Source organism: Schistocerca serialis, chromosome 5, assembly GCF_023864345.2.
Source record: "Schistocerca serialis cubense isolate TAMUIC-IGC-003099 chromosome 5, iqSchSeri2.2, whole genome shotgun sequence".
NCBI classification, from domain to species: domain Eukaryota; kingdom Metazoa; phylum Arthropoda; class Insecta; order Orthoptera; family Acrididae; genus Schistocerca; species Schistocerca serialis.
The window spans coordinates 112,433,847-112,578,025 of record NC_064642.1 but is presented as its reverse complement, the minus strand read 5'-3'; the positions used below and the strand labels follow the sequence as shown (position 1 = coordinate 112,578,025).

At 39.2% G+C, this 144,179-nt stretch overlaps 1 protein-coding gene across 3 annotated transcripts; it reads right to left on the bottom strand.

The window, feature by feature from the left end:
• Positions 1-67,724: 67,724 nt before the first annotated feature.
• Positions 67,725-141,952, bottom strand: LOC126481340 (uncharacterized). 3 transcript variants are annotated; one of them, XM_050105025.1, is made up of 7 exons: positions 141,872-141,952; positions 141,394-141,464; positions 126,800-126,949; positions 125,185-126,744; positions 111,355-111,523; positions 110,918-111,116; positions 67,725-69,422 (listed from the first exon to the last, which is right to left on the bottom strand). In XM_050105025.1, the coding sequence occupies exons 3-7, from the start codon at positions 126,929-126,931 to the stop codon at positions 69,236-69,238; spliced, it is 2,247 nt and encodes a 748-aa protein (XP_049960982.1). In that variant the 5' UTR covers positions 126,932-126,949; positions 141,394-141,464; positions 141,872-141,952; the 3' UTR covers positions 67,725-69,235. The 3 variants fall into 3 exon arrangements, with proteins under 3 accessions (XP_049960982.1, XP_049960985.1, XP_049960984.1); XM_050105028.1 differs by having other exon boundaries at positions 125,185-126,720; XM_050105027.1 differs by lacking the exon at positions 141,872-141,952 and adding an exon at positions 141,760-141,870.
• Positions 141,953-144,179: the final 2,227 nt, after the last annotated feature.

The window sequence follows — 144,179 nt, the reverse complement described above, 5'->3', positions numbered from 1 at the left end:
TCTTACCGCTATTGAACACTACCTCTCCCAATGCTTGACGGATTCCAAATCAACAACCTCCTTCCTGGTTGCTGTGGTCAACTATATCCTCACACACAAATATTTATCCTTTGTAGACATTACCTACAAACAAATATGGGGTACGACTGTGGGCACCTGCGTGGGACCATTGTATGCCGACCTATTCTTGGGCCATCTAGAGGAATCCTCCTTAAACTCCTCACCTGTTTCAGATTCATTGATGATGTCTTCAGTCTGAATCAAGGATGAGGAGACCCTACCCACATTCCTCAACAGCTTTTCCCCCATTCACTTCACCTGGTCCTACTGAAACCAACAAGCCACCTTCCTAATGTTAATCTCCACCTCGAAGATGGCTGCATCATTACCTCCTCTACAACAGCTGCCACCCATTCCATACCAAGAAGTCCCTTCCATACAGCCTAGCTACCCATGGTCGTCGCGTCTGCTGCGATGAGCGGTCCCTCTCGAAATATAACGAGTGTCTCACTGAGGCCTTTACAGACTAATTATCCTCCCAACCTTGTACAAAAACAAATATCCCGTCCCTTATCTTTCCAGTCACCCACCACCTCCCAAAAGTCTCACCATACGGCCACAGAGGAGCATTTCCCTTGTAACTCATTACCACCCAGAACTGGAGCAACTGCATTACATTCTCTGCTAGGGTTTTGACTACCTCTCATCTTGCCCTGAAATGAGAAATGTCCGGCCCACTATACTTTGCACCCCACCCACAGCGGTATTCCACTGTCCACCAAACCTACACAATATACTTGTCCATCCCTGTACAACTTCTGCTCCCAACCCCTTACCTCATGGTACATATTCCTGTAATAGACATAGATGCAAGACCTGTCCCATACATCCCCCCACCACCACCTACTCCAGTCTGGTCACAAACATCACCTATCCCATCAAAGGTACAGGGCTACCTGTGAAACCAGTCATTTGATCTACAAGCTAAGCTATAATTATTGTGCTGCATTCCAGAGACTGTTATCACGTGTGTGTGTGTGTGTGTGTGTGTGTGTGTGTGTGTGTGTGTGTGTGTGTGTGTGTGTGTGTGTGTGTGTTGTCTATTTTTTGACAAAGGTATTGTTGGCCGAAAGCTTATTTTGTGACATTCTTTTTGTTGTGCCTATCTGCGACTCAGCATCTCCACTATATGGTGAGAAGCAACTATCCTTTTCATAATATTGTTACATTCCATCCTGGATCTTCCATTGTTTGATGACATGACTTAAGATTTTTTACTGCAATGACATAGCAGTAACCTCTGCTTTATCATTTCTGAATAGGCTAGACAGATTTCACTGGGGTGTGGCCTTACTATAGTGGCAGGCTTCTTCTGCTGCTTGATTGTGTCTCATGTTTTTTGTGGGTTTTCATCAACTTCATCAGATCCCAGTTTTTCATTCCAACAATGGGTTCTGTATTTGTGTAATTCATATTTGAACCAGTACTCAGCATGTACAGCATTCTTCGATTAGTAGTGTCACGGTAAAGCTGCCCCTGCTGTGAGGTCTCAGATCTCTGGGAGCAAGTCTTGAGGGCCAGGTTCAGTGATATCCTGGTGTTAGAATTGGGCAACCATTAATCTTCCATGTTGTTCAGCAGAAATCCACTAAGTTTTATACTAAAACAAATTCTTCTCTCTACAGCCTCATGTGGCGAAACGAGCTGTGTATCAGTGGAGAGATACAGAGGTGTGCGAGTGTGCCGGGACTTACCCCAGTTCACTGCTAGTAGCGACATGTCACCACAACGCATCTGTACATAGTAAGAATCTGTCAAATTTCAGAATGAGCAGGTCAACATTTTTCCCTAAATACAACATTTTAAGAAAAAAAAGTGGAGCTAAATAATAAAGCTAGAAACCAAAAATTGGTCATAATGTGCAGGCGTGTGTCAAAATGAACTGGCACAAGTCTCAACGTGATTAAAGTAATATTTTGTTCAGAATCCGCATTTCTAAGAACAATTGAAGGCGCTAAATATTAGACTTAGAAATATGAAAATTTGTATGAAGCTTCAGTTCAACATAAAAACACTAATTATGTAACCCCATTGAGCTACCTTTAACAGTTTTCGAGTAATTTGCAGAAAACTAAATTTGGATCTAAAACGTCCTTATTAGTAGTAGATTAAGTATCTGTTATAATAATGCTAGAAAGTTTTGGTTACAGCACGTGATGAAACCTATTAAATAATAGATCTATAACAAGTTTTAAGGCCTGGGTGCAAATAATAATAAATACAAGGTATCTTAAAGTTGTATTTCAGAGGTAATGTGCAACTGTCAGTTCCATTCTGAAAATTCTGTACGGCAAAGTTTAAATGCAGGTAAGCTAAAACTTTTTCTGTGATTTTAACTAACTTAACTACATGCATACAAAAATTGTGAAGACTAAATTAATACACAACACTGTTATAAATAATATGTATCTGAGAAAGCACCCATTTAGAGGCGGCTACTGTGCGCATGGGGCGGATGACAGCATGTGTTCCCTTGACCACCCGCTGCGCCACATATATAAATACAGCCCAAGATGCAAGACTAGGCTTCACTTAGCGCCCAGCCATTGTACGATGTGCGTCAATCAAACGCCCGAGTGCACGCTGCCTCGGATGACATCAGAGACAGGCTGTTACTAAACATATATTTTCAGTAATAATAGAAAGTGAACTTGCGAGGACTGTACACCGCCGTGGATCACTTACATTTCACAGAAGTAACTGTTAGTGTGCTGCCCATAATGTTAACAAATCCGCGTGGCAAGTGGTGACACTTATTTTCCACTTTTGTGGTGAGCAATTATTTTGATTGTCAGAAGTCAGGGCGAAAAACAATATAATAGGAACTTACTGTAGAGGTCGCCTCCGAACTGCTCATAATGCTATTTAGGATAGAGAGATTTTATGTCAGTATTAATATAATGAATAATACAATGTTGAGCGAGTGAAACTTTAACAAAGATATCTGTCAATTAGAACTCAAAATCTTCATTTATAATCACAGTCCTCAACCTGCTGAGCAAATAGAGAATAGAAACATTTCTTTCAGTGGGCTGGACAAGAATGTGGACTTGCAGACTGGGCACTATAGTCCGTATGTTCTCTATCATTTTCTGGGTGACCACAGGAATAGTTCCCAGGTTCTTGTAAAAGATGGCGAACAATATTCCAATATTAACAGTATTGTAATATTTCACATATTTTCTCCTATCACTTATGACTGAGATTATATATGTTATAATTACAATTATTATTACTAACCCGCTGCCCCACACTCACAAATTCATTGGTTCGAGAACCCTTAAATCCTTGTTATGAAAGACCCAAAACAATTCTCATGTGATACTTTAGGGACTGATGAACACATTTATTCATGACCCAGTTTTTGTGTTTTATTTTTAACTTTTGGTATTGTTCATGTGCAGCTGACTAAGTTTCTTAACTGTGATGTAGTCTGATGACCTGAGCTGTGCTCAGTTGTTTGTGTGTTAGCACACATAAGCTAATCTGTTCAGCAGTGTTGTATAATTTATGGCTTAAAATTTTTATCACATATTGTAAAGTTAAGTTATGTTCTAAAAATTTTAAATTTATCCAATATCCTTATATACTTTGTACATTTAGGATTTGATGGACTAAGGTAAATAAAAATAAATAAACATAGACTAATCCACAGATTCATTTCAGTAGTCGATTGAATTTATACCATTTTTAAGATCAAGTAGCCTCCGTGCCCCTTTTTACCAACATTACGACAATTCAACAGTCCATTTCCAGCCAAATTGAATGCCACATATTTTCTGGTTTCCCGTTTCACAAACAATTGGCTAAATGTGTGGAATATGTGGACTATGCAAATGACCGGGTTATTGGTGTAAGGCTGAAAGGAGCACAAAAAGATTTACTGATTGTCCGGGTGTATATGCCAACTTCAGAGCACAATGACGAAATTGTAGAGGAAACATGCAATGTAGTAGAGAGAATAATGGACAAAAATAAAAAAAATGCTGCAAAATAGTAATGGGAAACTGGAACACCATTGTGGGAAAAGGGAAAGAGGGAAACATAGTAGGCAGTCATGGTCTTGGAAAGAGAAATGATAGAGATGAATGGCTAATTGACTTCTGCAGGGAAAGGCAGCTGATAGCGGCAAACACATGACCCAAGAACCACAAGAGGAGGCTCTACACTTGGAAATCACCAGGGGATAAATACAGAAACCAAATCGATTTTAGACTGGTAGAAGAAAGATACAAGAATGGAATCAAGAAGGTGCACACATTAACAGATGCAGATATTAATAGCGACAACAACTTACTTATGGCAGAAATAGAAATAAGAATGAAAAAACTGAAGAAGGCGACCATGGTGAAAAAGTGGGATCTACAGAAGATAAGAGCCAACAAAGAACAAATTACAGAAATGCTGTCAAGTGAATTTCTAAACACATTACGAGACAAAGAACCACCTGATAATGTCAGTGAGTACTGGAATATGCTGAAAGAAGGAATCATTAAAGCAGGACTGCAAAATATAGGATATGTAAAAGGGAAAAGCAGAAAAAAACCATGGATCACACAAAGAAATGATTTCCAAGATGGAGGAGAGAAGAAAATTTAAAAACAAGAACACTGAAGATGCAGAAAGATATTCCAAACGTTAAATAATGAACTGTGGAGAGAAACGGAGGAGGCTAGGAAAAAATGGCTAAAAGAGGAATGCGATGCAATTGAAGAACTGGACTGGAAGGGGAGATATGACTTACTGTACAACAATGTAAAGACTATGGCATGGGAACAAAACAGAGCAGGAAGTGCTACTATGGAAATTTTGAGCAAAGACGACGAGGTAGTGTACAAAGATCGTGACGAGATGGGAAGAATACCTGAAAGAGCTATATGACACAAATCGCAAACCAGAAACTCTGGAACTTGAATCACACAACAGTGTAAGTGATGACAAGAAAGGACCAACCATCATAATGGAAGAAGTAATGTCTGCCATAGCTGCAATGAAAAATGGCAAATCAGTTGGTACAGATATGATACTGGGAGAAATATTAAAATGCTTGAACCAAGATGGAATAAGAGAAATATTGAGGTTATGTGGTAAAATATATGACAGTGGTGAATGGCCCGAGGACTTTCTGACAACAGTAATGATTCCTTTACCGAAAAAACAAGGAACCAAGAAATGCAGTGAGCACAGGACAATCAGCCTCATTCCATATGCAGCCAAAGTGATGTTAAGAATAATTAATAAAATACTTGAAAAAGTAATGGAGGAGAATCTAGGCAAGGAGCAGTTTGGCTTTAGACAGAATATGGACACCAGAGATGCAATAGGACTCCTACGAATCTTAGGAGAAAGGTTTATTGAAAAAGGAAGAGACTTATATACGTGCTTCATCGATCTAGAAAAGGCATTTGACAATGTGGTTTGGGACAAGCTGGAGTCTATGATGAGGGAAAAGAGAGTGGACTGGAAAACCAGAAGACTTGTAAACTCATTATATGTTAATCAAAAAGCCTCAGTTAAAGTGAGAGGAGAAAGTACAAATTGGATTGGACTAGAGAAAGGAGTGAGACAAGGATGCTGTCTATCACCTACTCTTTCCAACCTTTACTTGGAAAATATGTGTAACCAATGCTCATTAGATGACAAAGGAGTAGAAATTAGAGGAAAAAGAGTAGGGTGTGTAAGGTTTGCTGATGATATGGTCCTCCTAGCCACAGAGGAAAAAGAATTGCAGGATTTGGTGGACACCATTGAAGCTAACAGAAAAAATTATGCAATGAAAATTAACACAAAGAAAACAAAAGTATTGGCACTAGGAGGAAATAAAGAAATAATAATTATGCTGAATGGAGATATACTAGAACAGGTGCAAAATTTTAAGCATCTTGGAAGCAGGCTAGACACAGACTGGAAGTTGACCACAGAAATTAAAACGAGGATAGCAATGGAAAAGAGGCATTCTATAAGAAAAGGAGAAGTTTATGCCGTGGTCTGGACAGAGAACTCAGGAAGAGACTCATAACATGTCTTGTATGGAGTGTTGTTCTATATGGCACTGAAACATGGACTTTGAGGAAGAAAGGCTGGAGGCTTTTGAGATGTGGACACAGCGGAGGATGGAAAGAATAAGTTGGATGGACAGAGTAAAAAATGAAGAGGTACTGAGAAGAGACAGTTACTAGAAGTAATGAAAAGAAGAAAAAGAAATTGGATTGGGCATATATTAAGAAAGAATGATGGACTGATAAAAACAGTTTTAGAAGGTTATGTAGAAGGGAAAAGGAAGTGAGGAAGGAAGAGATTTCAGACACTGGATGACGTGATGGATGGTACAACATACAGCAGCCTTAAGAAGGAAGCAATGGATCGCAGAAAATGGAGAGGCAAAGGACCTGCTAATATAGCAGAAATTTGATGATGATGATGATGATGAACAATATATTTATACTTTTTGTATAATGCTATAACTAAAGGCTATGTATCATTTAGTGAGAATTTTCTTGTGGTTCTTTTTGGTGAAAACAGAATTACAATAACTTAAACAATTCTGTAAAGATTTTGTGTTGACCCTGTGTAATGAGAGCAGAACCAGTAACATCCTAGTCCATTCTGATCTTGAAAGTTACTTTCCCATGTGGTCATTTTGCCCTTTGCAGAATGTTCAGTTCCACAAGCTAGAAAGCCCTGAATCCAATTACACAGCTGGTATAATATTCTGTAAAACTGTATATTGTTCCATAAGTGACAGTGCAAAACTCTATGTAATGTCATGCAAAAGTCAAAGATCACATTATCAACATGGTGCTGGATCTTGTGTGGGAACAAAGTGAGCTGAACTTCAGAAAGGTGCTTTTTGCAAAATCCATGTTGTTCCACAGAGAGAAAATTTTTACTCTCCAATAAAGTCATAATGTGTGAAGACTAAAGCATCTCCCACAATTCATAACCACCACCATCTAAGTGTAATTTGGCATTAGTGATATAGGCTTATACAGGATGTAACTAAGTTCCCTTTACAGGCCTTTTCAGAATACTAGTTGGGATCAAGACAGTTAAGTTTAGCACAGCACCTCATGTCTGGAAACATATGGTTTTCATGCGACATGCAAGATAGCAAAAAAGTGTTCAAATCTCACACATTTTTGGTGCCACTGACTAGAGTATTACATGTGAGGCTATCAGCGCTATAGTGGACTAACCCACAGCACACTGGTTTGTGGGAATGGCCACTGGAAGATATTGACATTTGCAGAATTGATGTTTGAGGTAGTGATTGCGGTGTATAGCAATGATTGTGGTATAGATAATGTGGTATGGTGTCCGGTAATTGGCTATACATGGAGTTAACCGTAAGTGTTTTAGACTGTTTTTTGTGTGGGTTAGGCCACTATCGTTTCGGCACACTTGGCCGTAATACACGAAACGTGGGATAGGTCATTATCGCTTTACACACTGTAGTCAAACATTGACAAGTTACACATGAGGCGTTAATGTTCATCATCCGTATCATCATTTACAGGGATGGTGTTGCCACATGGCTGTGCAGATGTCTTCAAGTTACAATAATAACCTTGGTACACTGGGGGTACGAATTGCAGCAAGGTCATTAAATCGGTCTTTTTCAACATGCTAATAGCATGCCCATTGGGATATAGTACATCCAGAGTCTCAATTACTTTCAACCCACATTTAGCAAAACTGACATCGGCAAATGGGACATCTGGCTCACTGGAGTACTTATAAAACATGATGTGATAGAATGCTTTATACTGAAGCCACTTAATATGGAACCAGTGCATCCTGGTATTTTGTGCCGACACTTTACAGTTACGTATTTTTCTCTCTAAACATACTGTGGCCATGAAATCATTCCCTGTCATCAATATAGTGATGAAGGATTGTTGTTTTTGTGCAGTGATAATGACATTCATCCAGTCAGAGAGTGTGTATATGTTTGGGTGAAATTTCCTGTTCTTCGTGATGATACCAAAGCCCTGGTCACATGATAGGTATGAATGCCCACTGACTAGGAGTGTATGATGGATTGCTTCCAGAGTAAAGTCTGCATGCAGAACCATGAATTGACACAATAAGGCCATTTTTATATTCCAATTTTGCCCGCCACATTGATCCGAATACATAATCAGTCGCATTGTTTGGACTTTATGTTTAATGTAATGGTGCATGAGACATGATCCATTTTCTTGTGGTCCTCAGGATGCTTCGCTCTCACTCCATACATACTTCAAAGCTTTCTTGATACATAGGTCATGTATTCCAAGGCAGTATGTCCACAGTTGTCGCTTATAGTAACATATACCTGTCGTAAGTACCAGTGTCGGTAAAGTCCTCATCAAATCAAAGGCAATCACGGTCATATCGTTGTCCTGATGCTTCCCTTCTGCTGCATCGTGATGCATTCCCGTCCACGCGCTCTCCACCTTTCGTTGATATAACTCTCTTTCATGTTCCCATTTACCCCTCTCTTCCGCGGTGTCAGCTGCAGCATGTTTGATGTTATAGAGGTCACATTTATGGCAGGAATCATTTACAGGGGGTGAAAGGACAGATTAAATCTTGTATTAAATATCTGACCAAACATGTAGTATGAGACTGGATCGTCATGCTCGGCTTTATATAATTGGTATAACTTCCCCATGGCCAGGTCTGGTGGCAAATACTTCCAATCCACTGTTTCGTTCATTCATGCACAATGGCAAACGTCTTTGCTATTGGTGTTTTATTTTTAGCAGGACATGCACCTCGCTTATCGATGGGTGGGGTCTGGTGCTGCACTTTATGCAGAAGAACCCTTTTAATCCTACCATCTGATATCTGCAAAATGTTCTTAAAGAATATTTTACACACCTTCACGTCCACTCCCTCTTCTACGACTCTGTAGTACCAGAGGAATATGCGAATGTCATAGGGACTACCTTCACCATAGCAAAGATGTATGCCGACTGCAAGTCGAAACTATCTAATTCGTAGAACGAGTCTAATAGATGTTACTGGTGTTCAGGTGAAAAATGGCAACCACATTCCTTCTTACATGCACACGCTTTGAGGGCGGGACATTTCTTTGGCACTGCATTTCTCTTTACGTTAATGTATTCTTCCCCTTACTATCGCTTTTCTTTTCGAATGTTCCATGCCCACAGATGTGCATCCAGACCCGTTTTCTTCCTCGTTGTGGTGCAATTACGGTACCAGTGCTACGATCCCCCTCCAATATATCCACGGTTGATGTAGTGAGTGTGGTATCCTTCGATGTACCGGGTACATTGGGCTCTGCTAACGTGACACGTAACCCATCCTCTGTACCACTTACACGCTGGCTAAATTGGCCAGGTGCACATTCCACGTCTGAGGCATCAGTAGTAGTGTCCGATCCAAATAGGTCTGAAATGGAAATGTTCCTTATCTGCACCAGTGTCCATATCAAATCACATGAGTCCAACAAGGGAACATAACACCATCCTTACCTCGCAATGTGGCTTCGACATCGTCACCAGGGCTACTGCGCATGTTGTTCAGTAATACACACATACTAATGACCATTCAGCGGTGTGTCAACCACAATAGTGTGTGTCTATACTGCAGCTGTGTCCTCCACTGGCCATCATGTGCTGTGTGACGTATGATATGTTGTCCCACTGGTCTATTCGCTATGCGTACATGGTGCAATAGTGGTCTATGTAGCATAGGCCACTATTGCGGCCCGTTTCGTATGGCACTGCACAGTGCATAAACAACATCTGATGCTGCCACATTGTCCATGGTGTCCGAATACATGTCTGGCGATTGTAGGACATAATGGTAGGGCGTAAAGTGATGTTCTGTGTGAATATCTCATTATTTCCAAAAATGTGGGTTAGGCCACTATCGCGCTGATAGCCTCAAAAATCATTCACTGATCATCTGATGTCCCACGCCTGCTAGAGGTTCGTTTACATGCCATTCAGCTGAGTTTGTGATATGTCCAGAGATGTTTGCTGTTGTTGTGCTTGTGCTCTTAGTTCATACTGCACTGCTGTACAGTAGTTGTCAGTCACTACAGAGCAGGATGCAAGCTATATGTACATTTCATTTTTAGTGTATTGTTGTTGAACACATGTTTACTGAATGTGCTGACTTGATGTTATTGAATGGTGAAGCTTGTTGGAATGGGTGGGCTCCTTGGCAGTTGTATGGGGGTAGTTTTCCACACTACCAGATATTTTTGTGCAGCTTCTTTGCTATGGTTTACCAGTATGCCTTCGAGACAGGTACATTCATCATCAGCAGGGCCATCTGTCGTGCCTCATGGCAGCGGTGCACACCTAAGTTTGGAGAGGCTGTACTCCGTGCTGCAGAGGAAGACATGACAACAAGTCCAGAAAAATACCAGATAGACTGAACGTGAATCATCATACTGTCTGGCATGTTGTATGTAAACAGCAGCCACACCTGTACCACCCCAAGAAGGTACTGATAGTGCAGCCACCAGATTTTGTGTCACATGCCCACTTTTGTGGGTGTTTCTTCCACCATTATGTGGACAAGCCTGACTTCCCATGGCACATCCTTTTCATATATGAAGCCAAGTTTGGCAGGGAGGGTGTTCTCAATTTCCACAACAGTCTTGTGTGGGTTGATGGAAACCAACATGCTACATGCCTCCATGGGTTTCAGGGACAATATGGTCTGAACGTTTGGCCAGGGTTCATAGGTGGAAGCGTGAATGGGCCATACCTTTTTACACCACAGCTCGCGTACTTGCAATTCCTTTATGGCATACAGCAACGGCTCTTGAAAGATGCACCAGTGCGTCAAAACATGATTCCAGAACAGTGGCACACTGACGTATTTTTCATGTGCAGTCCAAAGTCATCTAGGCCTATGGCTTGGGCGACAGTGGGTAGGTCATGATGGCTCAATTGCTTGGCCTGCACATTCTCCCATCTTGAACCCACTAGAGTACTACCTTCAGGGTCACATGAAGTCCATTTGCAAGACCCTTGTTGCATCCAAGGAAGACCCAACTGGTGTGGATTATGGGTGTGGCAGATGCTGGAGGGCTAGGGACTGGTGATCATATGTACCAGAATGTGGTACACAGGTATCGTTCCTATGTTGATGTCGGTGATTGTCACCTTGAGCCCTGCTTGTAACAACAAGCAGCAGGATTCAGAGAGCAACATGTGGTTTGGTGTTATGGGTGTTACAGGAAAATTATAAATTTCTGGACATGAATTCCTATGCTAAACTTAACTGTCAAAGTCTGTAAATGGAATGTCATTAAACCTTTTTGTGTAGTTGGCATGTCCTGTATGGCAGACGACTCTTATTGAAAGTGAGGAATTTGTTCGGGTTGGTTACACCAAACAACACCCATTTTGCAGTAGTTCATTTATTCAAACACATGCAAGGCTCACAAAGAACTGAACATGGCGGAACAGAACAAAGACAATGCTCAACTCAACAGCGTCATCGGGGAGCTATGTGGGTAGATGTCGTGAAGGAAGTTTCAGCCACCGAACCTGGAAGCCATTGACGTGAGCCGGGCATCGTACTGGGTGTGCTGGTCGTGCGGCAGCAGGTAGGCCGTCGGTTTGCGGGTGGAACGGAGCGATGACGACGATGTCTCCGGTGGGTGTGGCGAACACAAGTAGCATTTCCAGGTTGACGTCGGGCGGCAGGGGAACACATTTCACCAGGTGGCAGGGACCAGCGGAGGTTGTGTCATGAGCACTGGAGATGAAGACAAACACACAACGAACAGTGTATAATCGCACAGTATTATTGAGATGTCGTGGATTATGTCCAGGGGGGACAGGCACAAACACCTCAAGCGAGGGCACGTTCAAGATGGGGGGCCATGAGAAACCTAGATAGGGCGAGGCAGGCGACGGTGGAGAGGTCGAATGGACTGGTGAAGGGCCCCGGCGGCGAGGGCGTGATCGTAGGTAAGCTCGACGTGGGGAGCATGTGGTCACTCGACAGAGTGTGTGAGACCGGAGTAGAGGGGGAGGTCCGGAGGAGAGCTCGACGATTGGAGCTGGAAGTCACTCGATCGAGTGTGTAAGTCCGACGTGGAGGGAGTGGCCGGAGCGTCGTGAGCCACGACATTGAGTGGCATGGTCGTGGCCTGAAGGGGGGTAGAAGAAGGCTCGACATGAGCAGGCTTAAGTCTGCTGAGAGAGACTGTAACATCTGAATCTTTCATCTGGATGTCATAGGTGTTGGCTGATCGCCGGAGAACTCGGTACGGTCCGGTATATGGAGGTTGGAGGGGAGCACGGACAGTGTCATTTCGGAGCATGATGTACTTGCAATTGTCCAGAGATTTTGGGACGTGAATCTTAGGGCGGGAATGGCTGGCGGGCGGAGGAATATGGAGGTTGAAGTGGCGCCTGACGTGATCAACGAAGGAAGGTAAGTCAGACTGAGGGAGAGAAGTGGAAGGCCTCACAAGTTCGCCAGGGAGAACAATGTTCTGGCTGTATACGAACTCAGCTATTGTGCCTTTGAGGTCTTCCTTATGGATCGTACGAATGCCGAGTAGCACTAGGGGAAGGGCGTCTGTCCATAGAGAGTCGTGGCATTGAAGAGCCGCCTTGAGAGTGCGGTGTCAGCGCTCAACTAGCCCATTACTTTGCGGATGATATGCTGTGGTATGGATGCGCCAGATGCCGCAGATGTCACAGATACCATTGAACAGGGCCGACTCAAATTGTCTGCCCTGGTCAGTCGTGATGATAGCTGGACATCTGAAACGCGATACCTATGACTCGAAGAAAGCTCGAGCAACTGTTTCTGCCAGAATATTTGGGGAGGTGGACAGCCTCGACCCAGCGAGTTGTTCGGTCAATAGATGAGAGAACATAATGAAAGCCATTAGAGGGGGAGAGAGGCCGACAATGTCAATATGAATATGCAGGAAACGCCCAGGAGGGACTGAAAAGGAGCCGAGGGGGGGGGGGGGGAGGGGGTGAAGTGTGGTTGTGTATTTTGCAGTGTTGGCACGCGATGCAGGAGCGTGCCCATTGCTGGCAGTTCTTGTTGACATTTCTCCACACAAAGCACTCTGCTACAAGGCGGACGGACACACAAACACCAGGGTAGGCTAAATTATGCAATGCGTTGAAGACAGCTCGACTGAGCATGGTTGGGATGAGGGGATGTAATGTGCCCGTACTGTCATCGCACCAGATCTCACCAGAAATGCCAGGGAAGTTTGGTCCGGACAAAGTGTAGTGAAGAAGTAGAGTCTGAAATCAGGTTTTGTGTTTCCTCGTCGGCGGGTTGGAGGTTAGGCAGTTCAGAGAGGTCTAACAGTGAATGGACGGCATCAACTCGTGAAACGAAATCAGCAACTATATTGTCAGCACCCTTTATGCATCTGACATCAGTGGTGAACTGAGATATGAAGTCCATGTATCTGAAGCGGCGAGGAGGCGCGTCAGCTGGCAGGTTTGTAATGGCCACAGCCAGGGATTTGTGGTCCGTTAAAACATAGAAAGGACATCCCTCATTGTCAGTCTTAAAATGCTTGATCACTTCATAGACTGCGGGCAACTCCCTGTCACACGCAGAATATTTCCGTTGTGCATTGGTGAGCTTGCGCAAGAAGAACTGCAGAGGTGAAGTTTGGCTGTCGATTGTCTGGCTAATGACAGTATCGCTCACGTCTGTGGTGATGAAAAGCTGCGCATTGGGATGAGGATGCACGATGGTGCAGGCCTCAGCAAGAAGATTTTTGAGTGCAGTGAAAGAGTCAGTCATAGCAGGGGTCCATGGAACAGGCCAAGATCCAGAAGTGTTGGTGCCTGCCAAGGCATCCGTCAGTGGAGCCTGAATCTCCGCAGCCCAAGGTAGATGTCGACGATAATAATTAACCCTGCCCAGAAAGCGCAGAGCTCTTTGAATGACGAAGATCTGGTAGGTTTAGTATTGATTTAATTTCTCAGGGGGTGGTGAAATGCCATCGGCAGAGACCCAAAAACCAAGAAAAGTGACTGCGGGTTGATGAAGCTACAATTTGTCCTGGTTGGTCTCGATGCCTGCTGCCGCGAGAGTGTTCACAACAGTTTGCACGTGTCGAATGTTGTCTTCGACGGAGGAGCTGAACACAAGAATGTCATCAAGATATGCAAAGCAGAATTTGAGGTCGAATAGCACTTCGTTGATGAAGCGTTGCCAAGTCTGTGTTGCATTTTTCAGATCGAAGGGCATGAATCAAAACTGAAATAACCCGATCGTGGTGGTGATTGCTGTCTTCTCGATGTCTTCAGGTGCCATGTGGATCTGGTGGTAGGCCCGTTTGCAATCAATGACAGAGAACGTGGTCACACCTGTGAGGGAACTGGTAAAGTCGGCAATGCTGGGTATGGGGTTGGTGTCCATAATTGTTCGTGCGTTTAGTCGACGGTAGTCTCCGCACATGCACCAGGACCTGTCTTTCTTGGGTGTCATATGTATGGGTGTAGACCAGCTACTGGCAGAGGGTTCAATGACGCCGGAGCTTAGTAGTTCAGAAGTCTGATTTTTAAGGTCGGAGAGGCGCTCGGGACAAAGTTGATGTGGTTTACTGGAGATCGGGGGACCTATCATGAGGTGAAGTTTGTGAACCATGCCGTTGGTGATGACGGAAATGTTGCCGGCGATGTGGGAGGCGGTTTGTTTACAATGTGTGGTGGGCAGGGCAGGCGAGGCGTGGTCGTGGTGTTCGGAGCCACTCGTCGGATCCAACGGGAGCCGAGGCAGCAAAGTGTCCCAGGAGTCAATGCGACAAGATAGCCGCCAGCCCAAAGCAATGGCACCGTGGTCGGGTGAGCCCGGTAGTACTCGTGAGCTGATAGTGAGCGGCGTGCGGCAGCACTTCGTGGGCAAAGCACTTGGCGTGAGTGCACTGTTTGTGCTGTCAGTGGCGGTCGCATGGCGGCGCGCACGAGCCGAAGTTGCATAGTTTGAGGTGCTGTCCGCGAGGGGCGGGGTATGAACCGTCAGTTCGGGATGGGAACACATGACACTCATCGTGCATGAGCGCTTGTGTCCAGCCGAGTGTCAAACACTGCCGTGTTAGGAGGGTATGGCCCTGCGGAACTGTCAGTACATGTTATGACAGTCTTCATAGCACAGTTGCGAGGGGTAGCGGGAGGTAAACACACGAAGGCTTGATTTCTGGGACTGCAAGCAGATTCAGCGCACTTACTGACTTTGCTTTGTCCTTGCTGTAGTGTCTGTAATTCCTTTGCTTCATCGGAGAGCTGGAGCTGTGTTTCGTGGAGCCGGAGGGAGAGCTCATAGTTTTCGTTGCATAGGCTAGCGCCGTGTTCAAGCTCGACAAGGCACTTGTGCGTGGTTTCTTGTAACGTCGTCTACAGAGATAAGCATGTACGGATGAGATGAGCCCGGACCAATGTGTCACGGGGGGGTTTGCTCGACGGAGCACAGGGGAAGTGAGTTTTGGATGGAAGATGAAACACGATGTTTTGCACTAGGTCCGGTGAAAGTTTGTGGTGTTGTAAGAAGTCAATGCCTAGTATAGGTTCGTCAATTTCGCACACTAAAATAGTCCACTCAAGCTTGTAGTTTGCGGAGAATGAGACGACGTGGGAAGCTGAAACCGAGCATTGTAGTTTAGTTGAATTCACGGCTTGCAGAGAAGATGATGAGGGCGGATGTTCGACGACGTTAAGGACGTAGGCAGCAGCGAAACATCGGCACCTGTGTCCACTAGGAAAAGGTATCCCAACAAAATGTCTTTAATTTAAAGTCGTCCGCAATTATCCGGTCATTCCTGGACAGAATGGAGCACTGGAGGGTGCCTGTCATGTTGTGCGCAGGAGGCGGCACCCGGACCTAGCAGAAAGTAGCGAGTGGGCTGCAGTTCTGTGCCGTCTCACCAAACCGTGTGTGGAAGTAACAGTACGGGTAGTGCAGTTGCATTTCCTGCGGAAAGTTCGTTGCCAGTGGCAGTGGACGAGGTTCGGTGGCCGCAGCAGGTTCGGTTGCAGGAGGGGGCGTGACTGTGGGCAGAGCCGGTGACATCCCAGTTGCTTGTTTACTGCTTCCCCGAGTGAGTGGAACGGTCGGCACAGCACAGCCCCAGCCACAGGGTGATGAGCCTGAACCTGAGACTTGTCAGGTAGGCAGTGGCTGGCGAAATAGAGCAGTGAAGCATCGTGTAGCTTGTCAGCAATTGTCATTCTTTGCTCAAGAGGTTCAGGAGACCTTTGAGCCAGAGCAAAACGGATATGAGGAGATAGTTTATCCGACCAGATGGCAAGGAGAGCTGTGTCAGAGAGTACATCGGCGCTGACCAGGGCACATAGCCGTCTCCAGAACTGGGAAGGTTTGCCATTGCCTAGTTGCTTGACGTGGAGCACTTGCCGTATTGCTGCCTCAGTTGAGTGTGCAATCCGATGTAGAACTGCCTTTTTGGCTAGAGTGACTGGGTAGATGAGTCCGGGGCGTCGATCAGGTCAGGAATCAAGTCCTCCTGGTCGTGCAGGTGGGCGATGAGGCACATAAACCTGATTGACTCGTCGAGTTTGTAATGGTCGAACACTTTGTCCACAATTTTGAACCAGGTTGTTGCTCTGTCATGATTTAACGGCGGCAGCATCGGTAAACGTTGTAAAATCTTCGGAAGAACAGGTTGAGTTCAGTTTGTTGGGGCACTGCCTGAATTGAGCTGTTGTTGCTGTAATATTACAGGAGAGTGTTCCTCCAGGGGATGTGGCAGCGACGGCTGTTCGGGTGTCAGCGTGAAGGTGACACGTTGTGGATGAGCACGATCCGTCATGACGCGGAAGGCCGATGCAGGTGAGACTCCGTAATGTGTTGTTTGCAGTTGCGGAAGCTCAATACGTTGTGGGTGTGTTCGGATTGATGCGTCGCAGAAGACCGACGCGGATGAGGCACCGAGATGTGCCGAGAACGGTAGCGGAAACTCGACTGGAGCCGGTGTGGGGGCGACAGGTGGGAAAAAGTTCAAAGTTTGAGAACACGTGTTAGTCCATGGAAAGCTCGACGTATGATCAGAGCCGGGGCCACCTGTGTTGCAGGGAGGCTGCGGACATGCGAGCTGTCCAAAAGCACAGTGTGGGAAATGATGTCGAACATGGGACGGAATGTGTGAATGTTCACTGTTCATAGTCACTCCACTCAAAACAGTGTGTAGATAAGGTGAATGTCGTGGCACAAAATACTGAGGTGTAGCAGTGGGACAGAGGTGGAGGTCAGGCAAAGATAGCAAGTTATTGTTCCTGTTTCAGGCCGAGGTATCGAAGTAGGAAGGCATGTGCTGGTGCTGAACCGAGGCAGGCGCGGGCATGGTCGGATGCTGAGGAGGTTGACCTATGGATGAAGCAGTTCCGGCCACGTGGCAGGTATCCACGTGGTACTGCACGGATTTTGGCGTGGCAAATCATTGTCCTGGCGGTAGTAGGTTGTCCGACGAAGCATTTGCAGAAATCGGCATTGGTCCCGCACTGCACGGAGATCCGTAAGAGGTAACTGCACAGTCGATGAGGGAGGGCACATATGGCGGGAACAAAGGCGTTTGATAGCCGGAGTCATGCGCACTCCTAACCTCATTTATTTTTGCAGGCTCGAAAACATCCGGTGAAATCGGCAGAATCATTGAATGAGAGGCATCGTGTTGCAGTCCTGGCGGGTGTACGTCACCCGCAACACGATGCATGTCGATCACAAAATCCGGTGTTAGGCGCTGGGCCGAAGTCATTGTTCGAATGCTGTGTCGATGTAATACACGCGAAAATAACCAATGCGGAGGTTGCAGACACAGTAAAACAGCGAAAACGGAAGACCTTACAACTCGGAGTCACCAGTGAGGAGTGTACAGGATGGCGGGTATGGGCAGGCGGTGGGCGTTATGGAATAATAGTGTAAGTTTTAGAGAAAGGCCATTTATTGGCTAAAGCATGATGAAATGGGCTACATAGGCCTAGGGAGGTGAGGGTGAGCCAGAGCTTGCAATTTGGCGAACATTGTTCGCGAAGCTACCGAAAGTGGTTGTCTGCCAAAACTAAGTCCACAGTGCCGCAGCACCGGGAGAAGCGGGAGATGATCAATGCTACAGGGCGCGCATCCGACTCGCGGGTGAGCAAGAATACAAGAGAGCGGGCCCGGCGACGAGCGGCCGGGTATATTCGACGCACCACGCGGCTTCCTCCACCCTGATTGGTCAGGACCGAGCAAACCGTGCGGGCGGCATGGAACTTTCCAGATCGTTGCCTGCTAAGCGACGCCTGGGACGGCGTTACCTCGTCAGCACACGAGAGAGGCGCGTGAACAAGGTGCCCTTTCTCGGTGCTGACTTCCTGTTACTAGACCGTGGGACGAAAGAATTTACAGGCAGCTAACACTGCCGGCCGTGGCTTGGCCGTAATGGAGTAATGAAGTTACTGTTTGGGTGCTCATATAATAAAGTAAAATCCCTTATTGTCTGGCTCATCCTTTACATTCCTCCCCCTTCCGTGGGAGCGGAGAACGTATGTGAATTCGCTCAATGCAATTATTATTTGAATGTAAACAAATTTAAATTTATCTTGCAAAAGAAAGTGAACATTGGCTCTCACGGAAGACGGCAGGGATCTTAATCTATGGGAGGGTATAGAGACTCTAAAGACCTCCTAAGGGTCGCAAGGGGACTTACATCAACAATATTGTGTGCATGCAAGAATCATCATAAAACATCAGAACATCGTAAAACATCAAAACATCATAAAATCATCACAAATTTTGAACAAAACATAGCAGTGTGAATTAGATAAACATGTCAAGTGTTCTTGTTGCTAATATGGAGTAAAAATGTCTTTTTTTCTTTTGTTGGAATAAGTTGAAAATATAAACACATCACCACTGATGAGTCACGGCGAGGGCGAGTGGCACGAGGCGGCGTGGTGTGTTGTCCTCAGCGGGCAGCGCGCAGGCTGCCGGCGGGAAGGGGGCGTGGCCGTGGCCGGGTCCGTGCACTGGAACTCAGCGCAGGGTAGGGGGGTATGAGGGGAGGTACACATGTTTCAAAACACAGTTGAAAAGGGAGTTATCACTAAGGGAACACTTCACTACACTACACTAGTTTCTCCACATTAACTGATATCTCAGTTTCACTCTTAAAACTAAGGGAGGGCACATGCCTGATAGGTTCTTGTTTTCTCTTTATTGTTGAGTTTAGTTTGTGGCTGTTTACCATTCATTTAAGTGCCAACAGGCGAACGTAAGAAATTTGTCCTTTTTCATGTCTTAGCAAATCATCAATTGACGTTAGGATGTGATTATTTGATTTTTTAGGTAAAACTTGAACGTTAGCTGACAAGGGAATCATGAATGAGCTTTCAGGTATAAAAGCATAATTAAAGGGGTGCGAATACTAAGTAAGGCGTAGTGGCATGAAAGGTTATAAGTGGTGTTCCAACGGGGACCGTTTGTTAAAGACCTGCGCGGAGGCTACGTCAGAAAGGCGCGCGGCAGATAACTTCAAAAGCCAGCGCGTCGTCAGGGCTGCACGCGGCAGCTGAGGGGTCTATGACTGTCAAATGCAACAAAATAGAAGTGGGATTACGCGTGACATAAAGCTAGATGAGCTGTTACAGTGGGTTCTGTTTAAAATTACATTATGCATCAGCAAATTGGTTCATAACATGAAAATGTAAAAGTTAAGTACACATATATCATATTAAATTTACTGCATATTCCATATCGGTAAACAAAGAAAGTTAAGTTTCTCTTTGGGCTGACCCTCTACGTGTAATAACATTCACATTTTGAGAAGAATTTTCTCGTCACTCAGTATATTTGGTGCACGCCGTTAAGTGAGAGTGACGAAGAAAAGTGACACCAGTTTGGTGCAGGTGGGACATAGATTGTGTCGTAGGATGTCAACGCTGTTGCTAACAAGAGGAGAAAAACAAAACTCGACAAGAATCTAGAGATTTCCATAGTGGGAACAGAAAGCGTAAAAAAGAACTTTTCCTGGTACGCATTGTCTAAACCATCAGGATTAGTAAATGTTGGAATTTCAGATCGATCTCCGGCTATGTTGTATCACCACCACGGTTAATAAACGGATCTATATGGCGTCAAGAAAGCCGGCACTTGCCGCTATATCTGTCCTGTAAACGACCGCTGTGTGGGGAACGCGTTAGCCAAGGAGTTGGGTTTGGAATGCCATTGCAAAATATAGTTTATATAGAAGCCTAACACCTGCCATTTACCTAAATTTTGAAGAACAGAGTGTTTAAGTAAAATAGTTGTAACCCGATAGTTTTGTGACTTCTAGCGATTGAAGTTATTAGAGTCCCTTAGAAAAGATCATCCTCCATGCGTAACTGTAGTGAACAACATAAGATAACTCTGGAAGGAAATTTTGTGACTGTACCGAGAGACTAACTCCACGCGTAGCAAGACGGACCCAGCGTGAACGCCAGTTATGCCGCCGAGCCAGTGAAACAGGACGCAGCCGTACTGTCAGCTGTGCTGTCAGCAACTTACAATCTCACGAGCGCGACGCGTGTCGCACCTTAGCACCTCAAGCTGCACTGAATCTCAACACAGAAATTCTTAACCATGATATAACGAACCCTATGAATAACTTTATGCACATTTTCAATAGTCAGGAACTTACTTTGCTCCCTACACACTCTTTATATGACAAATGAACTCTAATTTTATAAAAAACCAAAGCACCGACAGGTAAGTCATATCGACGTCTTCCGAGATGCAACTAGCTTCGTCGAGCCGCCAATATTGATTATATGGAAGCAGGTAAGTGAGAGAATGAACAAAAAAGAACAACAAATACACACCGGAACGATTGACTGGGTGACTGATAATCACAAATATTTGCAAAAACAAATCAACACAGGAAACGGTTTATCACACGTTTAATAATTATTGGTCTGTCCATTGAAGGAGACATAAAATCATTTTTCATCAGAATCTTGCTAAAGGAAGTATTAACGTGACACTACACTATTCCACAGCATTACACACAACATTGCCATTGCTTAAAGACAGTTTTCCTGTGGGTAGAAGTACCAAAGATCGGTTGGAATGAAAATACAAACGAGAGCTTAAAGGAATACCAGGGGATGCTTACATTCATTTTGCTACGAAATGTAACTGGAGGATAAAGAAGTTTTGTTTGAAGGAAATAATATTCTAAACTTTTGCTTTTGTTACGGTTTTGGCACCGCTTGTACCACTATGACAAGTTGCCAATTACTTATGTCAAATTGCTTGTGTCTAATTACTTGTGTCCAATTACTTAAGTCCATGTATTATCTTATTATTGTTCATTTTGACTGTTTTATTACTACCTATTTAGAGAATTTTGCTAAAGTTTTGCCAGCACCAGTAATTGAGTATTTGTATCAACCTAGTGTTTCCATGTGTTACTGTGTTACTATATTGATGAGGATAATCATTTTGTAGGATTTCAAGTATGCTAGAGTAAGTTCCCGAGTACTGCCAATTATTTGTTTAATAATAATGATGTCTTAGGCGATAAATTGTTTTGGAATAGTAGTTCAGGATGTAACCATGCTTTATTTTGATTTGTATTTGAATGTTTATCTGGAGGGACATACCACATGCCTACCCCCGTGATAGATAACGTAAACAGAGTGAATCACACCCACAGAACGAGCAAGCTTTGGCCATATACCTAGTCTGTTGGATGAACAAGAGAACCACACCCGCAAGGGCACGTGCCTTACGTGACGCGGCTGGCACCCGCGCGGTCCCTTAGCTGTCTGTGTCGTTTCTTCACTTTTCCGTTCCGCGACATAGTCTGTTCTACCCACTTTCATCTTTCCACTATCAACAGAACAACCTTTGAAGAGTCGTACACCACCCGCAAGGGCACGTGCCTTACGTGACGCGGCTGGCACCCGCGCGGTCCCTTAGCTGTCTGTGTCGTTTCTTCACTTTTCCGTTCCGCGACATAGTCTGTTCTACCCACTTTCATCTTTCCACTATTAACACAACACATGAAGGGTCATGCACCACCCGCGAGGGCACGTACCTGACGTGACGCGGTTGGCTCCCGCGCGGACCCTTAGCTGTCTGTGTCGTTTCTTCACTTTTCCGTTTCACGACATAGTCCGTTCTAACCACTTTCATCTTTCAACTATCAACAGAACAACCCTTGAAGGGTCATGCACCACCCGCAAAGGCATGCACCTTACGTGACGCGGCTGGCACCCGCGCGGTCCCTTAGCTGTCTGTGTCGTTCCTTCACTTTTCCGTTTCGCGGCATAGTCCGTTCTACCCACTTTGATCTGTCAACTTTCAACAGACACAAAACTATTCAGCCCAGACTTTGATCTTCCATGTCGAAGAAGAGTTCATGAGAACAGTGTTCTCTCTGACGACAGCTGATCAGGCAACGTCAGATGCGAACCGCGTCTAGCCCGCAGCTAAACGCCAGTAAGCGGAAATCTCTGTTCAAAACCTTGAGCCTTCTTTGTTTTCCCATTGTATTTTCTGAAGGACTTTTCCTTTATGAAGGTTTAGCGCACGGCGCATCGTTGACACGACGTTATCGCCTACTTAACTGTGTATATGACAATGCTGCGACTCCAAGATAGCTACTTCATACTTCTTCTTCTTCTTCAAACCCGACTTCTCTCACCTAAAACAAAACTTCACTGCGCGACAAAATTCACCGTCTTCATCCTCTCAACATCTTGCGACTAACTTTACTTTGGACCAAATTCGCCGTCTTCATCCTCTCAACATTTTGCGACTAAACTCGCCGTCTCTGTAACTCCGTAGTACTGGCCTCCTCGGGCCCAGCTGGTTGCTTAAAACTCCGTCTATCCTTGCTTGTATCGCAGTGTCCTGGGACACGTCATACAGTTAAATGCTACTACTTCAATAGTCGGTATTCCTTCGGAAAATACAATGGGGAAACAAAGAAGATTCGGCCTTGCAGTCAGCTCCCACTTCTGACACCAATTGTACAGGATGGCGGGTATGGGCAGGCGGTGGGCGTTATGGAATAATAGTGTAAGTTTTAGAGAAAGGCCATTTATTGGCTAAAGCATGATGAAATGGGCTACATAGGCCTAGGGAGGTGAGGGTGAGCCAGAGCTTGCAATTTGGCGAACATTGTTCGCGAAGCTGCCGAAAGTGGTTGTCTGCCAAAACTAAGTCCACAGTGCCGCAGCACCGGGAGAAGCGGGAGATGATCAATGCTACAGGGCGCGCATCCGACTCGCGGGTGAGCAAGAATACAAGAGAGCGGGCCCGGCGACGAGCGGCCGGGTATGTTCGACGCACCACGCGGCTTCCTCCACCCTGATTGGTCAGGACCGAGCAAACCGTGCGGGCGGCATGGAACTTTCCAGAGCGTTGCCTGCTAAGCGACGCCTGGGACGGCGTTACCTCGTCAGCACACGAGAGAGGCGCGTGAACAAGGTGCCCTTTCTCGGTGCTGACTTCCTGTTACTAGACCGTGGGACGAAAGAATTTACAGGCAGCTAACACTGCCGGCCGTGGCTTGGCCATAATGGAGTAATGAAGTTACTGTTTGGGTGCTCATATAATAAAGTAAAATCCCTTATTGTCTGGCTCATCCTTTACAGGAGTTTGTTCGGATTGGTTACACCAAACACCACCCATTTTGCAGTAGTTCATTTATTCACCTAAACACATGTAAGGCTCACAAGAAACTGAACATGGCGGAACAGAACAAAGACAGTGCTCAGAGTCCAAACACGATGCTCAGAATTCGAAGACAAACGCATATTGATGCTGGTGTCGACCTCATTGGCACCACAAAAGTATTGTCTGTGACTATTTCCAATTGTTTTCAATGCTTCATTGTTGTAGCAAATGATGATAAAATGTTCTTAGACAGGGTGCCTGCTCTTTCTCATAATCCATGGATTTGCCGTCAGACCCAGTTGCTTTTCCTCTGTTGAGTGATTGATTTTTTATCAAAATTGCATGCCTCAATATCTGTCATTTTGGCATTCATATGATAAGTGAAAGGAATATCCACATTAAACATTTTGCAGTGAAACCTTTTCAGACGGTGATACTATATATTTTGTTTTCCCTTAGTTTTGGTACCAGTGTTATCACTGAGCAACATTATAGATAATTTTACTGACTCTTCACAGGATCAAAACTTGTTAAGATATTTCATCTGATTAGATGACAAAATCTTACATTCAAAATAACTGAGTGCTTCTCTTTTTTTAAGTTCATGTTGGCTTTGTTCAGCTTTTATTTGTCAACCAGTCTTGCATATGCGGATGACTTAGTTGTGATGGCCTGGGAGTCGGGACAGGTTCCATCAGACTGGACAAAAGCAGTAATCACACCAATCTCACATGGAAACAGAAAAGATTGTAACAACTACAGAGGTATCTCTTTAATCAGCGTTGTGGGTAAAATCTTCTCAGGTATTGTTGAAAGGAAAGTGCGAGTATTAGTTGAGGAGCAATTGGATGAAAATCAGTGTGGGTTTAGGCCTCTTAGAGGTTGTCAGGACCAGATCTTTAGCTTACGACAAATAATGGAGAAGTGTTATGAGTGGAACAGGGAATTGTATCTATGCTTTATAGATCTAGAAAAGGCATATGACCGGGTTCCTAGGAGGAAGTTATTGTCTGTTCTACGAGATTATGGAATAGGAGGCAAACTTTTGCAAGCAATTAAAGGTCTTTACATGGACAGTCAGGCAGCAGTTAGAGTTGACGGTAAACTGAGTTCATGGTTCAGAGTAGTTTCAGGGGTAAGACAAGGCTGCAACCTGTCTCCACTGCTGTTCATATTATTTATGGATCATATGTTGAAAACAATAGACTGGCTGGGTGAGATTAAGATATGTGAACACAAAATAAGCAGTCTTGCATATGTGGATGACTTAGTTGTGATGGCAGATTCGATTGAAAGTTTGCAGAGTAATATTTCAGAGCTAGATCAGAAATGTAAGGACTATGGTATGAAGATTAGCATCTCCAAAACGAAAGTAATGTCAGTGGGAAAGAAATATAAACGGATTGAGTGCCAAATAGGAGGAACAAAGTTAGAACAGGTGGACGGTTTCAAGCACTTAGGATGCATATTCTCACAGGATGGCAACATAGTGAAAGAACTGGAAGCGAGGTGTAGCAAGGCTAATGCAGTGAGCGCTCAGCTACGATCTACTCTCTTCTGCAAGAAGGAAGTCAGTACCAAGACTAAGTTATCTGTGCACCGTTCAATCTTTCGACCAACTTTGTTGTATGGGAGCGAAAGCTGGGTGGATTCAGGTTACCTTATCAATAAGGTTGAGGTTACGGATATGAAAGTAGCTAGGATGATTGCAGATACTAGTAGATGGGAACAATGGCAGGAGGGTGTCCACAATGAGGAAATCAAAGAAAAACTGGGAATGAACTCTATAGATGTAGCAGTCAGGGCGAACAGGCTTAGATGGTGGGGTCATGTTACACGCATGGGAGAAGCAAGGTTACCCAAGAGACTCATGGGTTCAGCAGTAGAGGGTAGGAGGAGTCGGGGCAGACCAAGGAGAAGGTACCTGGATTCAGTTAAGAATGATTTTGAAGTAATAGGTTTAACATCAGAAGAGGCACCAATGTTAGCACTGAATAGGGGATCATGGAGGAATTTTATAAGGGGGGGCTATGCTCCAGACTGAACGCTGAAAGGCATAATCAGTCTTAAATGATGATGATGATGATGATGATGATGAGTTATCTTGGATGAAGAGTCAATGATAGAAGGAAAAGCAACTTCAAGCATTACCAGGGAAGTGTGTTGGAACCCTTTGTGTCCATGTTGTGTACTAATGACATGGAAGACAATAGTAGCCTCAGACTTTTTTAGACCATACAGTTCTTTAGAATGCTACACTACCTAAAAAATGCTGCACAAAATTCAGTGAGATCTTGATATGAATTAAATGTGATGCAAAGGCTGACAACTTGCTTAACTGTTCAGGAATGTAAAACTGTGCTTTTCACGAAATGCAGGAACATATTATCTTATCACTAGAGTACAATGAATCACAGTTAAGAATCAGTCAAGTCATACAAGTACCTGAGTGTAAACATCTGTAAGAAAATGAAATTTTATGATCACATAGACTGAATCATAGGTAAAGCAGGTTGGTAACTCCAGTTTATTGACAAGATACTGGGAAAATATATTTTGTCTACAAAGGAGGTAGCTTACAAGTCACACTGCTCATATACACTGGGTCCACGCCAAATAGGACTAACATAGGATACTAAATAGATACTATGTATATATACAAAGAATAGCAGTGGCACCGTGGTCGGGTGAGCTCGGTAGAGCTCGTGAGCTGATAGTGAGTCCATTGTCCGAGGGCGCGGCCTGTGGCAGCACGGTCACGGGCGAAACGCTTGGCGCGAGTGCACTGTTTGTGTTGTCAGTGATGAATTTCTGTATTGGGTTCTCTGTGGCTACAGATGGTGGGGTGTGAAGGTGTAGCAACCGTGGTTCAGGTTGTGGAGGGCCGTAACATGTGGTAGCAGGGTATATGTAGGGGGTTCTTGTCTGTTTTCATGTTTGGGAGTGCTTTCTTGAAGGCTCAAATTTGTATATGTATGGGTACTAAAGGACATTTTTCTTGCTGTTTGATAGAGGGAAAATAATAAAAGCTACTAGTAATGCTGTGTGTTTGGCAAGGAAACTAGTGATGCTGTGTGTTTGGCAAGGCTTGTCGGGATGGAAGAGGACAGGATTGGCTTTGCTCAGAGCAGATCACATCCAGAAACAGTTTTATTTGTATGCAAACGTGGATCTCTAGAGGAGCTCTGTTACTTTAAATGAAATTACTTGTGGAAACAATTTAGGATGTAACTGCCTTAGAACTACTTGTTTTTAGTCACCCTTGAGTCTAATGAGCAGAGCAACACTTGTAGCATACAGTGGGAAACAGACATGTATAAATGAAAAATATCTGATTTCACATGAACTAATTTTAATATTGTTGTTGCAGGATTATTTATTTGAGATACCATATGATTTTAGTGGGTCTGAAAGATCACATGTTAGTTGCCCATCAACGGAAAAGTCTGACGTGACTCTAATATGTATTTCAGAAAAGGTGAAAAGCAATATTGTAAATGATTAAATAATGGAGTTCTGGTATAAGCAGGTAAGATGGAAGTGGTGCTACACCTATTGGAAGACAACACATACACATTCACACAAGCAAGCACATCTCACACGCACATGACCGCTGTCTCTGACCAGATATCAACTTAAATGCTTCAAATTGGAGCAGCAATCCAGAGCAGAGTGGGAAAGGAAGAAGGACATCAGGGTATGGGTGGGGTAAGAGGAATCAGCACTTCCTGGTGGAGATTGCAAGACCTGGAGGTGGCAGGACAAGGCTGCCAGTTGCAGTATCAAGAGGTTGTGGGGGGAAGGGGCAGAAGAAGAGCAGAAAAGGGGAAGAGACCAGTGAGTGCATTGGCAGAGAGCCATCTGCAATGAGAGTGAGGGGATGCGAACTGGAAGGAGGTGATAGGACAAAGGGGGCAGAAACAGTCGGTTGGAGGCTTTAGGAACATTAGGTTGAGCTCAGGATGATTTCAGGAGAGGATAATGTGTTGTTAAGGATAAATCCCATCTGCACAGTTCAGAAAAGCTGGTGGAGGAAGGGAGGATCCAGATGGCCCAGGTTGTGAAGAAACTATTGAAATCAAGCATGTTATGTTCAGCTGCATGCTGTGCCACACAGGTTGGTCCATTTTGCTCTTGACCACAGTTTGGCAGGGGCCATAAATCCTGGTGGACAGGTGGTTTGTAGTCATACCATTATAAAATGCTGGGTAATTATTGCAGCAGAGCGGTATCTTACATGGCTGCTTTCATAGATGGCCCAGCCTCTGATGGAGTCTGATAACCCTGTGGCAGGACTGAAATAGGAAGAGCTGGGTGTGTGGATTGGGCAGGTCTTGCACTTGAGTCTTCAACAGGCATATGCTTTAGGATGGGTGGGGAGGACCTCTGGTAGGATGTACCTCATTTTATGATAGATAATCAAATTTGTCATTCCTGCTTACAACTCAAGTTGTCATCTTTAAGATTGTGTGTGTGTGTGAGTGTGTGGAGAGAGAGAGAGAGAGAGAGAGAGAGAGAGAGAGATCATATGCACATTCATCTAGAGACAGTGTTTAAATACACATTTTGGCCTACACAGACATAGAAGCATATTTACTTTCAAAGTTTCAAGAAGCTGCTTTAAATGATGATTACAGGAATATACTACAATCCTCTACTTATCACTCCCATTGGGCTTGTAAGGACAAGAGTAATTATAGAATGCGCAGGAGTGTTTAAGCAGTCGTTCTTCCCATGTTCCATTCATGAATGGAACAAGAAAATGCCTTAATAACTGTACAATGAGGTGTGCCCTTTGCTAAGAACGTTTCAGTGGCTTGCAGAGTATAGATGCAAATAATGAAGGGTGTAACAGAAGTTCCACAAAACCTGGAATTGGTGAACATTTGAAGATAGACCCGGGAAAGACTACTTACATAGTTTCAGCATCAGTATTAACTGATCCTTCTGTAAGCATTGTGATGACAAGTTTTGACTAATTACAGTGAGCACTTACCCATTTAAGTTGTCATTCTTCCCACACTCCAAACGCAAATGGTACAGGAAAGAACTCTAATATGTGGCCAATGGAAAAACCACTGCCATGTACTTCACAGTCATACACAGAGTAGGGAAGTAAATGAAGATGTCTGTTAGTTACTAGGAGTCTAAGACGTTCCCTTCACAAGTTGGTTCTCCAACTGCTTGAAGTATTTTTTAGAACAAAAACATTCAGAATAATCTTACTCTCAGGTAGATCCTTGCCTGTGGCCCCAGTCTCAATAGCATTACTCTCCCTTTACATAAGCAAATTGAAATCTGTCCCTCATACAGTAGTATGATGAGGACACTTACATTATTCTTCATGTTTTTCCTAGAACACTCTGACACTGCAGCCGCTAAGGTAGGTGGCCTTGAAAAGTATCTGGTTACTATTTTTGACCCACCTTTGATGTTAACCCTCACTTAGCTTAATCTTTATTTTGATTCTGTACCGAGCGAGGTGGCGCAGTGGTTAGCACACTGGACTCGCATTCGGGAGGATGACGGTTCAATCCCATCTCCGGCCATCCTGATTTAGGTTTTCCGTGATTTCCCTAAATCGTTTCAGGCAAATGCCAGGATGGTTCCTTTGAAAGGGCATGGCCGATTTCCTTCCCAATCCTTCCCTAACCCGAGCTTGCGCTCCGTCTCTAATGACCTCGTTGTCGACGGGACGTTAAACACTAACCACCACCACCACCTTGATTCTGTAATAACATTTCTGCTATCACAGAGTTGTTCTTTACTGCAAGAAATACACCATCATCATTAGTGTCTTGCCTATTTTTGCAATGTTCAGGATGTCCATAATTAAAGTTCCAGTTTCTAAATGCTGCAGGAAGAGAGCCACAGCCAGTGAAGTGGCTCCTGCAGAGGCATTTCCTAAACACTAGAATTATCAGCTGCCATTTCCCTACCCCCTGGCCATCTGGATACCTGATGTTAATCAGTGTGACTTCTAGTTGTGCGGTTATCTGAAAGATATTGTGTTCAGTGCTCCAATTATGAACATAACCAGAGTGAAAGTATGCATTGTGTAATGTACTCTGAACATGACTCATGAGACATTCCGATATGTTGTGGAATATGCTTGTTTTTCATTTATATTTGGGGCAGAAAACAGTGGACAGCATATTGAATGTGGCTTGTGCCAGTCTCATGACAATTAGAAATTGTCATTTTGCTTTTTTGTAGTTTTTGGGTCCAGTACAATTGAAAACTGATGTCATTCCACTTTTTAAGTGATTTTTGGCCTCAGGACAGTGAAAAACTGGTTTTTCCCATCTGATGTGGTACAGCCTCACCATGGTGGATGGTCTTACCTAACTAACAGTGCCGCAACTGTGGACTGCCAAAATTGTGCATTCGTGCACAATGAACAATATGGATGGTGTAATGTGCATCTCAAACCATAGACATTGTGTTGCAATTCATCAGTCATTTGTAGTTGATCCCATTTATGTTAAGACACTTACAGTGCCACTTATTGGTCAAATTGTAATTAGTTTTTTTGTTCCATAACGTTTCCCCCATGTCAATAATGCGCTGTTCAAATTTCATGTCATTCTGATGGGTGGTCCTCTTTCTACAGTGTCTTGAAACTGGAGCTGTAATTATGGACACCCTGCATATTCCAGTCTGAATTCAGGATTTCACAGTTATTCACTTACGGTTTCATCCAGCTTTCTATTCCTAATACTGTGTGGGCATTATGCCTGACACTTAAGGCAAACATGACCATGTACATCTGTGACATGTTTTCTTCAAGTGCAACTGAAGGTGTATATTATTCCACACTGTAGTATGCATTTGTTGGCTTGAGAGAACAATTTAATAGTGGCTCCAACACACCAACTATGGCACAGGTTTCTCCTGGCAGCTCTCCTCTCAGACACCATAAACATAGTAAGTCTTCACTTATTTAGCCCCTTCCAGCTACATAAACACCACTGCGGATGGAGACAGAGACCAAGAAACAAATTTAAGTGTCTACAGGATGTGCAGTTTAGTGCAGAGTTTGCCACTCTATAATCAACAATGGGTCTAATTGACAATATTAAGAAAAGGGAAGTTTGATGCTCACCATATAGGGAAGATGTTGTTGTGTCTGTTTGGAACTCAATATCTCTTCTATAAGGTGAGTAGGCCAGTATTACACTATCATATTTCTTTGACAAAGAAATATGATAAAATATTCGTCAAACTTCTTTCACAAAAATCTTTGAGGTGACGCTTAAAAGGGGTATTACACTATCATCATATTTTTTTTCAAATTTCAAGATGGCGGACAACAACTTGTTATTATGTGCTGCAGTTGCTAGTATCACAATTGCATTGTATGTGTATTTGGAAGAAAAGTGGCAGGAAAAAAGGAAACCTATGTGAATGAAGCCATAGGTATTACATCGAGATAATGAAAGCATTTAGCAAAATGTGTTACGAGAGCTCCAAGTGGAGGACACCAAGTCTTGTATATAAATTATATATGAGTGGATGAGAAAGTATTTCAGTATTTGCTCAGTTAAGTGCCTCCTCATATTACAGAACAGAATATTCTCTTGAGAAATGCTATATGTGCAGAAGACAAGCAAACTGTGACACTGCGATTTCTTGACACGGGAGAGATCTACTTTAGTTTACAACACAGAACTCGAATATCACATTGCACATTAACCAAAATAATTCCAGAAATGTGTGAAGTGATTTATAAACCACTGAAGAGGGAACATGTGAAGGTAAATAAATGTTTCATACACTATATGGGCTATAAGGACTATTTTTATTTTTGAATGATTTAATTAATGGGGTTAGCGTTCCAACAACCACAAAATTAATAAAAAGCATGAAACAGATGAAGCGCTTTTTAATTTGTGGCATCCAGAGTTCAAAAATCACATCTTCTATTCCGGCTTGCTGAAAAGCTGCCTGGATGTTTCCAGATGTAGAGGTGGATGGCTTTAGTGTTGACTGTGGACAAGAAGTTGCCTGCAGTCTATACCACCTGCCCACCAACACACAGTTGATAACATACAATGTGCCCCTTGCTCACCCACCACTCTAGCTGAAGCAAGTTTTTATATTTAAAAAAAAAAATAAATAAATAAAAAAATAAATAAATAAATTCGGTGGAAACGCACTACAGAGACTGTATCAATGCCAGAAGTTCAGCATTTCACATCGCAGTGAACAGAAGATGAATGACTTTTATGATCAAATCTATGGCGAAGCACTAGATTTGATCATATTTATTTGACAACAGGCGAGATCTGACAAAGTTCCATATTACACCATCAAATTTCAACAGTCAAATGCTTCTTTTATTAAGATTGGTCAAGACAGTACTGTCAGCATGTGGTCTTGTATTACATTCTTCATGGATAATGTCAGAGAGACCTTGATGGTAAGTCATAGCCACAAGCCTAAACACATCATAAATGGAGCTCCTATTGTCAAAATTAGTAGCGATGAAGCAGAGATGATTGTGTTGTGTACCCATTGGCATCCCATCAACCCCATAACATCTGTAAGGTATCTTTATTTTTTTGGAGTCTTCGGTTTATGTGGAGGTGGTGTCCAGTGTGCTTAATGAAGTTGCACGTGGAGTGGATGTAATAATGTATTATTAGGAAACATATAGGTTGCGTAAGTGTCAAGTAGATAAGAATATGAGCAAAGAAGTAGAAAAACGTAATTGTGTATAAATCATTTTCTATTCAGTCAGTGTGAGATTGTTAAGGCTAGCATGTTGATCACAATGGTGTTGTTGTAGGAAGTTAAAACAGTACCAGGAAAGCTAATCAAAGGAGAAGAAAAAAATATATATTTGTTTTCAAAAGTAAGTTTCTGTGGAAGAAATAGTATCCCTTCCCCTTCCATGCCCCCTCCAGATTGCTGCTTGCATCTCACATGATAGTTGCACTCCAGCTCAAGATCCTGGAGTTGATGGTCATGTGTGCATGAGGTGTGCTTGCTTGTGTGTATGATTGGTGTGTGTGTCTCTCTTTTGCTGATGAAATCTGTGGCCAAAAGCTTTATGTAAGTGTCTTTTAACTGTGCCTATCTGCAACTTAACATGTCTTCTTTACAATAAGTAGCAATCTGTCTTTTCCCACATTGTTCAAAATGGGGGTAGTATTACATACAGAAGCATGCCTTGTTCTGGACTTTGTGAAGATTGAGAAGAGGAGGAAACAAGAATTAATGAGCCAGCAATACAAATGGTGTGTGATGCATTAATGTAAAAACAAGATAAACTGGTGTTAGAGGCATTAGTGAAAGAACAAGAGGAAAAAGAGCCACAACAGGAAAGAAAATAAGAAGAAAAAGAAACACAACAGCTGGAAGAAATTAAAAGAATTGTCTGGCCAATGCTACACAAGAAGGAAGACCATATGGCTCAGTGTGAGGAATTAGGAACTAACAATCAAGAAGGAACTTGCAAACTGAATGCAGAACTACAAAAACAAAACATAAGTGAAACAGTTGCAGTTATGGGTGAAGAACTCAAAGTGAGTGAACATTTAAATAAGGAAGAAAAAAATACTGCACACAAGTAGTGCATAGTAATGTAACCAACATACATAGTAATGTAATGGAAAGAAACAAAAAGTGTGATGGATTATATAACCAAACAGTGAAGGAACAAAATCACTGAGAACAATATCAAAATGGAAGAGGACAAAGAGGAATACAATGAAGAGGAATTGGAGACAGTATCAGGTAGTGAACACAGTGAAATTACAGTAGTAGAATGTCAGTCTCAATTAAGCAAATTTGGCAACTTTGATCCACAACGTGCAATCAGTCCTGTCACATCTTTTACAAAATTCAAAGAAGGCTGACCTACTAGTTGTACAAAACAGGAAAACATCAAAATTTTATCAACAAAACTAATGGAAGAACGCTGCTCAGAACAACAGCAGCATGAAATGAAGTGGACGCTAGTTAATGGGCCAAAATACTATAGAAAGAACATAGAGAAAATGCATGGCAATGGAAAATGAATGAAGCAAGGATAAGATGGGACAACAGAACAAGACAGAAGATTCTCAAAAACATCAAACGGATACCAAAGAAGAAGAGACAGAAAATATTCTATGACATGGGACAGAATGGAAGAAAGAAAGAAAAAGGAATGACTGCCAGGACATAGAGATGTTATATAAAATCTTTATGAGTGTAAATAACTACAAATTTTCAATTTTTTTTATTTATGGAATGGAATAGAATTAATCAGGCAGCAGTGCTAGGGCAGAAGGATTTGTGTGTGAGGAAAATAAGGTGAATAGAGACTCCCAACAGTGGGAGGAAAGATGAGTACAGTCTGTTCAGGCACAGTGTAGGGCTGCACACCCACCAGGCAGAGAGCTGAACCGGGTCCAGATGTCAGCGCTACACAGGCACAGGACGAGTCTGCCTACACCACACAGTGGACACATGTGGGACCACTGGGTGCAATTCTGTGTATGAACAAGGACCTGCTGCCAGCCACGCAGCTGGCACCAGAAAGGGGTGCTGACCTCCGACCGATCGTGAGAAACCAGTTGCTGATGTTTGTCAACAAAACCACAAACACTGTAGCACGGGCACGGACAGCTCAACCTGTGACAGAGCAGGTGGATTCTTCCCATCTCTTATGTCTCTCTTCCCCCATAAATAACCAATTTTTTTTTGCCAATTTTCATTTTTTTAAATACATTCATTCATTGACATGTTGTACTTGCCTACAAATCTCAAAAACTCTGATTAGACTTTATGTCACTTAAATTTATTATTCATATTATTTCAATTGTTCTGATTTCATAGGTGTAATAAGTTTTCATTAGGGCAGGGCACTTTTAACTAAAAGTTTCAGCTAATTAAAGTCAGCACAACAGTTAGTTACATGTAAAAACCTATGAGCTTAACAACATAATTCAGTAAAGCGACCTGCACCAGCTGGCCGTGGTGGTCAAGCGGTTCTAGGCGCTTCAGTCCAGAACCGAGCGACTGCTACGGTCGCAGGTTCGAATCCTGCCTTGGGCATGGATGTGTGTGATGTCCTTAGGTTAGATAGGTTTAAGTAGTTCTAAGTTCTAGGGGACTGATGACCTCAGATATTAAGTCCCATAGTGCTCAGAGCCATTTTTTGACCTGCACCATTTGAAAGTGAAGCATTCTGACTTTACTGTAAATTGCCAGAAACTAATTACCTCTTACAATAATTAAACTTTAATATCTGTAATAGTATCATTTTCCATCACAGATTTTCTAAGGACCACTATTAGATCCCAAACTTTGACTACATACTTTTGTTACTTTATTCTTTCCTGTACCATCTTAGACACAGTATTGATAATGAACTAATTAATAATTTAATGTAATTTACCATTATTTGCAGTATGGTGTCTATTGATGTAAATGAGGGGATTCACATTGGAGAAGGGAAACACTGTCCATGTATTTTCTAAATAGTAACTTTTCTGCAATCCAAAACACGTGCACATATTACAAAGGCTAAGAACAAACTGACTCCAATGATCATCCTGCCACGCAGCTGAGCTGCTGAGCCACAGAGTTTTCTATACCAGCCAACGTAACTGCCACAGAGCAGCCCACTGCCCCCTGGTAGGGCAGAGCACAGGGGGAGAAGTGGATGACATTGCTGTTGATCCCTTCATGAAGGCACATGTGACCAGTTGTGCTGTGGGTGGCTACCTAAGTACGGCATGGCTGGGCCATTTCTCGTCACATCAAGTGTATAGAATAAAGCGTGGTTGCTGCTGGTCAGTATAGCTGACATTGCAAGAGGTGAGGGGAAGTTGGTGTGGTCTTCTGTAATGGGAGTGTTGATCAGCATTGAGAGGGGTGGAGCCTTAACTACTAGAGGCAGAAAAACTGTGGCTGCATGTGTATCGTGTTCCATTTACAAGTGCTGTGGCTATGGTTGTTTCTTAGTGGCTGTGACTATGAGACTGTTTTGTCTCAAAGAAAAGAAAAAAGTTGGGGAATTTTCATCATACTCAAATATTTTTCTTATTGCTTTACAAAAACTGCAAATCTTATTTGTCAGTATTCTTGAGGGTAAGAAATGAAGTGAATGTTTAACCACATCTTGAGAGGAGGTGACAAAAAGGGATAATCTCATGAAATATTTTTTTACTGTTTTTGTAAGAACTCCCTGATTCATTTGTCAGTAATCAGGAAGTTAAATGATATTAAGATGTTCATATACCTCTTGGTAAGGAGTGAGAAGGAAGGGTTGTGTTCATGCTATTATTATTCTATATACTCCTTAAATCATTTGTCAGTACTCAGGAAGAAAATAATTGCTATGCAACCAAAAGTGGGTTAGTGCCAACACTGTTTAGAAATCAGTTTTCTCTTAGCGATTGTTTTAAGTATTAAATAATTATCATATGGAATGAATATTTTAAGTATAAGAAAATGTGATTCTTGTAAAATTGAGGGGGGAGGGGCATTTTTCCAGTCTACTTTGGTGTTTGTAATAAAACAAGGGGAAATGTTCTCTGTGGTGAAGTTTTGGATGTGTATCATTGCTTAACACAAGAAAAACAATGTTCAGTATACCACGTCTTATTACCGATATCTTCCACCAAAAAAATAATATGTATCTTATGCAATCTGGGTTGCTGTTTCTTGATACTCCTGTAGGTTCATCTCGATGTTACTGCATCGCCAAACGAGAATCATGTAACAGTATAAATAAATTTCAGTACTCCTTGTTAACAGAGAATTTTATTTCACATGCTATATGTTCAGTGGTAAATGTACAAAGTCTGACTACCTGCTGTTGGTAAAGCACTTGCACGCAAAAGGCAAAGGTCCTGAGTTCGAGTCTCGGTTTGGCACACAGTTTTAAACTGCCAGGAAGTTTCATATCAGCACACACTCTGCTGCAGAGTGAAAATCTCATTCTGGAAACATCCCTGAGGCTGTGGATAAGAAATGTCTCCGCAATATCTTTTCTTTCAGGAGTGCTAGTTCTGCAAGGTTCGCAGCAAAGCTTCTGTGAAGTTTGGAAGGTAGGAGACGAGGTTTTGGCAGAAGTAAAGCTGTGAGGACGGGACGTGAGTCGTGCTTGGGTAGCTCAGATGGTAGAGCACTTGCCTGCGAAAGGCAAAGGTCTCGAGTTCGAATCTTGATCCGGCACACAGTTTTAATCTTCCAGGAAGTTTTATATCAGCGCACACTCTGCTGCAGAGTGAAAATCTCATTCTAAAATCATCCCTTCATTTTCAGGTGAACAGAATGATTAGTTTTATTGAATGAAAGGTCTAGGTTCAATTAACTGAATTTTGTATGAGTAAAATTTTACATTTCTATATAGTCATAATAACAGTTGTATTAACTAACACGAATTAAAACATGAGTATATTTGATTCTGAATGAAAAATCATCATGTCATATTTCTGTTAGGAGAATGAACAATTTCTGACTTAAAATTCATAAAAATAGCTGTCTATAATGACTTGAAATATCAGAACTTCAATCATTAATTACTTCATAATTACAATAGCAATTTTATTCCTGCCATGCACCTGTAGTTTGCATTGTGTGTAAATTATGTTGGTACATTATTTTTTAATCCAATACATTTCTTCATTCTATATGCTGGTGAGGCCCAACATAAACAATGTCAAAACAACAATTTAAATTAGTGTAAATTACTAATATTACGTATATGCCCTCTTCGGGAGCGTGGAGATGAGATGGGAGTACGATACAGGATCCCAAAAAGGGGTTGTGGTATTACATGTTAAATATTTTCGGTGTTTGTATTTGAGATTACTGGAAGAAAGAGACTATTGGGAAAGGAGCTAATGAAGACACTTTGAGCTACTGTGTGAGTGACAAATGTGGAAAGGACCAAATGCCATAAGAAAGGGCATGATTAGAGTGATTGGATTGGGACCAATATGGATGAGCGAAAAAGGAACTTGATCTCTTTATAAATAATTGTGGATTGCTAAAAAAAAAAAAAAAAAAAAAGCTAATGTTTGCATTTATACAGGCAGTAAAAAATTGGAGGGGAAAAGTATATTAAAATTATGTAATTACGTATTCATCTTGTATTTTCATGTATAAAGGAAAATGTGTATAAACCATATGAATGTAGAAACAAAAATGAAACATAATAATTCAAGAACTTTTGTAAATGTTTCCTAAACATCTGTAATCTTCCATTTGAGCAAAAGAAGGCCTTTCCAACAGTTAATTAGGTTTCATATGGATGTTTCCTTTCCATCATATAATTAATTGTAGATGTACCAAAATTTTTACACATTTTTGTAAATAATCCACATACATTACAGACATGTTTGCCAAAATTTTCCTTTCATATTTATCTTTTTACATTACTTTCAGAATTATGTAAAATTATGAAAAACATTTCACTTTTGATCACAATGATCTCTATTAATCCATAGCAAAGCTTAGTTTTGCTACAAACTAGAAATACAGGGACTTTAGATCAAGTGTAGATTATGATAGTAAGCCTGTTTGATGAAATTTGTGATTCTACCCTCTTCTCAGCTGTTTTACATAAAAGTGCAAGCCTTAAGTACAATAGGGGATAGTAGAGCCTATGGAATTTGTGTCCTGTATGGAAACATTTGTTTAATTGCACACCTTTTCAAGTTTTATTGTAATATTTTAGAACATTAATTTTATATTTTGATTTTAATAGGAGGTAATTATCCTACAATTCTATTTGTTTCATTTGATGAGAAATGACACATGTTTCTCACTTTGGAATTGTTTAGGTACGGAACTTCTCATAACATTTTATTATTCATTAAATCAAGATGTTTTATAATTTTTTAAAAGCAAACTCAGTTTTTCATAAAAAATAGTCATGTCAAAAAAAGTATAATGTGTGTATTACTTTGGTGTTGTGCCATATTCTGCAATTTTTATGAAAACTCCATTTCAAAATGATATATGATAGTGGGTAGTCATTTTTATTTTAATAAATTTTGTGGCTTCTAGATGTGTGGTTCCTTTGAAGTGTTCACACATATATGTGGAAAACTACATACAAAAGTTAATCTTATAACTTACTAGTTCTAGAACAATCTTGAACTTCATCATGTAATATTCTGTTAGTCTTTGTTTTGAGTTCAGGTGGGACAATCTTTTCTTGGATGCAGAGTTATAAGTTATTCTTGGTGCTGTGGACATAATGTGTGCCATGTAAGACTTTTCATGGTGGAAAGTGTGATTTGTATGCAAAATGCATTCAAAATGTTTTAGAAACTTGTTACTCGAGGACAGTGATTAGTACGAAATCTGTGTATGCTTACAAGATGACTCTCTTAAGCACTGTGCAGAAAGCTGATGCATAAATTTCATTGTTTGTCATGTCTGGATGGTAAATAAACCAAAATGTGATGAAAAGAACAAGTCAACCCCCATATCATTGCTCCTGGGAGCAGTGAGTCAGCATGTAATTGGGGTTGATAGTATGTACACAACTGATGTGAAAGCATTGACAGTGCGATCTATTTTCCTTAGTCACCACAGTACTTGTTTACTGTAATGTTACTGCACATTTTTGATGAGAGCAAAGTGCAATAGTATTGTAGTTGAGTAGTATCTTCACTAATGTTCAACAAACCTGGATCTATATATCGTCTCCTAGAGAAGAGAACATTTGGACAAATATATCCATAAAATGAGTATTAAAATATTTTTCTCATGCAACTACATTTTATAAGTGTTGTTTCTTTAAACATTACTGTTTCCTGCATTATACTACTTGGCATTTACATGTTTCCTGTATTGTCCAACTTGGCATTTACATAGTTATATGACTAGCCAAAGAAATGCAATTCATTTTCATGACACTACATAACAATGACTTTCGATTGGACATAAGGGAGCAGTAGTGTCAAAACACCAATGAAACAGACCTTCTAAGAATGCAAACTGCATTCAGTCAGGACACCCAGTGACTAGGAGAGGTTGTGAAGAGTACCAAAAAAACGAATAAATTGTGCCAATTGCAGCCACAGACAACAAAAAAGTCAACATCCTGCTACTGAAAACAAACATTATGAACCAAACCTGCTAATCAACAAAGGATGCAACAAAGACACAGGCTTAGTGACCCTTTTTAAGAAAGCAACAAGAGCAGACAGCAGAATATTGGGATTTGTCAAAAAACACTTTCCAAGATGGGACTGATTCTATCACTTTTCAAGAAGAAGAACAAGATTGCAACAATTAATGAAATAGCACAAAAATTTAACAACTCAACAGATATTTTGTCCAAAATCATTGTATCGCTAGAAGGAAAAATGATGATCTTTGTGGACAAATAATGGATTACACAACACAAACAAAGAACAAGCTCACATTTTGCATGTGTTTTGGCAATGCCATAAAAAACATCAAAAAACTGAAGTTAGTGACTTCATGGGAAAAAAAAAAACACAAAATCAATGTATTGTTCGTTTCAGAAATGCAGACCAACTCAGCGATTCAGAATTAAAAATATGATTGCACCAACAGAAGAGGTGGAGGCACCACAGTAATCTTGAGATCATCAGTAATGCATAATGGAAAATGTCCAGAAATTTACTTCAGTGACAGAGTGACAGTGGACACATCACAGAGGAAAATCATACTGATTGGAGCCTATCTACGCCCAAGAGAAGAACTTGTAAAAGAGGATTTTACAACATTATGTACTGCTTAAACAAAATTTTGCTATGTGGAGATTTAAATTCCAAACATACATCGTGAAAATTGAGACAAAGCAACACAAAAGGGGCGACCTTCATGACCTGAAAGAAAGACTGCAAGCAATCACCACAGGACCAAAAGAGCCTTCTTGCAAACCGATGTTTTAGAACCAAAGACATGATGCGCTAGACATAACAGCTGTTAAAATTGTTAGTCCACACCTCAATTTGATGACAGTCATTGATGTGACATCTGACCATAATCCACTTCTGCACTGAATATCTCACACAATGGAACTGCAAGGCCAAAACCACATTCCACAGTAAACTGGAACAAATTTGCCTGTTGGATCAACAACATTAGGCTAACAGAAGATGTACACAATGTGAAACTGACAGATCAAGCAATCAACACAATTACCGCCAAAATGAAAAAGGCTGCCAACCAAGCATCAACAAAAATCAGATACAAAACCCTATACTACAAACCATTGTCACCTGTGTTACAGATCACAAATACTTCAAAAATAAAAGACGGGGAAAGATCGCAGAAATCCTGTAATCTTGTGTACAGAAATGAAATGCATATGCATCCAGAAAAGTTTCCAGAAGGACTGAAGAATGGAAAAGTGAAATTTTGGAAGATTGAAAGTTGAACATTTAACTATACTCCGGGGATGAGTGATAACTAATAAGAAATGTCTGAAACCAAAAAAAAACTGCCTTACTAAACAATGCAAGGACTTATGAAGACCAAAACACCCCAAACTTCCAGGATTTCCAAAACAATATAAACAAAGACAACAGTACCAAAGAAGTGGCTAGCAAAAAACGTATCACAGCCAGCAAAGACAGCCCAGAACTGACTTTTTTGTTCCCATTAATGGCAAGAAATTGGACATAGCCGAAATATGAAGGAACTTCCCAGGCTTCAGTGCTGTCACTTGCACTTTTCACCATCTATGTCAATGACATACTCAAGCTGCCCAACATCATCCTTGTGCAATTTGCTGACAGCACATTCTTCATAACCAGCACTAGAGCCCTAAACACAGCGATAAATTGTCTTCAACAACTGGACAGCCTAGAACTCTGAATCACGGAAAACAAAATAAAAATAAACTTACAAAAAAGTAAGGGAATATTATTTATGAGAAGAAAACCAGTGCTTTGCACAAGACTGAAGATTTATGGCCAAGAAGCTGACTGGACCAACCATACTTGATGCTTGGGAGTTACACTTGACAAGAAGCTAACACACAGTCATCATATCACAACAAACAGGGAGAAGATCATCAAAACCATGCACGCAGTCTACCCATTTTTAGTAGCAAAGATGTGCTCATCAAAACAAAACACAAGTAATATCTTACAACTATAATTACCATAATTCTGTATGGGTGTTCTACTTGAAATACAACAAGCAAGACCAACATCACTAAGCAGCAGTTACTACAAAACAGAGATCTCGGGCCTATTGTCAAAGCACTTAAATGGAGCAGGATTTACACATTACGTGGAGAACTGAATACCTCATGGACTGCACAAGAAATAAAAACCGGAACACCAAACCCGCAAGACAAAATAGAGTTACAAAGGCCATTCAGTTAGAAACTACAGCTACAATTGAGCCACAGCCCTAGCCGGCATGGGTTAAAAGTCCCAAGAACTATAGCTACAATACCATAAACAAATTAAATGGAATGTAGGAAAAAAGTCCCCCATGAGCCCACTGTCCTGCAGATGAAAAAAAATTCAAGACTGACCAAACCCTACTGTTCATCATGGAGGTCCAACTATCGGTGTGTAATGGTCATTCCTTTGGTGGAGCAGATGTGTTGTCAAACTTAATGGAAGTTTCTATTATGTAGAACAGCTTTTACTAATACGCAAATGCATGGTTTCATGGTGATATGTACTAATAAAAATCTCTTTAGATTCCAGCAATGTCAAGTGGTCTAAATTCCATAAGGTTTAGGCTGAGTACTCCTCAACCATTGTCAAGTGGTGACTGTTTTTGGTTGCTATTACCATCCCTATAATAGTGCCTCTTTTGGTTGCTATTATCTTCCTCATAATAGTGCCTTCTGTTACATCACTCATGCTTGCTCCAGTGCCATATAAGGAAATATCTTCATGTTTTCATTGTGTGCCTGCCTCAACCTTCCAACAATGGCTGGGCCCCAAGCTCTGCTTAACTGCAGGCTGCAGGCCACTGCTTCCCCCTTTCCCAATAAAGATGGCAGCCTGCAGCTAAGCATGACTTGGGGCTATCAGAAGGTTGATGTGGGCCTATAATGAAAAAAATTATGTTGTATGGCACTGGAGCAAGCATCAGTGATGTCACAGAAGATGGTGCAGCTATATAAGGATGGTAGCAGCAACCAAGACAGTCACCACTTGACAATGGCTGAGGACTACTCAGCTACTTACATGACATAGGGTTGGTTATTATACAATGGAAAAATTATCTATTGGTGTAAAAAATAACAACCACAATCACTTAAATAATATTTCAGCATAGTGCAAAAACTGTCTTTTCAAACCTGAATCACTGAAACTCTTAGATAGTACATTACTGCATTTACAACTTGTTTATAAATGCAGATAGCCGGCCAGGGTGGCCGAGCAGTCCTAGGTACTACCACTACGGTCGCAGGTTCGAATCCTGCCTCGGGCCTGGATGTGTGTGGTGACCTTAGGTTAGTTAGGTTCAAGTAGTTCTGAGTTATAGGGGACTGATGACCTCAGAAGTTAAGTCCCATAGTGCTCAGAGCCATTTATTTAGAAATGCAGATAATTTAAGTTATTAAAGTTGGCAATACGTACAGACATAGCCCTCACTCTTACAGGTTCTTCCATATGAGTATACCAGACATTCTAAGAATATGTCAGCAACTATTGGGTAAGAGGATACTTGCAGGCCACAACCACCCATTGATGCTTCCACTGCATGCCATTTCAGTCTTCCCTGATGTGGAGTAGTGTAACGGTTCCGTTGATGAACTCGTCTCCACTCCAGAGCACACTGTTGGTACTATGGACATTTTATTTACTCTGTTCTATTTATTTAACAAGCCAATGAGGCTACTTTGTTTTACGAGTGGAGTGTGCTCTCATTTTGTTAGTGCAATTTATGCACAGTAATATTAATTCCAGAAGGCCTGTAAAAATATTGTGACATCTGGTTATTATGTTGTTTTCTCTTAGCATATTGGTTGTACAGTTGTGTGGATTGTCATAGTAACATTTTTTCCTGGTACATTGTGATGAGAGCTAGACACTGTTGAAACTGATCATTGGAAAAATAAAATAAAATTATTACTACACACAATCTTGGCTGCCAAATATTGTTATGTTGAGAATACTCTATCTGTAGTGAACTTTTGATGAGGTGGTTATTGAAGCAGTATTTTCATGGTGATGCAATTAGGTGAGAGGTAACTGGGTGCAGAAGTTGTGGGTAGTTTCCCTCCATGGCACAAACAAGTAATGATTCAATGATACAAAGAGACATAGAATTTCAATATACAGGGCGTTTCAAAAAGAATATGCGTATTACGAAGTATTATTTTGCCCAAACTATCAATCGCTGCACCTCAGCTCGGCTGTTGGAGAAACGAATACATAGTCTAGTTTATATTAATAGTCGTTAGATGTCAGTTGTCTTCTGTTTTGCTTGGTAACTGTCATATGTTTAAAATGGCTACTCTGCAGCAGAAATCATTTTGTGCTCTCGAGTTTGTGAGGTGCAATTCCGTGATTACAGTGAAAAGACGTTCCAGGTTGAGGTAACAAATTGATCCTCCAAATGGGTGGAACATTTGTAGACTCTAGATACAGGATGTGTATCGAAAGGAAAGAGACCTGGCCGCCCTCGTGTTCCTTAAGAGAATGTTGCTTGAATTCAAACTGTTTTCCAATGTAGTCCTTCAAAATCAACTCGTCGTGCCAGTCGGGAGAAACAACTGCCTACAACAACAATTTGGCGTGTTTCGAGACGTCGGTTGGTTATGAAGCCGTACAAGTTACAGCTATTACAAGCTCTGCGCCCTGATGACAATAGCAAATGTGTGGCATTTTGTAACGAGATTCTTGATGCTATTGACAATGATAACACCTTCGCACAACACATCCTGTTCAGCGATGAAGCGACTTTCCATGTTAGTGGTCAGGTAAACAAACACAATGTTCAAATTTGGGGCCTACAGAACCCACATGCAGCCACTGAACATGTACAAGATTCACCCAGAGTCAATGTGTTTTGTGCAATATCATCTGTTTACAGCCCATTCTTCTTTGATGGAAACACGGTTAACGGTCCGCAGTATCTCACTATATTATAAAACTTGTTGTTTCCGAGGCTGCACAAAGACAACTTAATTTTCAGCAAGACAAGGCACCCCATCACTGGAGTTACCAAGTGCATGAACATATGAATGAAACTACTAAACCGTTGGATTGGTCGTCAAGGAGCTGGCGACTTAGCATGTCTCAGCTGAGCTCCAAGGTTACTGGATTTGACACCTTCTGACTTCTTCCTGTGGGATTTCATTAAAGACAGTGTTTATGTACCACCACTCCCCCAGAACCTGGAAGAGTTGAAGAACTGGATCCATACTGCTATAACATCAGTGACGGACATGCTTGCACGAGTATGAGAGGAATTTGAGTGTTGATGTGACATTGTTCGTGTTGCTCATGGAGGACATATTGAACATTTGTAATCTGAACTTGAGAGGTTTGTAAATATGTGTGTAAAATTTCATATTTGTATGTCTTAAAGTTTACTAAATGTATGCATTTGAAATACGTATATTCTTTTTCAAAAACCCTGTCTATCATTTATTTTACATAGCATGGTACAAAAACTGTAATGCCTCAAGAATTTTGGTATAAATTCTAGAAACACTAGGCCTTCCGCCGTCTCGAACGCCTGATATTTTAGGAGTGCAGGAGAGTGAGAACATTTCTACCGACCCACCTGTTTCTATGTGCATGTCGGAAGTTTGTTATTAGAAGACTGTAAGAGGGGCAAGTCACTGACGATGACAAGTGTTTGCCACCATGCCACAGGAGACGTGATAAAAACTCAAGGAATAATTATGTAGTATTCTTTGCTGTGTTAGTGAAAGTGATTATTGTAGAAAAAGAGAAGAAAACAATTGACTATATTCTTTTAACTTACTTCGTGTCTTAGCTCTGCATGAGGCTGGACGAATGTGATGTCCATAAATTAATGGATTATTACAACTTACCCCCATGAACCATGGACCTTGAGGTTGATGGGGAGGCTTGCGTGCCTCAGCAATACTGATGGCTGTACCGTAGGTGCAACCACAATGGAGGGGTATCTGTTGAGAGGCCAGACAAACGTGTGGTTCCTGAAGAGGGGCAGCAGCCTCTTCAGTAGTTGCAGGGGCAACAGTCTGGATGATTGACTGATCTGGCCTTGTAACACTAACCAAAACGGCCTTGCTGTGCTGGTACTGCGAACGGCTGAAAGCAAGGGGAAAGTTCAGCCGTAATTTTTCCCGAGGGATGCAGCTTTAGTGTATGGTTAAATGATGATGGCGTCCTCTTGGGTAAAATATTCCAGAGGTAAAATAGTTCCCCATTCGGATCTCCGGGCGGGGACTACTCAAGAGGACATCGTTATCAGGAGAAAGAAAACTGGCCTTCTACGGATCGGAGCAGTGGAATGTCAGATCCCTTCTAATCGGGCAGGTAGGTTAGAAAATTTAAAAAGGGAAATGGATAGGTTAAAGTTAGATATAATGGGAATTAGTGAAGTTCGATGGCAGGAGGAACAAGACTTTTGGTCAGATGAATACAGGGTTATAAATACAAAATCAAATAGGGGTAGTGCAGGAGTAGGTTTAATAATTAATAAAAAAATAGGAGTGCGAGTAAGCTACTACAAACAGCGTAGTGAACGCATTATTGTGGCCAAGGTAGACACGAAGCCATGCCTACTAAAGTAGTACAAGTTTATATGCCAACTAGCTCTCAGATGATGAAGAAATTGATGAAATGTATGATGAGATAAAAGAAATTATTCAATAGTGAAGGGAGACGAAAATTTAATAGTCATGGGTGACTGGAATTCAAGAGTAGGAAAAGGGAGAGAAGGAAACATAGTGGGTGAATATGGATAGGTGGAGAGAAATGAAAGAGGAAGCCATCTGGTAGAATTTTGCACAGAGCATAACTTAATCATAGCTAACACTTGGTCCAAGAATCATAAAAGAAGGTTGTATACATGGAAGAATCCTGGAGATACTAGAAGGTATCAGATAGATTATATAATGGTAAGACAGAGATTTAGGAACCAGGTTTTAAATTGTAAGACATTTCCAGGGGCAGATGTGGACTCTGACCACAATCTATTGGTTATGAACTGTAGATTAAAACTGAAGAAACTGCAAAAAGGTGGGAATTTAAGGAGATGGGACCTGGATAAACTGAAAGAACCAGAGATTGTAGAAAGTTTCAGGGAGAGCATAAGGGAACAATTGACAAGAATGAGGGGAAAGAAGTACAGTAGAAGAAGAATAGGTAGCTCTGAGGGATGAAGTAGTGAAGGCAGCAGAGGATCAAGTAGGTAAAAAGACGAGGGCTAGTAGAAATCCTTGGGTAACAGAAGAAATATTGAATTTGATTGATGAAAGGAGAAAATATAAAAATGCAATAAATGAAGCAGGCAAAAAGGAATAAAAAGTCTCAAAAATGAGATCGACAGGAAGTGCAAAATGGCTAAGCAGGCATGGCTAGAGGACAAATTTAAGGATGTAGAGGCTTATCTCACTAGGGGTAAGATACATACTGCCTACAGGAAAATTAAAGAGACCTTTGGAGAAAAGAGACCCACTCGTATGAATATCAAGAGCTCAGATGGATACCCAGTTCTAAGCAAAGAAGGAAAAGCAGAAAGATAGAAGGAGTATGTAGAGGGTTTATACAAGGGCGATGTACTTGAGGACAATATTATGGAAATGGAAGAGGATGTAGATGAAGATGAAATGGGAGATACTATACTGTGTGAAGATTTTGACAGAGCACTGAAAGACCTGAATCGAAACAAGGCCCCAAGAGTAGACAACATTCCATTGGAGCTACTGACGGCCTTGGGAGAGCCATTCCTGACAAAACTCTACCATCTGGTGATCAAGATGTATGAGACAGGTGAAATACCCTCAGGCTTCAAGAAGAATATAATAATTCCAATCCCAAAGAAAGCAGGTGTTGACAGATGTGAAAATTACCAAACTATCAGTTTAATAAGTCACAGCTGCAAAATACTAAAGCGATTTCTTTACAGATGAATGAAAAGACTGGTAGAAGCCGACCTCAGGGAAGGTCAGTTTGGATTCTGTAGAAATGTTGGAACACGTGAGGCAATACTGACGCTACGACTTATCTTAGAAAATAGATTAAGGAAAGGCAAACCTACATTTCTAGCATTTGTAGACTTAGAGAAAGCCTTCAACAATGTTGACTGGAATACTCTCTTTCAAATTCTAAAGGTGGCAGGGATAAAATACAGAGAGCGAAAGGCTATTTACAATTTGTACAGAAACCAGATGGCAGTAATAAGAGTCGAGGGACATGAAAGGGAAGCAGTGGTTGGGAAGGGAGTGAGACAGGGTTGTAGTCTCTCCCCGATGTTATTCAATCTGTATATTGAGCAAGCAGTGAAGGAAACAAAAGAAAAACCCGGAGTAGGTATTAAAATCCATGGAGAAGAAATAAAAACTTTGAGGTTTGCCGATGACATTGTAATTCTGTCAGAGACAGCAAAGGACTTGGAAGAGCAGTTAAACAGAATGGACAGTGTCTTGAAAGGAGGGTATAAGATGAACATCAACAAAAGCAAAACGAGGATAATGGAATGTAGTCGAATTAAGTCGGGTGATGCTGAGGGAATTAGATTAGGAAATGAGACACTTAAAGTAGTAAAGGAGTTTTGCTATTTGGGGAGCAAAATAACTGATGATGGTCGAAGCAGAGAGGATATAAAATGTAAACTGGCAATGGCAAGGAAAGCGTTTCTGAAGAAGAGAAATTTGTTAACATCGAGTATAGATTTAAGTGTCAGGAAGTTGTTTCTGAAAGTATTTGTATGGAGTGTAGCCATGTGTAGAAGTGAAACATGGACGATAAATGGTTTGGACAAGAAGAGAATAGAAGCTTTCGAAATGTGGTGCTATAGAAGAATGCTGAAGATTAGATGGGTAGACCATGTAACTAATGAGGAGGTATTGAATAGAATTGGGGAGAAGAGGAGTTTGTGGCACAACTTGACAAGAAGAAGGGACCGGTTGTTAGGACATGTTCTGAGGCATCAAGGGATCACAAATTTAGCATTGGAGGGGGCAGCATGGAGGGTAAAAATTGTAGAGGGAGACCAAGAGATGAATACACTAAGCAGATTCAGAAGGATGTAGGTTGCAGTAAGTACTGGGAGATGAAGAAGCTTGCACAGGATAGAGTAGCATGGAGAGCTGCACCAAACCAGTCTCAGGACTGAAGACAACAACAACAACAACAACAACAACAACACAACCTATGATATTGTACTTGTGTTTTATCGAGTCTGACATTTAAAGACACCATTTGGCTTGCCAGAGTTTACATACTTATGTGAAAACGAGTAAATGTTGCTTTGTGTTGAGAGTTGAAAATATATCATGAATGAATTGAAAGTGCTCCATGAGCACACAAATTATTTCAAGAATAGAGAAGTAGCTTAATAAATTCCTGTAACACGCTATAGTCTTCAGAGAAGAAGCTTTTAGAGATCGATGTAGCTGATTACCCAGAGAAGAGGATCGGCTGCACAAAATATGTAAGTCAACTGTGAGAGATGTGAGAGTCTTGCACCCCAGTACCACACTGTCTAATGTCTTCAAAAAAAATGTTAGAAAACAGTCAGTCACTTCATCCAAATTAACTGTTTTCAGTGTGGACACTTCACTCTGCACTATCATCGCTGGTCAGTAATAGTCTTTGGGGCACTGTCCCCACAATTCTGGTAAGCGTCCCACAAGAATGTGTAGTAGATGTCAAAACTATACACATGGAATTTCAAACCTGCCAAGATGAGCTCGCACCTGCCAGTCCACTTTACTGTGTTGACAGTCTAGTCACACCTTTGTCCATTCCTGACAATCACGCCTAACACATGGCCAAACAAATTGTTCAGTAATGATCGGAGTTGTTGCCCATATGCCTGGGTAGCTGAGATTATGTAGTTGAAAAACACGCATTGCACCAATGAAGGTATATTAGGCCGAAGACATTGTTGTGATATGTCACATAGAAGAATTGCATCCATTTCTGGAATCAATCTGAGTTCTGTCTTGAGGTTAGTTGACACATCCTCAAGCAATGCATCAGTTGTCTGATTGCATTCCTATTGTTCTGCAACTTTGTTGAAGTTGAGGGTGAGGGATATGGTGCTGACTCACTACAAGTAATCCATGATGATGTTATCTGCCGCACAGAGGTGGCAGACATCCACAGGATACTGTGTAATCAGATAAAGATGTTGAAATTGTCTCAAGTGACCATAGGTGAAGGGTGTTGAATGGCGTCCACCAGAGGTTTATGAGTAGTACAGATAATCCGTGACATCCCTCAATATCCTCACAAAAATAGCATACAGCCTCTTAAACCACGAGTAGTTTTTAGTCAAAAGAAGACCAATTTGTCAGTGAGGCTGTAAGCTTTCTAGAGAAAAATCTCAGAGGTTGTGTATCACCTACTACTTCGTACTGGAGGATAGCACCTAAAGCTGTGTCACTTGCGTCCATCATAATTGTAAGCTCTGCATCTGGTACCAGATGTCCTCATGCAGGCAAATGCTGATAGCTTCTTCAGTGTCCATAATACGCTGATTAGCCAGAAAATTATGAATACGTACGTATAGCCAGTACATATACGTTTGGAATGGATAATGGAGAAGCAAGAAGGCTTTGGTAGATCGAACACATCCCGGATGTGTTCGATCAGATTCAAATCTGTCAAGTTGGGGGGCCAGCACATCAATAGGAATTCACCACTGTGTTCCTTGAACCACTCTATCACACTCCTGGCCTTGTGACATGGTGCATTATATTGTTGAAAAATGCCACTGCCGTTGGTAAATATGATTGTCACAATGAAGGGGTGTATGTGGTCTGGAACCAGTGTATCATACTCCCTGGCTGTCATGGTGCCTTGTACAAGCTCCACTGAACCCCATCAATACCCATATGAATGTTCGCCAGAGCATAATGGAGCCACCGCCAGCTTGTCTCCATCCCGCAGTACTGGTGTCAAAAAGCTGTTCGCCTGGAAGATGACTGATTCACACCTCACCCTCAGTATGATGAAAAAGATATCAGGATTCATCAGACCATGCACTGTTCTGCCATTGTGCCAACATCCAATGCTGATGGCCATACACCCATTTTAGTCGTAGTTGCCGATTTTCATGGTGTTAACGTTGGAACATGCATGGCTGTTGGCTTGGAGGCACATTATTAGGATTGTTTGGTGCACTGTTTGTTCAGACACAATTGTAATTTGTCCAGAATTAAAGTCTGATGTTAGTTCCACCACAGTTCGCCACCTGTCCTGTTTTACCGGTCTGCCCAGCCTACGATGTCCGAGGGGTGGCCGCCCACCCGACGTCTGGATGTGGTTTCATCTTGGTATCACCATGTGTTGAAACACTCACCACAGCGCTCCTTAAATACCCGACAAGTCGGGCAGTTTTGGAAAAGCTTATGCCGAGCCTACGGGCCATCACAATCTGCTCTTGAGCAAACGCAGATCATGCATCTTCCCCATTCTACACATGAAGAGCACACTCACTGACACTATGTGCACCGTGCATGTATAACTAAAGGACATTCCTGGCCAGGTGATGCTGATATGGCCTGGACGGATTTATATCAACAGTAGGTTTATAGACATAATGTCTTGGCTGATCAGTGTAATCTATACTTGCCTTGCATGTGAGGCCTGACAAGGGTGTTCATTATTGGTGATTCAAAATGCGCAGCTTATGGGGATACCATCTGTAAAAATTAAGGATTCCCAAGAATCATGGAATATCATGATATGTGCAAGGCGGTGGCAGCCATTGGATCAGTTGCATTTGGTAGAGGGTAATGAGAATGCATTTGAGATTAACTTTGTGGCTCTGATGACCATGGGGAAAAAATCAGAATGTCATCTAAAAACACATAGCTTCAGCATAATTTAAAAAATACCCCGTCGATGAACCATTGCCAGGTCTGAGTTGCAATTTTTTTTTTTTTTTTTTTGGCACCATCAGAAACTCAAATAAGCTGAACGGCATGATGATGGCCATTTTGGCAACATTTTCTGGTTGCAAAGAGATCTGGTCTGGTAATATGCCTTTTTACAATCCCTCATGGAAAAACTGTTGCCCCTGTGAGTGCATGAGTAAAGTTCTGTGTATTTGGTAAGGGTAACTGTTGTAAATCACACATGAGTTAAGTGTTCTATAGTCTCCACATAGTCAAACAGAACCATCTTTCTTCATTATTAATTTAATGAGAAATGCCTGTGCACTGTCTGATGGCCATACAATGCCCACGTGCAACCTGTCATTTACTACTATCTTAAAAGCTAGCAGGAGGGTTGGAGCAAGGTGGCATGCTCTATACCAAACAGAGGGACCCACTGTCGTACTGATGTGTACATTGTACCATTTTTAATACTGACTAATAAAGTAGAGCCCGTGATGCATTATGTCAGGCACTATCATGGCATCTGTTATAGACATGGTTTAGCTGTCTTCAAACCATAAAAATACTACTGTCCCGGGGTTTTGCTGCAGAATGGTCATCTTGAAACTTCATAATTGTGGCACGGTAGATGCGCAGCAGTCACATACATTATAGTAGGTATAGCAGGGTCGGGCATGGCATCCAAACTTCATTTGTGCATGGCATACAGGCCAAGGCCTGGCCTGTCTCAGCTTTGCTTTGTCATTCTTGGAAGTACCCAGAACAGTGTGGCATTTCATTGAGCACTGCAGCATGGCATTTTTCAGTCAGCACAACTCTATTCGCTTCACACAGAATTGTGATGTTGGCACACAAAGAATTTAAAGATTTAGTTGACAATGAAAGAGCAAAAAAGTACAATGATCAAAAGATGGGATTCATCATTCTATACATCAACTGGTGGCATGAATAGCAAAATTTCTGAAGTTGCATGCATAATTCCACTGTCAGATGCAACAATTTTTAATGGATCTGAACAAAGAGTATGGAGACATTATAATTACTGCAAAGTGATTTGGTTAAGTCAAGGGCCATGCCTACAATGATTTTTCAATTTAAAAGTGCTATTGCTTAATTTATGGAGAAAAAAGGAGTACAGGAACGAAAATTAGAACATTTGTAATGGATTGCAGACATTGCATTTTAAGTGGACTTGAATGAACACTGCCTACAGTAAGACATTGCAAGATGAGTAACAACTGCTTTCGTATTTAATGGGGATGCATTCAAAAAGAAAATTGCATAGTAGAAGGGACACTTTCTGACAAACACAGACCAGGTCTCTAAGCCCACTGGTATTAAAGAATTCATTGTAGCCTTGAAAGAATTACAAGGATCGTTTTGTAAATGTTTTGAGGCCGTTTGCCATTTCAGTTGAAAGTGCCCCTGTGGGTGTAACTGACTGATCTGCAAAGTAGTTATCATTTGAAAGGCAAATCCCTTTAGTGTTAAGACTTTGATTTCCTCAGATAGTTTCCATGTCTATGTCATGAAGTCACAAAAGTACTACAACATTTCAACCAACATGTGTGAAAGATGTTTCTTAGATTATGAAACTAAATAAGATATGATTACTTGGCAACTTGAGAGTGAAGATCTGTGAAATTGTCTGTCTGTGCTGTTGATAAATGTGAAATACAAAACAGAGTCATATGCAGTGTGACTCTAGTGCCAATTAAATGTGGTGCATTCTCAGTTTCCCCCTCAGTCTGCATGTTGGGGAAATGTGCAGCAAGGCTAAGCACTACAGCACTTGTACCAAGGAATGTATCGCAAGCAAATTCTTGGGCACCCATGAGGTACAGGATGCCCCATCAGAATGTTATTTGCCCTGACAAACACTATGAATTTGTAGTTTCACTGCTCATGGCGTCAATGTTGCACAATAGTTGTGAGTAAGGACTGGACATAACATACGCCTGTATATACAATATTGTAGATGTAAAATCAGTCTGTACATATGTAGACCATGAGGGATCACCAAAATTCACTGTAGTAAGTTTGGAGAAACAGTTCACAGTTAAAGACTGCCATTGTTGCATCACACTCACTGTGATCTGTGCAGCAATGTTAGCGCTCAGGTCCTATTCTAGTCTGCACACTGTTTGTTGTTGTGAGTACCAAGCTCCTTTAATACCCCATATAATCGGAGCTCATAAAATGGCTGGTGGGCATGAAGTTGTGTCTGCTGATTGCATTGCAGACAAAAAAAAAAAAAAAAAAACACTTCGGCATGGAATACCACAGTAATTCTGGCGGTTTCACAGACAGGGTCTCTAACGAGGTTAGTTTCCTCTGTGGCATAGACAAGAAATGACCCAATGATACACAGAGATGTAGAATCTCAACAAATATAATTTATTTTACACAGCACAATACACAAACATCTTGCAATTGCAGTTGCTCGGTCTGAACTAACCATTTTGGGTGCCAACACTTTACTGTTCAGTGACAGTCATTGTGGTGCTGTCCTCACAAAATATTCGTGATTTATTATGAGATGATATGATTATGTGTAAGGGATTTTTGTGGATTATTATTATTATTATTATTATTATTATTATTATTATGAGCAATACAATGGAGAGGTTAGGGTTACGGCTTTATTGTCATGAAAATGTACAGGACTTTATTAATTATGTTACATCAAACATTTAAGTGGCATAAGTAATTTATGAGAATAATTACAAGGATGGTCACTGACAAAATGGATTTGATATCTGTTGACTTAGTGATTATGATGATGATGATGATTTGTAGTGGTTGGGTCAAGCTGATAACTTACTAGCAATTACAAGTATGTCGGATAGTGAATTAATGATGATGAGACGTAATGATGTTACCCATAACTGTGTACCCTCTAAAAGTAAAGTAGAAATGAGTGTTGACAAAAATATTACAATTAATGGAAAATTTAGGAATGGGATTTATTTATTTACTTTTTTTTGGGGGGGGGGGGGGGGGGGGGGCAGGGGAGAGAGGGGGGTGTTGTTAAATATCACGAATGGGGAGAAAACTTCGCCATGAAATAATTTACATGAAATAATTATACAGTTTTTACTAATCAGCATTCTTTTATGATGTACTGAGAGGTCATATTTCAGATTTTGCTGCCTTTTAGTTTCATGTTTGTATAAATTAGCACTTAGTTGCCGTTTCTAGGATTAGTCTTGCTTAAGCATATTCTAGTTTGTTGGTATAATACATACATAATAAATACATGGTGATTTTAAGACACCCTTTCAATACATTACGGAAACCACCATTATTCACTAATGTTGTTAAGGATGAATCTGTATATACTGTGATAGATGAGGGAATGTTTGTGAAAATAGATGTAAGGAGTAGGAAGGGTTACTAACCAATTTAATGTTTAATGAGCAAAATAATTAACATTTCATTTTCGTTGTTACTAATGTAGGCACACAGTAATCAGTTCAGTATACAACCACAATTATAAAGGTGCATTGTGTTTTTTGTAGTAATTATGAATCTATTCCAACACTGTGATCAGAATACTTACGTAATGTGAAGGTGCTGTCTTGCTTAATGTTTGCCACTGTCATGAAATTCTGTACAAGTGTATGATGTCTTGTAAATGTTGTGCATATTCTTTCTAAAAAGGCAATTTGTTTGTTCACATTGTCAGTTTTGACAAACATGCCACAGCAGTACTAATTATAAATGATTTGAGACACTACTTCAGATATTTAGCTCATCTTGCTGCTATTGTACTTGGATTTGTGTATTTAGTGATGTATAAATACACTAGAGGTTTTTTAAAACATTTTTCATGCGCCAGTTATCTTATTCATGCAATTGGACAGTGTATTAGGAGGCCTTTTTGAATACACTCCTACTAACATACGTATCCATCCCTCCGACATTTATAGTTTCATCTGTTTAATGCCTCTGCCATCCCTTAATTGTATACAATGCTAATTAGGGTGTACGAATTGTAGGAAAAAAGCAATCTCTAATGTAGAGTTCAAGCAGGATACAAGCAAAGGAGATGAAGAAAGAAGACTGTACCAGGAAACAAGAAACAGGGAAGAAGAAAAAGGATGAAAGTAATAGTATATGCATTTGTTTAATGTGTCACATACAACAAAAACAATTACACAGTATGCAGGGGCACCTGTAATAAAAGATACCTGTCGATTCAGTTCGTCCAGTGTCTACACAATTCAGGCACCTAGAATGTATATTTTTTTTCTTTTACATTTATGTATCAGCAGAATCTCCTGTATAAATTGTATGCACAAAATTCTGGGAGTGTGCGCATTGAAACAGACCGAGACTCACATACTGAATAATATGGTAACCACAACTAAAATATTTAACGATACACTTGTCTATTTCATCTTTCGTAGCAAACCTGTCAATTTTTATATTACACTAGTACTAATCACTTGTGCTAATTTTCCTGTAATTTTTCTTTCATTTACACTCATCTATAAATTAAATCTCTAACCAAATGAAATAATAATAGATGTTCTTACATCACTGGATTGTTAAAATCACATCACGTAATTTTCATATAAAGGTGCCAGATTTTGAAGAACTGTATTTACTGGAAAGATGATTGTACAAATTAATATCCTAATTCTTGTGGGAAATGTTAAAGCTCAAAGTAAATAAAAAAATTAGGTAAGTTAAATTTGAAAAGTTTGCTAATATCACAAAAAAAGGCTGATAAAATTGTCATTGTAATTGTGTTAGCTTGAATGGTAAAGTAAATTTTAACATGAACCTCATAGCACAATCATCTGAGTTATAAAATTGTGATTATGCTACATGTCTTAACAAGGAGGTTAGCACTAATCCATTGTTAAAAGTTTATATAAGCGACTGTGACTGTGCACTGCAGTTCAGTTTGGAACAGTTTTTGCTCAGTTCAACGCAGTTGTGTGTCAGTTTTGCCACAATATTTTCTCAGTCTGATTGTTAATGAAAAGTTTTGTAATGGAGAACAGAAGAAACAACAAATAAATTTTGGATATTGAAAAATTTTGATTACGAGAACCTAATTTCTAATGATGTAAGGATGCAACTTATATGAAGATAACCAATGCAATACTTTCTGCACCAAACAAAAAGAATGTGCCAATTTGATCAACAATCATCGACACCTCTGATACATCAAGATCAGTATTTTAATATTACTGTTTCATTTTCCTCCTTCGACGTTTATCTTTTACAATAATTTCTGTAAATTAATGCGAATATTGAAATTAATGCACTTAAATTTATATGCAATTTATGTTTTAGTCATGAGCAGGAAGGTTTCAAGAGTCACAGGACCACCTGGTATCGGTTCTACACCATCTACAATGCTCTGAAGCACCAGTGTGCACTTTTAAGGTGGTGACTAATATTTTGTCCAGTAAGCTTATATGTTTTAGGGACTTGCCACACATTGTACAGGTCTTCCATAAAAAAAAACGATAAAAGTCGTGTTACACAATGATTTACCTTTCCTCTTGCTATGTGATGAAGGGAACAACAGTACCATAGTGATAGTGGAAAAAGTGCAAAGAGTACAAGTTTCATTCATTCCATTTTATTAAATATTAAATTGTGAATACAGACTGGTTTATTTTAATAAGAGTTGCACCTGTGGCAATAAAATGTCTCGTGAGTGGGCACATGACCAGCATGGTTGCCACTGGAATGAACAAGACAGAGCACACTAGTGTAATAAAATCACATTTGCTGGCAGATGAAAATTATTGAAGTCAAGAAACATCACTTCACATGTGAAGAAAGTTTTATGGAATGTACTTCTGACTTGGCCATTCCACACATGTATTTCTGGTGCTGTATTCTGATTCATTATTATTTAACTGTACCTGTTAACATATGACAAAAACTGAAAGGATATTATGTAAAACTGAACTGGGACAAACTGCAACTTTTTGTTCCATACATACACACATACATCCATTCTTATACAAGTTTTTGATGACAGTAATGACAAAATGGGAAATAAGCTCTTGTAGCAATTAGCATGGCCATGAACAGACCATTACATTTGTGATCTTTCTTAACCTGTCTGCTTACAAATGACCAGTATCACAGAGTGGCTGTACCGTATTATACTCCTCATCTTGTGAGAATCAACACCTGGAATGGAGACAAGTGGTGTACAGTCCTAATAACAGTTTTACAAAAACCACATGAGATTATTTCTATCAGAAGTATAAACAGTGTAGTGTATTACTAAATTATGTAATTTTATAGAAAATGTTATCAAATATTAATTTAAGCCAAAATATTTCCACCATAATTTCTTTTTCAAGAAATTTCATCTGACAGTCAATTGCCTCCTGGTGTGTCAGACTCACAAAATACATTACTCCAAATATTTCTTTTCATGCACAGATTTGTCCATTGTTTCACAGTTTGTCTTAGATCGCATGAAATTACTTCTTATAAATTCAAAATTCAGTCACCTTTTTATGTAGTGATTACACACCAATTAAGTACAATGAGATTTTGAAATCAATTAGGTTTTTTGAGTGATAATAGTTCACTGCTAACTCTACTCATTATCATCTTAATTTTAAAATGTCAAATTGTACCATGAACTCTAAATTGCCAGAGTTCCTTTATGAAATACCTCTGGAATTTTCAACAGACAGAAACCAAAACCACATACCCACATAAATAAAATGCAAGTATGCCTTGTAACTGAGAGCGTGACAGTGATAATGAAAACATTAATCAGATGCTGCCCCCCGCCCCCTTGAAATCTACTCACTAAAGTTTATATTGTAACTAACTAAACTCTCTTTATAACATGGGAGTTGATAAGTACAGGTAATATAGCCTTGTAACTATCATCATATGTAAATTTGAAATGTAACATGCTTCAGTACCAGAAAGGTAATTACACAAAAGAAAAGAGTATTTGGGAGCACTTCCAGTTTAAGGGTACTGAAAAAAAGCTATATTTTGCTTTCTGTTATTAAATCAACAAAACCATGAAACAATTATTTTTCCAAGTAGGCATTTGCTCCATTGCCATTATAATTGGCTTGAATTGAGGCAGCCTATTACAACGTGGCTATATAAATGTAATGGCAGATATAATTTCAGAGAAATGTGTTCTATCTCCAATCACATCAAATATGCAGTTCATCAGTAACCATCAAAGCTGAAAAGGTGGAGTTGTAAGTTGCTGTCATGCTCTTCCTCTTTGTGCTGAACACATTTACAGGAATAAGTGAAAATGGCACTCTTAGTTAAGAAAAGATCACATCTTTTGTAGTTCATTACAGTTCATGCGCAAATGTTAATTACTTAAATTCATGAATAATGTCCAAAAATATCCAGTTACTTTTTGATAGCTTCAAGAAAAAAGGTCATGAGCACTATGTGAGGATTTCTGCACTGAATCACTGGTTAAAAAGTCTGTGCCAAAACAGTGAAGCTGCAGGATGGAATTAAAAGCAATCACAACAGCACTGCAGTGTGACAAACAGAAATGGAAGATGAATTAAAAAATGCTTGTGAACTCAATCACAATGCTGGAAAATAATACTAGTATATTTTAACTTGCACAACTAAATTATTCGTGTCTTAGTGGGTAAAAGCCTAAACTCCATAGGTTGGAGGAAGATAGGGTGAAACCTCCATTAGGACCATGCCTAATAAACCACTGTCACGTGCAAACACACCTTTGGCTTGAAGACAAATTCACTTGCCAGATTGCTGTCAAATGACCATTTTCTTGCTTCTATTATTTCTATTCTGGATTCTATATCCTTTTCAGTGTCATTCATGCAACATCACAAGTTTACATTTATACATACACTTCCTAATAACACAAAAAGCTGTTACATGTAATGAAAAATGAGCATCTTCTTTCAAGGTTAATCATTCTAGTTTAGCTTGTAGAAATGTAAATTTCATGAAAAGACTGTATCACAATTCATAATCACATACAATTGACACAATATTCTCAAGTGCCATAAGAATTAACAGAAAATGTATTGTGTGGAAACAAATGATTGCAGTGTTTCCAAAAGTTCCATTGGTCACATTTGTTTCATGACTCCAAAGCTCATTATTTTGCTAATGTCATTACAGACTCAGTCTTCTATCCACAACAGCTGTATGGACAAATAAAATAGTAGGCACAATGAGTATATATTTTTGTAACTATATACTACAGTATTGACTGAAAACTCTAATTACATCATTTGTTCACACATAAAGCATAACAATACAGCAATATTAAAACAACTCAAAACTGCAATGTGCATAAACAGTAGATACGGATCTTTTGTGATTTCTGATTTATGGACATTAGGCTGTGGACTAAGGCAAGTTTCAGTGTCTAAAAATTTCATCTCGTAAAGCTGGAGACATCTTGAGGTTATAAAGACATCTTCAGTTGACTTTCAACCTTAAAAAAACCGTTCAATTTGCTGAGACTGTTTGATTTTGAAAATCAACTAATGACATCTTTCTAGTCTCTGAGAATTTCTTCAGCATTAGGAGATGAAATAATCAGCACTCTAACGTGCTTTAAGCCATAGCCTAATGCCCGAAGTTGCTAAGAATGTAAATACCGGCTGTGAAACCACATTGTATGGCCAATGGCTAGGGACATCAGCATGTAACTAAGCTGGACATCACTGTGCAATTACAAAAACATTTATGTTGTATACACTGTACACTTTCATGAGAAATTTCAAGACACAAACATCATTCAGATTGCTTAGGCTAGACAAAAACCAAAAACTGACGCCATGTTCTGTTAGTACCAGAATAATGACAGACCAGAAAGATCATATGTTATAAGTAACACAAATTAAAACTGGATGATTGCTTTTGTGGTATATAGCACTTCATAAAGTTCTGTTTAACTATTCCCATATAATACATCTGACTTAAACAATAAAGTAGGTTATATACATATATATAAAAATAAGAACAGAAAGACTAGTAGTGTTGATGAAATACGTTTTCGAAGGCTGCAACTATTACTTTAAGCTACTTCAGACTTGAAACCAGTGAGTACAGGTTTGTGGATTCTGTATAAACATAATAAAATATTTACTGTTCCCTTTCTGTCCTCACATTCTTCACTTACTTAATTACCAGTAGTCACTGAAAATGTTTGTTTTACTTGTAAAGATCAGCTTACTGTGTTGGTAATAAATGTGGGCCTAAAGTTCAAACAACTTTCACCCTACTGTCTTAGATAACACGTGAAACAAATAAAAATAGTACCTGAAAACTAGTGTTTAATCTGTGGTGATGTATTCACGGTAGCTTGCCAATATCCCATGGTGACTAAGAAAGTGAAAACTTACTGCCTGCTAATTTTTCCAACTGTGGTATTATACATGGAAATTGTTTTGATAAACTGGCAGGTATAACAACAGTTTCAAAGCTGAATCGTGTATCAATAAGATAAAGAAATAAATCAGTTGAATACAATAATTGACATATTACATTCCAGTTCATGTAACAAAATCATTTGGAATGTAATATCACCTTCTTTTAAACTTTTCTCTCTCTCTTTTAACAAAATTTATCCAGTTAAATGTGTTATTAAGTAAGCTTATTCACAAGTGTCATACTGGATAATTACACTTGTATATGTTTACATGGGTAAATACATGCCAATGTGCAAATTTAAACTATTAAAAACCTCCACTTTCTTTTAAACAACTTGCAGAAGTAATACACAAACAGCTTACTCTGTTAAATATCTGTGATTATCATAACTTTTTGCACCAAACTGTACTATAATCAGAAATTATAATTAAAATCTTCAACTAGTCATTCATGAACAATTTCTACTGTAACTTCAGTTTTGTAACTGCTGGAGGAGAAGGAGGAGGAGGAGGAGGAGGAGGAGGAAGGGGGGGGGGGGGGGAGGAGGAAAGGTGCTTTAGGAAATCCTCCTTTCAGTTAAAAATTGAACAATGGAAAATCCAAGATGAATGTAACAATATTATGAAAAGATAGTTGCTACTCATCTTATTGACAGATGCTGAATCGCTGATAGGCACAACAAAAAGACTTTCAAAAAATTAGCTTTTGGCCAACATGGCCTTTGTCGAAGATACAACTCACTCACTCAGTGTCACTCTCTCTCTCTCTCTCTCTCTCTCTCTCTCTCTCTCACACACACACACACACACACACACACACACACACAAAGCGCGTGCAGGCGTAGTATCTCCAACGAAGGCCTTGTTGGCTGAAAGCTCATTTTCTGACAATCTTTTTGTTGTGCTATCTGCAACTCAGCATCTTCGCTATATGGTGAATAGCAACTACCTTCTTCATAATATTGTTACATTCTTTTCAGTTAACTATGCCCACAAGTACACTGTTCAACATGACCCTTTAAATGTCTGTGAACACCTTACAGAATGTAGACTCTGTTCTCAACACTATTAACAAAAGTTTGCTTAGACACAAGCTTTGTGTTTCAACAAATGTAACGTCTCTACAAAATGGTCCTGTCATAACTAAATTTTGAGTGGTTGCTGATGAATAACACAAAGCATTTATTATCCTTCAGTTTTTTTTTGGTTTCACTGTTTTCTTTTCTTTTTTTTTTTTTTTTTTTTTTTTGTTCACCCTTCTTTCCTTGAAAAATAAAAAAAAAAAAAAAAAAGTGAAACCTAAGTGATCTGCTGAACCTTCTGATCATGATTTTCAAAGCAGATAAGACAAAAAAGTTCTTGGTTTTGGGTAAAACAGGAAACATTAGCTACACCAATAAATTATCTGTATTAATCTGAAGAACTGCATCACATATGAATCATAAGCTAAAAGATCATAACACAGATAGAACTTCAACTTATAAACCACACAAATATGACATGACACCTTGTGATTTATCCAAATAAAACTAAACCAGTCTCCAGCAGTCCATAACAAATGAATCATTAACAGATACTTTAAACTGAAAAAAACAGTGTAAGATAAGTGGGATGACACACTTTACTTAACTGAAAACAAATTTTCTAACTGTTGTACATATTACACAATTAGATTCTTACCTTCCCATAACAAACATTGCTGCTACAAATAGATATTTTATTACACTTCAAATTTGGGTGAAAGCGTTTCTTCCCCACTTAATGGACATCAATTTTTCATGCAATAATGAAGAATCAAAATTTAAAATATTTGACTTTTTCTCTAAGGGTAAAAAAAGAATATGCAATTAAAAATAGTATACGGGAAGATGGCAAAATTTAATAATAACCAGAATGGAGAAGGGATTAACAGACATTAACCAAGATGTACCATAGCTGAAATTCTGATGTTTCATTTAAGAGCTGCCAAGTTCAGGTCACTGTCTTGCCATTATTATAAGATTTCCCATTACTTCTCTGTGGAACTGAGTTAAAGCTTTGTTTTTAGTGATCGTTGAAATAACAACACGATAGATCGCAATAAACAAAGATAGAACAGAGGAAATGTTGAAAATAAAGATAGAGTGCCTAATATTCACAGGTGATGTGGCATTATTAGCAAAAAATTATAGTATACAACCAGAAACTGATTGAAAAACTACTTACAAGTGCAGGAAAGACAGAACTAAAGCCATCTTATAAGCAGACAGATTACATTTATACCAATACAATAAACAAAACCATCTGGAAATGAGGTTTAAAAACTTCAGGAGAACAGACAAATTTAATCATCTTGGGGAATTGTTACAGCAAATAAAGGAATAGCTATCTAGATGGAACTAGCATACAGGATTGTACACAACAAGAGAGTTAACAACAAAGCAATGACAAAGCATTACACCAAATTAGTAAAGACAGAAGCATTTTATAGTTCAGAATGCCTGTCATGGAACAAAAAATAAGCAATAAAAGAAGAGAATTAAAAAAATTACTGAACATTTTACGATGCAAAAAGCCAATTCATGAAAGGAAGTGAAAATAAATATGTATGCAGATGTCTAGAGAAGATAACGGACACCCTATGCAACACAACACTAAAATTAAGAGTGCATTGCAAGAAACAGATAAATTAGATTCTAAAATGACAGCTAAATTATCAAGTCAAAAGTAACCACAAAATGGAAAAAGGAAATACAAAAAATACACCCAAGTTATGACTGATTAAATGGATACTTGCAAGTGTTTCAGACACATGTCAAGGGACCCTACGAAATAAAAACTACAATAGCCTACAGCATATTTCAGAAGAAAGGAGGAAGATGCTCAGTAAAAGAATGAAGAAATTCTGAGATAAAGAAAAGAGTCACTCCACAGTTAAAATGCAGAGTCAAAGCACATCAAAAGTATTTGGCACATTGTTTACTAAGCAGCAAATGGGATATAATGTAATAAGAAATAGAACTCATTACAGAAAAATAATGCAGATCAAATAAGTACAATGTAAAGTTTGTATCCACACACTGTTTCTTTAGTAAGTAAGAAAGACAGTAAGCAATTAATATGATATATGGAGGATCAAGGAAACATTTCCAAATTAGTTGTCTTGGATTAGGATAAAAATCACATAATTACAGGATGTAACTATACCTACTGCTCTGGTCACTTGAGGCCCATCATGAAGTTTCATGCTAAATTACAAAAAGGCTGGTATAAGACAAAATGACACAGCAAACAGATATTCTGTCAAATTCTCCACACACTGTGAGATATCATGAATTTTGTCCCAAACAGTATACAGCATGTTCCATCAACTTTTCATTGAAATCACATTTGTTCATTGTACTGCGTTGCATGCTTGATGGGACATCTCATATTTTGTCCTGTTCTCTGTCTCCCACTAACAGGAGCACCTCTTTTTTCCTATTTGTCTTCTGTCTTCAAATTTAAATCAATGCTTTATCTCATATGGTTACATAAACAATATTTGTTCCTCCAAGCTGATAATCTGAAAAAAATAATAAAATGAGCATACGGAATTGCTGGCCGGGAGGCCACATTCGGGGAAGTTCAGCCACCAAGCGTGTCTTATTTCAGTTGACGCCACATTAGGCGACTTGCATGCCGGTGATGAGGATGAAATGATGACGAGGACAACACAACATTCAATCCACGAGCGGAGAAAATCTGCAACCCAGCCGGGAATCGAAACCTGGCCCGCTGCACAGGTGGCAAGCACATAACCACTCAGCTAAGCAGACGGACTGATAATCTGCAGAACAGACTGAACAAGTTAAGAACCTTCTTTCTGTTTATTGTTACCTGTTCATTGCTTACAGTCTGCCTATTAGATATTTCCTGTCAAATGAAAATCAACATGGAGAATACACTTTAAAACAAATATACCAGTACTTGTGAAAAACAAGGCTTGCACATAGTAATGTCCTCACTGTGCTACCAACGTGAATTAATATATCACAGGTGGAAATTCTGTGTTCATTTTACTGCACTTTACCTTTTCTCCCAAAATTACTTTGTTTTTCTATAAAATTAGTACAAAATCAAAACTTTTTAACTAACACTTATGATTCATTTCCACACTAGCACCCCTTTTCATCAATGCCTGCTACCTGGAAATATGTCCACATGTCCTTTCAAGTCACTTATCTTTTACTGCAGATATAAATACATAAAAAGCATGTTTGCTCTGATTATACTGAACATAAAATATAGTGAATGTTATAATAACAAACATGCACAAGCAATTTATTTTTGTGTGCTAAAAACTATGCATTCTCATCTTTCAAATGGTACAATACAAACAATGAATGCTTGTGCATTAAGTATCAGTTCCAACTGCAACAGATCCAAGTTCAATATGGAAGTATGTACATTTAAATGTAACAAGGAAAACAATCAATTATTGATAAAATTATTTAATTGGATGGATAAAAAATCTACTCACCAAGCGGCGGCAGCAGAACACAAACATCAAAGACTGTTGTGACTGGCAAGCTTTCGAGGTCAGTGGCTCCTTCTTCATGCAGAAGGGTTGAAAGGGAAGGAAGAAGGGTGAAGGAAAAGGACTGGAGAGGCCGTGGAAAAGGGATAGATTATGGGAAAGTAGCCCAGAACTGCGGGTCAGGGGAGACTTAACATACAGGATGAGAAGGAAAGAGAGAATGAGAAGGAAGATCAGTCTTTCCTTCTCATCCCGTACAGTAAGTCTCCACTGACCCGCGGTTCTGGGTGACTTTTCCATAATCTACCCCTTTTCCAAGACCTCTCCAGTCCTTTTCCTTCACCCTCCTTCCTTCCCTTTCAACCCTTCTGCCTGAAGAAGACGCCACTGGCTCCGAAAGCTTGCCAATCACAACAGTCTTATGTGTGTGTTCTGCCACTGCTTGGTGAGTAGATTTTTTTATCTAACCAATTAAATAATTTTGTGCAATTAAATGGTTTAGTAAGGGATTTTATAGTCTTAATAATGATTAGAATACAGTCGTGTTAAATTAGAACAGTATCTTTTTGGTAATCTTGAAAAGATGTGACATAACTGTTCGATGTAACAATAGCTATTGAAAGCAAGCACCAAATTATGTAAGAGAAGCCACTGTTTCAACAAAACACAGTGTTAGTAACAGCAAAGTAATTAAAAGGGGCAAAGTGCAGCTTGTTTTTATTGTATTCATTGAGGCAAAATGAATTCTTGCGTAAATTTACAACTTATTTTCTTAATGACTTTCACAGCCATAACAGCACAGGTAGAATTACTATTTTCCTTTATTTCCAACAAAAAGTGCAAAATAATGGGCTTTGCCTGCTGGCTATTAATATTTTTCTTTATTTTCCACGATTGTCAGCAGAAACAGGAACTGCCAATTCCTTTATCACAACAGAGCAGTCTACTACCTTCTCTCGTGTAATTAAAATCTCAGGAGTTGGCCATACAGGCATAAGAATACAAATGCAGTATTGGAAAGAAAGATACGGTACAAAGCTTGCTGATACTTCTCACAATAAAGTATGTTTAATGTTCTGGGTCAAAATACTTTTATAACATCCAACCAAGTAATTTATTTCCTACAATGTCATGTTGCTTGGCGCCATTATGTAAAAATCACAGTCTAAACTGAATGGATTGTGAAATAAAGCAATAAGTTGTGAATTTGATTTGCTGTAGCCAACTTGATAAAAAATACAGCATACATGTAGAACAGAAAATCTAACTTGTAATGAGCACACATATGGCATGAATTCTCCTGTATCGAATGTTCACAACAGCATTTGGAACTGTTAAAAATTATGTTAATTTCAAACAAAGTAACTCAAGATATTCAGACAGCAAAACTTTCTGTAGTTAGCTAAAGTTATTTTGTTTCTGGATTACATGTTGTGCATTTACAAAATGCCTATTCACTAGTTGAGAATGATATTTTCATACTTTCCCTGTAGCTTTGTACAATATTCTGATGGTAAGAGGGAGGGGGGAGGAGGAAGGGGGGGGGGGGGAGAGGGAGGGAGAGAGGTAGGGGGGGGGGAGAGAGAGAGAGAGAGAGAGAGAGAGAGAGAGAGAGAGAGAGAGAGAGAGAGAGACTGTTGGGGGAGGGGAGAATTTTAAACCTACTAGTGCACTGCCATTCTACCATGAAAATTAGCCACATTAGGCATTCAAATGGAACTGCTTAGTGACAGTTCCCATCTTTACTTTTTCTCCTCTCTTTTCTTCAATATATGGACAGTGCCATGACTATCAAAGGCAAAATCACAAAGAGAAGAAAGAGTGTAGAGAGGGAGAGGCACTGCTGGCTCTTATAAATGGCAGCACAATATTTATATTGGAAAAAAGTCTACAAATGAGAACAACAATCACATATAAAACAAATTATGTGAAATGGAGGAAGGTGTATAAGAAACACCCAAAATACAGCACAATAACAAGCATCCCTTAACTTGGAGTCCACAGTGACTTGTAAAATATTTAAACAGAATTGTCAGCAGCCAAATATCACAACTTTTAAGTGTGATTGTAAATGTGGTTTAGAAGTTCTGCCACTGGAAGGTCATTCAATCAGAGCTAAACCTAATCTTGTAAAGAACATCACAATGTATAAAATAATAAAGGACGAGAAAGAGTATAATTAATATATCAAGTGATTCATTCATATTACAAAATATTTATCTTTCATAACATGAATATTCATATGAACACAAATAATAGAACAAAATAGAAATGAAGGTAACAAAAATCATTCTGGACAGTATATTTTAAGTCACATAAACTTTAGCTTTAGTTCAAAATATCACAACACTGTAGCAGCCTCAACAGGCTCAGTATGAAACTATGAACTGGAAAGCCATTATGAACGTAAATTGTGACTGGTATTGCACTGCGGTTACTACAATGGTACAGGTACTACTGATTCAAAATCTCTGTCGTGAGACATATTTGAAATAAAAAATTGTAACTGTATAGCTAAAAAATCTTCAAATTAGGTTTTAGAAAACATATGTTATAAACAGAATCTTCTTCATGGAACAGTCATGAAAATACAGTTTCTGTATTTCCTACATATAAATAAGTGAGGGGGATAAAAACTAGTTAGGAATATGTATCAGTCAAGACACCATGGAAATTGCTTCCTGAAAAGACATGTAAGCCAGATATTTTCAACAATATTTGTACGAAGAAATAACAGTTTATAACTGCAATGAAAGCAATTATTTATGGTAGAGCATTATTCCATAAGAAATAAATTAGAAACTGTAAATCAAAACTGTTAATTAATTCACTTTGAAACACATTACTCTTTAGAATAAACCACATATGAGGCATAGTGATACACTATTTTACAATATGGCAATGGCAGCAAGTATGGGACAAATTGTAAGCAATATCTGAATTAAAGTAATAAAAAATTGTCATGTAGCACCAAGATACCCTCAAATTCTCAGAGTACGTAAACCTGTTCTGTAGCCGAAATTAAATATTAAATGAGCTATGTCTTTAAAACGATACACAGAAATAAATATTTTGTTATCATATTTGAATCTGAATTGATACTCAGAATTATGATGGCTTTGGTATATTACAGGAAATTCTTTTTCTCATGAAATAAAAGTAATACACTTAAAGTTTAGCAAACACTTTTGCAAAGAGAAAACTCACCATGCATCAAACACACATTTAATAGTACAAAAATAACACATTCTAACACATTTTTGAAGTACACATAATACTTTCAAACATTTGCTATCATGTAGCACACAATTAAATGATTTAAATGTTTAGCCACCATACATACATAACTTTTAGGACACAAAACAACTGTTTGTCTTGTCCTAAATAACGCACCGGAAAACATAATTTAAGAGGAAAATACCCAAATCTAAGCCATTAAGTCTTCTGACAATGCTCCACATAGAGCAGTTAAGTTCTTAAAAGTTATATCACAGTGACAATTCTATTATCTAGACATTTACTGTATTGGCATGATTTGCTCTTTCAAAGAAAGAGCCAACGTTAATACAATTACATTATGCTGCTCACACAGCAACTCATATTTGATACAAAACAATAACAATTACACGTACAGATTAAAACACATTAGCAAGAGACATGACAAATCGTTGATGACTAAAGGCAGCAACCTCAAGAGACGTGGTGGGGTACAAAAGAAATCAGTTCCACTTGAGCGTCTGCAGAGGGGGAGGAACTGCGTTCATCTTCCAGCAACTGCTCACTGTAGTAGTGAGGGGTATTCAAGTAGTCTATGACTCGGCGAGGCAGTGGCAGGGTGTGAATCAAGTCACGCCGTACTAGTTTCAGTATAACAAACCTGTAACAATTGGCATTATAGTACAAAGGTTATAGAATAACAATGATGCAGAAATAAAAAGGATACTCTAGCAGTGCAGAAAGTTAAAATTCTGCATTACCCCGTTGAAAAAAAAAGTAAATAAACTGCATATACAGTTATGGATAACAATATTTTAATCATCTATACTAGGTATATAGCAGTTAAGAGTGGAAATGTCAACAGTGAATGGATATGGATAACAATCAGTTTTCTTCCCTCCACCACCTCTCATCCAACTGCGAGGGAGAATGTTACACAGTTCTTCACAGAACTAGACTGTTAAGGAATGATTAACTAACTGCTGTTATACTTCAGGGGTCTCTTATGTGCCACATTCCGATCCTGTGAAGTAATCAGTATGAAACGATTCTACAATATAATTTTGTGTGTGATTACTGACTCTCAATGGTATTTTAACAAACATATCGGAGTTTCTGAGCAGATGATTCTGTACATCTGTTTCATCTGGTAACACACAGAATGAAGGATAATCAATAATTAATGAACTCCATGAGTTTAAATAAAACAGACAACACAATTGTCTGAGTGTATGACTAATTGTGCTGCTGACAGACTACAAGAAGTGATTTGTTACTACATAAATGTAATTTGCAAGAAAATCTTACAATAACTGAATGATCAGTAAGTACATTTTCAAGAATTCACTGACCAGATTTTTGATATATTAATTAACCAATATTTAAAGCTGGAATGTCATTCACAGTAGTAGGGAGTTTAACAGGAGCCAGACTGCAAACATAGGCTTCATAATTTTTGTCCATAAGCAGAAAAAAGAGGAGCTTCACTCAAGCTGTTCCCCCTTCCCAGAAGACAGATATTTATAAACACCTTAAGGAGATAAAGACAAACGTTGACTGAAATATCTGCTTCTGTAGACAATAGTACAAAAAGTGGTGCGAGGTCATTAAAGATGGAGCATAAGCTCAGTGAAGAATGTGGTGGGACTTCTGCCACATATTTTCCAAAGGAACTATACCAGCAGTTGCTAAGTAGGCTTACCATATGTCCAGGTCTAGATCAAACAGCCCTGGTCTTTTAGTGCAGTCCAAGGTAATGTCTGGTGTTCCAAAAGTGTCCATGGTTTGATCATTTTTTACTGGTGAGGACTTTTTAAAATTTTGGATCTATAAAATCAATATCACATTTTTAAAGATTCATAAGAGAATGTTTAAAAATGCCAGGCCTCTCTCAGCTGACCATGAGCAAGCAATGATGTTGGTTAGGTGGTATGGCTACTGGTTCCACAACAACTTTTCACTCAGTCATTTAACGACACAAAAGGTGCAATGTGTTCATGTTGTTTTCATCTGTAAAGTAACTCATCTACACTTTTCAATAATTCTCTCTGTATATGTTTTCCATTGCATCATTTGGCAACGGGGAAAAGAGAATGTGTATTTAAAGTTTTATATCATCTTCGGCCAAAGATCTGCTATCCACTCTAAAAGAAAATAATGATGTTCAGGAACAAAATTTTTCTTAAGTGTATAAATTTTTGTAATACTAATACCCAATACCTAGACTTATGGAGAATCAGCTTCGATAAAGTTGGTAAATGGATTAATTTGTGAACTGAAATTGCCTGGTCTAGAGTGTGCACAAGTTGTCAATGAAATGATTAAAGATTCCATAAATACAGATGACCAATTTCATGAATATACATTTTTGAACCAGATAACTGAAAACCACATCTGCTCCAGTTGAGAGAGTTTTCTCAATTATGGGGTACATCTGGCTTGCAGAAAGGTATAGCCTTTCATCATCTACTGTTAAATACTTGCTAGTGTTAAAATTAATGCAAAGCTTCATTATTGTGAGTTTTATGTTGTAATTCAAACAAACCTATTCTAAAGAGAGTCATGTCCAGTGAAAAATACAACTCAATAAATACATTTTTAATGCTTCCGTAAACTGTTAAAGACATTTCAGCAATTTCAAAACTATGTGCTGACCCAAAAAATATGGTTAGCCAAGCTTTAAGCAATTAAGCAAAGTCACAGAAAACATAAATTGTATTGGCAGAATAGATTTGAACCTTAGCCCTCTTGGATGTGAGACCAGGTCTTAACCTTTATGCCACCTCACTTGGTGGAAGTGACCCAATGAAACATGCTAGGATATCTGTACTTCTCGGTACATATATAGTAAACTATGGATAATCCCCTTTGCAGGTTATCTGCGACCTATTTTTCCCTATTTTTTTCAACCTGCTCAAAATGTTTCTTTTACCCATAAGTGGTCACCGGTGAATGATAATGTCACATTACAACATGAGTGAAGTAAACGATGTGCTGCACAAACACTTCATGCACTGGACTGTATTGTTCTGATGGAAACTGTAGTTATTTGGTTTCTGTTAGTGCTGAAGAATGTATGAATAGCGAAGACTTGCTGTGCTGATGACATAGCAGAAACTGGAAATAATAAACAAACTTGAATAAGGCGGTAACAATATGCAGAATCTGGCACTGATTTACAATGCGGATGAAATTATGATCTGTGATACTTGGGGGAAAAAAAAGACAAAATAATTTAATTTGCTAGCAGTTCTGCCTCCTCTATAATCTGTGTGTGTGTGTGTGTGTGTGTGTGTGTGTGTGTGTGTGTGTGCGTGCGTGCGCGCGCGCGCGTGTGTGTGTGTCTCTCTCTCTCTCTCTCTCTCTTTTCTTTTCATGATGAAGGCCGTAGCTGAAAGCTTTGAGTAAGCATCTTTTAATTGTGCCTGTCTGCAACTTAATGTATTTTCTTTACTGTAAGTAGTAATCATCTTTTCCTACATTGTTGACTCATCTAACTGTTTGTCAAAGCAGAAAGTTATTAAAATGTCTCTGTATGCAGAACTTGATAAAGCCATGTTGGAATGCTTTCAGCATAAAAGAGCAGAGGGCACACAAGTATCTGGCCCAACATGCACCCAAAAGTCCCAGTTTTTCTTTGAAACCTTGGGGACTAGATGAAATTTTAATCCATCTTCCAGCTGGCTAATCAGATTTAAAAATCATGGTAGCCAGGACATTGCCACCCAAGGAGAAAAGTTAAATGCAGATAATAAGGTTGCTTCAGAAATTTTGTAATGAGTTCAAGGAGTTTACTGTATGAGAAAATTCAGACATGGAGTAAATACAAAACACAAACAAAACTGGGCTGTTTTGAAAGTTTGTACCAGCAAAGACTTTAGTTTTCCAGACAATGTGCCTGGTTATACATCAAGTAACAAAAGGATGACTGTGTTGTGTTGTACTAATGATATGGGATCAAGTAAAGTTAAGTTTGGTACAGAGGTAAAGCTAAAAAACAGTACTATTTCAGAGGAAAACAAATGTACAATTTACCTGTCCATTATTTTCACCAGAAAGGGATGGACCGCATAATATTTCAAACAGGTTCCATAACTGCTTTGTGTCACAGGTGTCAGACCTGCAAGGGCTTTATTGTTACTGGGCAATGCATCATCACATCTGAATGAATTTGTTCTGAAATTGGATGATAGGATGATGATATTAAAACATTTACCCCCTAATGTGACAGCCTTAATTCAGCCAATGGATCAGGGTGTCATTGCCAACGCGAAGAAAAGTTACAGAGAAAATCTGCTACAAAAACTTAATGATGAGGGCAGCAAGCTTCAAACATTTTGGAAATAACCGATAGTGCTAAATGCACTTTATGAAATTTTGAACGCAAGGTAAGGTAAAACACTCAACCATACCCAAATCTTGGAAAAACATTAATCCTAAAACTAATGAAATCAGTGATTCTGATGATCAAGAAGACTGCTCATTAGCGACATTAACTGATGTTCTGAAACGTACTCTAGGCAGTGAAATTGTTGACAAACAAAATATTTCTGAATAGTTGATGAGCGCTGCACAGAGCCAGGTCATGAAATGTTGAGTGACAGTGCAACTGTTCAGCGAGTAAATGGGAAATCTGAGGAGGTGAATGACAAGGACAAAGACGAAAATATTCATCTAATTTCGGATACAATAATTAGTCGTGCATCAGCACTTCAATGGGCCAAAGGGTTACTAGACTATCTGCAACAGCAAGAAGATGCTCTCCTTTCTGACAAGTTGGTGTTGTGTAAGATTCATAGTCTGATGTGTAAAAGACAAGCTACCTCACTGAGGCAGAAATCAGTTGACTATTTTATTTCAAAAGTAGTGTGGTGTAATGTGAAATTATTTTTCACTCTATTCTTTGTAAATACTATATTATCACACTTAATATGATGAACAAAGTAGAATTTATTACAAACATTTGTCAAGTCATTTTAATTATGACAGTGTAATTAATCTTCGTTTTTGAAAAAGTCTAATACATTACCGTGAACTTCAATTGTGAGTTCTCTACAGAATTCGATTATCTGCAGTTTTCAAGATGGCAATTACCATGGATAACCGAGAGTACATTGTAAACAATCTATCCCATAAGTGTGAAAAGCACACACAGATTTCTGCTGCAAATGAATGTGTCTCCTGGAAGGTACTGTACTTAAGTTATAGTTGTGCAACTAACTGGATTCAGTTATAACAATTAAATACCTAGGTTTACCTAACAAAGTAATGTTAAGTTTGGATCAATGCACCAAGTGAGTTGTGAGGGATTTATTGGAAGAAATCTGGGAAAATGTAGCACAACTTCAAAGCAGCTACAAGAAAGACGTTCGTGAAACCAATTCAGGTCCAGCTTGAATGTTAGGCACCTTCCCCAAATCAGATTACAGTAACAAAACTAAGGAATTACAATTGTGTTGATAAATTTGCAAAAACTGACTGGTTTAATCAGTACAAAAATGTTACAGGAATGCTCAGGCATCATACAGAGGGTTCATTTTAACTGAAGACACTGAAATATGTTGAAAACTATACATCGGATAAAAAAAAGTTATAATTCCAATTTATTCATCTCGGAGGGCGACATTCAATGATACCACACTCTACCCCCCCCCCCCCTCCCCCACCCTATCTCATGCCTGCATGGTGAGGGACAACTTTGAAATCTTCAATGGAAGCCCCCATTTTTTATTGCAGATTATGATTCTACAGCTTAATCTACACACATTTTGACTTTAGCATTTTCTTCGTTTTGTCACAGATTGTGTTGTAATCGGACAAACAGAGATTGGTACACAATCGTAATTTACGACATGCTACTCAATGGCCCTTGAATATCCAATGGCACATGGGACCCCACCCCAATGCTGCGAGGGTAGGACAGGCCAGTAAATCAAAACTTCTAATTGCAAACCCCATTTGCAACATTGTATTCCCCTGACATATCACATCAAGAAAGTTATAATTCCAATTTATTTGTCTCAGAGGGAAACATTCAATGATACCACACTGGACCCACCACCACAACCTGTACATGGGCAGCAGAGGGTAACTTTTAAATTTTCAATGGGAACCTCCCATTTCTCCACAGATGGCACTGTAATCAGAGGAATAGAAATGGGTATACAATATTAATTTATGATATGCTACTCAGTGGACCTTAAATATCCAATGGCACGTGGGACTCCATCTCCATGCTGTGAGGGTAGGACAGGCCAGTATTTCACAACTTTTTATTGAAAACCCCATTTGCAGTGTTGTATTCCTCTGACGCATCAAACAGGGTACTACTTGACATGCCCCTCTGAACTGCACAGTATCATAACAGACAGTACACTGTGACTGGAGCTCACTTACTATGCAGATGTAGAACAGGGGACTACTCGACACACCACTGAGGACGTGGCTCAAGGCAAACGCTACTATACTTTTCCAAATAGAGTAAGTGTTCAAACGTAGTACCACTGACTTCAGTACTCTTTGTGATCTGCTTTTCAAATGAACATACACAGGACAGAAGCATATGTGCTTCTGAAGTGTCGATTATGTCTTCACTGTAGCAGCACCACCGTTGAGGATAGGGAAAGTTAGTTTTGTGTGATATTTGGAACACGAGTTACAGCCAGGTGTGGGCTGGATTGCAGTAAGTTACGCATAACAGCAGTTGCGAGAGCAAATAGAGGCCACAGGGGCATAGAACTGCCAGAGAGGGTTCACACAGCAGATTCCATGGCACAAGTCACAGGCAGAAGAGTGCCACTGGCCAACCTAAGTGTTATGCATATGTGATGCGAAGTGGCACGCTTGACAAAACAGAGGCACACAGCAGAGTATAAATAGGTGCCGTTTTCTAACAAGATTCATTGAAGCGTGACAGCTCTCCTAGACGGCAAGGCATGTCACACTGCCGGCTACACACAGCAACAGGTGGGGTGCCAGCATTCCAGTCCACGGCGGGTCACTGGTTCGACCCTCTGAGGCCAACGCGGGGCATTCCAGTGTGGCAGCTCTCCTGGACGGCGGGACGTGTCACACCGCTGGGCTACACGTGTCACACCGCTGGGCTACACGCAGCAGCAGATGGGGCGACAGCGTCGCAGTCCACGGTGGGCCGTTGGTTTGACCCTCTGAGGCCGTCGCAGGGTCCACAGCCAGCCAGCGGCGGGCCACTCTTCAGCTCGCTAACGCAGGCAGTCGTCTCAGCTCCCGACACACACCAGGGACTTCCGAGGCGTGGGCCACAGATTCGGACGCCGGATCGTGGGCGGTCGTTGCCTCCGTGTTCTCAGTTTCGCCAGTGAGAAAGAAGCAGCAGCGGGGCCGGCCTACGACTCCCGGCAGAGCAGCGCGGAGTCAACGGGGACAATGGCCGCTGAGTCAGCTGCTGGTGCAGCTATCCTGACATTATCGGAACTCAGCAGGCCAGTCAAGGCCGGCACGGCACAGCATTGCATTGCATTGCACAGGCTGCTGGGGTGCTTCCTCAGCATTGCTGGGCCCTGTGACGCAGACCGAGGGGAACAGAAGACTGTAGTGGAAACGAATAAATCATTTGGAAAGTTCTCGCCGAGTTTTAATACGATACCTCCTGGCACCCACCCACTACATTTGGTGTCTTCCTGCTACATTTGGTCATCCTGATACATTCGGTGGCAGAAGCCGCCACAACATCACGGTTGTTGGCACTTGCTGGTACAGCTTATCTTTTAAATATCCCCACTAAAAGAAATTTGGAAACGTCAAATCTGGCAACATAATGAGCCAATTAATAGGGCCACATCTGCCGATCCACTGATCGAGAGTAAACACAGTCTAATACCTCCCATGCTTCAACTGCGTAATGTGCTAGGCTACTGTCAGGCTGAAACCACATTGTCGAACACCCAGTGTAACATCCTCCAATAGTACTAGTAGCTCCTGTTCCAAAAGTGTTTAATTTTTATGCCCATTCAATGTATCATCAATAAAATACAGACCAACAATGTTACTCCCCGTGATGCCACACCATATGTTAATCAACCGCGGACATTGATAGACAACTTGCCGTAAACAGTGGGGATTGTCTACACTCCAGTAATGCTTGTTACACCAGTTAACATTAACATGGTCTGTGAGTATAGTCTCATTGGAAAATAGTACCTCAGCAAAGAATGTGGGGGTCGTCTGCATTTGTTGACGTGCCTATTCACAAACCACTACCTGATTATGAAAATAAGTGTCATGAAGTTTCAATGCTGTGACACATGGTATGAGAGATACTTATGAGGATGCAGTACTACCTATGGACATATTGAAATCACAGCGTAATTGCCGAGTGCTTATCCACAGATTGTGCTGCACTGCTGCTAGTACAGCTGTTTCATTGGCTTCCCCTGTAACACGTTTGCTTCGTTTCCTTTTGCCGGTCCATATGCTGCCATCAGACATAAAAGTGTTCACAATTTTGTAAAAGAACGAATGAGAGCGACCTTTCCCTGAAAAATGCTCTGCACACACGGCAACAGCAGCCTCAACATTTCTCCTACATTCTTCACAAGTCAGTATCATTTCAATTTTTTCTTCTGTGGTAGCAACATTGATAATCCACTTGCACATCTGTTCTCCAAATGATATGTAGATGTGCAGGCAATAAATACTGCGCAAATACAACAATGTTTAGAGCCGCTATCTGTTCTACATCTGCATAATAAGTGAGCTCCGGTCGCAGTGTACTGTCTGTTATGATACTTTGCAGTTCGCCAGAGGGGCACGTCAAGTAGTACCCTGTTTGATGTGTCAGAGGCATACAACATTGCAAATGGGGTTTTCAACAAAAAGTTGTGAAATACTGGCCTGTCCTACCCTCGCAGCAAGGAGATGGAGTCTCAGGTGCCATTGGATATTTACGGGCCACTGAGTAGCATATCGTAAATTAATATTGTATACCCATTTCTATTCCACTGATTACAGTGCCATCTGTGGAGAAATGAAGAAAATGTTTACGACGAAACGCACGTAGATTTTGCCATAGAATTGTAACCTGCAATAAAAAAGGGAGGTTCCCATTGAAAATTTCAAAGTTGATCTCTGCTGCCCATGTACAGTTAGGGGTAGTGGGTCCAGTGTGGTATCGTTGAGTGTTTCCCTCTGAGACAAATAAGTTGGAATTATAACTTTCTTGATGTGATGTGTAGTTTTTGAGATATTTCAATGTCTTCAGTTAAAATGAACACCGTATATAATGGACTTTGTACAAGAAATTGATATTTTTGTGAAACTCTTCTGTGCAATTTAATAAAACTAAACTGAAGACAAACCTGAAAAATGGATTTTACTAGGCCCACTGTATCACTGTGGTCTAGGTCTACCATCTTTGTGTCTACTAATCTGAAAGTCCTATGGTCCAGCCACTGATTAAGTTTTGAATAACAATAATTACATATGATGGCCAAGGAGTGGCCCACATTCTAGTCAATGCCTTTGTCAAAAGAGTGGGTAGCGGTTCAGGGCCTTGGGAATGGGAAATTGCCTCAGATGGCATAAGAATCATTATTGGTCAACAAGGCAATGGAAACCACTGCATTAAAAACCCATGAAGTGTATCCACAGGAAATGTGGTTTGCAACTGAAAAGGTGTCAGGATGATCTCTCCATAGTAAAATGATACCAGAGTAGTTCTCCAAGATAACTGGACCTCTGGTAGAGTATCACGAGAAAAATACTGAAAAATCAATAAAGCAGTACCATTCTATGAGTTAGAGCATGGAATGACAGAATTTTGAATGTAGCAGGGAAATTATAAATTCTGAAAATAAATGTAAGGCTAAGTCTAGAAGTAAAAGGGTTCAGTGAAGTTATACAGATAGAAGATAAATGATTCTAGTAAGAGGAATATAGAACAGAATTAAATAGGAAGGTAGGGCAAAAAGTGAATTACTGTAAACAGTTTGACAGGATTATTCTAAACAGCTTCTAAACCAAACCAATGCCAAAAACAGTGACTTAGGTATATACGCTGTGATCACAAGCAGAAGATGATGAGATAGAGATAGTATGTGAGGGAACTGAACACGTAACTTGGCATGTTCAGGTATGTGAAAATCTAATAATCATGGGGAACTGTAACACTACAGTAGAAGAAGGAATAGAGAGCAGAGTTATGAAAGAATATGGGCTCAGCAATAGGAATGAGAGAGGAGAAAGACACTGAGTTTCAGTTATTAATGGCAAATATACAGTACAAAAATCATAAAAGGAAGAGGTATACATGAAAAGTCAAAGAGACACAAAAAGATATCACCTACATTAAAAGAGATTTTGAAATCAAGTATTAGATTGTAAGGAATATCCCACAGCAGATACAGACACAGATCACACTTCAATAATGATTAACAGTACAGTGAAGTTTAGAAGAATCGCCAGGAAGAAGCAGTATATATAAGAAGTGGGAAACAGAAATATTGAGGAATGAAGATGTGTATCTGAAGTTTGCTAAGCCTGTAATACAGCAATAATGAACACTTCAGTAGGAAGCTCAGTTCAGGAAGAAAAGACATGCATATGAAAGCTAATCAAAAAAGTTGAACAGATAAAAATATAAGAAACTGTGATGAAATTGCATGTAACAGAGGAAATACTTTCACTGACGGACAAAAGGAAGCAATACAGAACAGGCATCACTTAGGATGAGACAAATTGGAATTGCAAGGAAAATAAAGCAAATTGGCTGCAGGAAAAAGTTGGTTGCTACAAGGAATGATCCAACAAACAGAAAAATCAAAATAACTTCTGCTAAAATTAATAACAAAGCTGGGCCATTCCATGCCAAGTGGTCAACTTTTGGAGAAAGTTACTGCATGTTCATTGATTTTTCTGAAATTTTGTGTCAAAATTCACACATGTTCCCAATGGACATTGGTAAAGTTTTACTTCCATCACTTTAATACTTTCACAGATATACTCATTTGTTTGACCCTATAGCCAGCTATCGACTGTGTACCCATTGGTTTTTGACAAGTTTGAGACATAATATCAACAGAACTCTTTCAAACTGTTTCCATTAGAAAGATCACGTTCTGAACCACCTAAAAAACTATATTTGGTTTCCCTTTCTAAGCATATAAGGCCCTAAAAACCAACTAGGTGGAGGTGCACTGAAAATGGGCCCATATTCTGCTGGTACTCAAATTAAATCTGACATCTTTCAATATCCTCTACAATTGTTTAATACTCTCTGTGGGAGATAATATCAAAAGGCCTGATGACTAGGAAATGAGTTTGAGTCAGAAAAAACTGCAAATAAGTAGCTCTTTCATTTAAATTAGAAATCTCAACAGCATTCAGTTCTACAAAATTCCTTTTATAAAAAATTAAATGGAATATGGAATCCAATAAAAAGATTTGTTTTCTCTTTATTGTGGCTCTAACAACTTGAGGTAATCACACCTGAAAAGCAAAATTCTTTGAGTTCTTAATCAATTCAAAATTTTTCCTCAAGACATACAGCAAATTAATGAAACCTATAAAAAAAAAAAACAAGTAGTTTGAAGTAACTGTAAGCTTCGGATTCTAAAGAGACTTCTTCTAGCTATGGCCCCTGACACTTATTTTATATTACCAGCTTGGAATCCTGTGTAAAGAAACCTTTATCAGGCTTGGGAACACATGGTAAAGACACAACCCTTGGCTGCTGTTGCATAGCTATCAGGCATGGCCCCTACGGCAATGGGGATGTTGATTTTCTGACTTTTAAAAGGAACCAGCAGCGGTTAAGCCACCACGGACCACAGCAACACATTTACACAGTTTTTCATCAGTACACTAATGTTACACATTAACCGCGAACTATGCTAACATAAAGTATGCTATATCTTAAACTAGAATTAAATAAGCACATCAATATCATTACACAATAAAAAGACCTACTAATAATTCTCAATAGTATGAATCCGTTCCAGAAAATGTCAGCAAGGTTGCCATGAACATCAAAAAATTTACACAATGTGACAATGGTATAAAACCTAAAGGCTATTTATATGATGTGTGCTGTAGCTGCAATACAAAAATTTTACCACCATGATCTCCACTGCTATGCTAAAACACAATTAAATTGTAAAGTTTATAACCAGTTTGATTCTGTAGTTAAAGCAGAAAAAAGACTGAAATATTTCATGACTCATTGCAATGAAAGACACTTCTTTCTGTAAGTGTGTGAAGTTGTTTGTACTTTATCTCACTTCTTAGTCACACAGACTTTTGATATTGCCTTCTCCTGAGATTGCTAAACAACTGTAGAACATAACAAAAGGAGTCAAAGTTAATTTGAGTACCAAAAGAATATGGCCCACTTTCAATGCACCTCCACCTCGTTGCTGTTTTTTAAGGCCTTATATGATCACATTGCAAAACCAAACATAGCTTTCAGGCAGTTTAGAACATGGCCTTTCTAATAAAAACAGTTTAAAAGAGTTTATGTAAAAATGGGCCACAAATAACCATTTTTTATGTTTTTAATAAAATTGTCTACTTTGCCCTCAATTACTATTGAAAAGCCTAAGAGGAATGAAATGTTGTATTCTAAGACCTTGTGATTATATCTCTGGAAGTATTCCGTTAATGATCATGAAACTTTACCAATGTTCATTGGGAATGTGTGCAATAGTTCATAAAATTTTTTATCAAAATCTGTGATGCTCATGTATAGAATTCCACTGTTAAACACAGAGGAGGGAGTGGAAAGGATGAATGAGATAGTTAAGAGCCTCTCAGCTGGATGAACTATCTGCTGATGTGATACAAGAAGAAATGGATGCAGATTTGGAATATAGAGGGGATAAAGAATTAAAATGAAATAAGAATGTAAGCTTTCCAGGCCACTGTAGATGATGTTTCAAGTTCTTGGGTATTGCTATTGGGACCATTTGCCAAAAGAGAATATTGTATCAATGCTGCTGCAATTTCTTTAACAAAGAACTATGTCATCTAAGGAAAACTTTGATAATAAAAAGTGATTGTCAATAGACAAATCTCCACAGTGTAAGGAAGTATCAGACGTGAAAGGGAAAGAGGACATGCTCCGTAACTTGTATTTCTGCAATACATACAGAGCGTGACTGGTTGTGTCAGAATGTTCACTCAGCATAAACATTTAAAGCCAGACATACCTAACCCCTGACACAGTATGTAGTGTCTGCAATGAAATCTGCCTATAGCTGTGCCAGATGGTAAGTTGTGATTTGGATTGGTGTTGAACTGGTACTTAATGCTGGTTTGGCATGCCACGTAAGTAAACACTGACATGATGTATGCTATGTGGACAGGTGTTGCATAACATATTCTCCAGCTTGCAATGTGACTAATTATCACAACATGGTAATGAATCACTTGAAAATAGAGCTAAAACGGTAATAGTGTCAAAAAGGAAATAAAAGATCAAATGATGAAAGTGTTTTCATTTAGACAATTCCATAAGATGATAACTCCTAAAAATAAGAAAACTCTTTGATGTTTTCAATACAGGGTGTATACGACCCGGGACAACCGGGAGATCCGGGAATTTTTTCATCCGGGAGAAAACAGGGAAAAACCCAGGAATTTTTTAGAATTCTGGGAATTTTTCATTGTTTTAGTTTTCAGTTAATTTTTTGAAATTTTGACTGGTAAGAACCGATACTGTATCAAAGGATATTACTGTATCCCCGTACTGCAGATACTTCAACAATAGAACATAAACGAGAGAAAAAAAATGAAAATAAATTGCAAAGGAAATGCACCATATACAATGACACAAAGTGCTCATGCAAGCGTCTGCTAACAGCAAAATGTGTCAAAGGCTTTAGGAAGACTATGCAATGCTTCATAACAACAAATTGCCTCCGGTGAGTGTGAAGTCACAACTGTTTCCATTAGATTCGTTTTAGCAGTTACGAGCGGGCTCATGCTCATGCGCATGCGCAGTTGAGTCGCGTTTGAGAGTAGATTCTTCCGCTTCTGACTACAGTAATGTTGCTGTTGGCTGTGCAAGCAGTCGCAGCAAGCAGCTAGATGCTACCGGGAAAAGGGGTCGCCAAATTCATATTGTTGAGGAAAAAAACTTGTTTCACAATGCGCCTAGCATCCAGCGCACGTTTGCGCGATTATTCATATGATTTTGAAACGCTTCCCCGTTGGATTTGGAACATTTTTGAACACATTTTAAGTTGATTTCTGGATGAATCATAAGTTGACTTTTGAATGCATGCATAGTGTACGTGATGTGTCTGTCAGGAGAATCCTCGTAGCATCTAGAAATAAACTTTCCGCAGATAAAAGAGGACGGGGCTATACGAGCCGAGGGAGTAAAGCTGAACAGACAAATGCCAATCGCTGTCTGATTATGTGGTTGATTGGGTTTGTGAATGATCAGCATTGTTATAATTACTAGCGAAATCCATAGATTCAGACTATCAGAATGAAAATAAACGATTGACAGGAATAACAGATGTATGCAAGAAAATTAAATTTTGACAGAAAATTTTTGGCCACACTAGTAAGGACCAGTAGTACAGTCCCCAGCTAGCAGCCGCGTAAGTTCTATTCTGGAAGTAATGCGGAAAACGTGTTGTTCGAACACGTAATAACGCCTAACCGGAAAATAATCGCAGGGTAACTAAACCTGTGATTCTGGCACAGTTAGTGAAGTTAATCGTCGAACAAATTTTGACAGTGGCAGCAATAGCTACAGAATTGGTGATGACAAGATTGTTTGTTAGAAGGAGGAAGGAGAAGAAACGTGGACATCACACAAATTATGGAAGAATAAGACGATTCCACATTTATATAAGAATTTCGTAATACTACTTTTCGATCTCATGCTTGAGAAGCTGGTGCCTATGAATGAAATGTGAAACTATTTCCTAACATAAGGCTTTTTGCTTGTAGTAGGCCTAATGGGCATTTGATATTGGTACTTCGTGGATTAGATTCTGTCGTGTTATAGAAATGGCCATTTGTGCCAAAACAGTCTCGTTTATTTGGTGTGTTACAAAATTTCTGCAACATTAGAAAGGCCTATTTTGTTTTATCTAGCAGTGACAAAATAGTCGTAATCAGATTGAGAAACCACACCAGTCTTGGGTATTATTTGTATTAACAGCTTTTTCAGTACTAGATAACGACATTTCATTTTTTCATGTAGCAAAACGTTTGACGAACTTTGATGAGGTAATAGATTCTTTTGCAGAATTAGAACCATGCCATGCAAAGCTGTAGCAAGATTAGAGAGAAAAAAAATGCTAACAGCTGAGGTTTGAAGAAATGTGTAATTTCTTGCATATCTCTTGTCAGTATTGGTTTTATATATCCTATATTTAATTAAATATGTCACACAAAACAGCAAGTTATTAATTAATAGGCAATAAAGAGTTCAGATTTTCTGAAAAGTTCTTGTCCTCTCGATTACAAATAATCCCATCTGCTATTAATTGCGAGATTTTTTAAAAAAGGGGCAGGCTGTCAAACCGGCCGACTGGGAGCAGGAGAGACACCACAGGACATTTCAATTTCCACTCTCCTGAATATAGTTTGGACGTGCGGCAGAAAAATGCTTTATGAAGAGACATGGCACTGCACCTTGGCATACTTAAGACCAAATGATATATCTTACATTTCCTCGAATACATATGTTTTATGTTTCAGACTTGCGCTACAAGGTGAACATATTTTGAAAATTCGCAAATGTCGTAGATCCGGGGCTGATGCGCAGAGCAGTCTGAGTTATAGTGGCTAGTCTCCAAGTGACCTGTGTTTACATTTAGTGATTTTGTTGTTTCCCCCTTCGTTTACTCTCACGTCAAATGAAAACAAACAGGATATCTGTAGCCGGGAGCTATCAAGTGAATTAAAACACATTCACATAAGTACAGAAGGCTGAAATCTGTCATTAGTTTCAGATTTTATTTTATTTCCACCTTTCTGACACTCGAGCGTTAATCACCTTGCGGAACAATGAAGTTATATGTTATTTTTGTCTATTTGCTAAAGAAATTTGAGTTTTGTTAACCTTTTCCGCAGAGGCAGTCAATTTATTTGAAACGAAATGTTTAATTCAACAGTTCTGGTTAGTTTCAACTGTTCGCTGCATTTCAAGTGCATGTTTTCATTTTCTAGCACGTATGGCATTATGCCATAATAAAGAACCAAACATGATATAATACAGTACTGGTGCTCCAAGAAAATTTCTATCCCAAAAACCACACTGAAAATCTTAATATCAGGTCGAGGTCTACTTCATTGGGAATCTGGACAAACGAATATGCCCTTTAAGTATGCACTTTAAATGTGCACATTTTAATATTGTTCATGAAATTCCGATGCTCTTGCAGTATCCTCTGATGTCTTGTTTCTTTTATGAAATAATGGATGATTTTTCAATGTTTTACACGTACGTACATACGGGCTTCCTACGTCATGATAGCTACCCAAGCGCGGTGTCACCTGTTATCTGCACTCTCTGGCAACTGCTGAAACGAACCTGTTTCTAACAGGTCGCGGGAAAATATTGCGAATAGTAAATATCATTTTACGTAAGTCGAACTATTTGCAAGAATGTACCATGAATTTATTTAATCACAGAGTGTTTGACTCTCATTTAAAAATCAACTATTTGATGACAAGCCATTTAGAAAAATTTCGAACCTTGAAAATCAGACATTTATGTCATTATCAAAAATTTTACTGGCACATTTGTGTGATATATCTTAAAGTGTAACACACGCAAAAAAGATCAACAGTATATGCGAAAGCTTAGCTTCTCTTGCAGCTTGAGACCAATATTATATGTGAAAGCCTTGCTTTTCTTGTGGCAACACTATCTATATTAATTTACACTATTAACTTTCCCTGTTTGTGTGTTCGTGCTACTTAACAGTGATGTTGCTGTTGCTGACTACATCACGTGCCCTATGCTCTGAATATCCGCTGTCATCGGCTGGCGAGATCACATGACATGACCTATGAACGGTTTACAAAAGCGCATCGAAATCTCGATTTCAATGATTAGGAAACTATCCAATGGAAAGTAACATGCGGTGTTTGGTGGCATTGCAATGTATACTTTCGTAATACAAAAATACGCAGCGTAGATGTTCCTGCACATCAAAGATATTTCCAAAACGTGTCTTTTTCCCTGTGTTTGGTTTTCTAAAGTGCTGGGAAATTGTACGCCCGTGTATAAAACCATAATCATTCAAAGGATTGATAAGGGAAAATATACTGTCACCCGGGAGAAAGTGTATTTTTAACCGGGAAATCCGGGAATTTTTTTCCCTTGTCCACGTATACACCCTGTCTGAATAACTGTTGTCATTCGCTAGCGAGATCACGTGACATGAGCTATGACTGGCTGACAAAAGTGCATCGCTCAACGCAATCTCTATTTTAGAGTTTCAGAAGCTACCGTGCTGTAATTTGTGGAATTTGTGTATATACTTTCGCAATACGAAAATAACCCCTGTGCACATTGTCTCGCATCAAACATCTTTCCAAACGCATTGTTTCTCCTGGGTTTCATTTTCGAAAGTGCTGGGACATCCTCCGCCGGTATAAGACCTTTACGATTCAAAGGACTGATAGGTTTTACAGCTCGGAGGGAAATTATACTGTTGCTTAACACGGATGTATTTTCACCCGCTTTATACGTAATTTCATCCGGGAGAAATTGTGTTTTTAACCAGGAAATCCGGGAAAAATCCGGGAATTTTTTTTCTTGTCCACGTAGACACCCTGCAATAGCACTGATGCTCTGGTCTCCTGGCCATAACTGACTTACTGACAAGGATGTTACAGGTACACTATGTGATCAAAAGTATCAGGACACCCCCTAAAACATACATTTATTGTATTAGGTGCATTGTGCTGGCACCTACTGCCAGGTACTCCATATCAGTGACCTCAGTAGTCATTAGACATTGCGAGAGAGCAGAATGGGGCACTCCTTGAAACTCACGGACTTTGAACATGGTCAGGTGATTGGGTGTCACTGGTGTCATACATTTGTACGTAAGATTTCCACATTCCTAAACATCCCTAGTTCCAGTGCTTCTGATGTGATAGTGAAGTGAAAACGTGAAGGGACACATACAGCATAAAAGCGTACAGGCCAACCTCCTCTGTTGACTGACAGAGATCGCCGACAGTTGAAGAGGGTCATAATATGTAACACACAGATATCCATGTAACGTGTAATAGGCAGATTTCTATCCAGCACATCACACAGGAATTCCAAACTGCATCAGGATCCACTACAAGTACTATGACAGTTAGGCAGGAGGTGAGAAAGCTTGGATTTCATGGTCGAGCGGCTGCTCGTAAACCACACATCACGCCGGTAAATGTCAGACGATGCCTCGCTTGGTGTAAGGAGCGTAAACATTGGACAATTGAACAGTGGAAAAACATTGTGTGGTGTGATGAATCATGATACACAATGTGACGATGTGATGGCAGGGTGTGGTTATGGTGAATGCCCAGTGAACATCATCCGCAAGTGTGTATAGTGCCAACAGTAAAATTAGGAGGCGGTGATGTTACGGTGTGGTCATGTTTTTCATGGAGGGGGCTTGCACCCCTTGTTGTTTTGCATGGCACTATCACAGTACAGGCCTACATTGATGTTTTAAGCACCTTCTTGCTTCCCACTGTGGAAGAGCAATTCGTGGATGGTGACTACATCTTTCAACACGCTCAAGCACCTGTTCATAATGCACAGTAACATCCCTGTAATGGACTGGTCTGCACCGAGCCCTGACCTGAATCCTACGGAACACTTTTGAGATATTTTGGGATGCCAACTTCATGCCAAGCCTCACCGACCGACATCAATACCTCTCCTCAGGGCAGCACTCCGTACAGAATGGGCTGCCATTCCTCAAGAAACCTTCCAGCACCTGACTGAACCTATGCCTGAATTCCAGCATTACCGATGGAGGGCGCCATGAACTTTTAAGTCATTTTCAGCCAGGTGTCCAGATAATTTTGATCACATAGTGTAAAAATCCAGAATTATCACTCTGATGGAACAGTGCAGCACTTTAACCACAACTTTTACAAGCTTATAAAACCATTTCCACCTCTTTAATGAATTTCTTACTAAATGGATGCTGCACAGGTTTACCAATCATAATTTTATTCTTTATGTAGTCATCTGGTTCTTTGTGGAAATGGTAAGATAATCAGCCATTTTAAGAAAAGACTGTAGGAACTGGAAAATGGGTCATGTGAGATAGCACAATGTGTAAAAGTTTAATACAGTATAACAATGAATCATCAGAAGCAGCATCACACGAAAGATTGAGTCTATCTGTGTAGTGTAGCTACAAAGGTAATATCCTTTACTGACAACTCAATAGGTCACAAATTTTTAAAAAATCACACTTCACTTCACTTCCCAACTAGTCCCAGGATTACTGTACGACACTTCAGGCAACTTTCAAATCTCAAAAATGTATGCACAGAATGAGATATAAATATGGTATTTTAACCTGTAGTGTTCCTCAGGCATCCATGCTCATGGAATTTCTTGGGCTGGGGGGGGGGGGGACCTCGCAAGTGGTGACAGGAGAACACACATACAAAAAAGGTTTTACTTACACAAGCTTTCAGAGCCAGTGGTCCTTCTGGCAGAAGGGCTAAAGCGGAAGGAAGAGGGGTGAAGGAAAAGGACTGGATAGGTTTAGGAAAAGCGGCAGAGTTCGGACATCCACCCCTGGGTCAGGGGAGACTCACTGGTCAGTCTTTCCTTCTCATCCCGCTCGGAAAGTCCCCCCTGATCCGGGGTTCTTGGCGACTTTTCCGAAATCTATTCCTTTTCCTAAACCTCTCCCGTGATTTCCCTTCACCTCTCTTCCTTCCCCTTCAACCCTCTGCCAAAAGACCAAGCCACTGGCTCCACAAGTTTGCATAACTAAAACCTTTTTTTTTATATGTGTGTTGTTCTGTCACTGCTTGGTGAGTAGATTTTTTTTATCCATCTAATTACATGATATACATTACTGCTTCACCAGCTGCAAAAGATAACAGTAATGCTGTTTTGTTTGCAGGTGATACAAGCACAAGAGTTTTTCTTTCAGATTTAAATGAGAAATTGACTTACATACTGATTTGGGGAGAAACAATTCTGATTCACAATAATAAAACACAGCACATACAACAGTTTCTTCTACAACATTCAATAGAAGGCATGTTAGTGAAGCAGAAAATACCAGCCAGAGTGGATGGTAAGCTCTCAAGGAGGGCACATATTCACAGCTTCCTGCAGAAGTTCAAGGTGGCTATCTTTGTGACTGTCTACAGAGAAACCAATGATTCCCAGTAATTTGTTTACTTTGCATACTTTCTTTTTGCCAGGGACAATATTTTAGGGCAATTCAGTTCAAGAAGAAATAATATTTTTAATGTCAAAGCAAGTGTCTGGGTCATATGCAGTATTAATTAACACCACTCATGTAGATGTCTAACACCAGAATGGCAGAATGGATCAAAATGCATCCTATCATACTTTTTTTTCTTCAATTTCATATCCATTTTTTTACTTCAGTCTTGAAATTATGTGAATCTTCATAATTTTTTCTCCTCTTTACCATGATGTATTAGGAGTTCAAAAATATTCAAATTTTTTTGGTCATTTCATGTGATATACCTAGAACTGGGACAATTTGATACCACTGTAATTTCTCCTCTGAATATACGTAAACAATTCAACTAAAAAGTGGTAACAATCAGCAATTATGTAGAGTTGCTTCTGCACATTGTCGCATCTAGGCATGTGCACATTACAATCTGCCAAAGCTTACATTGTATCATTTAGGTAATGTTCTTTTCACATGAAAGACTTTTTAGAACTTCTTGCCATTGTGGACTTTCTGATAAAGAAATGTTATGTCTCTTAGAGAATTCAAATGTCAAATTGGAAATCGACTTCAGTGCTGAAGATGACGATTCTGTACCAGACAAGTGAAGATGAAGACAATGTGAGAGGAGGAATTGGTGGAGGTGGTTTCAGACACTGATCTACAATAATTCTCACCTTATTTGTCACAGCAGGTCCAGTTGAATACCTCTACAAAGATGATCATTAGGGATGAAAATGAGTGGGACATTGGCAATTCCTCAGCTTTTAGAGAAAGGTCAGCTATGGACATCCAAAAGGAGAGAGGAGGTCCAACTACTTATACTTGTCAACAAATGGACGACTTTGTTATCAGAGCTTTCTGTCTTATTTTTGATGAAGTGATGCTAGGGCTCATTAAGAAACACACACAATGAAATGCTCAAAAACACTAAAAAATAATTATTGGACAGTGTCACTTGAAGAACTGGAACAATTGATAGCTGCCATATATGCTTGGGGCATCATCTGTATAAAAGCTAAGTCTGCAGATGATCTTTGGTCGCATTCTTGGGTGCCTACTTCATCAAACACTTCATGTCAAGGGACAGATTTCAAGAGCTTCTCCAACTTTTCCATTTAAATGAAAAACAATGCCTGCCAGCCAACAAATTTGCTCTTGTATCTGAAATTTGGGGAAATTTAATGGAAAACAGTGTTCATATAGACGAGCAACTGTTACCAAGGAAAACAAGATATAGGTTCACTCAACTGAGTCTCAAATTTTGGACTGCTGCTCAGGCATAGATGAAGTAATGGTTTCCCATACGTTGGAAAAGAGGACATGCTTGCAGGGAGTACAATGTGTCTCATGCAGCTATTTCTAAATTAAGAATGAAACATGATGACATACAACACATCTCTTCAACTTGCTAGGAAGCTCACAGACATCATCAGGTACCAAATGCTGAAATACAATCTGCCACCATCCTGCACCAGACTGGCAACACAGACTGCACCATGGCTGTATAGCAAGGAAAAATAGAATATAGGGTTCAAGAAAATTGCTTTCCACTATTCTAGAAATGTCAAAAACTCCACCGTTCTAGTGTTAACAAGCCTAGGACTGTTACTTTCACATCACAATAAATCTACTCACAAATGAGACCTATAGTTGACATGAAATTGTCTGAAAGGAACAGCAACATCCATTTGGTGAACATAAGACATAAGGTATGCCTTCATGTCGCCAGGATACTTTTTACTGTTCAATGAGAAGTGCTGGACTCTACAACATACATTTGCAACAGGGTTCCAGAAGAGTAGAAAACTGGCAAACCTGTAAGACTACAGTCATTTTTTCGCATTAGTTTACTTTTTGAATGTGCACCTGCATCATTTACGTATTGGTAGGTTTTGTTGCAGGTGTTCTTGGTCTACTGTTGCTTACGCAGTAAGTGCCAGCAATAGAGTGTGGGATGCAGTAATGTGCAATTGGGCCATAGTATATCTTTAGCATAATTTCAATTACTGATATTAACTACAGTCAATTGGAGATTGATAAACAATTTTACCATTTTCAAGGAATGTATTATTTGCTTCAAAGTGTTTTGTAACAATATTATGAAAAGGATAGTTGCTACTCATCACATAGCAAAGATGCTGAGCCGACAATGAAAAGACTGTCAGAAAACAAGCTTTCTGCCAACAAGGTTTTCGTCGGAGATATAATACACACACACACACACACACACACACACACACACACACACACATACAAGAACAACACACACACACACAACACCACAGTCTCGGGCAGCTGAGACCACACAAAGTAAGCGTTTTATTGTAGTGGGTGACTATGGTTTGATGAAGTGAGCTGTACTGGTTTACTTTGTAGTGTCATTTACATATTGAGAAAAATATTACAACCCATATTATCACAAAATACACTAGTCAGCACCTCCGATGAGCAGACATTCTACATTTACATCCATACTCTGCAAACCTCTGTGAAGCGCATGGCAGAGGGAACGTTCCTCTGCACCAACTATTAGGGTTTCTTCCTGTTCCATTCACATTTGGATAATGATTGATTGATTGCCTCTGTGCATGCTGTAATAATTCTAATCTTGTCCTCATGATACCTAAAATTGAACGCATATTGAAGAACCATGGAGTAAAAACTGTCTTTTGTCCACCCAATAAAACATGAGCATTATTGGCAAGCATAAAAGATTATCTTGACTGCGGAGGGCCAGCAAATAAAAGGTTCCATGTCAATTGCCACACTGTCAAACAATGTTGCTGATAACACCAGAAGCACACATGACTGATGTACCCCAACAAGCCAGCGCTCGCAGAACGCTGTTTGCCCTACAATTACACGATGGAGTACTAACATACCAACTTCCAAATACTGGGACAGCGTCATCAGAGAAGCAATTGATATTTGCACCAGGGACGATCTCATCAACCAAGATTGTGGTTATAATCTTTGCAAGGCTTAGGAAGCAGTACTGAGTTTAATTAAGAAGACTCTCAGCAAATAAAATGATCTAGCGATCAGGGCAGACAGAGTACTTACAACAATGCTGTCACAGATGCTGAAGCTAGTGTGTCTGTGACCACCGAAGAGCAGCTGCAGGAGTGGAAGGAGCAGCTCGTGGGGGCAGCGCTATTAGCCGGTTGCACATCCTCAGGAGCTCAGTTAGTCAGTGCACCTGACGATGGCAACTTGTCTGATCACCGAAATATTGTGCCCATTGAACACTATGAACCAGCAGTACACCCGTGGACTGTTTGATCACTTCAGCTTTTGCTTTGCTACTTTCAAATTCAGTTTCTGTCCCATTCATTAGGGACTGGACCTAACTGTGGTGCTATGAACAGCCTTTATATATGATCAGAATTTCTTTGGGTTTTGTGAAAGATCATTTGATAATACTCCGTATGGTAGACACTGAAGGCTTTACACATTGCCCTCTTGACAGCCAAATGCATTTCACTCAGCTTGTCTCTATCTATAGTCCTATGTTTTGTTTAAACCTATTACGCAGTAGTTTCTGTTTCTTTAGAAGTTTCTTTGCAGTGACTGAATACCATGGAAATTCCCTGCCATTATGAACTGTTCTACTGGGTATGTATCTAACCAATGCACTGGATTGTCAACTATTCTTTTAAACCTGAGCCATAATTCCTCTACTGTGCTAAAAGTTTGAAGTTTCTCCTTGAGATATGACACTACTGATTTTTTATCTAGTTAACTGAACATCTGCACAATTCTCTGACATCTTAAAGTGTGGTTTCAGTTACCTGAGACTGCAGTTGAGTGCGTGAGTTGTTATATAAAGCTGCCAGATTCTCAGACGCTGAATCCCAAAGAACTGTCCATGAACATACAGAAAAATTCAAGCAGACTTCCAATGCACATCAACTGCTACATGGCGCTTCATGCAGACCAGACAGATGAAAATTCGACAAGAGATTTCTCATAACTGAGCTAAGTGAACGCCTGAAGGACTATCCTGCTTCATAAGCGATGCCCAGTGGAAACACAGCAAGCTGGAAGATGTGAAAAACACTTAATCACATCAGAACAGGTATAGGGTCACTCAAAACAAATCTTATTAAATGGGTGCCAAGACATGAAGCAGACAACAAATCTGACAGGGCATGGAACACCTTGTACAATGTCCAATTGTTGCACGAGATGTACCCCTGACTGTATATGGTTTGACAAGACTGAAGCACTGGACAAGGCCCGATATAGGGCTAAAAAACTGTATAAGAAATTTTCAGGACACAAAAAAATGAAACAGTATTAGATGTTTACTGATCATTATTCAGATGCATTGCCTTCATTTTCCCATTCACTGAAGATGCCACATTGATATACTAGTGGATCATTGGCTGAGAACATCACAAGGTGATTGAGAAACTCCCTGGAGTGTTCTTTAGGACCTACTTCTGTACGAGCAGTTAAGCCCTACACCGTAATTTGTTCAGCAGCAACAGTGGGGTTTAAGCAAATGGTAAAAGACAAACGTAACATTCCATCATAGGTTTACAAGCTAAAGTTTTTCTCCGTGCAAACTACTTCTAGTCTTCTGTGTGTGAATGGTTTGGATTCGCTTAACTTAGTTATGAGAACGAAATTCATGAGGAAAAAATTGAATATTAAACTTGATCATATATTTTCCATTGCTTTCTCAAATCAATCTAGGCAAATGGGATAGTTATTTCTAACCTGGCATGTCTGGTGCCTAATCCTTCCCCTTCTCATCACTGACACTTGTTAAATTAAGGAATTATTATTGGTTTCATTCTAGAATTGATGTTATTTGTAGGGGTGATAGTGGGATAATTAGAAATCAATATCAAGACGAAGAGCATACTTTAGTGAAATATGGAAGAAAAGTTATTTTCATTCATTTGTGAAGCAGATGATGATTAAGTGTCAGGACACAAGTGTAGATTAGGGTAAGGTTCAAGCATTCTGTTTTTTTCTGGTTGTTGTTGTTGTGGTCTTCAGTCCTGAGACTGGTTTGATGCAGCTCTCCATGCTACTCTATCCTGTGCAAGCTTCTTCATCTCCCAGTACCTACTGCAACCTACATCCTTCTGAATCTGCTTAGTGTATTCATCTCTTGGTCTCCCCCTATGATTTTTACCCTCCACGCTGCCCTCCAATACTAATTTTTTCTGGTATCTGTAACAAAATCTCTGATCAAATCTGAAATACATGAAATGAAAAGATTTTATTTACACACCAAGGAAACTATCCCAGAATCGGTGAATTCCTGATTGTAAATGTGGAAAGAAACAGCTTTTGTTAATCTGTATTACTCCACACCTGTTATGACTTGTGTGAAAAACATGGTTCAGAGACTTACAACTGAAAACTCCTCTTCCAGCAAAATTATGTAGAGATGATTTTCTCTTAAATTCTGAGAGGGTAGTGATAACTCTACCAGTAATATAAAAGAGAAAGATTATTTTAAATTAAAAAAGATGTTGACAAATTGTAAAAAAACAATCAAAAAACAATACTGTTGATAACAGTTCCTAAACATTCCACAGCACAATTCACCCACATCAAAAGCTCTCCAGTGACTAAAGCCTACTCTTGCTCAAAGGGTGATTGTCTTTCAAACAGTAAATTTCCTCCAAACAAAATAGATTTGACTGTTGGACTAGGTATGACCTGGATTTATTTTGTAAACAGGTGGAAACAGGTTTCCACAATTTGAGGAATAATGCAACACTCAGGAAGCAATAATTAGAATGGGGGCACTCTCTTTACATTGACAATTGGTATTCAAGCATGGACCTGTTCCTGTGGTTTCATAATCATGGCACAACTGCAGACCGTACTGTTTGTTGGAACAACCACAACACGACAAAACAACAGGACAAACTGAAACAAGGAGAAATTCAGTTTACATCCACTGATGTTATGAATTCATGCAATGAAAGATAAGTATGGATGTGAACCACCCTCAATATCAAATAAATATTTGAGGCTGGAAAAACTTTTGGATTAAGGGAGACCACTCACCGAAAAGCAGAAGCACAGAGTTTTTGATAAGCAGAAGCACTGACTTTTTTATAGGCACGCACAAAAGAAAGGAAAGTTGTTCGCTTTTGGAATTATCCTTTGACAGTAAAACACACACACACACACACACACACACACACACACACACACACACACACACGCATGCTACTCACACATACAAATACCTCTGCCCCTTCTTGGTACCATTTGGACTAACAGTGCCAATGGTTTGTTTCTTGGCAGATGGACTGGTTGTATTGGAGGTAGTGTCGTCTGAGGTGGGTAGAGGGAGAAGGATGTCAAAGGCAGGGAGAGAGACTGGGGGTGCGCTGGTAGAAAGACTGTTGAAAGAATCAATAATCTCTAGAGTTTTGCAGATTTTTTTTCCCACAAAGTGAACCTGTGTATTTTAAATGTTCCTGATATTCTCAGAGTAGCAACAGAATAATAAATGCCAGAAGCATAGTTTCATCTGTCTAAAGAATTGATATTGTGATCAAAGACTGGAATAAAAAACATTTGACAGTATTGGATCACTGTTTGTATATGCGACTATGTTGCAGTTGGTGAAAAATAGTTTCATCTGTCTCTGGTAAGAGAAAAAGTTGAAACTTATGCCACAGACCAGAGGAACGCTAGTACAGACAGGTATTTTGACTGCAAGAATTCCCAAAATTTACTGAGAGGCATTTTCCAAATACTATTCAGAATGAACAATCAAGGAAAGATACACCGACACATACATCATAATTTGCTCGAAACAGAAAATGTGCCAAGAAACCAGGTATGAATGCAGAACATCTTTCACTACGTACTGCACCGAGTATCAAGCCCTATCAAACGAAAAGAGGGTGTTAGGACTGGAAGCTTACATAACTTATTTGCTCTGGCTCAGTAACTGATTCAGGAACATCATACCTACTTACACCACCTGAAATAGCCTCAGAATCTTCAAACAGGTCTCACAGAATATATATGCAGTTTCAAAGAGCTGTAGAAAGAGAATTACTGTTCAGAATGTCATCAAATATGAACAGCATATAATTGACGGATGGGGGAAATGTCTTAGGCGCAAAAAATTGACCAATAGGTTGCACTGTAAGTATCTGAATATGTCTACCAACAAATACACAGCACATGGCTGTTCCTCAGTTTGCATCCGAGACAACCAGCATGATTACCTCCATAAATGATTGCCTGTTGCTGGTAAAGCTAATTTACAAGAATGGTGACAATGTGCCAGAAGCCCTGCAGAAGTGCCAGACGCTCAAAGGTATGAAAAAAGGCATTGGTCCCAAGTCTGCTCAAGGCCTGGAAAGAATGAAAGCAAAATTCGAAGGACCGTTTCTTTTAAAAGTGCATTGTGACGGAGAGAGGAAAGCAGTTGATATGGTGTCGTCAAAGATGTGGACACAACGCTGCAGGAGGGGTCCAGCAGTGGTGTGTAAACCCGCAGTGCAAGAGGAGTTGCCCGAACGTTGAACATGCTTGCAGGCATAGTGCATAAAATCCTACAACACATCCTGCACTGCTATCCATAAAGAGTCATCAATGTTCAGGAGCTGCTTCCTGCTGAACTGCCAGCAAGACAAATGTTTGCTCTGGAATTTTCTGCCTGCATGGATGTGGACAGTGAATAACCATGGAACATTCTGTGGGCAAACAAAGAGCACTTCTATCTCCAAGGACATATGCAGAACTACAGAATATGGGCAATGGGAAATTCACACGCACATCAACCAGTACCACTTCACTCTGCAAAGTGTAATGTAATCAACTGTCAGAGATACGGTTTACCTGAAGCAAAAAGTACAATGCCCACAGTAAAGAGGTAGGTAATTCATTATAGTATTATGTTGCCAGAGAGCGTGTTTAGTTTATTTAATTATGAATATGTTCTTTTATGATATATAATGGACTTGTTTAAGATGTTAAATGCTATATTAGTTTATAAGGTCAGTAGACCAAAGAATCTAGGAAGCGGGGATGTCTGCAACTTTTGGGCACATGTTGGCTTGCCCGCCACTTCTTTGTCAGTACTGGAGGAAGACGGAAGTGCTTTTGTGACAAGTGTAGTATAATGGATTTAGATTATCAATGTTGATAGTGAAAATGGTGTAGCTCCTAACAAAAAGTAAGAATAAATATAATTTTTTGCTGAAAGTATTTCCAATCCGGTGGAGTTAATTTTAAACAGAACAAAACCAAGGCCATGCTTGATATTGGAAAGATTATTTTGCAGACAACACTACGAAAACCCCTTAGACAAACGAGATCTGCAGTGTGTAATCTTTCAGCTACTAAAAAATAATTCTTGCTGAAATTGTGCTGGAACTGGTCGTATCATTCCCATTCAAAAACACGTGGTGAGAGTGTTGTCCTACCATAATATACCGTGTAAGATTCCACAAACAATTTTTCAGTTATCTAAGAAACGAGAAAGATAATAACCAGTTAAATATGGTGTCGTCGTCCGGGATTACTGAAAAAGTTATCGAAATAAATTACCACCGAGATTGCGAAGACAACGACAGAATTCATACATCCTGGATGAAAATGTTCAAGAAAGTCGTATGCTGACACCTTCAAGACAACGGAATGCAGTTACTGGAGCAAGAATAACGGTGCAATAAGTCAAGAAAGAAGATAAAAGTGTAAAGTGTTGTGCAACAAAAATGCAATATTCATGTAAGTGCATTGTTTCAGTGTTGTGAATTCCATCAGCCACCAATCAACAGAGAAGATGTTATAAGATAAGAAAATCAGTGAACTGTGAGTAAGATAATTTAGTATCCTTTAGCAAAGATAAATTTTTTGTTTTTGTTTATTCCTGTGATGACAATTGTAAAAGAGGAAAGTATTGGCAACGGTATTGCTAATGCTAGTATCACTGTAAATTTATCATACGAAAGTGAATGCAACAGGAATAGTCTTGATCCTGTAGAGAAAGTTGAAACTCGTATGGAAAGACATGTTATCAACAATAATGAATTATACGGAGGGAAAATTTAAGGCAATTGATGACACTAACAGACAAAACGGGGAGTGGTTAGAAAATATTAAAGACAGACTCGGTGCTAATGAGATTCATTTGGAACAAATGGAGAAAAATAGTGAGATTCGTTTTAATCAAATGGAGCAAAACAACACTGCTCAGTTAGACCAGAATCTTAAGTACATCAGTGATAGATTTGAAAAACAGTTCAAAGAATATGAAAAGAAAAATGACGAAAACTTTCAAAAAGTAGAAGCAAAAATTTCCCGTTTGAGTCATAATCAGATCACGGGTAAGGTCAATTATGTTGGGAGAAAGGTTAAAAATGTAGATGCAAAAGTAAAAGAAATCTGAAAACTGAAATTAGCACAGGTAGAGAGAAAATCCATAATGCATTTAAAGTTGTGCATGCAGATATCAAACAAGCAGAAGATACATTATCTGCTTGTATTTCTAATGTAGATGATAAAATTGTTCAAGCAGAAGGCAAATTTGAACAAAACATAGGAATCATTACTGAAAAAATAGATGCAAATAAGCAAATACGCAAAGATGAAGTCAAGAGTTTAGAAAATAGTATTAATGACATCACTAAGAAACTTGAAAGTGTTAGTAGCAATATGGAAACCAATAGTTTGGCAAACAATATTGGCAATATGTGGTGCAATATTCCAGTAAAAAAACTTTTCAGATGAGAGCAGTATAGATCCAGTAGATTTCCTGAAGCATTGCAAAGATAATTTTTTTCCAAATATGAATGATAATTTGAAAATTAAATTTGTGAAAAGATTTCTAGAAGATGAAGCACTGTCATGGACTAATCAACATTGTATTGAGGGAATGGCTTTTGCAGAGTTTGAGGAGAGGTTCTTAAGTAAATTCTGGTCAGAGACAGAACACGCTCGAATAAAAAGTGAATTCTTGAATGGACCAGTTTATAAACATGAGTTTAGTAGCAAGAAGCAATTTTGCAAAAATCAGTCAAGGATACTCACTCACCTAGGCAAACATTTTGATGAACTCACTCAAATCGATACACTAAAAAGAAGGCAGCCATATGAATTACAGTGGGAATTAGCTTCTGGACCTATGACACAACAGATCAGTTTTTGAAGTATGCAGACAAACTAGACAGAATTATTGAGAAAACGGGTAAACCGCAATACCATAGTCAAAACCCTTTTCAAAAGACAGGTCATACAAACTGGGGAAACATAATTTTGGAAGTAATGATTTTCATCAGAGAAATCACCAGTGCAACTTCAAGGGATCACAAGGAAACAATTTCCATTACAAGGATCAATATGGAAATAACAATAATCAATTTGGTAACAGACACTTTGAAAATAAACCAAAGGAGTTGCATAGTCATAATGGTATGGGGAGAACTGAACAGGCAACAATACAGGAGTTAAAAAACTGAATAGGGCTCCACTGGCGGTCCGCATGATAGGAGCTACTTATACACAAATGGAAAGGGCCAACCCAAACAGCCAAACTAAACAGAAAAATGCCAGTGACATAATGAGTAATTATTTTAAGGAGAAGTGTTATCCCATTAATGTGGTATCTGTTACAAATAATATGTCATATAAATAAACAAGAAACAAAAGGTAAGTTATTTAAAGACACTGCTTGCTTGGAGAACCGTGAAGAAGAATTAAACTTAGATTTACTCTATGAGTGGGCTGAGAGGGACACCTTGCTGGAAAATAGTTGTTCAAATTATCAAAGTGTGTTAGGAATTAGAGAACTTATGGAAGAGTCTGGTGGGCTAGGAATGAAAATTGCACATAGTAAAGATGATTTAAATGTGTATCTGCATATTGAAGGTAAGGGTGCAGAAGATCCAGAGGATAATTTTTGTGGTGTTGATTGGGAAGAAAAGGAGACTGAGGATAGCAGTGAAGAAAGATGTTTTATTGGTGTAAGTGAGTAGTTGGGAGCTTTAGGGACTACTAATATAAAATAGGATAGTAATGCAATTAGTGAGGTACACATGAACACAGTTGACAATTTGAATGATAAGGATGTCAGAATTTTAGCCAATGAGCTATTTGATCTTAATACATGTAAAAAAAACAATGAGAGGGAATTGACAGCAGGTAATCTTAACAGCATTAAGGGAGTAGATGATGAAATGTCAGATAGTGAGCAATTTTTGCTTAGCTTATGGATTAACAGTAGTGCCATTAAGGATGATGAAAATTTCAGAAAGGTAACACTTGATATATATGAAACTTTGTATCCAGAACGGTGGCATAGAATTAAGTACCACATTTCACAAATGTTAAGAGATAAATATAAAGGACAGACACACAATATCACAAATGAATGTAGTTGGATTAAAGAAAAATTCAGGAATAGTAACCAGGCCAAAGAAAAGGCAATCACGGTAATAAAAGCATATAACCCTGGAAGTAATGATACAGGTAAAGACACTAGAAAGGGATATGGGTTTTAGTGAAACTGAAGATGACTTATTACATGAGAATATTAATAAAAAATTTTACTTTGATGTAACCAGTCCATTTATTGATGTACAGATAGATCATGGAAAGGAAAGTATTTAGTGGACACAGGAAGTCAAATATCTGGGATATCAGAATCATTAAGTAAAAAACTGAAAACTAATAAGGGTTATGTTGAGTTACCTGTAGCAGGAATTAAAATAACAGGTGCTGCTGGGAGGCACAGTAAATCAGTAAGGAGTCAGGCTTTTATTACTTTTGAAATTGAAGGAGTATCATGCTCACATGGGTGTCTCATTATTCCTGATCTCTCAGAGGATTTGATCCTAGGCATGCCTTGGATAATAAAAGTGCAGCATTTGACTGGGTAGGACAGAAATTAATGATGACTCTACCAAGTGGTTAAGTCATTGCTATGAAACTTCTTACATCAAATGTGTCGAGTATGAATAAGACTGTGAACAGTATTGAATTTACAAAAGAAGGTAAGTACATTGAAAACCAAGTCACAGATTTTGATACAGATGAGATAGAGTTTGAAAACTTGGTAAATGAAAAAGTAGCCGAAGCTAGAGAACTAACTGAGAACCAAAAACAAGATTTGAAATTATTTTTGTGGGAATATAGTGATGTATTTAGCAATATACCAGGTAAAGTAATCGGATACGAATGTACTTTGAAGTTGAAACCACATGGACCTTTCTTTACAAAACTGTAAAGTATTCCAATCTTGGAAAGGGTAACAGTGTAGAAGGAATTACAAAAGATGGAAGTTTGTGAAATCATTGAGAGTACAAGCCCTTATAATAATCCCTTGGTCATTGTAAATAAACCTACTGGACAAGTCAGATTAGTGCTAGATTCCAGACAGTTAAACAAATGTTTATACAGAGAAACTGACCGCCCAGAGAACATTGATGAGTTGTTATATAAATTTAAAAATATCCAAATTATGTCAAGCCTTGACCTAACTTTGTGTTTTCATCAAGTACCTCTTGCAATTAGTTCTAGAAAGTACACTGCTTTCTTATACAATGGGAGATGTTACCGATATTGTATAGTGCCTTTCGGATTAAACTCATCAGTCACAGAATTTATAAGAGGACTAGACTATGTAATTGGCCAAGAAGTTGTGTCAGAATTAACCATTTATGTAGATGATATATTAGTGTCAAATCAAAGTTGGGAGGATCATTTGAAGTTATTGAAAAAGGTGTGTGAAAAACTCAGAAGAGGAGGAATGACATTAAAACTAGAAAAATGTGAATTTGGTGTGTCAGAACTCAAATTTTTAGGTCATGTCATTACTAAGGAAGGGATAAGTGCAGACCCTGAGAAAATAAGATCTATCGTATACTTTCCATCTCCTAGAAACTGAAAACAATTGAAATCTTTCTACAGAATCTGTGGATTCTATCAAAAATATATAAATGGACAATGCCTTAATGTAACATGTTTAAGCAACTTACTTAGAAAAAATGCTACATGGAACTGGTCTGAAGTGTGTCAGAAAGCATTCAAGAAAATTAAGAATGAACTTTGTACGAACAATCTTTTACACAGACCAGATTTTAGTTTGCCATTTTGTCTTCACACTGACAGCAGTGATTATGGACTAGGAACAGAGCTATTTCAGGAGAAAGTTGTGAATGGAAAAAAACTTCATTGTACTATTGCATTTGCCAGTATAATGTTACTTAAACATGAAAGAACTTACACAGTCACAGAAAAAGAATTACTTACGATACACTGGGCATTTACAAAATTTAAAACATACCTGTTAGGACACAAGATAGAAGTGTATTCAGACCACAAAGCTTTAAGTTATTTACAGGAGTGTAGACTATATCATAATAGATTAACCAGGTGGGCAATGTCCCTGCAACAGTTTGACTATGAAATTGAGTATATTAAGGGGTCAGAAAATGTAGTAGCTAATGCTTTATCTAGGCTACCAGTAGGAGGAGATGAGGAAATGTTTGATCAAGAGGAAGAAAAATAATTTAAAATAAGATACATGAAGGGAATCCAAGATGAAAAGCTCATAAGGACACTTTGCAATAACATCAGGAGGGGACAAAATAACGATCCTAACTGGAAATTGGTTAAGGACTGCTTAGGCAACAGATGTACGATAAACTTGACAAATAATATAAGGTCTTTAAGGGAACACTCTTTAGAAGAACAGACGTGGACTCTGACAATTGGAAGCTATGTTGGCCAGAGTGTGAGGCAGACAAGTTAATAAGGCACACCCATGAAAGTTATGGTCACTGTGGAATACAGAAATGTGTAACAAAGTTACAAGAAAACATCTATTTTTGTAACGTGGTAAAGGTGAGGAATGAAATATCAACATGCAACAAATGTCAAAGAGCAAAAGTAAGTAACAGAACATGTCAGGGAGAAATGCAGAACATTATTCCGGATAAGCCATTAGATTTAGTAGCTGTAGACTTTTATGGCCCTTTACCTAAGAGCAAAGGTGGTCACTGTTTTATATTCATCATGGTTGATGTATTTTCCAAATTAATTAAACTTTATCCTGTTCGTAAAGCTATGAGTAAAGAGATCATTACAAAGGTTGAGAGAGATTACTTCAAGAGCTTAGGGAAACCTAAAGCAATACATCTGATAATAGTTCACAAAAAAACTGGAAAGCATTCATGGAAAAAACTAACACAAAATACATCTTGATACCAGCATACAACCCATCTTCAAACCCAGCAGAAAGGTGCATGAGGGAAATAGGGAGACTTTGCAGGACATATTGTAGTCACATGGTCCGACCTTGTAAACAACTTTGAGGACATCACGAACAGCTTGCAGCATAGCTCTACTCGATTTTGACCATATGAAATTATGTTTCATCTCAGACAAGTGAATCTTATTTCTGACTTAGACTTTCCACAATGTGCCTTAATATCAATGAAAGAACATGAAGATATTGTAAAGAAAACCACGAAGAAAGTAGGTGAATCTAGGAAAAACAGAAAAATAAAAGCTACCACATTCAGAGTACGCGACCATGTCTTAGTGAAATCCCATGAACGATCGAAGTTACTAACAGCAGAACTCAAGAAGTTTTTTTTTATGTATACACATTGGGCCATTTGAGATTATTGAGGACCCCCACTCGAATGCGTACCAATTAGTACATCACAAGTCGAGAAAGCTGTTTGGTCTTAGGAACGTTGTTTCTTTGAAGCCGTATATTGAAAAAAGAACAAATTGAGCCTACAAATATGCCTTTATCTGGAAAGAATTTTACTAGAAAAATGAAATCCTGTGAGATAAAGTCACAGGAACAAATTGAATCACCATGCTAAGTCATGTAACATATCTCGTGCAAAATGATGTTGTATCTAGACTGATTGTCACTCAATTCTGTTATAAGATTAGAGTTCGTAATTCCAACGTGCTTGTTTAAGTAATTGTACGGTATTTAATGAATTGCAAAATATGTATACTTGACAAATGAGGGATTTTATTTTAATGATGATGCTAGGAGACAATACATGTCACCCACCCCGACTGTGTGAGAATAGCAAATCTCATAATTTTTGAAATCTTGCTCATTCACTTAAATAAACCATAATGCTTATAAGTTCTATAGTTAATAGACTATACTTTCTTGTATATGCAAGTGTGCTTTTGCTTTACATCATGCTCACCATGAATAACCATTTTTATTTGGCTGTGTTGATCACACAAAGCAGATACTTTATGCTGGCTTCTTTCACCTCTTAATCATGATATCTATCACATAATCTACAAAGTTCATGAGAGTTTAGTATTGGTGAACTCATATACTTTTGTAACATCATTGATGATACAGGAGTTAGTGCTATGTTTATTCTAATATGAGAAAATCTTTTAACTATGGTACTATTTTATAGTAAGTTTCTGGGCAACAAACCAATATGTGTGTTTATGTAATTTATGTTGTGAGACAAAGCAGGGAGTCAATGGGCGATGTAAGAATGAACAATTTGCTAGAGTTGTCATAAAAAGTTGTATAGAAGCCAAGACAGTTATGCAATTTCTGTATCGGACTGACAAGTGGACCAGGGTACACTTGTAAGTCTGGTGGGCTAGTGTAATGTAATCAACTGCCGAAGATACAATTTATCCAAAGAATCTAGGATGTTGGCTTGCCCGCCACTTCTTTATCAGTACTGGAGGAAGATGGGCATGCTTTCATGACAAGTGTAGTATAATGGATTTAGATTATCAATTTTGTTAGTGAAAATGGTGTAGCTCCTAACAAAAAGTACGAATAAATATAATTTTTAGCTGAAAGTATTTCCAATCTGGTGGAGTTTATTTTAAACAGAACAAAACCCAGGCCATGCTTGATATTGGAGAGATTATTTTGCAGACAAAACTACAAAAAACCCCTAGACAAACGAGATCTGCAGTGTGTAATCTTTCAGCAGCTACTAAAAAATAATTCTTGCTGAAATTGTGCTGGAACTGGTCGTATTATTCCCATTCAAAAACATGTGGTGAGAGTGTTGTCCTACCACAATTTACTGCGTAAGATTCCACAAACAATTTTTCAGTTCTCTAAGAAACAAGAAAGATAACAAACAGTACAAAAGTGATCAGCGCGGTGCGGATTGATGGCATCATTTATCATAGGGCCGCATTTTTTTGAGGAGATGAATCCTGTGGGTCCTGTTCCTTGTAATTCACTGGTAAATAGTGTGAGTCTTTTGCACACCAACATCATTCCAAACCTTCGACAGTGTGGATGTGTGGGTAGGATCATTTTTGTGCATGATGGCCCTCTTCCGCACATTGCAAAACCTGTGCAGTGGCTGCTGTATAGACAATTTGGAAATGCTAGAATTATCAGCCATTATTTCCCTACAGCTTGACTGTGCAAATCACCTGATCTTAATCCGTGTGACTTCTGGCTCTGGAGTTATATGAAAGATGTTGTGTTCAGTGCTCCAATTATGAACATAGCTGAGCTGAAGGCACATATTGTGCAATACATTTGAACATGATCCCCCAAGACACTCCCACCTGTTGTGGAACATGCTGTTTCTCAATTTCAACTTCTGGCAGAAAACAGTGAACAGCATATTGAACATGTCCTGCACCAGTCTCATGACAACTAGAAAATGATGTCATTTTGTTTTTTTTATGTGATTTTTCACACCAACACAATTAAAAACTGAAGGCAAGTCTCCCCTCAAAGAAAGGACAATTGGGTTAAATCATGACATACTTTATCTGTGATAAGATACAATCGGCAGTCTAGGGCACCTGTTCATAGACACCATGACCTGTGCACAAGACAGACACCTTCACCTTCACCAACCTTACGATGACCACAAGTAAATACAGTCATTGGCCAATTACAATAAAAATAAGCATTACCAAAGTCTTTGTTTGCTATCTGTCTGAAATGAAAGGTACGGTAAGTAATGATATAAGAGTGCATAACACACAATTCCTCTTGAAGTTGCTGCCTTATTCTTGCTTGTAAATGTTCTCTCTCCATTCTTAAGCTCCAAACATCCAACTGATTTGCACATCGTAGAATGGTGAAGATGAAAGTAACAAGGCATCTCTGTGCATCATTCAATGTAGTTGCCTTTGTAGCAGCTTAACACAGACTGGCAGTGTGCACTTGTGAGCATGCTTTATCAACCACAACTTTGGATGCAAGCCAAGTGCAACTTCTGGCGCAAGCCTTATCAGCTTCCGCTTTCCAATGTTTTGCGACACTGTGGGCCGACCATACGGTTTTTGGTCCCATGACAATTGAAAACCAATGTCATTTTCCTTTTCGTATGGTTTTTGGCCTCAGGACAATTAAAAACTGATTTTTCCCATCCAATGTAGGACGACCTAGCCATGATGGACAAGCTTACCTAACTAACAGTGCCACAACTGTTGACTGTCGTGTTGCGATTTATCTGTCATTTCCAGCTGACCCCATTTACATATTGGTAAAATTTTCATTAATTTTTTTCCTTCCGTGACATTTCTCCTTGCAGCAATAATATGCCTTTCAAATTTGACATCATTCTGGGCAGTGGTTCTCTTTCTACAGTATGTTGAAATGGAAATTATGGACACCTTGTATAAATGAAGCTAGAGGGGCTAAAGATGAGAGCAGTCTACGTACCTTAGGCAGTGAAAACAGACAAATCCACAGTTTACTGTAATGTGTTGTTAGGGATAGTGAATAAACATTTCACAAAACCCCCCCTAAGGTGTATTTATTCACTGAACACCAGTTCCAGTCAAGCAAACATCTTCAAGCCATGAATGAACATTAAATCATGTTAAAGGGCAGTTCATTGGTGTCAAATAAGTGATTATTAACAGCTGCAGCATCTGCCATTTCTACGTGCATCTTATCTATCATATATTTTTGCATAGTTACTAAGTCTACAAATCTTTAGTCTGTTGGAGTGTTTTGTACTCCGGTCATAACCATATCATAAACTGAGAGTCTATTTTCCACATTCATTAATGGTATGTTTGACCACTGTTCTAAACAAAATTTGTTCTTTTAAAAACATTTCAAAACTGCAAAACACTGCAATTAGAATCAGTTTGGATGTAAACCTCTAAGATCTCCGGTGTTGTCCTTTACTGTCTATGCACTTACATTACGGAAACCCTTATATTTTTCAAAATAAATGTAATGTAGGTAATGACTGCAGACTACAAAAAAGTGTGTGTGTGTGTGGGGGGCGGGGGGGAGGAGAGGGGGAGGGGGGGGGGGGAGAGAGAGAGAGAGAGAGAGAGAGAGAGAGAGAGAGAGAAATGTTATTCATGATCACTTTACCAGACAAAACAAAAACTTACACAGGACCCAAATCAACACATTCCAGTGCCAAAACAGTGGTTTCCACAAGGGAGTAAAACTTTATAACAAACATCTTACAAGGGAACCTCCCCATCGCACCCCCCTCAGATTTGGCACAGTGAATAGGCCTTGAAAAACTGAACACAGATCAATCTAGAAAACAGGAAGAAGTTGTGTGGAACTATGAAAAAAATAAGCAAAATATACAAACTGAATAGTCCATGCGTAAAATACGCAACATAAAGCAAAGAGAACAAAGGAGCGCCGTGGTCTCAGGGTTAGCGTGCGCAGCTGCGAAATGAAAGGTCCTTGGTTCAAGTCTTCCCTGGAGTGAATATTTTAATTTTTTATTTTCAGTTTATCTGACAAAGTCTTATGTTTTCATCACTTTTTTGGGAATGATTATCACATCCACAAGAAAACCTAAATCTGCCAAGGTAGAAGAATCTTTTTACCCATTCGCCAAGTGTACAAGTTAGGTGGGTCGACAACATATTCCTGTCATGTGACGCATATGCCGTCACCAGTGTCGTATAGAATATATCAGACGTGTTTTCCTGTGGAGGAATCGGTTGACCTATGACCTTGCGATCAAATGTTGTCGGTTCCCATTGGAGAGACACGTCCTTTCGTCTACTAATCGCACGGTTTTGCGGTGTGGTCGCAAACCACAGACACTTAACTTATTACAGTGAACAGAGACGTCAATGAACGAACGGACAGATCATAACTTTGCGAAAATAAAATTTTACTCAAGGGAAGACTTGAACCAAGGACCCCATGTTCCGCAGCTGCTTACGCTAACCACGGGACCACGGCGCTCGTGTACTCACACTATCCTTGATCTTGCATATCTTGCGCATGGACTACTCAGTTTGTATACTTTGATTATTTTTTTCGTAGTTCCACAAAACTTCTTCCTGTTTTTTCGATTGATCTGTGTTCAGTTTTTCAAGGCCTATCCACTGTGCCAACTTACAACTAAATCTGAGTGGGGGTGCGATGGGGAGGTTCCCTTGTTAGAAACACAAAAACAATTACTAAGCTCAAAACCTTTGGAAAATCTTTAAAGATATATTTACTGCATCACTGATTTTACTCAACTACAGAATAGATAAATTTATGAAGTGTGCTACATAAATACTAAATGTTTGAACTGAATTATTCTGATCTCAAATAAGTACACATAGAAGTCTTTCATCTGTATACTTATAAATTGACTTGTGCAATGGCTTAAGCCTCAGCTGTAAACAACACTCTAGAACAAATATGAAAAACAATACTGATAAAGAATAGCACAGTCTAGAAAAATTGATCAAGGAAGGTGCTGATGAAGCAGTTGGTGAAAAGAAAAAGATAGGAAATGAAAAGGTTTACAAATTTGTGATGAAGCGACAGAAGTGGTTAATCAACAAAAAACAAGAATCTTATCTTAAACAATGGAATATTCCAGTCCGAGCTGCCAGAGAATGCAGCCATATGTGCATGAGGCGTGCTTGCTTGTGTGGACAAACATGTGTAAGTGTTTCCTTTTCTGCCGAAGGTTTTGGCCAAAAGCTAATGCGTAAGCGTAAGCGTCTTTTTGTCGTGCCTGTCTGCAACTCAACATGTCATACTTATAGTAAGAATCTTAAATTAAATAATTGAGCAGCGATCCATCTGAAGAAACTCACCATATTTGTCAACAAAAACTAAATAACATTAAGAAAACAATAAAAAAAACCCATCAAGATTCATGGGAATATTTATAGGTGTAACGGAAAATAGTACTCATGGGGGCAAACAGTAGCCTACAAAAGAATCAAAATGCTCAGTAAATCAGAAAGACAGTGGATTGTTATAAATAATAGAACTGGGTAATCAATTACAATAAAATATGGTATGAAGATTTAAATTCTGTTCAAAGTTAAAACAGATGAAAGAGACATGGATGCAATGGATGATCTAGATTTGGAAGAACTCACAGACGTCATGAGAGACAAGTAAGTGACATACGAAATGGGCTTCTATAGTATGGTGGTTTGCCTCACAGCTCACATTTTTATGACCACCTAGTATGCATTGGAAAAGTAGTAGTACTACCATGGCCGTGGCAGCAGACAAATATAATTTCATGAAATGTATTCGCAGTTGTGCATATGAACCACCTTCAGCTGTAGAGTGGAATGAAGAGAATGAAAACTAGTGCTGGGTTTGGACTCAAACACAGATTCCTCACTTTATGCAAGTGGCTGCCTCTTAACTGCTTCAGCTGTGTGAGCACGACTCACGGACAGAACCCAACTTCCATACATCGTCGTTCATGTGTCTTACCTGTACTTATAAATCCCTTTAATGCTATTCCTACACAGGGGAGACATTTTATTTGGAAGTCACAAGCCCGGTGTTGGCTGATAAATACAAATTGCAGGGCCTCTGTTGTGAAGAAGTATGATGTAATGTTCCTTCGGACATGCACACATTCACAGAGAAGCGTTGAAATCAGGAACTGTTGAGTGTCCGAATAACTGTTAGATTAACAGTGGCCAAAGTCAAAGCAACATATGGAATCACCACTGTACACTCCAGAAAATATCTAGCACAGTGTGAGGTAGGCTGCATGCGTCACTCAATGCCAAATAGCAGCCTGAGCACAAGTAACTTAGCGAGCAGGTAGTCAGATAACTGATAATGATACAGTGGCCGAAATTGCAAGTAACAACAACCTCTGCAGCAGTTAGAGAGTTAATATGTTGTGACAAATGAAAATTTGGATAAAGTTGTAAAATTGTAAGTTGAACCCATTTCCTGTGATGCTTCCTACTGTCTTATTACACCCTTAATTACACCCCTCTTCGTTATACTTCAAACACTCAACTTCTATTTCTCTATCAGTGAATGTCTCCTTGTTTGTCTGTTCTAATAATTTCATGCACTTCATCCCCCATTCCCAATGCATTTTATCAGCTTTTGTCTGCTCTCTCTTTCTTTCTTTTAGCAACCCGTGATTTCATTTGAGGTTAGTTTCATCTTTGACATATCAGTAACTGCCAGCTATCCCCCCCCCCCCCCCCCCCCCATGCTCTACGCTATCTTTCCCTTTCTTTCTACTCCCTATCTTTCCCTCTCTCTTGCCTAAGGAACTGTTCTGACAGCTAAAGAATCACCTATGCTTGTAATCTGAGTCCCTGCCCTGCTACAATTGTTTGTTCAGCTTGTTGGTAAATGAGCCTTTCTTTTACTAGGTATGTTTTCTATGCTTCCTGGAGTTCTTCCTCTACACTCTTCCCCTATCAATTTCTGTTTGGGAATTGAAAAAAGCATTTTATTTCACAATTTTCAAGATTCTGTGAATCTTTTAAATGATGTTGTTAAATCTAATATCTTAATTACTTATGGCAATATAAAATTTTTATCTATCTCAGGCATACTCACCTACACATATGTTGCAGACTTTGAACTTGCTTGAAGCGAGACACCGGATGCAATAGCTGCACTCGCATCGGGCCCAGTACTGGTCTACGATGCAGAAAGAATAAATAACGCCCACTTCTTGAGTGTTCTACTGCATTTTCGATGAAATCCACAATAGTATGACTTTTGAATTTTGTACAACTTCCAAAGCTAAAATTTCCTATGAGAAAAACAATGAAATTCGATGCCAAATTACAAAGTATAACCACAAATATAATGTATAATAAATGTAATGGTTATTTCACATGAAAAAAGGCAGAAAAACTGTAGTTCTTTGTACCATAACCATTGCCAGACAACGTTATCAACAATATATAACAATATGCTGCAACCCAATATTCAAGAAAGGTCAAATATGTAAACACTTTACAAAAAACGACACCTAATATTAGACATACCTTGATCATGTTCTATCCTAACATGACGAATGCAACCATGCAGTTTAAAAGTGAGTGAGAAGATGTAGTGATCATCACTACTATCACGAACAATAAATGACCCATCCGGCTCGTTTGACAGAATTTTTTCAGCTGCCTCTCCAGAAATTGGACCCCAATACCAACCGTACTGCAAGACAAGATGTAATAAATAAGCTGTATAAAATGAGCTAAGACTAATTTATGGGAAGGATGTGGGACATCATGTTTCTATGAACCAATTATGCAGAGTATAACTGGAGAACAACTCAAAATTAAAATGGGAAACTATACCATTCCCAAACCACTATGTTGTTACTTGGAAAAATGAATAATAATTTGCCAACACTTAATTATTTTCATACACACTCACAAAAATTACACTAAAAAGGCTACTACTAGATATACAAAATGTTCTTATTGTATATGAAACGTGATAACTTCTTGTAGAATAAGTAACAATTCAGTGTCAAGAAACTGATTAACAGTTTGCTCAGCCAAGTTCTGTTATTATTTGAAAATGGATTTAGCGAAGATTGAAACATATGGATAATTAAACAAGCCACTAACAGTTGGAGCTGTTTTGACCTTCATAACTGTTACAACAATTGTAAGATGAAATTTTGTTAAACAATGCAAGATGGACACAAGTTCGCAAAAACTTATTTGAGATGCAACACAATAGCAACAAAAATTGCTTTCCTCATTGTTTCATTCATCATACGTAAAGTTTTTTTACTGCTATGACAATGAGCAACCGGCCAACAAAGCTCAGACCAACATAAAACAAATTAAACACATACTTTGCAGCAAACTATCATAATATGGCAGCACTCCATCATGAGATATAGCAGTTACACAGAAGTGAAATCCGAGAAAGAATGCACCACTGTTAACCTTGTTGAATATGCTCATATTCAAACAAACTTGTCGACATCTCTAGCCTGAAAGACAATAAATTCCAAACAAAAAAGCTTGTGAATGTAACCATCACAATCATACATATTACTGTTCAATTGACAGATTACACTATGTGATCAAAAGTATCTTGGCTGAAAATGACTTACAAGTTTGTGGCGCCCTTCATCGGTATCGCTGGCATTCAATATGGTGTTGGCCCACCGTTAACCTTGATGACAGCTTCCACTCTCGCAGGCATACGTTCAAGCAGGTGCTGGGAGATTTCTTGGGGAATGGCAGCCCATTCTTAACAGAGTGCTGCACTGAGGAGAGGTATCAATGTCGGTCGGTGAGGCCTGGCACGAAGTCGACATTCCAAAACATCCCAAAGGTGTTCTGTAGGATTCAGGTCAGGACTCTGTGCAGGCCAGTCCATTACAGAGATGTTACTGTGCATTATGAACAGGTGCTTGAGCGTGTTGAAAGATGCAGTCACCATCCACGAATTGCTCTTCAACAGTGGGAAGCAAGAAGGTGCTTAAAATATCAATGTAGGCCTGTGCTGTTATAGTGCCAAGCAAAACAACAAGGGGTGCAAGCCCCCTCCATGAAAAACATGACCACACCATAACACCACCTCCTCTGAATTTTACTGTTGGCACTACATACGCTGGCAGATGACATTTACCGGGCATTCACCATAACCCACACCCTGCCATCAGATCGCCACATTGTGTACCATGATTCATCACTCCACACAATGTTTTTCCACGGTTTAGTTACCCAATGTTTACGCTCTTTACGCCAAGGGGGCATCGTTTGGCATTTACCGCGCATGTTGTGTGGCTTATGAGCAGCCGCTCGACCATGACATGCAAGTTTCCTCAACTGCCGCCTAACTGTCTAGTACTTGCAGTGGATTCTGATGCAGTTTGGAATTCCTGTGTGATGGTCTGCATAGATGTCTGCCTATTACACATTATGACCCTCTTCAACTGTCGGAGGTCTCTGTCAGTCAACAGACGAGGTCGGCATGTAGACTTTTGTGCTGTAGGTGTCCCTTCACATTTCCACTTCACTATCACATCAGAAAGAGTGGACCTAGGGATGTTTAGGAGTGTGGAAATCTTGCATACAGACATATGACACAAGTGACACCCGACCACCTGACCACGTTCAAAGTCCGTCAGTTCCGCAGCGTACCCCATTCTGCTCTCCCAAGATGTCTAATAACTACTGAGGTTGCTGATATGGAGTACCTGGAAGTAGGTGGTAGCACAATGCACCTTATATGAAAAACATGATTTTGGGGGTATGCGGATACTTTTGATCACATAGTGTATGTTGTGTCTGTATTCAGCAATGGCCTGAAGTTTTAATAAACAGATATCCACTTGTTCAACAAATTGAAATAATTCAGAATTAACTCCATATCTGTGTTCAATGTCATCACCATTTCTGGGTTAAGAAACAAAAATGCTGAATCTGATTAGTTGTTCTTCCAAATCTGTGATCAATAATTCCAGTGGGCAGTTTTAATCTCCGATGATCATATTTTTACTAAGTGGACTCCATAAAGCTGATTTGTGTAAGGCACAACTTCTAAAAAACTTCTTCATTGGTAATATAGTACGTGGTCACTCACCAGTCATTTTACTTTTAAAAATGGCATCTTTTAACAGACATGAAGTGACATGGAACAGAGGTTAAGGCCCTGGACTCACATTCAGGATGAGTGGTGTTTAACTTCCATGTTTTGCCATCCAGATTCAGGTTTTCTGGAGTTTTCCTACCTTAATTAAAGAGAATGCCAGGATAGTTCCTTATAAAAGGACATTGTCAATTTTTTTCCCCAACCTTGCCCGATCATAATTTAGTAGCATTCATCTCCCACGACCTCACTGTCAACAGGATGTCGAACCCTACTGTTTAAACTGGCCACCAAATTAAGGCAAATTAACAAACACAGGAGAAGCCTTTAAAAATTCAAGATAAGTTGCATATAAAAGTTGATGATAAGCAAAAAACCAAATATTAGCAATATGCCCAACCACTAGAAGGACCACATTCTGTCCATTCTGTCAAACACAGCTTAAATAGTTTAATCATACTGTGTTTTGACCTCAAATCTGCTTCATCGCTAGGGGAGAGGGGGAGGGGTGGGGAGGGGGGGAGAGGGGGAGGGGGAGGGAGAGAATGGCAAAAAGTGCAATGGATAAAGTGTCCATCAGAGGAAAGAGCAGACCAGAGGAAATCCTGGAAAATGTGTATCATGAATTCCAAAATGGTGAAAATATGGGGCCTACCTCAAAGACTCACACAAGAGAATTTGTAACTTCAATGTGAGCAATTCTGTTGCTGCTACTGCAAATTCTACAATGGATTTCAAATTTATGTGAAACTAATTAATTTATGAAACAATTAATATTCAGTTTCAGAAACAGCTACATCTGCCATTGCTGACTGTACCTCAGTACTCATTGGATTAGATTTACTTTCATTCCAATTGGTCCGTAGTGAGGAGGTCCTCCAGGATGTGGAACATGTCAGAAAAACAACAATACATGACAAATATTTACAACTAAAACAAATAAGCTAATGTGGGGGCGCGCGCGCGCGAGTGTATACCTGTCCTTTTTTCCCTCTAAGGTAAGTCTTTCCGCTCCCGGGATTGGAATGACTCCTTACCCTCTCCCTTAAACCCCATATCCTTTCGTCTTTCCCTCTCCTTCTCTCCTTCCCTCTTTCCAGACGAAGCAACCGCTGGTTGTGAAAGCTTGAAATTTTGTGTGTGTGTGTGTGTGTGTGTGTGTGTGTGTGTGTGTGTGTTTGTGTGTGTTTTTTATTGTGTCTATCTACCAGCGCTTTCCCGTTTGGTAAGTCATGGAATCATATTTTATATGAATATCAATGGCTGTTTGTGAGTAAGTGGCTACCCTGAAGTTGAATGATAGTGTTACTAACTCAAATAAGTTCTTATTGGGAGAGTCTTTAAGGAAATCTACATTGAAATCACCAGCAACAACTATTTCTTTGTTTTTGGTTGTTAATTAAGTTTGAGAAAGAAATCAAAAAACATAATTCCAGCTTATTACATCAGCATAAACAGCTATTGGTTAAGAATTTTCAACAGTCAGCAGATAATATAACTCTACCAAATTTTAACTCAGTCAATGTGAAATGTCAGCTATCTTTATTGCTTCAAAATATTCGAGGACTGAGAAATAAAATTAATGAATTAACTATCTGCATAGATGAATTAGTCTTCAAACCCAGCTGACATAATCTGCCTCTGAACATCATGTGACCACTGGTATAGAACTTTTAAGTGTTACAGGGTTTAGGTTAGCATCTCACTTTTGTAGATCAGAATATATATAAAAAACAAAGATGATGTGACTTACCAAATGAAAGTGCTGGCAGGTCGACAGACACACAAACAAACACAAACATACACACAAAATTCAAGCTTTCGCAACAAACTGTTGCCTCATCAGGAAAGAGGGAAGGAGAGGGAAAGACGAAAGGATGTGGGTTTTAAGGGAGAGGGTAAGGAGTCATTCCAATCCCGGAAGCGGAAAGACTTACCTTAGGGGGAAAAAAGGACGGGTATACACTCGCACACACACACATATCCATCCACACATATACAGACACAAGCAGACATCATGTTATCTGATATGACTATCTTTTTCTTGTAATATATTTGCTTTGACATCCGTATTACAGTCTTTAATATTTTGCAGTATTTCTTGTAATGTGCTATAGCATCAACATCAGAACTGTTTCGAATTGACAGATGCAGTTTTCTTTTTGTTTTACAAGATACCCATATTCGAGTAATCCATGGCTTTTTTGTAGACTTTGCTCTAACCTTGGTAAGTTTTGGGGGAAAACAGTGTTGGAATAAGGTACGTACTTTATTAGCAAAAGTGTTATATTTTTCATTCATGCCATGAGCACTGTAAACATCAGTCCAGTGAATGTCTCTGAGGAGTGTCCTAAAATAATCAATTTTTGGCTTATTGGTTACCCTCTTGAGCTCAGATTTAACAGATTTTATATCCTGTTCAGTATTAACATTTAACAGAAGGAACTGCATGTCATGGTCTGAGAGGCCATTGACTATTGGTTTTGTAATATAATTCTGTTCATTGGACTTTTCTATAACAATATTATCAATGGCTGTTTGTGAGCAAGTGGCTACCCTAGTGGGGAACTTTACAGTGGGAATGAAGTTGAATGATAGTGTTACTAACCCAAATAAGTTCTTATTGGGAGAGTCTTTAACGAAATCTACATTGAAATCACCAGCAACAACTATTTCTTTGTTTTTGGTTGTTAAATGGGCCAGTACAGCTTCAAGGTGGTTTACGAACAGATTAAAGTTACCTGCAGGTGCTCAATATACACTTAATATTATGAAGGATTTTTTGTGAAATTCTAATTCTGTTGCACATGCTTCCATATGCTGTTCTAGGCAAAATTTATGAATGTCTATGTTCTTAAATTTATGACTGTTCCTAATGAATGTGGCAACTCCTCCTTTCTCCATTTCTGATCTACAAAAGTGAGATGCTAACCTAAACCCTGTAACACTTAAAAGTTTTATACCAGTGGTCACATGATGTTCAGAGAGGCAGATTATGTCAGCTGGGTTTGAAGACTCTAATTCATCTATGCAGATAGTTAATTCATTAATTTTATTTCTCAGTCCTCAAATATTTTGATGCAATAAAGATAGCTGACATTTCACATTGACTGAGTTAAAATTTGGTAGAGTTATAATATCTGCTGACTGTTGAAAATTCTTAACCAATAGCTGTTTATGCTGATGTAATAAGCTGGAATTATGTTTTTTGATTTCTTTCTCAAACTTAAGGTTTGTCTCAGTTCTAACCTCTCTTAAAATTTGCTTTCTTTCTGTCCTCCCTACCCTAGATTCTGACCTTTGCCATTCTACTTTCGTTAACCAGGTTTTCATGCACCAGATGAGACTTTATTAATTGACTGAATCATCAATTAACATTTTTGCACAATTTACAATAATTTTCACAATGGTGCTTGTACTCATATGTAAGATATTCCCAACGTGGATGCATGAAGTGAAGACATAAACTTTTCTAAATTTCTCGAGTAGCATATTTTTGGCAAACCAAAGTTTTAGCAATAATTATAGTCCATAATAAACTGCAAAATCTAACCTTGCCATTTTTCAAATGATTTTGGAGTTCCTGAAATAACAATTTGTTCATTTAACAGTCTTTATACAGTCAGGCGTCACTCGAAGGCTGTGCCCAGTCCTAGTTGAAGTATCAAGCATGTAACACTTTAGTTAGGTATGGCCACAGTGTATGTTCATGTAATTGTCATGCAAAAGTTGTTTGCAAAAATACCTGTATCGGTATACATGAAAACACAATAATGTCCATGTTTAAAAGCTTAAAGTGATGTCTTTTAACTCAAGTTGATGAATAGTTTGAATGAAATGTGTTGGACTTGGTATAAGGCCTGGACTATTATTGTCATCAGAACGAGTGATTGTTGAAAATTGTGACTTTCATTAATGACTGAACTGAGTAAACTACTGCAGTGTACATCTCTCTAGTGGATTACTAAAAAGAAAATGCTGTATGTCAACTATGGTGATTTGTGTAAATATGGGCTGCGTTCTATGCCACACTTAAATTTTTTTGTTTGGTGACTTGTCAGAACTATCATTGATTATTGGACAGTGTTTCATTATTTGTGCTTCCGTACCCTTACAATTTATCTGAGTAATTCTGCAACTATACTCTTGGTTTTTTGTGGGTGCCAACCGGCTTTTCGGTGCCAATAATCTCACAAAGAAAAACTGGTCAATGTCACAACAATACAAAGCCGAGGCTAACAAATGAGTAAAAATAGTGCAACCTAAACTGTGGTGTTGGTTACATTTTCCGCGCAAACATCATCAAAAACTAAATAAGATTTTCAACTTCAAGACAATAGACTGACATTCTACCAAAGAGGTGACAAGAAACTACAGGAAATCAGGTTGGCGGCTTACACATTATGTATTTATCCTGCTAGCGAAAGGACTGGAACAGGTCCCATTTGGCATTTCGGGGAGAGTTAAGAATCTGCTTGAAGGAGATGTAGAGGCCAGGTTACAAAAGATGACACCAATAGCTGGAACAACTGTCTGCTGATCTCAAGTCACATTACACCTTAGGTCAAGGATGATGCATCAACTGGTCACCAGGCCAATATTCTATAGAATAACTATTCATCACCAAGTTTAGCAAAAAGGGAAGCAAAATACACAATGAAATAAGCCCAGAGAAAATGTACAAGTGAAAACTTGTGGTCACTCCCCCCACCTTCTCTTTCTCTTACCACCACTCCATCTCCCATTTAGTACATGTGTTGTTATTATCTCACTGCCAGTTGGTCCTAACAGAACACAAAACATATAGAAAATGCCTCTTTGAAACACTATTTACTACAGTAAAATTATAATAATGTGTGCATTACACACTGATGCGCTCTCCCTCCTTGAAAGAGTAACATTGTACATATAGCATTACATGAATGGCAGGATTATGAAACTGGCATTATAAATTAAATTTACATGCAATGACCCACACATCCAGTTACCAATGCCAAATGATGATATTATTTAATGGGCAACTCAAATCTCTAATTTATTTTGCTGTTCAAATTTCACTCAATAAATATGGGTCAACATCATGTGATGCATGCAATAATGCCTCTACCATTGGACTCCCATACAGGACGTGATGTTAAGGTTATCACAATAATCTCTTTTTTCTACGCCTTTGTCCTGCATCGACACAGGATTGGGAAGGTTATTTATAGATTTGCAATGATTAGTTTAAGGGGTGGCCGGATTCCCTTCCTGTTGCCACCCAATTAGGCCACCAGGATAGAATATGTTTACACCCCCCCCCCCCCCCCCCCCACATGTCTGTATGTATGACCGGATCAGAACAACAAAGTGATTGACAATGAAGCACAGCTGAGCATGAAAGGGGGTGAGGTTTTTGGTTTGCTGGTGCGTGTGTATGCACTATGGCTGTAGCAGCAACAGCTGTGTGGTTCCTTACTGCAGTACCTTCTCACGTTGCCCTTTTAATGTACAGTATTGAGTTCGCTTTACAGGATTGTTATATCTTTGTGGCTTGACAAACACACTCCCATGTATAAAATGAGGAGGAGGAGGAGGATATTAGTGTTTAACGTCCCGTCGACAACGAGGTCATTAGAGACGGAGCGCAAGCTCGGGTGAGGGAAGGATGGGGAAGGAAATCGGCCGTGCCCTTTCAAAGGAACCATCCCGGCATTTGCCTGAAGCGATTTAGGGAAATCACGGAAAACCTAAATCAGGATGTATAAAATGATACTGTGCTATTATTATTTGTATATCTCATTAAAAGCAACAAGAAGAGCACTGTTTTTCAATAATCAGAATGAATCATGTTCAGTTGTCGTATTCAATATGTAAGGAGTGTTATAATGGGTCTGAATTGTTTATGTAAATACAATAACTAACAATATTAAAATAATATAAGCTGCTTGAGTACTTACCAATCACTGAAGTGTGCATGCAGAATGTCACACTTGTGCATACCTTAATAATGAGATGATGATTATTGTGCAACAAAACATAAAGACGAATTGAGGCAAAGGGTAAATGCCACTTCATAATTGCTTTCTTCCTTGACACTGTTGTTATATGAGTTCTGGTCCATGGAGTAGCCACAGGAATTGCCCAAGGATATAATTATATTTTCTATATTAGTCTCAACACTCACTTCACTTTTCCACGGTTCTTTAACAAACGTTTCTGTGTGGTGTATAACATTTCTCCACTTCTCTTGCGTTATTTGTGCCATTGCTTCCTCTAATAATCTTTGAATTTCTGCCACAGTGAAGCTTTGTTTTCTGTTGCCACGTAATTTTTAATTCGTGCCCAAAGCATTTCGATGGTGGTAGAGTGGCAGTGGTATGGTGGAAGCCTAAGAACCCTGTGGCCATGTTCTTTAGCTACCTTGTCCATAACATACTGTTGAAACTGTGGCTTATCTTTCTTTATTATTTCCATGAGTTCTGCCTTACATAAATCATTTTGAATTTTCACATTGTGGTGTTTCAACATTTCAACATTTTTGTTGCCATCATTGGCACTTTATCTTTAATAACTGAATGGTATGAGGCATTATTCATTACAATGACAGACAACTGATTTACATTTTCCAGGTTTGACCCTTGAACCACTTCACAAAACTATTGTGGTTCATCTCCTCATGGTAGTCGTTTGTTTTCCTCAGTTTGTAAATGTGGAGACAGTTAGGTAAGAAACCAGATGCACTTCCAGCACACAAGACAATAATTCTTCCGCCCTTTCCCAGGACAATAGCAGAATTTCAACATAAACTACCATCTGTGCAGTCTTTCCTGACAGAATGATCCACATTTCTTCAGGTTTCGTCAAGCCACATAATGTCTTCAAATGGCACTTTAACAACAGTTCTTAAAAATCGACAATGCCATGCTACAATGCTGCCTCTCCTAATTACAATTTTCTGTCCATTACCAAAAACCAAGGGCTCTGACAACCATTAACAGAGACATTTTGCTGCCACTTAATAACTCTGCCTCACGATGAGTAACCCACAATTTTTTAATAGTTGATTGTTCTTTTCAATTGCAAGATCCATATATGTGGTGACAAACAGCATCTTGTTGAATTTTTACGCTTGGTTCTCTCCTGCTCTTCTTCCCAGGTGACTGCTGTTTGGATGAATCAGGCTCCTTCCCTTCTGCACAGTATTTCTCCTTACAAATTCTGACGACAGTATTTGTGTGTATCTTCAAGGTGTCTGTAGCTCTTTCGACAACCTTCGTTAAGAGTCAACAGAGTTGCACCATTGTCTCTCTCTTTCTCGAAATATTCTCACACCGAGCACACAAAGTCACGTGCCTGGCACACAAAGTATGAGTAGATCACTGAACTTTCCGTTTAGCAGCCACACTTTTATGCACATTTCCGCTACTGGTTTAAGGCATTCTGCAGTGCAAAATAAACTCGCTGCACAGAGAAATAAACCACAAAACGAAACAGATTCCAACTGTTAATGTTAATGGCTGCAAGCATCATCTACAAATGGCTACAGTAGCCGCTACCTGCAGTAACAGAGAGATTCAACAATGGTGAACGTAACAGGAGGTGCAGTCAAGTGCATTCTCTGATTGGTTGTTGCTGCAGTAGCAGCCCTGTGAACAGCTAGACATAAATATCTTTGTTACTCTGATCCATGTATACGTAGTGTTATTCAGGCGAAAGCGAGCAAAATTTTTGAAATATTTGAAAACTGTGTAACCGGTGAGGGACATGCATACCAGCCTGGTATTCAGCTTGCGGAATGTGGAAAACTGCCTAAAAACCACATACAGGCAGGCTGGCTGGTATGCCAGCCCTCATCATCCATCCACTGGACAGATTTGATTTGGGACCAGCACACATCCCTGTCGCGGAGGCGGCCCTTTAATATGCTTGGCTATCCGCGTGGGTGTGACCAACACAATAATGTCTAATACATACACCGATATCACTACAGGGCAGTTTGAAGTGAAGTTTGTCTGAAAATACTAATTTCTCCTACACAGTAAACCAGTGACAGCATTCACATTCATAATGTTTTGTTCTGTAGTGTTTGTCATTTTTGGACACTGTGTGCTGCTACAATGGCACATGTACCGCAAGTCTACAGCCTGAAGCAGATGATGTCAAACAGGAGAGACAGAGTCTCAAACATATTGAAGTATCCTGGCAAATAGCTAATATTGTAGATAAACTTGTATGATTTGTTAAGAGTCCTGTGTACAATGTACTGCTCATCATATAAGAAATTATTGTGCATCATGCAGTACATGTTTGATGCTGTGTACAACCTCCTGCTATCTGCTGGTTCCACACCAGCACAGCAGCTGCAGTAGCATATACAAAGAGCAACAATATAGTAATATTTTGATAATCCAAAAATATTAATACTGTGTAGAAAAAATATTAATATTTGCACATCAATATTACACAGTTCGTATACAATGATAATTCATCTCTCTTCATGATTCTATTTTTTGTATACTTTTGCTGGGGAATTTAATGCATGTAAATGGCTGGGAAAGTCTGTTTAAAGGTCAGTAGAGCAATGGGGTATACCACCTATAATAGGGCCTTGCCTCATAAAGTATTGAGGTGTTTCAAATCAATCTACAAGTAGGGGACAACTTTACATTTTAAGTTTTGTACCTCCTATGAGAATGATCAGGTTTCACCAACCTGAGAAAAAGCTACACATTTTGATGAGTGGTAGATTTCCCCATTATAAGAACGAGCAGATGTAAGGGTTTCAGAACTTGAGGTTTACCAAGTCAGCAGAACGTAGATGACAACTAGCTAAGGTAATATCTACATCTACATCCATACTTCGCAAGCCACCTGATGGTGCATGGCGGAGGGTACTTTGAGTACCTCTATCGGTTCTCCCTTCTATTCCAGTCTTGTATTGTTCGTGCAAAGAAAGATTGTCGGTATGCCTCTGTGTGGGCTCTAATCTCTCTCATTTTATCCTCATGGTCTCTTCACGAGATATACGTAGGTGGGAGCAATATATTGCTCGACTACTCGGTGAAGGTATGTTCTCGAAACTTCAACAAAAGCCCGTACCAAGCTACTTAGCATCTCTCCTGCAAAGTCTTCCACTGGAGTTTATCTATCATCTCCGTAACGCTTTCATGATTACTAAATGATCCTGTAACAAAGCGCACTGCTCTCCGTTGGATCTTCTCTTTCTCTTCTATCAACCCTATCCCAAACTGGTGAGCAATAGTCAAGCAGTGGGCGAACAAGTGTACTGTAACCTACTTCCTTTGTTTTCGGATTGCATTTCCTTATGATTCTTCCAATGAATCTCAATCTGGCATCTGCTTTACCGATGAACAACTTTATATGATCATTCCATTTTAAATCACTCCTAATGCCTACTCCCACATAATTTATGGAATTAACTGCTTCCAGTTGCTGACCTGCTATATTGTAGCTAAATGATAAAGGATCTTTCTTTCTATGTCTTCGCAGCACATTACACTTGTCTACATTGAGATTCAATTGCTATTCCCTGCACCATGCATCAATTCATTGCAGATCCTCCTGCATTTCAGTACAATTTTCCATTGTTACAACCTCTCCTGTATACCACAGCATCATCTGCAAAAAGCCTCATTGAACTTCCGATGTTATCCACAAGGTCATTTATGTATATTGTGAATAGCAACGGTCCTACGACACTCCCCTGTGGCACACCTGAAATCACTCTTACTTCGGAGGACTTCTCTCCATTGAGAATGACATGCTGCGTTATGTTATCTAGGAACTTTTCAATCCAATCACACAATTGGTCTGATAGTCCATATTCTCTTACTTTGTTCATTAAAGACTGTGGGGAACTGTATCGAACGCCTTGCGGAAGTCAAGAAACACAGCATCTACCTGGGAACCCGTGTCTATGGCCCTCAGAGTCTCGTGAGATAAAAAGATTTTACAACTCTGGAATAATATAGATTATATTTATTGAGATAACATACAGAATCGATAGATGTGTCATTTTGTAGCAACAACCTCAAGTTTGATTCACGCAATGCATCAGAACCCCATTCCGCCATCAAAGTTTAAATGAAAACTTTAACTGGTGCTGGGCGTGCTGTCACTGGTATTGTGTATCTGGATATGCTTGAAATTTTTTAATTCCACAGATCAATGAAGATGACTGAGATGGGATGGTTTACTAGTAGCAAGAGGTGCACCACCTCATTTTTCAAGGAAGTTCGAGGTTTTTTTGGCAATTGCTCTGTAGGTTGGTGGATTACCCGTTGAGGGTCAAATGCGTAGCTACCTCGCTCCCCAGACTTGACACCACTGGATTTCTTTCTCTGGGGTTGCATTAAAGGCCGTGTGTATGTTCCTCCCCTACCAAACAATTTAGCTGAGCTGAAAAATCGAATCTATGCTGCCATTGCACAAGTTACACCCAATTTGCTGCAATGAGTGTGGGAAGATATTGATTACCAGTGTGACGTTTGCCACATCAGAAATGACAGTCACACCAAACCAAAATGACATTTCATACTCTTATGTGAAACTTGATATTATCTGCTAAAAAATGACACCTCTACTGATTCTGTAAGTTCTCTATATAAAATTTTATAGCATTCCAAAGCTGTAAAGTCCTTTTTGACTCACCCTGCATTCTCGATCTAGTGATCACTCATTAGTAGGTAATAAGCACCTCTGTCGCTCAGGACATACATTATGGTCCTGTGCTCTTTGTAATGTTATCTTCTTAGTACGCAATATGCTGATATCAGATTTGCACAATGCTGCACAATTACAAATGCAATCCAGAATATCTGTAAAAGAAATTGTGACTGGGAAAAAAAATGAATGTTGGTGTTGCATCAAATGATATGAATTTTTACGCCACATTTGGGATTCAGGAGCTTGAACCAGTGACTTAGATGAGACTATTTCTACATATGATACACTGCTACTTACAATGGAATAATTAAATCTACAAACAGCTCAATAATACACACTAAAAAAAAGATATGTTCTCAAAACAAACATGATGTTCACATTTTTCTGCATATGCAATGTTCAGTTTATATGATGGAAGATTTAAAAAGAGATTTTGTGCAATCCTTAAAAAGATCAAAACTATTCCATTTTTTGACTACAATTATTAACTAAAATAAAAATCATGAGAAATGCAGTTGAAATCGAAGCAAACGAGAATCATGGATTATCTTATCACACATCAAAATGTATTATTAGAATGTAAGTATACTTACATCTTTCACTTTTTCTATACTGGAAGCAAAGTCCATGCTCAACTCTTCTCCTGCAATTTCCACATCATCATCATCATCATTTATTAACTGTCCATCATCGGGAGAGGGCAATGGTGTTGCATCCATTGCGCCATTTGTTTCTGAAGGATCATTTGATGTTACAGCTGGAAGTGGTGGAAGAGCCCGTCTAAGGAACGGTGGTTTTCCTTCCAAATTAACCGTGCCATTAGATATCTTGCAAGGTTCAACTGAAGGCTTCGGTTGTTGTGCAACAGGTTCCCGCTTGATCACACTGCGGTCAGGCGAGGAAAATTTTCGAAATCTAAATATGTTGCAAAGTGTTTGCTTCAAGCTCATTGTAAAGCTATGTCTACCAGATGATTTCTTTTGTTTTTCCTTTTCACAAACAGAATTTTCATTTTTAATATTTCCCCTGTCCTGAACAATATCACATGATTCTTTGGCTTTCTTATTTTTAATATTTATTACAAAATTGTTCTTTTTATTTCTCCTAATATCAGCAGCATCTGTGGTACTCCCAGAAACAGTTCCTAATGTATTTGTAACTGAAGGAGCAGTGTTGCCAGTCTGACGGTGTTTTGCAATGGGTCTGTTTTCTGAAGAGTCACTAGAACTGGAATACAAATTCTGTAGGTACTGCCTCACTTCGTGGAGAGTCATGTGGACGGGCTCGGCAACTCGACGTTTTGATGTACCAGGAACACTGTGCCGTTTGCTGCCGCCTCCAGATCCCCCTCCTGAGCACACACTCACAGGGGGTGTGGGCTTTCCACTTCTACAGCCAGTGTTGCCAGGTGCACACTTTGCACTACCTACTCCAGATGATGAGGTGTGTCTTCTTCGCGGTTTCCGATGGTGTCGCTTGGGCCTACTGGGTGGTACTCTCACTTCGGGGCGCACCACGTCTACAGGTACCGCGTATATGTCACTATCAAACGGCACATTATACACATCACTGATGTCACCAGCAGTGAGAACATCATGTGACATAGCAGAAGTGATGAAGCTCGAATCGTCGGCACGATTTGCTGCGGGAACCGATAATGAATTGTGTGAGCTGGATAGCCGCGAAGATGAAAGTGAACTTCGAGAACTGGGCCGGTGACAGGGGCTGAATGCAAGCAGTTCAGGGGTCCAACACAGCCGCGCTCGACTGCGGAACTGCTGCTGGACATTCGTCACTTGCACCTTCTTTGGACTGTTGTCATGTTTCACACTTTCCGGATGCACCACAGATTTGGAAGACACACGAAGTGCTTCTTCTAAAACGGCAGCCACAAGGCGCAATGCAAACCTTTCCAGACATCGCTCAAACTTCAGTAGTGATTCTGGAGGGCTGTCCTGAAATTCTGGTGGGGGATCGATAGGTATCACATGTTTGCAGCCATCCCCCGGAAGGTCAGGCCAGCCAGGACCTTTCTTCAGTGTATTGAAATTCTCTCCACACATGCCGTCCGAGTAGTCCAGGGAGTCATCTTGCGAAAGAGACTTTTCTTCTCCGTCGCTCTCGAGGAGCTGAAAGACATCAAGTTTTGAAAACTGATTAACACGGTAATAGTCTTCTGATTTGCGGATCTCAAGTTTTGTCGCTTACCTCGAGTGGCAACTGGCCACCACCACTGCCACTGGAGATGGAGCCACTGTGCCCACTGGTCAGCAGCAGTCCACTGTCGTCGCTTGTTGGAAATACTTCTGACCACGTAGAGCAGGTAGGCGGTGACTCCATCGTTCCCCCTCAAGTCATCTGTGAAAAATACTTGTATATAATATAACTGCAGGGGCAATGATACAGCATTTAATCAGGTGGAACGTGCCAAGTAGTTAAACCAAAGTGTCACTGTAAGTGTTTAGCACCATGAATCAAAATGTTCTGAAGGTGTATATTAAAAGAAAGAGACATATTTATTAAGATTTTTAGGTAAAAAAGAAAAAACTAATACATATTTACTAGGTTACAATTATCACAGTAGTAAGAGAAAGCAGAAATAACTAAACAGAGCTCCACACTGACTTCTTATAAGGAAGTAAATGGACAACATTAGCCTTTAAAATTTTGCAGTAACTTACATTAAAAGAATTCTTCAAAGATATTCTCTATTAGTAAAAAGAGAAAGGTACTGTCACTTAGGCACAAAAAATAAAAGTTTCAAGATTTTTAATATTTCTTTCTATTTAGTCTGCCACAAGTATTAAATACATTTTGATGCAGTTATTGTAATAACAAATGTATGACAGGACACTCAACATATGCTTCACTAATTGCTGTACTTCATTAATTGCTATAAATCACACAAATATTTCACAATCATATATTGTCAGCTTACATCAAAACCTCACAGCAGACAGGATTTCCCAATGTAGCCGAGAAACCAAGCGGAAATCAATATAAGTAAAAAGCAACATATTATTAACAAACTGTTTTTTGATCTTAATTAAATTGTAAATATCTTTAATTACAGACCACGGATGATGCTTTACCTCAAAAAAGCGAACTGCATCAGGTGAAAAAAACCCTCATTTTCTTGTCACTGCAATGACAGAACAAAAATACCCTCAGGGCATGCTGTTATCTCTCAACTGAAGAAACACTGAGAGGCAATGGAAGAAGAATATTTTCCAAATTTCAAATTACTGACATGGAATCCAAACTACCTTGTAAAAAGAAATTATTGCACAAAAATGCTGCTATTCCAACTTCATGGATGACGTCACCAGAATATCCTGTCAAAGCATTATAATGAATGTTATGTAAACATATCACAATGGATTAAATTGGATATTTGTAAATATAACAATCAACGACAACCCAGACCAATAAGTTTAATAGTGACCTCCTAAATTCAGAAGCACATAGCACATACCTGCAAGATAAGCCAATGTGAGAAAACAGAATTGCATTAAAGCTACTATTACTCCAATAATGACTGAAAAACTTAGTACTACTTCTAAAAACAAGCTTCACATTCTCTTAAGATAACTACAACTGCCACACTAGATTACATTTCTTTCAGAATTCAGTGACAACCTGTGTGCAAACTGAAGCTGTGACTTTAACAAGTTCACAATAAAAGACAGACTGAATCACTCACTGGGTCCAATGTGAAACCTAAATAAGTCTGTATAGAATGATCAGTTTAATCTACATCATGTAGCCTGGAAGAAGAGTGGCAAATCACTTATATATGCCTTCAAGGACACTGCAAAGCAGCTACAGTTAACATTCTCTTGCAGGTAACACTGCCTAGCAAGATAAATAGCTGTCTGAACATTTTTGCAAAGGGCCACACAGGACTCAAAGAAACTGCTGAAAAATGACACACTCTTAGGACAGTGACATGTTTGTGAGGATCCAAAGAAAACAATGAAATGATTCATGACTGTTCATTCAAAATGTTCATGGTGAGATATAGTAATTTCATGGCGGTTATTTCTAGAGCAATCTAGACGTCCAAAACATCATCAATGAAGTATAATATTCACAAGCAGAGGAGGAGGAGGAGATTAGTGTTTAACGTCCCGTCGACAACGAGGTCATTAGAGACGGAGCGCAAGCTCGGGTAAGGGAAGGATGGGGAAGGATATCGGCCGTGCCCTTTCAAAGGAACCATCCCAGCATTTGCCTGAAGTGATTTAGGGAAATCACGGAAAACCTAAATCAGGATGGCCGGAGACGGGTTTGAACCGTCGTCCTCCCGAATGCAAGTCCAGTGTGCTAACCACTGCGCCACCTCGCTCGGTTCACAAGCAGAAATTCATATTTTACTGTAATTTTACACTGTTATTGTATTGGTTTGATAGTATATTAGCTTTCTTCGGTGATGTCATCATTTGCTTTTGGCCATGACTGTGCACTGCATTTTTGGTCCTTGTGCCACTGTCATGCATAAGGTTCTATGTCATATTATGGCATAAAAATAGGTTAAAAATAACCATGTCCTTGAGAATAGTCCATGGGACAAAATAACAACAGCATAATAAAAACTGTTACAGCTAGAAATTGTAAATGACATAGGTAAAAGACTTTATAGAGACTGTGGACCAGCATTACAAGGAGTTATTGATTCCCTTATTTGCTGGATATTTCCTAACCCTTCCTCTAAATCATTGGTTCCCAAACTTTCTTAGACCCTTACCCACGAGTGCAATTAGACATTAGCTAGTAACCCCCCCCCCCCCCCCCCCAAAACACACACACAAACACCATCTATAAACTCTAGCACCTAAATAAACTGCAGAATGACAGACTTGTCTTGGATACTTTTATTTTCAAAATGATGAAATATGAATGTTATTTTGTTTGTTTGTTTGTGTGTGTGTGTGTGTGTGTGTGTGTGTGTGTGTGTAAAAAAAAAATGAATGATGAAGAAATTCGTGGTGCACTGCTAGTGCTACCCACAACTCCTCAGATAAGAAAGCTAACTATCCATCTTGATAATAGCCACTTGTTACAAAATATAATTCCCCTGCATTACTCCTCTCCATTGTGGCACTAGCTCGACCTGCACACTGCAACCCTATTTAAAATGCTTGCACTATACTTACTGTTTGTAAATCAGCTGATTGCTGCACCCCTTACTTTTGAACTGGCAGAAATTGGAAGACTTCAGACTGCTAATGCTTTGTGCCCTTACATAGTTACTGCTGTGTCGTGCTGTTAATTAATTCATATATCTGTTTCGAAGCAAGTGATGAAGCAATTTCTGTACTGCTGCAGTTACTATCTACAACTTGGAGAAGATATTTTCTTGAGATATTTAGCATTTGTTACACATACGTCTCACTTTTATCATCAGTGATGTACACAACAAAGCACACCTTGTGCAGTGGGTTGACTACATGAGGAACTTATAACCTCCACTGCATTAATGCTACTAATTGAAAAAAGGAATTATTGATAACTTATATAATCAATATATGAGTCTTACACAATTGTGATAATGGCAATGATCGACTGAAAATAATTTAGTTTCATAACTGAAACAGAATCGAGTTGTTTAGTTTTTGCGCCTTGGGGTAATTATCCACAGGTTGAGAACCACTGCTCTAAATAATCTCATAGTCACTGCACTTAGAATTTATAGTCATCTATAGCCCATAAACTGTGCCAAAATTCATACAAGCAGCTTCAGAAAGTAGCAACTGCTTCGCATTTCACTCTTCAAAATTGGAAATATATCTGCCAGAAAAAAGTTTTCTCTGTCTGCACTATTTTCCTCTTTAATGACTGGCAAGCAGCTCCTCTTTCATAGTTGAAATCACTTCCTAGCTCATAGAATTTATTACAATTTTTCAGTGAATCTTCCTTGCCTCAACTGTGTTGTTCTGAGAGTAGTTCCAACACATATATCTCCCCAGAGTGACACTCAGTCCTTAATTTACCATCAACACTAATTCTTCACAATCTTGACTATATATTCCACTCAATATTTCTTCTGGTGATTCTTACTCTCAACAAGAAATGTGGTGTAGTCATCAAACAAACAACTCTGCTCTCCCTTCTTCCAATTTTACTTCACTCATTGTCTTTTACAAATTACTGTTGAACACTAGGTAGTGATAAGTGGATTTCTTATCTTGCTTTGTACTCAGTAAATGCACCTCGGCCATGACCAAACTTTTCTAACAGATTAAAACTATATACCAAACTGGTACCTGAATATATATTTTTGTTCCTCGTAGACAACAATCAACCAAATCAACTATTTGATCACAATTCATAATTTCACCAACTGCCATTTAAGGGTACCTGTCTCATACTATTTCGGGGGGGTGGGGGGGGGGGGGGGGGGGCGAGTCCCTGTATCAGGAAACATTTTTAATCTGCCAAGGAAGCTCATTTCAATGTCCTCTCTACTATAAACAGAAATTTTTAATAAATATATATTGTTCAATTTATGGATAACACAATTTTGGTATTTGTTTATATTGCATTTTTATCTGTTACTGAGCTTTCTACATCTACATACAAATTCTGCAAACTTCTGTGAAGGGCATGACAGAAGACACTTAGCATTGTACAACAAACAGAACTGCTTCTCATTTCAATTGCATATGAAGTGCAGGAAAAATGACTGCTTAAATGCCTCTGTGTGTGCTATAATTAGTGTAATCATATCTTTACAATTCCTTCAAGAGTGGTGCATAAGGGGCTGAAGTATATCTCTAGATTCTTCACTTAAAACTGGTTCTCGAAAGTTTGTAAGGCTTTTGCGGGATAGTCAGAATCTATCTTAAAGCATCTTTCAAATCAGATTTTTCAGCACTTTCATAAAGCTCTCCTGTGTGTCAAGCAAATCTGTGACCACTCATACTGTCCTTTGTATGCATTCAATATCCCCTATTAGTCCTGGTATGGGTCCCACATGTATGAGCAATACTCTAAGATGGGATGCACAAGCTTTTGTAAACACTCTCTCTTTTCTCGGTATGCTGCCAATAAACCATAATCTGCTGTCGGCTTTACCTAGTTCTCAGCTAATGTAATCATCCAGTTTCATATCCCCACAAAAATTACACCCGGGTATTTGTATAAATTGGCTGATTCCAACTGGGAGTCATTGATATTGTCGTCATAGGATACTACTTTTCTGTATTTTCTGATGTAAACAATTTTATATTTCTACATATTTGCACCACTACGAAATCTTATCAACGTCTGATTGGATGTATGTGGACCATTTACAGATAGAATGTCATTAATCTGTTTCCTCCATTATTTCTAACTTTCTTCGATTAACACAATAAAACTCTCTCACTGACCTACAGGCATAAGATCAAATTGTTTCCTCCAACAATGTTACTTACTCAAGGCTGAACTGTTCATTATGCAAACTGTCTTTGGTGACAGTTTCTAGTCACCCATGTCTTACAGTAAACAACTTGAGAATGTGAGCATGGATTTCTGTGCCCACCATCTCCTTCATCAAATCTTTTCTAGGTATGTGACTGCTTCACCATGTTTTGCAGACCAGTGTTTCAGCCATTGTTGCAAGTTGTTAATACCATCAATAGAACCTAGATTTTTATATTACATATTTGGTTCCTTCCCTCCTATGCATGTAAAAATGGTAAATGTTCATGAATTATTTGCCAGCTTGGATATATTTCATCGTATCATCATGTATTTTTACGTATTTCACTATGATTACATCTATTTACATATTTTAACTTTACATTATGTAAAATTACATATTATCACTTTTTTACCCTTCTGACCATCTCTGCTCCCTAAAAAAACATCCAAATCAAACATACCATAAAAGTTAATGACAGGAAGTAAATTATCTTCAAAATCGCATTATAATGCAATACAACAGAGTTAACTGCACTTTGAATTGAATTATGAAGGGCATGTTTCTGCTAAATTTTCCACAATTTGGAATTTCAGTTCTAAAAAAGCAAAGCAGATACAATAACAATACTACGTGTAACACTGCCGTAGCCATTATTGTGTGTAGTGAAGGGCTTCATGTACTGTCGAGATTGGTAATGGGGCAAACAAAAGACTAGCAGTCGAAAGTTTTCCATCTGCTAGCAACTTCTACAGATTCAGCAGAACTAAGGAGTGTGGGTGCCAAGAAAATTTTGCTAAATAGTGCTTCTTAAGAGTTCATGACTATGTTCATGCCGCCTCCTGTCGTATCAAAATTATCATCTAAATTAAGATCTTTAGTCTCGAAGGATGATCTTTCAGTACTGATGGAGAGACTGTTTTATGCCAAGCATGCAATAAGCAGATCGGATGTATTATGAAGGCCCAACTTCAGCAACATGTACACAAACAGCACATAAAGAACAAAGCGATTCAATCTTCTAAAAAATGAATGTTAGTGATGCAGGCGCAAAAGGCTTTAAACTCCTCAAATAATTTTTTCCATGGTATGCGCTCCACTACTGTTGCTGCAATCATGTCATGGTACGAGTTTCAAGTGTCTGAATACTGTGCATTTCTATGAAAGTGCTGTGGGTAACAGGTTCCTGGTGAACTGACAATAAGGAAAAACTGCTGGATAGTTTTCAACGATGCAGAAGATATATTTAATATAATGGAAGGAAACATTCCACGTGGGAAAAATTATATATAAAAACAAAGATGAGGTGACTTACCGAACAAAAGCGCTGGCAGGTCGATAGACACACAAACAAACACAAACATACACACAAAATTCAAGCTTTCGCAACAAACTGTTGCCTCATCAGGAAAGAGGGAAGGAGAGGGGAAGACGAAAGGAAGTGGGTTTTAAGGGAGAGGGTAAGGAGTCATTCCAATCCCGGGAGCGGAAAGACTTACCTTAGGGGGAAAAAAGGACAGGTATACACTCGCACACACGCACATATCCATGGATATGTGCGTGTGTGCGAGTGTATACCTGTCCTTTTTTCCCCCTAAGGTAAGTCTTTCCGCTCCCGGGATTGGAATGACTCCTTACCCTCTCCCTTAAAACCCACTTCCTTTCGTCTTCCCCTCTCCTTCCCTCTTTCCTGATGAGGCAACAGTTTGTTGCGAAAGCTTGAATTTTGTGTGTATGTTTGTGTTTGTTTGTGTGTCTATCGACCTGCCAGCGCTTTTGTTCGGTAAGTCACCTCATCTTTGTTTTTATATATAAAGAAGATATATTTAGATGTTTCAACAGCAACCTCATCTGAGAAGAATTGTCAAAGCCAGTGCCGATATCCTGCGAAGTGTTGTAACGCACAAATCCTTCAACAGTAGCTCATTTTGTGAATGACAGTCTTAAATTGCTAGGGCTTGGGCGAGTCCGAGTATAAAAAGTTCTTGTCATGTATTTAGATGCTGTGACCTTCATACTGAAAGTGGCAACTGCACTTCACATATTCTATCTGCATTTAATCCACTTCACCAGTCTGGTCCATGCACTGCAGTGTATCACCGAAGAAGTGTTGGCAGCTGTCCACAAGTACATAAAATAATTTCATACACTAAGATAGTGTTTATCAAATCTCTGCAGTGTGTGTTGCCATATAGAGAACTGCTGCTGAACCAAGCATTGCTGCCCGAGCTTATCCTAACGTGGTGTGGTGTGCATGGACCGAAGCTGTCAATTTTTATAATGAACATTTTCATGCCATGGAATCGGTGTTTATTTAATTTCCAACAGAATCTTAAGCTTCAGTATGATAGGCACAAAATGATTTCACCAAACCTATAATCTGGTTGCTTTTGCAAAAACTGTCAGAAATTGTTGAATGCCAATTGCAGGATGACTGACCTCAGTAATATTGGGCAAATGGTAGTGAAAAAGTATGACACTGTTTTGACCAAAAATACAGGCTACTCCACTTTTTCTATGATCAGCAATATCCAGCCAACATCTCTCCAAGGATATTCTCGATACACATGACAACATGCAATGTGCCATTTGTGCAACAGTTGTATACATATAGAAAACCATATGCTACTAAATATGTGGCATACTGATAGGTAGCTGATTGTTTCTATCAAATTAGAAGTTTAACAAAATATTATTAAAAAATCCTAAAGCTAATGACCTATAAACAGCAGCCATGCACACATACAAAAAAGTTACACAAAACAATTTTGGCAAGGACTAGAGGAAGCAAAATTAGCAAGTGTTGACTTCCCTATCAACTTGCCCCTATTGTATTACCCTTGAACCAGAATGACTGTTGATGCTCAATTTAATGCTATTTTAGCCCTCCATAATGAATCTTTCACTTGCAGTGGAGTATGAACTGTTTTCAAACTTCCTGAGAAATTGCAAACTGTATGTCAGAGTGGGACCTTAACTGGAAACCTTGCTTTTCACATGCAATACTCTCTCTGACTGTCCGACCCAAGCACAACTCAAGGCCCGCCCAAACAGCTCCAATTGTCAGCACCTCCTTTCTAGCTCTCAGAAAACACGAGCTCCCCCACATACCAGCAGGATCAGCATTCTTTTAAAAAAGGTTTCCTTGAACAAATGGCTTAGGCACAGCCTTGTGGTTGTTTACACCACGAATTCTTCACTCTGCAGCACAATGCACCTTGTGTTGTAACTTTGGAACATATTAAAAGTGTTTGCCAGGCGGAGGACACAAATGTTGACCACTAACAGCAGAATGTGCGGTTCCAGGTTTGAGTCTGAGTCCAGCATATAGTTTGAAATTCGCTTCATTTCCTCCTATTCTCCCCTCTTGTTGGACTAAGTAATCCCTGTTTTATAAAACAAATGTTTGGTCAATACCTGTGGGTCGTCACACTGCTGCCACTGAATTACTCAGATTTTTTCCTTGATTGAGGGAAAACTTATTTTAATTCAGTGCAGTTTTAATATACTGGACTCCCTTTCAGGAGGACCACTGTTTCTACCCCATACAGTCATCCTGACTTGGGTTTTCCAAGATTTCCCCTTGTCATTAAGGTGAATGCTGAGGTGGTTCCTTTGATTAGGCCACAGCCGATTTTGTGCCCTATACTCAACTATCCTATCGTATTTTGTTAATATTTTATATGTATGTATATTTCTGTAATGTTTCTGACATGTCCAATAACATGGTTCTAAATAGTCTATTGACGAGTAAATCTATATAAATAAAAAATCCATTGCCACATATATGAAAAGTCATCACCTGAGAATGGCTTGACCAATTTGGTCGATGTTGTTGTTGTTGTTGTTTTAGGTCTTGTCAGGACAAGGTTTGTATGACAGAAATTTTTTGGAAAATTCAATGGAAAGGTCAGAAATTACAATCAATTACAGCTTGTACAAAATATAGTTGATTAAGAATGGCTCGACAGATTCTGTTAATTTTTGTCATTGCTGTGTTCATAATTTTCAAGACAAGGTTGTATGAAAGAAAAGTTTTGGAAAATCCACCAGACGAGGCTGAAATTAAAATCAATTGAGAAAGATCACCGCTTCAGAACGGCCTGAAATCCCCCCCCCCCCCCCCCCCTGTTGTGTTCGTAATTGTGGCTGGTAATGGTATTTTTGGTATGAAAAAGAAAATAATAAAATATTTTATGTTGAGTTTGACAGCTGTATATATAATACATATGTAATAATAGAGGGAAACATTCCACGTAGGAAATATATATCTAAAAACAAAGATGATTTGACTTACCAAATGAAAGTGCTGGCAGGTCGACAGACACACAAACAACCACAAACATACACACAAAATTCAAGCTTTCGCAACAAACTGTTGCCTCATCAGGAAAGAGGGAGGAGAGGGAAAGACGAAAGGAAGTGGGTTTTAAGGGAGAGGGTAAGGAGTCATTCCAATCCCGGGAGCGGAAAGACTTACCTTAGGGGGGAAAAAGGACGGGTATACACTCGCACACACACACATATCCATCCACCACGGGACCACGGCGCTCATGTGTTTACAGCAACCTGATGGTACCTATCTTACACATGGACTACTCAGTTTGTATATTTTGTTTATTTTTTCATAGTTCCACACAACTTCTTCCTGTTTTCTCGATTGATCTGTGTTCAGTTTTTCAAGGCCTATACACTGTACCAACTTACAACTAATTCTGAGGGGGGTTCGATGGGGAGGTTCCCTTGTTAGAAATACGGTATGTGTTGAATGTCTCCTTTGTGCGTACTTGGCCCAAACCAGTTTCCAACAGCTTGTTTGTATATGATGTCTCTTCTAATTCTTTAGTTGATAAACTGGTGTTTCACTAGGACTTAAATGTCTGCCTGCCTTCTAGAGTCATATAACAGCATGGAGTTGAATTCATGTACCGGCATCCTGTTGAGACAGCTGTGTACCTCAGCTGTAGTACAGGAAACTCTTTAGCTGTGATAATTCAATATCTCTGGCCACAGATGACAGAAAAAAAGACATACTGTTGCAGAGCTGTGGTGTTCATTTTGTAAGAAGACTGTGAGCCCTTCTGACATCAAAGGACATTATTGTAAGGGTTTTGATGTTTATAAACTGGTTTTGAATTGTTATGGTTAATGTAAACTAGTATCAGGTAGGATGGATACATCCTGATGAAAATCAGAAGTCCCGCTTGCATTTTAAAGGCCTACATAAACTTAAAAAGATACATCTGCACTACGCTATTTTTAGTTGATTTGGTGATATTCCCCTCGAATATTACATCCTTTTGTACAGTTTTTGATTGTTTCAGCAGCAAAGTGTCAAATGACAAAATATCACCAGTGGGTAGTTTTTGTGATCTATCTAAGGAATTTTTGTAGATCTTGGCATTCCTCAAAACAAAGTTTAAAGTTTTGTGGAATTAATACTTTTAAAAACAACTGCTTTGAATCACATTTTACAAAAAATGGTGCCGTATAAATTCTGGAAAGGGAGAAAATTTCAGTTATTGGGGAAACTACTGAAAAGTGTAACTAAGAGTTCAGTTTTTGTCACACGCCTTCTGTTTATGTATGTGAACAACTTTTCACTTAATACACATCAAACAGAGTTGGTACTTTTCACAGAAGACACAAATGCTATAATTAATCTTGTCAGACAGTAACAGAAGAGATTGTTAGTAAAGTTTTTCAAAGAAATAATAAGTGGTTGTCTGTAAATGTGCTCATCTCTTCTTTTTTTAAATTCATTTCTATATAACAAAAAAAGTAACAATCAATGTAGTATATGAACCATGTGAATAGGATACAAAGCTTCAAATTTTATCCATTCATTAATGTCTTACACCACGATTTCCTGGTAACTCACTGCTTAGGAAGACAGTACTCATTGCACAAAAATGAAGTGAGAATAATTTGTGGAATTCTCCCATAGTAATCCCATTGGCGTCTCCCAAGAAGTTAGGCATTCTAACTATATCTCTACATTATATATGTATCTGCTAACAATATGTCATAAATAACCCACTGGAATTTGAAGTAAACGGTAACATTCACAGTTACAACACTAAGGGGAAAAAAACCCTTAGCTACTCATCACTTAAGCTACCAGCAACACAGAAAGGAATTCAATATGAAACCACAAAAAGTCTACATCTATATACACACACTCTGAAAGTGCATGGCAGAGGGTACTTAACTGTATTACATTAGTGTTTCTTCTCGTTCCAACTGACTATAGAGTGTGGGAAAAGTGAATGCTTAAATGCCCCCAAGTGCAACTTTAATACTGACTGTCTTTTTAATTTCTAACAAAGTGAGTGATACATCACGAATGAAGAACATTTCTAGATTCTTCATTAAATATTTGTTTTTGAAACTTTGTAAGTCAGCATCCACAGGATAACTGGTGTTTTAGGTTCAAATGTCCGTCTACTCAGGTTTTCAGCAATTCCATGACACTGTCCTGTGATTCAAAGAAACCTATGACCATTTGTGCTGCCCTTCTTTGGATATGTCTCGTAGTTTCTGTCTGTCCTGTTGGTATGGGTCACACACACTTGAGCAGTACTCTAAGATGGACCATACAAGAGTTTTACAAGCACTTTATATACTGGCTACATTTTCCCAGTGTCCTGCCAATGAAACGTGGTCTGCTGCCAGCTTTACCCACAAGTGAGCCTATGTGACGATCCCATTTCATATCCGTTACAAGATGTTGCATTCAAATAAAATTTGATCAAGATTTGACTTGATATTTTTGCAGCTTATCTCAAATAGAATTTCATTGTAAATAACTGAATCATCTGCGAAAAGTCTAAGTTACTATAAATACAGACTGCCAGATCATTAACACAAAAAATGAAAAGCTACTGCTACTCATCTATGACCCTCCATCCCAGATAACGTTCTGCATCCTTCCTACCAAGAAATCCTCAATCCGATCATAAATATTGTTTGATACTTTAAATCGCCATACTTTTGTCAATAAACGTTGGTTTGGTACTGAGGCACATAGTTTTTGGAGTCTGAAATACCAGATCCTCCCTATTGTCTTGATCCACGGCTTACAGAATGTAACATAAGAAAAGCGCGAGCCACGTTTCACATGATGCTGGTTAACATGGAAGAAATCTGATGAGTTACACAATAAATTTTAAATTTTAGCTAAAATGATTTCTTCTATACTATCTCCTACCTATAGATAATTACTCAGTTTAATCCTTATAGCATGAGGATGACTGTAGAAACATATATTTACTTTCTTGTTACATCTCTGGTTCTCTTGTAACATGAGAAGCAGTAATGACCTATTTAAGCTACTGAGATGTTTACTATTCTGAAACTGGCCAGCATGCATCAACATTTATTATCAAGCTGTACACACACATCATTTCACTAGCATCACATAAATAAACTACGCAAATATATCTACCTAAGCAGAGTTAGCACCTACATCCATTAAAAATCAATTTATTACCTCAAACAATTATACACTGGCCAATGTATTCGACTGCTTGCACATGATACAAAATATTCAGCCTTTTAACTTATAACTCGATTGTCTTTATTTTAGATTGCTGTATTTGTCATCCTCCAACATTCCTGAAAGTTTGGGGTCTAGTGTAGCAGGGGATACAAGCCGTCGGCTTTGGACAATGACGTCACAAGTCGCCAGAGAGCAGTTTACCATTTTCGCTTTTGCTGTTATGTTTCAGTTTCGTTTTTTTACTGATTGCTTAATAAAGTGGATCTGTTTATTCTATCTCGTGAGATTTTTTTTTTAAAAAAGCCAAAAAACACTTATCAGCCACTGAAGGGGGCTACAACACTAAGAAGAATCGCTTCTCGATTGGCGACTTGTGACGTCATTGTCCAAAGCCGACGGGTTGTATCCCCTGCTACACTGGTCCCAAAGTTTGTATCATCATCATCATCAGGGAAAAACTCCACATATACCAAACAATAAGGTAATAAGACATAGATTTTTACTTTGTTGGGTACACAACTGATACAACCATTTCAAGAGGCACAGTTAGCAGAAACCACTGTGGTACTTCAAGCAGAATTTCACACCCACTTCAGGTATGTTTGGTGCATATACCAAAATAATGTTCTGAATCAGACCAGATGCAATCTCATTTAGCTACAGAATTTGTATTTCGTGATATAATAGGTGTTAATTATTGTGGAAAAATGCAATCTCCATCTTCTAACAATCAGAAAATAACAATTCACTGAGATTAGCATTATTACGAGAGAGAAAAATGGGTGAGTTTTCACAAGGCTGGAGGCAGGAACTGACTGCTAGGATTGTGGTGTGAATGAAATGTGACAGCTTGATGAAAATGAATACATCCCATAAAAAAAGTTTACTACACATCAGTGAGACCAGTGGGTGGATAAAGACAATTGGACTCTAATTGATAATGTTTTCTTTGATGAAGCTCAACGAAAGAAATTAATTGTTTACCCAGTAACAAACAGTCTCTCTGATCATGAAGCACAGTTAGTAAGGATAAACAACATAGCACCTTTCGATATGGATACCTCAGCGGAAATCAGTTAGAATAACTAGTGACTCTAGGACAAATGTTTTTAAGAATAGTTTAAAGTAGATGACATGGGATGTAATTTATAATGAAACAAACACTAACACAAAATTTAATCTATTCCATGATAAATTCATATCATTACTTGAAAACAGCCTTCGCGTAAGCTAGTCAGAAAGGACACTAAACAGACAGATAAAAAAACATGGATCAATGAAGGTATTGAAATATCTTGTGAAAGGAAATGAAATAGAATGTATCTTTCAGAAAGAAAAAGTAGGGATTCTGCGGTATTGCACACTACACAAAATTACAAAGAAAAGTTATTAAAAAATCAAAGAAGCTGCACCCAATGTCCCAAATCAGTACGTCCAACAACAGACTTAAGGCAACATGGAATGTAGTGAAGCGAGAGACAGGAGAACCAGTCACAGAACTATGCAGCAGCACTATTGGACTGAATGGAAGGGCTCTAAATCACAGGTAGGAAATGCATGTAACAATCATTTATTAAATATAAAAGAAAGCACAGGGGCAAACAGTTAAAAGGCAAAGTCACAGCAGATTGTTGAAAATGTAACTTTAATATAAAAAATAAAAAAAGTGGCTGCAGTTGTAAATGCAGACGTGGATTCTACGGCATCGACATTAAGTGCGGATTTTTTAAACTGTGGTATCTAAAGTAGGGACGTATGTGCTCCAAAAATCACCGTGAAGTTTTGTACTTGCATTCTAAAAATTAGTTGTTCCGTTATCTTAACTTTTAATGTACAGGAATCAATTTCGAGTTACACGTTACACTGTAAGTCAAATTTATACGTCTCCATACTTACTTGCTAGGTTATCCAGCCCCGCGACTTCTCGTGCATGATTTAAGGCGTACAGTATGTGCGTATGCAAATGACTGTAACGAATAAAATGAAATAATGTATTATGTAGTAGGGCTGAATCCAATTACTTCTTACTGGTACTGCATAATTTAGTGATACTAAATAGTACATATTTACTATACAGTTGTGTTGAAGAATTACATCTACCAAAGTGAGAACAGTCATTTTCGTGACGTTGAAACAAGAAATTATTAATCTGTTTTGAGGGAAAACTATGTATCCAGGGCTTTCTGGTAACGCACAGAAAAAATAACTAGAGCTATCTGCAAACTACGAAAATAAGATCAAATACGTATTTGGCTTATTTACATTCATCAAATGACGTTTAATCCACTACAAAATTTCCATCATTTACAGTTAAAGAAAAGATCACAAGTACATGCATCAAAGTAGTTGAATGTTTCTCCTTTCCATTACTCACTTTCCTCAGCTACATAACAAATACATAAATCAATAAAAATTGTCTGTCTTAATGGTACTACATGATAGTAACGCCATATTGTTTTACTACATTACCCAGGATGCTGCGTGCGAGGAATCTCCCATTGAGAGCGACGTAGTGCGAACTTTGCGGTTGTCAATGATTGCTTATGGGAATCTGTTTCGGCTGTTCGTAGGATCTGACGATAAATTGTTGCAGAAAATCGTTAAACAGTTACATTCTACATTTTTTATTCATTACTGTCTGCTATTAGTCATTGCCCTGCCTGTGTAATACTCAGATTTCCGTTTCTCTGTATGCTGTTTCTGTTTCTCGGAAAGCATTTTCACCTATTATTGGAGCATTACTGAACTGATACTGCACCACAGGATGTTATGAAAGTATTTTTTCTTAATTGCTGAACAAAAACTTATTGATCCATATTTCTTGCATTCAGAAGTTGCCGATGTGCATATTATCAGTTTGACAACGGTTCTGTCGTGTGGCACGAATCTGCCAAAAACTCCGATTCGTTTACCCTTAGTTTGAATGATTTGCGGTCATTGCAAGGAGCATGCGCCAGACTCCAACATGTAAAAACAATTAACTGTTCGTAGGAAGAGATTTTCGTACAGTATTATTCTTCAATAAGGTGATGTTGACCCACATACCGTGATAGGAGTTCGTACAGGACATGGTCACTTAGCTATGCCGAATCCGTGATAGAATTTCATGACTGCTGCAACAATGCAATGAGTAAACAGTAGGGAGGACCAGGTTATAGCAGGAGCTATAGAGGTGAACAGGTTTAAAGATAAGACTTAGGTGGTACTTTCTTTGGAGAATATCAATATATTCCTTTAAATATGAAGATACGTGTGTGTAATGATGGTCTATTATAGCATAAGTTAATAAAAGTTGCTTCTGTTTCGTTAATGTGTAGGCCTATGTTAACTTATCACACATTCCAGAAGGTTCTCCTTTTTGATGAGATGTAAAAAAAAACACAATGAATGGATAGTACAGTGAGGAAGGTAGCCTCTGACTGTTGCCCATTTTTTGATTTACCATACTGCATAGGCAGCCATGCCATCGTGTTGTTATGAAGTGTTTTAGTGGAGAGCCGGATAAGCCAGCTGATTTAATACACATTGTAGTTACTTTCTGTCAGGAACAACAACAGATATGATTTTAATAGGTATTATCTAAATCGAAGCAGGATAAGCAAGACATGATTGGTTCAGCACATTGGTTGTAGTTGAATGCGTAATTATAGTTTCTGTCAGACTAATGTCTTGGTGTTTCCCTCCTAAAGAGTTTAGCAAATATATGGCCTTAACAAATGGAAGACTCCAGCGCCCTTGAACTTTTTTGAGTAGCACATTGCATTTCTTTCATTTGTACTTCGCCAGAGCCTACATTCCAAAAATTAATACAGACACAAAAGAAATATTGTCAGTGTTCCATTCTCATTCAGTCTGCACATCTATGACATCATACACCAAATCATCATTATGATACAAGACAAATCCAACATCCGGTATCACCAGGTTCAGTTGGCATGACTTTTGACTTGATTCAGCAGGGTCCTACAAATGTAAATACTTGCAGACATCTCTACTTTTCAGTGAACTTGTGCTTTGAAATTGGATTCCTTAATCTGTTCCTTCTGTGCTCCTGCTTTACAATTTGCATTTTTCAACTTTGTTCACAAATAATTCTTCTGCCACTGAAATACCCATCGGATACTGAAGCAGTTTTGGTAGCTGCTCTCCAATTATGTGTTCCTTCATAACTTCCATATGTACCAAGCACATGCTACCACGAAATACTCAGTATTTCTTCAATAATGAATGTTTGGGATTACAGAAGTGTCTGATTCCACCCAATTGATTTGACCTATGATGTCAGCAATATGGTGGAAATGGCTATTCTAAGCGTCTCCAATATGGCACCTATGACGTCACTACATACCCACGGAACAAACATGGAAATGCATATAAATAAGACAATAACATCTCCCTCCAAATATACAGTCAAACTAATGGGACAACTGCGGGAAACTGGGGGGTGTCAGGGTGGGGACAAGCTAAACATAATAGAAAAAAAAGAACCACACCATGATCCCACAACACACTAAATGACAAAAAAAAAAAAAAAATTACAACATTCTGCTACACCAACAAAATCTAAAGGAATCTGATATTTCACTTGACCCATTTAGGTCAACCACGGCTGACACTACCAAAATACCAGCACCTTCACCTAAAACTGCGAAAATTAGAATCGGTCATTTCCCTTGATCTAT

What these genes read in the sequence shown, in the direction of transcription:
- LOC126481340 (XM_050105025.1), bottom strand. Translation starts at nt 126,931, where the DNA reads ATGGAGTCACCGCCTACCTGCTCTACGTGGTCAGAAGTATTTCCAACA. An exon ending in GTGGCCAGTTGCCACTCGAG is followed by an intron (nt 126,745 to 126,799) that starts GTAAGCGACAAA and finishes CGTGTTAATCAG; the next exon opens with TTTTCAAAACTTGATGTCTT. An exon ending in AGTCTGCAACATATGTGTAG is followed by an intron (nt 69,423 to 110,917) that starts GTGAGTATGCCT and finishes CAATTGTTACAG; the next exon opens with GTTTGTTATACTGAAACTAG.